Raw genomic sequence first — 141456 nt, 5'->3', positions numbered from 1 at the left:
TTAACATTTTTCTTGACCTTTCAATTTATTCAAAATGTCATAAATCAGTCTTAAAAATGGCAAAATTCTCTCTGATGGCATATGCCAGACTTCTCCAATCATTTATTCCTCATAAACTTGTCCCTTTCTTATAATAAACTGCAAGCTTGCATTCAGATCTGTCTCCATACAATCAAAAAAACAACTGATAGAACCAAGACCGCCTTAAATATTTAAATTTTTGATAGTCTGTTTCATGAAGAAAATATCTGTGATTACTTAAAAATACTTATAAAGACTTAAAGCTTAAATAACAGAATAAGTGAAATAAAAGGTATCTGCGAAATATACTCCTGTGATTTACACTCTAGCATTGCATCTCACCAAAGGCCATATTACGATACCCTTACCCTCTATGAAAGCTAAATATTTACCTTCTATTTTGCATTATTATTATCATTATTATTAATGCAAGTCTTTTATCTCTACCAACGAAAATAGTTCCAAAATAAGCCATAGCATCATATTTTGCATGTCGCTAAGTAATGCACAATCTGGCCGCCTGTATGGAAAAGAGTATGTGAATGGAGCATGGGCAGCTGTCCCAGCAACCACTCCGCTCTGGGAGAAACCCTGCTTCGAGCGATCCTGCAGCGAAAGAAAACACATGCACTTAGACTTTCAAAAAACCCGCTCCTCGCTTCAGGCAAAATCACACAACTCTCCCCGCTGTTCACTTAGTCTGGTCTGGAATACAGAACACGTTTCTGCTGAACAGTAAAACATCCCATTGCTGTTATTCTAAATTTAAAAATGTTAGCAGTCTGTAATCAACTGAAACTTTAAAATAAATAATACAGAAGAATAAAGTCATAGATTTAGCATTCTTACATCCAAATAAAGAGTATGTGGTTATGATCATATTTTTTTTCTTACAGATGAATTTCAGTTAATGGAAAAGTATAGCTTTTTTGTCGCTATAACATAATCATTGATTGCATGAATTGCACTAATGTGGAATGGTTTAATCAATGTAGGTGGCTGTAGTCCAATGCTCAACACAGACATAACATAAGACCAATAACTGTACAGTTGAAATGGGTTTTATGCACTAGCGGCACTGAAATTACAATAGAGAGAGGTAATCGTATAGGTTAACCTATGGCCATTACCACTCAGCAATCAGAGTAACTGCTTGTCTGCAAATTGCTGCTAGAGTAGGACATGAAAGAAGAGGACTTTCCCATGTTGTCAACAGTGGCAGGAGGGAAATGTTAACAGCAGTTATTTTTATTTAATTCACTCTGCTTTAGGAGTAAACCTTACCCCATGATTGATGCAAGCTTTCAGTGTTATTTCAAGCTCTATAAAGACTACCAGCTTATCTGCAGGACGTAAGATCTTATTACTGGCATCAATTCACCCTGCAGTTTGTTCATACTTGGTCCTGCAGTGAATGAAATAAATGATTAAAAAGAGCAAATCATCGCAACATACCGGCACAACTATAAATAGTGTGATTTTAATGAAGCACTTTTGAGACGCTTTATTAAAGTCCTTTGTATCTGCATTAGGCCTGTGTTTCGAGTGCTGATGACAAGTACGCTGTTCTATTCATTAAAGTGGGCTATAGCCTTATGTTCTCTTTGCTGGCCCTGACCACAGCTGTCACAACCGTATACCACAGGGACTTGTGAATGGCTGCAAGCTAATAGCTGGAGCACATTTAACTGGATTTCACCCTCTCCCCTCCAGAGCTTTGATAGGGCTCAGTAGTATTTGATGGCGCTTACATAGAGTCTTAGAGCTTGAAAGGAAGTGTTAGGCCTATAAATCTCTTTTCTCATTTTATTTGAATTACTTTATATGACAAATCAATAAGGTAAATAATTGAATGGGTTTATTTTAGAAAAATAAATGTAATAGTGTCTTAGATCCAGTTATTTAAAATCACAGATTTTTAGCATGTAGTCTTGCTATAATATATGATCAATTTTACCTCATCAAATATAATGTCATCAGTTTTTCTATTTAATCTCATGGCTGAACAGAGCAGTATTTTATAGCAATACAGCCACTATTATATCACAAAGCTACTGTAACTGAAACTAACTGGACAAACATGTTCAGCACTATTTTTATGATCGCATGACAGTTTGAAGGATAACTGAATAAGGGATTTCTAACAAACCATGACAGATGAAAGCAAAATATAGCTCTGGTTCACAGTTTTGCAGCAGTGACAGCAACACCATCAACTATGGTGAACCCTTACATCTCAAGTAGCAGAGTTAAAATAGGGGGTGGGATATGTCTAATGGACAGGTTTCTATGGATACCAGGTTAGATTTGAAGACACTTGAAGAGAAGTTGAAAAAAAACCTGAGGCTTTGGTTGCTGTCCGCCACTGGTACCAAACAAGCCTTAATTAGATTTATTGGTCACAGGAAATGTTTCACTGGATTTTTTTCAGCCTCAGCTGGTTAAATAATAATACAACTTGATAAAATTAGACTCTATTTATACACGCTCACAAACAAAGGAAAACAGATTTTGCAATGTATTACTTGTGATCTACACAACAAAACTGTGTTCTCTTTAAATGTGATTTCACATTTTAGAGAATTATAGTAATCGAAAGCAGTCTACTAGACTCCAGTGTAGTTCTCAGCATGCTTTGAATAGGACTTAATGGGGAGAGTAAAAATGTAAAAATAACATTTATTTATTTATTTATTTATTAGTTAGTTAGTTAGTTAGTTGGGGAAATTCCATAGTGTTCAGTCTTGTGATTTAAACTGCTTCTTTTACACTGGGTTACCATTGTGGTGAAGTTTTTAACTTTTGCTTTGAGGATGAGTACATTTAGAGCATGTTTATGTTGCTTTACTCAATAAGCGTTTAATAATTAGCATTTTGCATTCTAATATAGGCCAGGCCATATATATAATATATGTGCTATCGATAGCTAATATTACATTAATAAGTTATTATAATATTATAGGCTAATTCAGTTATTTTATATATATATATATATATATATATATATATATATATATATATATATATATATATATATATATATATATATATATATATATAAAAAAAATAACTGAATTAGCCTATAATATTATAATAACTATACATAATAACTTCATCCTGTCAGGAAACCATATAAAATCAAGTTAATACTACTTACTTGTTTCATTTTATAATAACATTAATCCATAATTGGATTTGGTGAAGTTATGTTTGTAAAACTTGATTCATGTGGAATCAATGTACATGATTAAACCATTTAAATTCAACACCCTTTTTCAGTGTAGACAAGTCAACTTGTAATTGATATTATTACTCAACAAGAAGTAAAACGTTTCCTTCCAAACAGAAAACCACTCAGTATTTACAATCATGAATGCCTACAACACTTGCCTACAATACTATGTACTGTACAGTGCTAGGTACACTTGTTCAAACTGCCATAGGATACTGAGAAGAATGCAGTACTGTAACGTTTGTCTTTTTGCTTATGCATGTAAACAGGATCATTTGCAAACAGTCTTGAAGGCCTTTGGAGATTGCAGTTAGTTGTTGTTAATGCACTCCGGCTTGTGTGAGGTGAAGCTGTCAACCCGTAAACACTGTAATGGTTGTGTAACCTTGCATCACACCCATTAATATTTCATTTGCGGCAGAAAAGAGTCTAGCTGTCTGACAGGCTAATACATGTCTTGTCTGTGTATCTTGTCCGATGAAGGTCCATGTCAGGCCACTTATGAACTTTATATCATTATTTTTTTGTGATGGTAAAAGCACTGTTTTAAAATTCGAAACAATACATAATTCACACTAAATGCGGAAGAGTAAAAACTGGGCAGTTAAAGTAATAGTTTAACCAAAAGTCACAGTTGGTTAGGCCTATGTCTTAACGTAAACAGTTGAGAAAGAAAACACGTGTATCAGTATATTGGATTCATGCTTTTCTTAAAGTGAAAGCAGACTAACAGAAAACTTCTGTCAAAGAAAGAAATCTTACTGATTTTGACTGAAAAACTTTTATAAGGATTAATCTATATTTAATCTATACAGTGAAGACTATGCAGTGTTATTTTACATTTGATTATTACATTTCTGTACCTGAAAATTTATTTTAGACGATCTACCTGAAAAACTTGAAAAGCACTGTTAATTTAATTTGTGTTTTTGTTATATTGTGTTTATTTTCTGCTATTGCTTGTAATTTGGTTATCTGTAGAAAAGGTTTTTAGCACTGAGCCCATATTATCACATAGCAGCCAAGAAAAGTATCAAATAAAGTTTTAACAGCTTTAGTTTTTGTATTTTATATTTGTATTTTTCTACATTAAAGTATTTTTTTCTACAACTGGAATACCCCATTGGATTGTTTCCTAATGAGGATTTACATTATTTTACACATTGAACATTTAAGATAAATGTTAATTTTATATGTTTTGGTTGCATTTGTGAGTTAATAAAAATGTAGATGGATGTTTAAAATAGGTATATAATATAATAATATTGATATATCGATCGATATTTTCCTGTATCGAAATCGTATCGTAGAATTTTTGGAAGTATCGGCAAATATCGAATTCCTGGGTATGAGAATTGATATTGTATCGTGACAAACCATCCGATTTACACCCCTATTTGTAATAAATACAAAAATATGCACAGACCTAGCACCATTTACAAACCAAAGCAGTCCAAAACAGATATGTTGATTTTAATTTGAGAAGACAACAGCAGATGGACTTTCACAGGAGGATATAATGGATTATGGCCAGAAGTGAAGGTTTAAAGTTAAAATGCCTTAATGATGTATTTGTTTCTTACAAACAGACATTATCTGATAGACTGGAGGTGTGTGGATTACTTGTGGATTATTGAGGTGTTTTTATCAGCAGTTTGAACTTTTGTTTTGACGGCACCCATTCACTGAAGAGAATCTATTGGTGATCAAGTGATGCAAAATTTCTCCAGATCTGTTCTGGTGAAGAAACAAACTCTACATCTTGGATGTCTGAGGGCGAATCAATTTTTTGCTAATTTAAATTTCTGGTTTAACGATTCCTTTAACTGGACAGTTAAAATCATTATAGCTCAAAACTACTTAGCATTGTGGTTTATCTTAAAAGAACTTGTGCTGACACCATTATTGCATAAAAACAACACTATGAATAATAATAATAGAGGTACTGATTTTAAGTCCTGATAATGAGTACATTGGTCCTGATGTTTATTTATTTTATTAAAGACAAGACCTAGAGCAACATACAAGAGACAAGAGCCACCATCTATGCAGACTGATTGTCTCTGGTGCATTTGCTCTGTTAATGACTGTACAGAAATGAGAAATGACACATTTAAAATTAAGTGATGAATTATTAAATTTGAATCTCCAATGAGCGTGTGGTGTACATTTAGATTTTTTTTTTTTTTTTGCCACAAAGCCTCCCAAGTGGCCAGTTTTCCACATTTACTGGCACATTAATTATTGTTATAAATTATAAAGTTGTTTATGTGCTCCCATAGTCCCCCAGTAGGAGAAGCAAATAACTGTGAGAGTGTGATTGAAATGGGAACGTACATCGATGCTGCACCTGTTTGTTTTCTTGGTTGGCAGCCAAGTGCTCCATCCCTGAGAGGCGTGCACTCCAACGCATTTGTAATAATCATTAGATCAGCATTTTTTTCATCCACTCAGATATATAATTGGACCAATGACCTGCTCTTCTTGTATGAAAAGTCTGTAATTACATTTAGCTCATTTGCAATTCCATCTGGAAGATGGTTGAACTTCAGTGTTAATACTGTCTACCTGACGGTGCCGAGAAGTTTTGGTGGTCTGATGATTAACTCATTACCCTGTGATATACACACTAGAGATAAGGGTTTAAGAGGCCCATTTCGAAGGCATAAGAACCAATTGCCTTCCTTATAAAGAGGCAAACAGCTTCACCAGACTGTGCATCACACTGAATGATCATTTCTACAACTATGTTGTAGTTTGTCTTCTCAGCATGTGCTTATTAATATTTATGTGAGTGCTCTGTGGAGATTGACCGAGAAGTCTGCAGCAGTCATGGCATAATTAGGACATTTGTTTTAATTACCTTCACTACAGGCTAAAGCAAACAGACAAATAATTAGTTGAAATATGCTGTTTTAGTAAACCGATGAAGCTGCTGTCAAGTTTTGTAGTGATTCAACAAGAGGCTAAGCCATTGAGGTGATTGCACCTCTACAAGTTATTTTTGATGTATAAGTGGATCTTTTTTTCATCTCATTTGTAAAGAACTGCTTGCTCTTGCTGATTTTATATGGCAGGGCTCAACAATAAAGATTGCCCGCTGGCCCAGGGCCATTGTGAAAGACTTTTAAGGAAGTTGATAAAAAGGTTACCTATACTTTTGTACAAATGCTGCGTTGCCACTGAAAATTATCTTTATTTACACCTTGCAAATGTAAACATTTGGTTTCATGCAATTTATTCTACATTTTTGTTGCAAATTTTGCTGAATTGTCACCAAGTTTTATATACTGTAGGTTAGTGGTTCTCAACCAGAAGGCCAGGGTCCTTAGTGGGTTTTAACAAACTTCCAAGGGTGCTGTAGGTTAACTTAATTTAAATCAATGTATTATTATAAATATAATTAATTTAATTTTAATTTCATTTATATTGTTGTAGTCTTTGAAAATATCATTAATGTTTTGCATTATTTTTCAAGCATGTGTTTATAAATTCATAGTTACATTTACAGCAGTATAATTTCCAGCTTGCATTTAGTATATCTTAAAGTTTTTAGAAACACTTCTTGGATCAACATACTGTACACTCATTTGAACTTGTTTTAGCACACTTTATAATTTTGTAACTGAAACATTGATGAAAATCTATCTAGTAGGACATTTGGTATGTGCATTTTTACAATGTCCACTTCTGTCCATGTTGTATCTTCTGTCCAGACATTTCCTTCAGTCTCCTGCTGCTTGTATTTGTGGTGTGTGGTTTGGCCCTGCTGGGTGTCATCAGCGTCGCCACCTGGAAGCTGTGCTGGGTGCCCTGGCGCAGCAAAGTGCTTTCCTGTAGCGCCACTGCCCTTGCCCCCACCCGACCAGAGAGAGACCAACACAGAGAAGAAGGTCACAGTGACTACTACCCAACCTTCAGAGATATTATGGCAGCAGACAAGCTGAAGGATCCTGGGAACTTTCTGGAGGCGGCAGTGAAGATTAGTCATACGTCGCCAGATATCCCCGCAGACGTGCAGCTGTCCATGAAGGATCATCTGCTGAGACGTACGCGTATCTCACGGCAAACAACCGAGCCGGCCTCCTCTAACAGGTCAGTGTTCTGGAAGAATGAAGAAATGTTTGTGTCTGAAGACCTTCATATAGGTCATCACGGTTTACTGTATATACAAAGCCATTATAAGGTTAGTTCCAGTCATTCCTAATCATGTTATTACTTAGGATATCTTGTAAATGTCAGACAGAATTAGACCTGAAGTAGGTCTCAGGGTTTTATTGACTGCAAAGAAGGTCAAATGGTGGAAAACCATGCTACGTCCAGAGGAATACCAGTTTTTGTAGGAACCTTACAACATATGCAGAATTATCACCATCAATTTACATGCATTCAATTGTGGGTTGTAATTCAAATGTAGATTAGCACCTGGTGTGTCTTTTGTGAAAGAACCAGTGCATCAGTTCAAGATGATTCAGCAGCCAAATTTTGTTTTGCCAGGCACAGTTCCTTCAAAAAGCACCTTCCCAGGCAGATGCACCATGTCACCAGTCTGGACCGTGGAAGTGAATTTTTAGATGTGGAGGACCATCCCACCTGCACAGCTGCCTCTCTTGGCCGCATCCAACCAGAACTTTACAAACAGAGCACGATGGAGGCTGAGGAGACAACTAAGAACAGCACTGCCAAAACATGCGGCAAGATCAACTTCTCCCTAAAGTACGATTACGAGGGAGAGCTCCTCCTTGTCACCATCCTCAAGGCATTGGACCTACCCGCGAAAGATTTGTGCGGCAGCTCTGATCCTTACGTCAAGATCTACCTGCTCCCTGACCGCAAGCGTAAATTCCAAACTCGTGTTCACCGCAAGACGCTCAACCCCACGTTTGACGAGACCTTTCAGTTTCCGGTCCCGTACGAGGAGCTGGGGTCCAGAAAGCTCCACTTGAGCGTCTTTGACTTTGACCGCTTCTCGCGGCACGACATGATAGGCGAGGTGATACTGGAAAACCTTTTTGAAGTTTCAGACCTGTCCCGGGAGACATCTGTCTGGAAGGACATCCAGTACGCCACTAGCGTAAGACAATTTATCGTCTCTATTACTTAGTGAGTCCAGACCCCACTGGTGATTCATCACATTAATGTCACCCTAATGATTTGGTTTTCTAATATAGGAAATTCACTTGTATTGAGTATTTCTCTGAAAACACAAACAGTGAATAATTAGATGATTCATAGACATAGTGTCCTATGGGGTGTGAGATGGTAGTTTGAAACTGTAATTACCAAACATGATACATTGTGCAATGTACATATATTAAGAATTAAAAACATTGAGGGCAAAAATTATTGCCTTATTATATGACAATACTGAGTCAGAAATAATCTAGGGATAGTTCACCCAAAATTTGAAACTTCTCTCATCATTTACTCACTATGCTGTTCAAATATTGTATATATCAAATATATACAAATATTTGTCCATATAATGAAAGACATTAGAGCCTTTTTACTTTCATTGTATGAACAAACAACACTGAGACATACCCTCATTTCTTAAATACCCCCTAATTTTATTAAAAAAAAAAAAAAAATAATAAAAAATAATAATAATAATAATAAATAAATAAATATTTATTGGCATTTATTGCCAACTGTAGATTTTTTTTTTGGTATCTGGTTACAGCAAAGATACTCAGTGCCCTGCAATTCTACAATAAGGCCAGACTATTTCTCATTTTGCTTTTCTAAGCAACTCATATATCATAATAATGTGGTACATACCCATATATGGTCACATTTTTCACAAAAACACAACACTCTCTTATAACACCACATTATAGAGAGAAAAGTTTTTTGTTCCAGTTCCATGTTTATATCTCATACACACAAGAGAGTTTCTGCCATCAACAACAGTATAGGCAGTTCCCTAGGGTCCTCCAGGGCTAAGCTCTCAGACACGCACTCAACTTCTGTATCACTCACCCGCAGCAGTTTGACAGCACTGTGCAGCACGCTTTCAGTTCCACTCGACACTTTTCATTGAAATTGAACTTTTCTAAGCAGCGTCTTGTCTCGCCAAGGGCACCATTTGATTCAAAACTGCCACAGCTTCTAGTTAAACATGACAGAGTTCATTGTAACTATTTACTGCTTCTCCAAATTATATACATACTGTACAGTTTAATGTATTATACCCAGTAAAACAAAGTAAAGCATATATATATATTCATTTGTTCATGTGATAATGATATCACTGATACATCAGCCATGCAAACTGCAGTTCAATGAGCCAGTCTTTCAATTGCCCTCTTGTTTAAAGCAGTACAGTCTACAGTAATGTGTTCAGCTCTGACTTTAACAGTACCGAGATATGAATTCACATGCCTGATTGTAGTACACATTAGGGATCACTGAAAGCTAAGGCTCTCAAATGGTTTAAATGTGTGGGAAAAACCTATGGATATGTGATGCATTCATTCAATACCTTTCTCCTTCTGAGTTTATTGAAGGTTTTTGAGTAAATTAATGGTTTATTGATGGCTCTGGGTACAATCAAATTTTCATTATTTACATTTTTTATCCATTTCTATTTTAGTATACTTTATAATTTATTCCTGTGATGAGAAAGCTGAATTTTCAGCAGCCATTACTCCAGTATGCAGTGTCACATGATCGTTCAGAAATCATTTTAATATGCTAATTTGTTGCTCAAGAAAAATAATTATTACAAATGTTTTTTTTTTTAATATTATCAAGGAATTTGGTTAAGACAATATTACTATATTTTGTAACATTATAAATGTCTTAACTGTCGCTTTTAATCAATTTAATGCATTTGCTAAATAATAATATTAATTTCTTTCAAAAAACAAAAAACAAAATTTTTATTGTGCCCAAACATTTGAATAGTAGTGTACTGAATTAAAATGCTATTGTTTTCTTACCCTGGCATCATTTGAAATACAAGAATAACTATATTAGTAAACATTGACATTTATTTGTAACGCCAGCATGATGTATTTGATTTTGAGTGTCTCCATTTGAATCTGCAGGAGAGTGTGGATTTGGGAGAGATAATGTTCTCTCTCTGCTACTTGCCAACTGCAGGGAGACTCACACTTACTGTCATCAAATGTAGGAACCTCAAAGCCATGGATATTACCGGTTATTCAGGTATGCTGCTGTCCTTTATTTGTCTGTGTGTTTATTTTCTTGCATCTGTCTACTCGGCTCCATCTTCCTGTTTATACATTTGGACAGTCACGTTTATCACTGTCAGCAAGCACATTACAAGTCCTTTAGTCAGACATATTCAGATCATGAAAGACAAGGAGAAAGATACGTTGAGAAATTCATGTCACACCTCTCTGCTCTGTTGGCAGATCCGTACGTGAAGGTGTCACTGATTTGTGACGGGAGACGCTTGAAAAAGAAGAAAACTTCCATAAAAAAGAACACATTGAATCCAGCCTATAATGAGGCAATTATCTTTGACATTCCCCCAGAGAATATGGATCAAGTCAGCCTACATATATCAGTTATGGACTATGATCTGTGAGTGTGATATTTTCACTCTACAAATATTATGTTGTGTATGCTCTTCACAATCTATTCTTCATTCTCCTGGTGTATAGAGTGGGACACAATGAGATCATTGGAGTCTGTCGTGTAGGGATCCATGCCGAGGGTCTTGGGAGAGACCACTGGAATGAGATGCTTGCTTACCCTCGAAAACCTATCGCTCACTGGCACCCGCTCGTAGAGGCCAAGAAGTCTGAGAAGGAGGTGAATGTCTTAAAAGTTTCCAGACTGGAAGTACGTTTTCATTTCATCTCTCCCTCTCTTTCTTTCCGTTTTCCATCTCTTTTTCAGTGGAAGACTCGTACCGCAAGCTTTGACAGTCAGGGCTCTTGCCCATCTCCTAGACTCCCCTCCAGTCCATAAGGAAGGGATGACCTCTCTCTACATCTTTAAGCCAAGTATCTCGCAGGGACTGATGGTGAGATCCAAGATATGTCCTTAGACATTGTGTGACACAGCTTAAGTCTGTGTGGACATGTATGATGGAGTGGGAAAAAAGAGGGTGCTGTCCAAGCCTTTCCAAGTGCAAGTAAGCCTAGCCAAGCTTTAGCTTTTTTGTGTTTGGATTGAAGTATTGCTTTCTTACATTGGGTAAATTCACAAGCCACTACTCAAAGAGGCTGAATGATACACTTCAAGATGAATTTAAACAACTCAGAAGAGTAAAAGGGTGTATTTGTTGATGAATATTGTATAATTGGTAGATGTATATTATATTTTAATGGACATTATAATAATATGAAGATATAGTTTATTATATATTTAGCCTTAACTTCCTTCTCATTCTTTTTTGTCTTCTTTGAATATAAAATACGTGTTAAGAGATTTTAATGATTGAAGAGATATGTGAAGCCTTTGATATGTTCAACCTATTGAGATATATTAGCCGAACTGTATATTGTTTACAGAGCAGAGGTATTCCATTGATCTTCCTTTTGTTTGTGATGTAGTGAAACTGTTCTGCCACCAAAAATGCCAATGCCAAGAATAATTTGCATCCTGTCTACAAATATCTTGTCATCAGTGTCAAGTGTAGAGTTTTTGCCTTGTCCGTATTTAAACATTTAAGTTGCTGATCATCCTATGAGTACTTAAAATCATTTGTCATAACTTTCTTCGATCAAGTTGAATTCAGTTAAATGCAGCCATGCACAGCTACATCCATAACGTACAGCTGGCTAAAATCATCATAATTTCACCACGCAGTAATTGTAGCTTCCAAAGTAAAACCATAATGAATACCAAGGGATGTGTGTCAGATCTAAAGGATGCAAAAAAATCCTTGGCTTTCTAACAAGACTTGAAATAATATCGTGTAAATTGGAAGCACTGTTTTACAAAGTCCAATTTTGTATTTTACATAAAATGTGATAAATGTTTCCTGTTCTGTATTATTCCTGTTACCTTCGAGGTGTTTCCTCTTCAGATAACATGATGTAATTTGTTGGCTGGCCTGGCTGGAACTCATTGTATCAATAATCACTGGATTTGGTGTTTCTGTATAAAATGCCTGATTCAGAGCCACTTTTCAATTTTATATTTAGACTTTGTATTTGTAATGTACAGTTACTGTTTCAGAACATCCCCTTGTACTTGAAAGGTGTGATTAAATTTCCTCGCTTCTATCTGTTTTGTTTTTATTTCATTCCTTGTTAAAAGGATAGTTCACCGAAAAATGAAAATTCTGTCATTAATTACTCACCCTCAAATCGATCCAAACCCGTAAGACCTTCATTCATCTTCAGAACACAAATAAAGTTTTTTTTATGAAATCTGAGAGCTTTCTGATCCTCCATAGACAGCAAGGGTACTACCACGGTCAAAGCACAGAAACGAAGTAAGGACGTTGTTAAAATAGTCCATGTGACATCAGTGGTTCAACCCTAATTTTACGAAGCTACGAGAATACTTTTTGTCTGCAAAGAAAACTAAAATAATTACTTTATTCAGCAATTTTTTTTGCATCATTATAGAGAGTATCACGATGCATGCGCAGAATGGTGGAATGGAAAACAAAAACAAATATTCTTGAGAAACATGAACTTTTAAACTTGAGAGCCGCTTATTCAGAGATTGTCTTACTATAGGAAGATGAGAGGGTCTTTATTACTGAAGCCGCTGTTTATTCAGCATAGTGAAGCCTCTCCTCCGTTGACATCCATAAAAAAAACGTCCTCTTTTCTCCTTTCCCATGTACTGCCAAAGCAGAAGTGAAAGCATTAGCTGTTATGCTTTTTTTGCTAAAGGTTGCAGGCTTGCCTTCTAGTGACTTTGACTTTGACAATTGCACCATCCAGCTGTCAGATATTTCAACATTATCAACGCAGCGTTTCATATCGTATCACACTGGGTTTTATACAAGCACAATAGCCGCCATCTTGTGTCTCAGTTCTCAATGTAGAGAAAATTACCTTAGAGGACTTCAGTATTAATATTAATGTAATATTTCTGCAGAGTCTGTCTTGTTGATAGAATTTTTTACAATCAAAGTTAACCTCTTTTTTTTTTTCTTTTAGCGGAAGCGGTCATATAGGAAAAGTGTTAAAGGGGTCATGACATGGGTTTTTTTATTTTATTATTATGGTCCCCTAGGTGCAATTATAGTATTACTATCGTTTTTTTTAAAAAAATCTTTTAAAATGTAGTGAATTATGACATTTTCCCACCCTGTTTCTCATCCTTCGATTCAAACAGTCTGTTTTTGGGTTGTTTCCCCTTTAAGAGTTCAGTGTTAACGCCCACTGTTATGATTGGCTAACGACAGCGCCTATGGATCAATTATCAACATCCCCAGCCAGAACATTTGTGGATTGAGCGTAACTGTTTAGTAGCGGGCACCGGCGGGTGATGCATTCGAAGCGATGGCTCTTGCAATGATAAAACCTTATATGTTTGAGCACATCTGCGTGGCGTTGTAATTTTCCTGTACACAGACCCACTCGCTGTCCGTCGACTGAACACTTGTGAGGCGCGCGGCGCGACAACGATACGAAATGAGCGTAGTTGTCTTGTGTGCTGGAGGCGGTCATATGCAAATGGTTGGAAACGTCACTTAGCACCGTGACGTCACTTCTTACCATGGATCCAGAACGAGCTGTATTTAGAGCTTGATTAAATAAATGGCTCGTTTATAATGGGGAGGACGTCTTAAGCTATGAAACTTGCAGGATGTTTTAATGGTACAAAGACCTCTTATATTCCAAAAGATCAAGGCAAATTTGGTTTCTCATTTCATGACCCCTTTAAAATAATTTTAACTGAAAATGAACCCCTTTAGGGTCGATAATGACATTATAGACAATCTTAGATATGTCAGTGTTATGTATTCAATAATATTGCAGATAGGCCTATATCTAATAGTATTGTTGCAATGATTTATTAACATCAGAATTATTGTAGTGTTTGTTCAATTACTTATTAACAGCACATTTCGTTTTAAGATAATATATAAAATCATTTCATTAGTTCTGCTCCAGGCAAACAAAGTTAAAATGGGTCTTCTTGAGCCCTGTACATTGATTTCTAGTAAACAACCGAACCAAACAAGTGTGTCCAATCAATCATATATTGTGCTCTCTGTGTAACTACAAAGCTCAATATATTGATGTGTGACCCAGCCGCGTTGCATAAGATGAACCAAACCAATAACAGGCATTTCCTTTCCAGCTCTGCTTTCTTCAGACTTCGGTACACCTTCTACACATCCAACTTCTTTTTCATTTGGAGTTTGTAGAGGATTTGATAGCCATCATCCCAAGCATAGAGCAGCTGCTCCACAGGGCTGTATTTGAGGCTTGCATGAGTGCCATATCGTTTGGGAAAGTATACATGTGGAGCGTCGTCGTTTGTGACCATATCACTGACATCGAACACGCATTGAATTCGAGAGCGGCTGGGGAGTTTGGAGTTGTAGACCACATAGATGGTACCGCAGATGACAAACGCCGCCTCTGCGTTCTCCCTCACACAAGGGGTGTCCCACATCTGCTCGATGTCTAAAGTTTTAGGATCTATCTTGGCCAAAGAGATGTGCCTTTCGTTCTCCTGAGTGGCATAGATGGCCCACAGACCCTCTTCGTCCACTGCTAAATCGATGAAGGTCTCGGAATTCAGGCCGTACACGGGGAGCTGGTTTTTAGCTGGAAACACGGCACTGTCTACAACTATGTTCTTCTGAAGATCAAACTTTATTAGTTTCATCTCCTCACCTTGCTTCAGATAGTACAGGTGGTTGTTGTAGATGGCATGACCCATACCGCGCCAGGCTGAAGGGAGCTGGACGCTGGTGGCCGCAAAAGTGCCTTGGGAGGAAGTGAATTCACGGACTGTACCAAATTCATACACGGTATTATCCTCTGTCCCATTTAATATGTATACCTTCCCGGTGGCACTTCCCATGTCCTTGGTCCACATTCCCTTAGGGCCACCCATTCGTTTGAGGATCTTCATGGCTTTGATGGTGGAGATCATGTCACTACAGTCTAAACATAAAGAAAAATTTTAATAATTTACATTTTTGCCTGAAATGTGCATTTAAATATTGTATGAACACCTTGTTTGCACACAAGTTATTGCTTACTTTTCATCATTATATTAATCATCAAATATTCTGTGCGATCTATCTCTTATTGCAATTAGAATATCAATATTTGCCCTTTTCATTTAAGTTCCGAAGTGCATCACTTTCTCGTGATATTACTTACTATGTTCTTTCCAATAAAGTCTGATTTAAGACTAAACCCTAATGGGAATGCACAGCAGACTAATGACAGTCTGGGTTAATCAGATTGGAGGCGTTTTGCTATGAGAAGGCAATATAGAGCTACTGAAGTGTAGAGATGATGTACGGAAAGCAACATGATTTATCCTCCTGCTGTATAATTACTGTCTCTCTCAATGATGGAATAATAATACATTTTATTTAGTACCTCTAAGTGGTTTTTTAAATGAGGAATTTAGGAAGATTAGACCCACTATTTAATGCATTATGTATTAAACTCTGTCAAGTTATAATAGCTCAGAGCTTCATGTGATTGAACTTAGTTGCCTGTCATTCTCGTGCCACTTACCCACAGAAGTTTTGCTTCATTATGAGCTTCTTAAAACTGAATCTATGAAGTGTAGCCGCCACTTTCAACACTTATTTTTCCTACTCATTTTCTAGAATGCTTTTTCAACCATGTTATAGTATTGTTATTATTAATTAAAACTAAACCTGTTACAGTCATTTTCGAGAATTGAAATAAAACTAAATCAAAAGAAAATATAAAGATTAAATGAAAAACCTAAACTTAAAAATCTTTTAAAAAGTTACCTTGTCAAGTTTAAGTTGAATATCAGTTTAAAAAAAATGACAAAAAAAAAACTAATAAAAATAAATAAATAAATAAAAGAAGGCTAAATATAAAATCTGAAAATATCAAAATAAAAGCTCATTCAAAATATTAATAAATACAATAATAGTATATAAATAGTACTAAAATTAATTGATTTTTTCCAATTCAACATTTTTTTATGATTTTATAAGTTGAGAAAGCAAGGCAGGCCAAAATCACTACTTTTTTGTTAGAAAAAATTATAATTATTATAACATATTGAATAGTTCAATAGCACAACAAAAACATGGAATTTGGGCCTCTAGTACTTCAGAGTACTGAATTTATTGAATGAGCCAGCTATGGCGAGTGCCATCATGCTGTAAGACAAACATTACAAGTATCTAAGCCTAGGGAATGTTCTTTACCTGTGAGCTTGGCGTACTTGGCTTTATTCCTCTCCTTGACAACCGTCACCTGCTGCTCCACCAGCTTGTCATCCACATCCACGCAAGGCTGCGCTCCATTCTGTGTTTCAAGGTAGTCCATCTCTCTCTCCACACGGTCTACGCGTGTACCCACTGTGTCCAACTCGCTCCGCAGCGCCTCCTTGCTCTTGTCCAGGCCCTCTAGCTGTGCCACCATCTGCTGCTTGAACTCGCGCAGCTCTGAGGCGTAGCGGCTGGTCTCCTCATGCCACAAGGAGATGCGATCCTGCCAATGGAGAAATAAACAAAAACAAGTCTCGACAGCCTCAGTAAAAGAGATTTGAATTAGTCTGCTGTAAACATGTCCATGAAATGGGAATCTTTCATATGATAAGATGCAAAGCAACTTACAAATGAGGACAATAGAGGCGATCAAAACCATCAATAGAGCAATAATATGTAAGTGGTATGACAAGTCTCAGTTAGTCTAACACAGTACCTGTAGAACTTTATTTTGATAATAAATAAAAGCAAAAAAGAGAACACTAGCTATAGAGTGCCATTTTTATAAAATGAAAACAGTCAAAAAAAAAGAAAAAGAGTGAAAAACCCCAGTGTTAGGAGGTCTTTTTAAATAAAAAGAAAACAATTAGTTAAAATAGAAATAGAGAGGAGTGCAAGTGTTAGAGGGAAAAGAAAACAGTATATCAAATAGAAATTATATATATATACACACACACACACACACACACACAGCTATATATAATGTGTGTGTGTGTAAGCATATCCAATTCTATCTACATGCATATAGTATACTCACATGAACTGATATGTACTATATATCAAATATCAGTTGCTTCATTTTTATATCATCACAAACTACAATTACTGTATCGCCCAGCTCTTTAAATAAAGTTGAATACATAAGTATGTCCAACTTATTATCCGCAGGACCGCATACTTTGTGTATACTAGCAAATCTTAACTGGTTGATTGCTTGTATTGTTGCAAAATGTAAAATATATTCTCTAATCTGCTAAATGTGATCTTAAGATATTATAAACATCATGGTTTTCTACAAAGCTGCTTTGAAATGATGTGTATTGTAAAAAGTGTTATATAAATAAATTTGACTTGACTGACTTGACGATTTTAGATCATGCATGCAGATTTTAGATGGCTTCCAAGCACATGCATGTTCTAAGCAACTATACATTTTAAACCGTCAACTCGAGCATGTTAAATACTGAGTCAGACAGCCTCATGAGTGTAAATTATTCAAATATAAACCCTCCCTTGACAGCTGCAGGAATTCATGAGCACTTTGGCATTGGAACAGCATCATTTGCGCTGCAGATGGTTCAACCTTTGGCAGCAAATGTTCTTTTTTGAATTTGTGACTCAGTGGAAGGAAAGAAGCAGCAAAGTGTGTTTTAGCATAATCACACAAAATGACTTGTCTGAGAAGAACTGTACATGCAGAGTCAGCACAGAGAGAAAACAGGGAGAGAAAATTTCCTTCATGTGGCCAAATCAAGTCAACATTTCTCTGTGGCTTTACTCCTATAGGGAACCTAACAGAACTTAACGGACTATGTATTATAGATCTAACAAGTAACTGCACCAGATACTTAAATTCACAATTCAGCCAAAACTCAGTCTGTTGTTTTCTTCTGTAGCTACACTCTTCTTAATACTTCATGCCAGACTTTATCTGGAGGCCAGGGTCTGGATGGGAGAGCATTGTTGTTCTTACCTCAATAGCAAGAAGTCTTCTCTCCAAGTAGTCCATAAGGGCCTGCTGCTGTGCCCCCACCAGGCCTGAGAGAACGAGGACAAGTAGCTGGAGGGCTCTCATCTTAAAGACTGAAGAAGACTGATTAGAAACACTGAGTGTGTGCTTATGTGCATATGACAGGCGGAGTGGAAAAGCCCTCATGCAGAGGAACCAAGTTGGCTGGAATGTTTAGAGGAAGAGCAGAGCGAGAGGAGGAGCCTAAAACATCTGGAGTGGCTTTCTCTGGAGAGCTGGATTACCTCCAGCTCCTTTTCTGGTAAAACACAGAACTACTAATGACAAGGCAGTATATTATTTTTTATGTATAACTCACATTTGTGATTTACCCTTGAACATGTACTGAGTATATACAGTCAGTCTATTTCTACAAGTTTCCAAACATTCACTGGAGTAAATGGATAGTAGGTCAGCTGCAGAGTAAATATGGTGTGAGAGGCATGGAAATGACTCAGTAGCCCAGTTAGACAGTAAAGGAGAGTATTTACTGATGTTCTTGCCCTTTTCATTTTTTCAGGCTTTTTTCCTTTGGACGAACAGTTCAGCTCACAATTAATCTGTTGCATAACACTAGACAATTTCCCGTCACTGACTCACATTTCAGTCTAGTGTAAACCATGAAGCGTTTCGTTAAAGGCACTGTTTCAGTGCAAGGAGAATGAATTCATGAGGATCTTTCACAGTGAACATTCAAAGTGTGGGAACATTTTTTTTTTTTTGTTGTTGTTGTTGTTGTTTATTAACAGCAACAATTTGACATAGTAACATATATATAGGATGAAACCCGTGACAGATATATACACACATATACAAGAAAAGAGAAAGAAAAAGTCAGGAAAAGAAAGAAAAAAAAAACAAGCAAACAAACTAACAGGCTCTTGATGTATGGATGTGGTAGTTAAAACAGGTACAGAGGTAAGTTAAATCCATAGTTTCATAAGTTGTGTTGTTGTGGGAGAAAAAAAATATAGATGTACTTGCACTGAATGATAGATAGATATCAGTACAATTTAAAACAACAGTGATAACAAAAATAATAATAGTTATAATTTCAATATTATTAGTGGTGGAGGCAGGAGTGGAGGCAGGAGTGGAAGCAGCGACAGTGGCATTGAAAATAATCATAATAATAATAACAAAACAATAATAACAATAGTAATAAACAGACCTCATTCCAACCCAGATTATACATTACCAGATATGCCAATCAGGCCCACAGACAGAACTAAGGTGGCCACCGGACCCAGTGAGCCTATAAGTCACGAGAATTAATATATGATGATTGTGCAGTTGTTTTTATAACAGAGGGAAGAACAAATGAGGCTGAATTGTTCTGTAAAAACTTGAATATCAATAATACGACCACTACTACCTGAAATGATAAGATGGATTCAATTGCAAGTAAAAGTGAGTTTATTGGTAAATACAGGAATACAGATGATGAGGATAAGGCGAAACAATGTCCAGGGAAGCAAACACTTAGTAACACAGGGATGCTGTAGTACAGCCCAGTCCAGACGTGAAGATCCTGAGAGATGAGTGAAGATGGCAACAATCCGGAAGTAGACGGCGGTGATAATCCGAGCGATGCCGGTGAAGTGAAGGCGGATGTGCAGGACAAACAAACAGGCAGCAAAAGTAACTGGTCAGGCAGGAACAGACAGGAGCATCCAAACAACGATCTGACACAAGTCAAGGTGAGAACAGAGAGACTAAATAGACCGCGCTGATCATCTGCAGCTGGCGTGCTGATCAATCCTGATCAGGGTGCTGATCAGCCCAGTAATCAGTGGCTCCACCCACACACACACACACACACCAACACAAACACAGACAAGAGAGAGAGATGGCAAATTTATGAACCGTGACAGTACCCCTCCCCTAAGAGCACCTCCTGGCGCTCCCAGCGGAACCTACCTGTTGATTGTAATCATCAATAAGGGAGTGATCCAGAATGTCCCTAGCAGGAACCCAACTCCTCTCCTCCGGACCGTAACCTTCCCAGTCCACCAGGTACTGGAATTTGTGTCCCCTCCGTCTCGAGTCCAGAATACTATTAACCAAATATGTAGGTTCCCTGTCTACGAATCGCGGTGGTGGGGGAAACGGGGCCGGCGGATTAAGGCGAGAACGAAAAACAGGTTTCAATTTGGAGACATGAAAGGCGGGGTGAATTCTCCTGTATGCCGGAAGAAGTTTGAGGTGGACTGTCACCAGGCTAATGATCTTGGTGACAGTAAACGGACCGTATACGGGAGGCCTTGACCGGTGGCGATCGGCCTTAGCCTTAGTGCGCCCCCACCTGGAGCAGAGTCTCATGGGCTCTGATCCATGTGTGGTGACACCTCTGGACAAAGGCGTGAGTGGAGGGGACCGCAACTTCGGAATCCAGACTCAGAAAAATTGGTGGATGGTACCCTAGACTACACTCAAACGGAGAGAGGCCCGTGGATGATACTGGCAATGAGTTATGTGTTAGAAACCATAGAAAGTTGTTGGCTCCAGGATGAAGGATTCTTGGACACCAAATATCGCAACACTCTCTCCAAATCTTGGTTGTCTCGCCCTGTCTGACCATTGCTCTGGGTATGGTAACCTGAAGACAGACTGACTGTAGCTCCTAACAATTTACAGAACTCTTTCCAAAATTTGGATACAAATTGGGACTCCATGTCAGAGACCACGTCCATCGGGAGGCCATGTAAACGAAAGACGTGGTCTACAACAGTCACCGCAATCTCCTTGGCTGAAGGTAATTTGGGCAAGGGAATAAAATGTGCTGCCTTCGAGAACCGGTCCACTACGGTTAAAACAACCATCATGCCATTAGAGGGCGGGAGGGCGGTGACAAAATCTAGCGTAATGTGGGACCAGGGTCTTGAAGGGACAGACAGCGGATAGAGTAACCTATCAGGAGGTCGGTTAGACGTCTTACCAATGGCACAAACTGAGCAAGCCAAAACAAAACTGCGTATGCCGCGAGCCATTAATGGCCACCAGAATCGTTGCTTAACTAACCAGCTAGTCCGATTTACTCCTGGATGACAAGCAATGTTGGAGCAATGACCCCATCGAATGACTTCGGACCGTTACTTTTTCGGTACAAACAATCGACTCGGTGGGCAACCGGGCAGAGGCATTACCCCTTCTAAGGCCGACTTGACCTTCGATTCAACCTCCCATGTGAGTGTGGAGATAGCTATCTTCTCAGGCAAAATGCACTTGGGAGTAACCGGGCGTTCGGATGGATCAAAAATGCGAGATAAAGAATCGGGTTTGATGTTCTTGGACCCGGGGCGGTACGAGAGAGAAAAGTCAAAATGTCCAAAAAAAAAAGTGCCCATCGAGCCTGCCTGGAGTTGAGTCTTTTAGCAGATCTAATATATTCAAGGTTCTTATGATCGGTCCAAATGATAAAAGGTACCACCGACCCTTCTAACCAATGACGCCACTCCTCTAACGCTAACTTGATGGCCAACAACTCTCTGTTACCAATGTCATAATTATGTTCGGCAGGAGATAAATGGTGGGACAAAAACACGCAAGGGTGCATCTTGTTGTCTGAGGAAGAACGTTGGGATATAACTGCACCTACCCCCACCTCTGATGCGTCGAACCTCCAGCACGAACTGACGTGAGGGATCAGGGGCGACTAAGATGGGAGCCGAAACGAAGCAGCTTTTGAGGTTGACGAATACAGCCTCGGCTGTATCGGACCACCTGAATGTCGTTCTGGGCGAGGTCAAGGCGGTCAGAGGCGTGGCTAGTTGGCTGAAGTTGCGAATAAAACGCCGATAGAAGTTGGCGAACCCCAGAAAGCTCTGTAGGGCCTTACGGGAATCTGGACTTGGCCAATCTACCACAGCCTTAACCTTGTCAGGATCCATACACACTCCCTCAGAAGAGACGATGTAAGCGCATTTCTCCACCTTGACAAAAAGCCCATTCTCTAGCAACCTTCTGAAGCACTTGTCTGACGTGTTGAACGTGTTCTTGGAGAGACGAAGAAAAAATCAATATGTCATCCAGGTAGACATATATAAACTGATCTACCATGTCTCTCAACACGTCATTGACGAGTACCTGGAAAACCGCTGGGGAGTTAGATAGCCCGAAGGGCATAACCAAGTATTCAAAATGGCCCCTGGGGGTGTTAAATGCGGTCTTCCACTCATCCCCCTTCCTGATGCACACCAAATGATAGGCGTTACGTAAATCCAATTTTGTGAAGATGGATGCTCCCTGCAATCTCTCGAAAGCTGAAGACATCAACGGCAAAGGATAAGTATTCTTTACCGTGATGTTGTTCAACTCTCGGTAATCAATACAAGGTCGCAGGGAACCATCCTTCTTCCACACAAAAAAGAATCCCGCCCCCGCAGGAGAAGAGGAAGGGCGGATGAATCCGGAGGCTAGAGAATCAAAAATATATATTTCTCCATGGCCTCCCTTTCTGGAGCAGAAAGTGAGTAAAGCTTGCCCTTAGGCGGAGACTTACCTGGGAGTAAATCTATAGCACAGTCATAGGGACGATGCTGAGGAAGAGAAGCTGCACAGGACTTACTGAACACTTCCTTCAGGTCAAGGTACTCTGAGGGCATGTTAGATAAGTTCACCGCCTCCTTCTGCAAAACAGAACACAGACAGACAGGCAGACACAAGACAAAACTCATGACATTGAGTACTCCATGATGACACAGAATTGTGTCCCCAGTCAACCCTTGGGACTATGCTGAACTAGCCAAGGGTGACCGAGGATGATGGGAGCCAGGGTAGAGTCCAAGAGGAGAAATGATATTGATTCTGAGTGATTGCCAGATGTGATGAGTGTAAGAGACTTATGCAGAAAGGTCCTAGAACGTTGCTCTAGACAAGTGAGACGAGCGTCCACCCTCAAGGCCAGCTCAATTAGTCCATCCAGCTTACTGGGCAGGTCCAGGGTGAAGATCTCCCTTTGGATGCGGTCAGCCAACCCATGCAGGAACATGTCCCACTGTGCCTCCTCGTTCCAGTGGCACTCGGCAGCCAGGGTGCGGAAGTCTATGGAATAGTCGCTGCCCGAGCGGTTGCCCTGACGGAGGTCGGCCAGTTGATGAGCCGCTTCCCTACCTGCCACCGCCCGGTCAAACACCCGCTTCATCTCCTCTGAGAGTGTCTGGAATGAGGAACAGCATTGGTGTTGGTTCTCCCACACCGCCGTCCCCCACATTGCTGCTCGTCTGTGGCTGGAGGGCAAAAAACATTGAACACTTTGTTAGAAATGCTCTGCAGAAATTCGGCTCACCGGAGTAACCCTCAGGAGCGGGCAGACGCGGTTCAGGCTGGGTGCTGGTGGAGTGGGGAGAGCGGCGGTGGTGTTGAATCTGTTGGGTCAGTTGATCCATGCGGGCGCTGCTGCGTGATAAAAACTCCTGGAGATCGGTGATGCTTGCTAAATCCATGATATTGGTCAGATCGTTCTGTGATGAAATGATAAGATGGATTCAATTGCATGTAAAAGTGAGATTATTGGTAAATGCAGGAATAGAGATGATGAGGATAAGGTGAAACAATGTCCAGGGAAGCAAACACTTAGTGACACAGGGACACTGTAGTACAGCCCAGTCCAGATGTGAAGATCCCGAGAGATGAGTGAAGACGGCAACAATCCGGAAGTAGACGGCGGTGATAATCCGAGCAATGCCGATCACTGTTATTATTATTAATATTAGCCTATTATTATTGGTTATATTTTTTATATTTGGGTTTATATTCATTTTTCCCTTCATTTCGATCTCTTTACTTAATGTTCTGAATACTTTTGTAAATAATAGTGTATTGTAAGTGAAGTGACATTCAGCCAAGTATGGTGACCCATACTCAGAATTCGTGCTCTGCATTTAACCCATCCGAAGTGCACACACACAGAGCAGTGAACTCACACCCGGAGCAGTGGGCAGCCATTTTATGCTGCGGCGCCCGGGGAGCAGTTGGGGTGCCTTGCTCAAGGGCACCTAAGTCATGGTATTGAAGGTGGAGAGAGAACTGTACATGCACTCCCCCCACCCACAATTCCTGCCGACCCGAGACTCGAACTCACAACCCTTCGATTGGGAGTCTGACTCTCTAACCATTAGGCCATGACTTCCCTCGCTCAACATGTAAATGCCCTCGCTCAACATGTAACATGCCCTAAATTCCCTCGCTCAACATGTAAATGCTCAACATGCCAATAAAGCTTTGATTATGCTGACTGGAATTTTTGCTGGAATGCAGTTTAAATTTAACATATATTTCATTTTATTTCGGCTAATTAATAGACCATAATTATAAATACTATAGTATTTCGTTCGGAATTAATCATTCACATAGTTTCATTTGTAAATAAAAACACAACACGCTCATTTATCATCACACATGGGCATAAATACAATCACAAAGTCAAAACTTTATTGTCATAATTGTTAGGCATTTATTTACAAAATGAAAAGGTAAAGCGATACCCAAAATTGAAAGGGGAAATAATCATATATAACAATAAATTAAAAAATATAGTCCTAATAAGTTAATGTAATAATAGTAATAATAATATACAAATATTAAATTAAATGTTTAATGTTACTAAAAATGTTTTATCTATTTATCTATGGTCACGCAGGTTTGTTGATGCATTAAACTCGTGGCCATGAGAAAAATGTCATTCCCTCAACATAAGAAGTCACGACAACGACATAATATCATGTTCATACGAGTTAATATGATGTTCCCTCAAATTAATATCTTGTGGCCACAACATATTACCATGTTCCCATGAGTTATTATGTCGTGGCCACAACAAAACTAAGTGAACCGAACATGTCACCTTATGGGCACCATACCATTGTGTAATGGATATATGCCATTTATTTTTCCAGTTAAGTAATATTGTTTTCTTGGCGACAGCTAGAGACTTGAGTAGAGGCACTGAATAATAGTTAAAAGATGTGTAGTTTGTGTGGGAACATGCTGAAACAGCTATAGATAATGGTTAGTTTGTGGCTCTCTTGGTCTGTAGTGCAATATGCTCTATGCAAATTGATGACTGAAATTTAAAGTAGGTAAAAGGCCACTGCCTCAGAATTCAAGAACTGAAATATAAACTATTTTTAATTCAGTAATTTTGAATTGTAATTTTTATGCAACCTTTATGTTCTTAAACCTATAAAACCTGGCATGTTATGTTAAATAATAGTCAAAAAAATCTAAATCTAAATAGAGTTGGAACCTTTAGACTTATATGTATAAATATTTGGTAGATCAGGCTTATATGGCTCATATAGTATGCAATAGTGACAATGTGGATCTCATGAGGATGAAAAAACAACCAAGCTGTGAAATATGCAGCTGCTGATATTTATATGGTCACAATTCTGAAATTCTTATAGATTATAATGTAAGTCAGTGAGTTCTTTAAAACAATATAGCAGACTACTTACAAAGTAAATATATATAAATATCAGTTGTCACTCTATATCTCCCAATATGTCTTAGTAAAATGCTTTGTTTTATGAACAAAGCTCTATAGCTTTAATGGTGAGGACAAAACAATGCAATACAATAATGCCTGAGATATACAGAAATTAACATTCCTCAAAAGTCTGATCTTTCATATCTGATGGATTTTAACATAATTTTTCTTTTGAAAAATAATAAAAAATAGCATAATCAAGTATCAAGTAATCAGTGGTGTATGGATATTTAAGTAAGCATAAGTTGCTGCAGTCCAGTTAGTGTTCATCTTGAAATATTACTAACAATATAAAAGTTATTCTCACATTTATAAAAATCAGTAAAGATTTCACTGCAAAAAGATGTGTATTACAACCTGGAGAGGAACATTTTAAGGCATTTTGCTAAAAAACAAACAAAAACAAAACAAAAAACAAGACAAATTATCATTCAAATGACAGAAGGCAGGTAGTAGACTGTATACAACAGGTTTACAAAGTTTTGAAAATGTACAGGCTTTATGGGGTTAAAATAAATTAAATTAACTACTTTAAATGCTGATGTTGCTTTATCAACAAATAGCATACCACTAGGAGGTGCACAGCATTAACATGCAGCATCAGGTAGTGAAGTGCATATTGGAGTTCCTCTTCCTGTTTTGGGGGCAGAAAAGAAAATAGACATAACCTACACAATTCTATCCTAAGTAAAGTATATAAAATGTACTGTTAAAGTGTCCTTAAATCTGCAGTATTATTAGAGCAAAGAAACAATTTCTGTCCAAACTAATTTTAATAAATTATCACAATCAACAAGCGAAATACATAACATCACAGACAGTTAACGAGTCCAAATATGTATTGAGTGTGCGTTGTGGGATCAGCATAGACTCCTTAATTCAGACTGTTTGTCTACAGAATAATCAAAACTGTTACTTGTTTCTGAAATTCCAAAGGTCTCAGCCTCTGACAAAATTCTCTGATAAAATTCCTAGATTACATTCCTTGCACGACTTGCAAATATAGTGCATGCACTAAATCCAGTGTAATCAACTTAGGAGACTGTGAGTAAAAAGAATCTAAAACAACAGAAACATCACTACTGCCTCCGTCTTGTTTGAGATGGCCTTGGGCCTCATCACCCCTTGCACTCTGGTATGGGACAGATGTTTTCTTCCTGATAGCAATCTCTGAACAATTTTATGGTAGACTGTCTGCCGTTTTTTTTTTCCTTCTTCTTTTTTTCTGTTTCAGTACAGACTAGAGAACTGTGATTATTTGTAGCATAGTTTTTTTTTAATCCATGAGCAACATCAATAATTATTAAGCTTGTTAATATCAGATGCATGTCTTCATTCTGAATTATATGTATTTTTATTTAACCTTTAAAGCTGAAGTGATGTGTTTTTCACCCAGTGAAACAATGCAATGAAAAGGTTACTTTTACTGTAAGTGTATTTATTTTAACCCTTTAATGTAAGTGGAAAAAAAAAGATTGGGTTTGGTTGTGGGTGACATGATTAGTCAAACCAACTGACATGAAAAACTGACAGAGAACTACTTTTGAAGAAAACAGCACAATGTTTTCAACATTGACAGTTATAAGAAAAGCACCAAATCAGCATATTAGAATGATTTCTGAAAGCTGATTAAAATTTGCTTTGCCATCACAGGAATAAATTACATTTTAAAATATATCTGAATAGAAAACAGCTGTTTTAAATAGTAATAATATTTCACAATATTACTGTATTTTTGTTTAAATGTAATTCAGCCTTAGTGAGCATAAGATACTTCTTTCAAAATCATTTAAAAAAAACTTACCAATCCCCAACCTTTTTAAGTGTTCTGTATCAGAATCAAATCATAATTATCAATATCAATAATTAAAGCCATTATGTAATAATAGCTTTAATATTTTGCAACATATGGTATCATAGTTTAATTAATCCAGCCTATCATTATTTCTGCTCTTAATTAATGTTTTTTAAGAAGCTTTTCAGTCCAAGTGTAATAAATATGATCAGTACACATTAAAAGAAAACATCAAAGTGAATATTATAACCAAAAATGCATTTTGTTTTATAGACAGATATTCTTCCAACAATTGGGAGAAGTCGTGTAATGCCATATATGACAAAACCAAACACAAACTGCAGTATTTTTCTTATATATTTATTGTAAATATTTGGACAGTTGTGATGCCTTAAAAAACATTTTAAAACGGAAGCATGAAAGAAAGAAGTTATTACATCTTAAAGTGAAATGTAGAAGTCACTGATGAAATTGTACATATACGGTACACTGGTTGTAAACTAATAAATGTCACTCAGTGGTGCAGTAAATCTGCCTGTAGAAACACTCACCCCAGTCCTTCACCGGAAAGAACATTTCGTTGTGAGCTTCTGAAACAGAAAGAAAGACAATCCGATGCTTTAGTGTGTACCTGACAAAAGTTTGCTTTGTGTTCTAGTCAAACAATCCACTGACTTCAAAATGAAGATTATTATGAGATATGTAATTACAATCACCACATTACCAAACTAGAGAGGAATTAAGTGTCATCACCACACGGCCTACGAGGACCAGAAAGACCTGAATGAGATACTCATTTAATACATATTAAGTGGTTTCAGACGATCCATGTTTTCAAATATAAGTAAACAAAACATCTTAACATATTCATAAAACCAAAATCACTTGAAAACACTACGATAAGTGTCCATTAAACAGTTTTTAAGATATCTGAATTAAATACAAAACAGTAAACATATAAACATGTATGCAATGTACCACAATGTTTGTTGGAACATTCTACTCAGAAGTTTGATGTGAGCAAAGATGTTATCTGCATGAGTGCAGATGAACTTCACGCTCTTTGTGCAGATTCAGCTGATTTTGTGAACCTCAGGGCCTGGTTAAGGAAAAGCGGGTATTTAAATTATCACAACCTATATGGTGTGCTGGTCAATACATGATCTTATCTGCTCATGTTTACCACTTGTGGGAGTCATTTTCTAAAACCAGGAGCCCTGTTTTCTTGCATTCACAGAAGCTATGTGGCATCCTTCTAGAACTGTCATGTTTTGAACATGCAGATATTTGTAAGAATAAAATAATATTCATTAAAAATTGCATAACACTGAATTGTATTCAAAACGAACTACCACAAATGTTATGTCCACATCCCACCACCAGAGGTCAATATTACTTATATTCTAACTGTTTTCTGCAACTCTACTTGTTTACCACAATGCATGTAAGTTTCCTGTTGTTTGTTTTTGTGTTAACTGCATTTGATGGCTATCAGTGTATAGATAATCACTTCTGAACACAAAAGGTGGACTTCTGAGACTAGTCGCAGTATCTGCGTAAAACAACTCATCATTGCAGAAAAACAAATATAAGTGTGAGAAAGATCATCAGAAAGATGGTCAGATGGGTATTTTGGTCACTTATCCTTTGCGGCTGACAATAGATAACTCACTCTCTCTGTGCTCACCAAAGGGATAGATGAAAGTAGTACATGTTAAGGCACTATGCTATAGAGGAAAATAATGACATTCTCTAAAACTATAGAACCCAGTAACATTGCAGGTCCTGACTTAAAAAACAAACAAACAGCCAAAAACACTTAATTTTATTAAGTATGCTGTACAGTGCATTAAATGTATATTTAAAATATTTTTTACAAATATATTATTAATTGTGTCGCTACTTAATGCAAAAAGGTTTGTATAGACTGCATAAAAATTATGTGTCTGCACATCAAAAATAGGTCATGAAGTTTCCAGTGTTGGAAGTAAAAATGTCAAATTTGACAATACGATCAGCCTCTTAATGCTATGTTAACCTTCAAGGCTCCACTGAGTGCCTCAATCTTGAAATAATTCAAAATATCTGTATGTAAAGGCCATACACACCATCTGTTTTACAGAATTGCCATTTACTGTTGTTTTAAAGTTGCTAAATATAAAGTGATTTGACAGTCAGGACCGTCATGATGTGTTGAGGATTTGCACGAAATTATAATTAGAGAATAACAATCCATATTAGAGACCTATTAAAGACCGAATTTACAATCCATAATTAATAATTAGTATATTGATAATTAGTAAATAAACAGTAAATTAATTTTGGTTTTAAAGTATTTATGTATTTTTTTTCTCTCTATATATGTGTGTGTATGTGTATGAATGTAAATATATGTGTATGTGTGTGTGTACACATATATATATATATATATATATATACATAATTTTATATATATATATATATAATATAAATATATATATATATATATACTTTTTTTTTTTATATATATATATATATATATATATACTTTTTTTTTTTTCTCCTTGATAGATTTTCTATAGAACACCTTCACTAAGTCCAAAACTAAATATATTAAATAGAAATGCTAATGAAAGCTACAATTTCTTTTGGTGGCAACAGTCTGCCTTTTGCAGATGCCAAAATATTTGTTGACCAAAATATTGGTAAAAGATACATTTTTTGTGTTGCATATACATCATTTTCACAAGTACAGCACTGTATTGTCTGCATACAGAGCTTTTACAAATTTGAGGTAAGCAGTTGGTGTTTGTTTTGTCATGATTAAAAATGTAATATTTAATTTAAAATGTAATTTTAATTATATTAATGTAGTCCTTATTGTGTCTTGCAGGATTTGGAGAGAGGGGATTTTCTGCTGACTTGCACAGTGATCAGCACAGGAAATCTTCGACCCTTCAGGTTACTGCCAACATTTCTAACCGCTATGTAACCGCCACGAAACCCAGTGGATGATAAACACTATAAACTGAAACCACATCAATAACTAGTCCTTTCAAAAACAATCTGCAAAAAAAAAAGCACAACGGGTGTACACATGCAAACAGATGTCTTAAGTAAAATATATTCTAAAAAATATTTTAAAGGAATCTGAAACTGAAAAATCAAATTGATAATATGTACTTACATATGCAACGATTTGAGACACAAATGAGACACTGGAGTTCACCTTGAAATTTTGTGTTCATGTTTTTGGTTATTCACCTGCCTTAAGGTGAAAGCAATCTATTTTGAATTACAAGGCAAAAGATTTTATTAAGCAGATTTTGCCACGAGTTCAGGTTGCCACATGGATTCACCTCGTTGACCAAACAGACTTTTGTGTGAGCTGTGTTCATAGCTCGCAACACAATTTCCCTCAAAATGTCCTGTTACCGCACCTGTATCAAAGTAGTCCTGTATCAAACATTCTTATCTTGTCTTGTTCTTATATCTGTTAGAGTAAAAAAAGTTCATTTAGTGTTAAAAAATGTGTGGTAGCCCTGTGTACAGCAGGAAACCACAGCAACTCAGAAGACTTCTCAAATAAGCTCTGCACCTTTCACACTCTTATTCTTCAGTTTGTTGCACGGTTGAAATACAAAAATAAATCTCACAAACCTAGTGGTTCATCATTTTTCTCACTTATTTTTGCAACTGTGTGCATTTTGTTTTTTCTCTTAGTCTTTTTAAGAGGAACTAATTGTGGGTATATGAGAAAACTGCTTAAACGTTATTTATTGCCATAACAAAAGACATAAACATTTGTGTTAAGATTCTCACATCAATTGTTGAGGAAAAACAGCTTTTTAGAAAGTTACTACACTCATGACCCAGTTGCCAATAAATCAAGTCCCACTTACTACTGTATTAATATAGACATGATGGAAATAAAAACTCAGTAATTCACAATTCAGAACTGAAAGTTTAAGAAAATGTGCCTCTTTGTGATAAATGTAAACGTTTTAAGGAAATAGAGAGAGAGAGCCTGTTACTGCAGCTTGTGGTTTCTAAGCATGTGACATGCTAGGTTTTCTCTACTTTGCCCATCACTTGTTCACAGATGGCAAGCAGCACAGAGATGGCACTCTCTAATGTTACAATGAGCTCCACAAGCGATGACTATACTCATGATTTTCCAATGAATTCCACAGATGACTACGAGTACTACACTCCTGTCGAGAACGATTCAGAATGGATGCCCATGTCCAGTATCTACATTCCTGTGCTGTACTTCATCATGTTCTTCACTGGCTTCTTGGGGAACCTGTTCGTCATTGTGGTCATCGGCAAGCGGCGTAAGAAAAATGGACGTCTTGTGGACACCTTCGTGATAAACCTGGCATTAGCCGACCTTGTGTTTGTCTTCACATTGCCACTGTGGGCGATTGCGGCCAGTTTCGGTGAGTGGCCCTTTGGTGAGGCAATGTGCAAGATCAGCAGCTTCATCATTGCGGTCAACCGCTTTTCCAACATCTTCTTTCTCACCTGCATGAGTGTAGACCGATACCTGGCTGTCGTGCGCCTCATGGACTCTCAGTTTCTGCGAAGTAGCAACTGTGCGCAGATCACCTGTGGTGTCGTATGGATCATTTCGTTTTTCCTGGGAATCCCATCATTGGTGTACCGTCGGCTGACAGACGAAATGTCATGTTCAGAGGATTCGAAATCCTCTTTTGTCCAAGGAATGAATCTCCTGACCATATTTCTAACCTTCCTGCTCCCTGTACTGATTCTCTGCCTCTGTTATGGATCAATTTTGGTAAACCTGCGGCGTCACTGTCACACCGCCACCAACACACGTGCAGAAGCCAGACGCCAACATTCCCTCAAGATCGTGTTTGCCATAATTGCGGCTTTTCTGGTCTCTTGGCTACCTTTCAATTTGTTCAAGACCATGCAGGTCATCTTACTAATGATCATGGGAGATCTTAGCGGGGAAACAAATGTGGTTATAGTTAAAGGACTCATGCTGTCCTGCTGCCTGGCATTTCTCAACAGTTGTGTAAATCCAGCCATCTACTTCTTTTTGGATCAGCATTTCAGGCGCAGAGCGTCGATCCTGTGTCTGAGCTGCCTGGGTCAAGGAGAAGTGCACCAGAGCTACATCTCCTCTAATTCTCTCTCTAATGGCACATCTGAGACTTATTCTGGAAATACATCAACCCGCGGGCGGCTTTTCTCTCTTTCGCTGAAGAACTGAAAACTTTTTTTCAGTTTGCTGTTTTCAGAATGCTCTCTTTTTTTATCGGTGAAATTATCAAATAAAGCAGATATTAAGATCTTTAGTTTTAAGCATTTGCTAAAATTAGACATTAATTAATTACTTAAAGCATTTAATATGAATATTGCATATGTTTTACTTTTTTGAGTAATGTTCTATACATTTGTATATTTAATTTCCTACATACAATAGATTATGTATGGTTAAACATCACTTAGTGTAAAAGATTAATTTCGGTATTTTCACACAGTAATATTTGATAACCAAAAAAACATCATTTATCCACTTGGTGACTGTATTGCATTTTAGTGACAATCATAAATATTCACAATTTATTATGTTTATGCTCTTCCTAGATGCAACTTTAAAATAAATGTTTTTTTTTTTTATGTTTACTTGTCTATGTATGCTAAGCAGTTGAATAATTCATATATTTTTGCATTTATTTGATATAATTTTTTCAGCAATGGTCTACATTTCTATATTTAATTTCCTACATAAAAATTTGTCATGTATTGGTGAACATATTACTTAGTGTACAAGATTATTAAAAACGAATTGCAACCATTGAAAGCATTTATATACATATTTTGACAGTAATTTTTAGTAAGCTAGAAAGCATCATCTACATCGTCATTATATAGTAATTTAGTGACAATCGTGAATATTCACAATTTATTTTGTTTATACTATTCATAGAAACGATTTTTTAATAAATGGTTTCTTTCTTCTATTTGCTTGTATATGTATGCTATGTAATAAAAAAAATTATTAGTTATTAAAGTCTCTTTCAATTTTATTAAGAATGTTGTAGCATAAACAAAAGACTTCAATAATTGTATATGCAAAATCTTAAATTCAAATAGTTGTCAGAAATATTTTACTAGCCTGTATCTCTTATTATACAGCAAAATCGCCTACCGTTCTTCTGAGTGTTTTATGATTTAGCGTCCCACTTCAAAATCATGGCACTGATCAGTCATCATCACTACAATCACTGAACAAATGAGGATGGCAAATGGCTTTAGAACAAAGGTTTCATTTTATTCTAGAGAAATGTTCTCATGAGAAACTGAGTGGGCTGCTATGAGACTTGAGAGTTCAATCGTTCACACTTGGTGGCATGGCATCGCAGTTCCCCTTCAAAATGAATCACACAGCAAGTTTTGTAACAAAATGGTTCTTGCTTGAACCACTCAAAAGGCAAACTTAGGTCAAAGCATTCATCTTTGAAAAAATAAGAGGATACAGTTTTGGAAACGGTGTGAAAAAGTGCTGACAAAAAAAAAAAAAAATACTGTTTGTGGTAGAAAAGCTACCCGCTACTAAAAGGTATTTCCATTGCTGTGTGTTGCCTTCCAAAGCCAAATAAATTATTAAATAAATAGATTTTATATATATATATATATATATATATATATATATATATATAATTACAACAATTCATAAATTTAAAGGAAATGTCTGAGTTTGCATCCATTAAAGAGATAAGTGGCAGACTCAGTGATTCATTTCAGTGATTGAGTGAGACGCTTCTGAAAGTTCAGTGGTTCATTGTTTTGTTTTAGGTATGGCACCTAGTTTTGAAATACATCATCGTCTTAACGTTACTGAAAGTATCCCATAATCGCTAAAGCTCTACATTCCAACAGCATAAAAAAAACTTAGAATACAAATCATATTGACCTTAAAAATAAAATCATGCACCAGTTCATTTATGTATTTTTCAGATCTGTAATTTTTTGCTTCCTTTTCAAAACTAAATAATCTATTGAAACAAAAACACTTTCGTAAACATGTTGTCCAGCCTCAGTTCAACTAAAAAGATTAACTGACATGGCTTCATTAACTTTACCTACTTGTTTTATTTGCCGTCAACAAAAACAGTTGCCACTTTACCCCAGCACATCAATGCCATGTTTTTTTTTTTTTTCTAAGAAAAAATAGGTTATGACCTATGCTTTACTTTTATGTTTTACAACTGCCCTCACCAACCACAGTGTAAGTAGACATAAGAACCCCAGTGAGAATGTTATTTCACAAACATTCTCATGAGCGTCTTTCCCCTGTGTTGCAGTTAGCACGATGATAAGCTACTCTCGGTTTGATTGTGAATCCTCTTTCACATTTTTTTACACTGTCCACAAATTCGAAAAAACAACAAAGGGAATGTCTTAGTAGGCCTAACTCGAAGGCTGACATACAGTATGAGATAAGAACTTTTTTTAATGTATGCATTTTAGGATGAACAAAAATACGCTCACTGTTTCCTGTTATTGAAAATGGCAAACTTCCAATGGTTAAAACATTTACAGAAGCCTGATAACATATATATATTTTTTTGGTATGCATTTAATGCAACCAGTAGTGCTTAATTGTAAATTGAAAACAAATTATTACTTTATCTCAATGGTTAGTTTTTCAACATTTTTCACAGCTCTGTGTATAATATGTGGAAAATTGCAAAAAAAAAAAAAAAAAAAGAGTCACCTAGATAAGACCATAGGAAATAAAAAATGTGTTAAGTTTCTTGCACCAGTTCGGTCACATGATGCTTTGTGGCCTAAATCTAGACAAAGGCATTAATTTTGTCCACAGAAACAAAAATTTACTCCACTCAGGAAACAAATTTGGGCAGCTGTGGCCTAATGGTTAGAGATTTGGACTTGTAACCCAAAAGACGCAGGTTCGAATCTTGGTGCTGGTAGGAGTTGTAGGTGGGAGGGAGTGAATGAACAGTGCTCTCTTCCACCCTCAATATCCATGGCTGAAGTGCCCTTGAGCATGGTGCTGGATATATAGCTGCCCACTGCTCCGGGTGTGTGTTCACTTCTCAATGCTGTGTGTGTGCACTTGGATGGGTTAAATGCAGAGCACTAATTCCGAGTATGGGTTACCATACTTGGCAAATGTCACGACTTTCACATTTTCATATGTGTTGACGAGGTTTAGGTGATAACATGTTCTATTTACTCGCTGTGCTGGCAAAACAGCTCAGTAGCATTTATAAGCCTATACTGGTAATTCACAAAAAAGTTAGAAGTTATAAATGTGTGTGTGGGTGTGTGTGTGTGTGTGTGTGTGTGTGTGTGTGTGTGTGTGTGTGTGTATTAGACATTTGTTCTCTATACTGTAGCATGATGCACAAACTATTGGAAGAAAATCCTCAATACTGATTTGGGGGTTTATATGAATGTGTTTCTGAGGGGTCTTCTGAAAAGTTCACGTGGTATTTTCTTTTCATCTAGTCTCTGTATAGTTCACATTAAAGCAGTGTTTCAGCGCAGAGCAGCTTTTTTTTTGTTACCGCTGTATCTGGTGTTCCAGAGGCGCCTCCTGCTGTCAGAGAGTTAATATGAGTCTCATTCAGAGCTTCTGCTGTTTGTTTCGTTTCGTTTTTTTTTTTTACAAGTCAGAAATGAAAAGGAGGCAATGGAGAACATTTGATTGCCCCCCCTCCCGTCTCCCCAGTGGGCGTGGTTTTCAGATTATGACACGAGTCGCTCTGTCTCTATACAGTTGAGTAACAGCGAACCAATCATAACCTGCTTCAGTGCTTACCTCATCGAGTAAGCAATATCATATTCATAGCAGTACAGAAACTTTCACAGGCTGTACATCCACTCATGTGCGACGGAAATCGTTTTTTTTCTCCAGAAAACGCAAGACATCCGAAGGATGCACGTGGTGACATTTGCCCATTGGGACACCATGAAGCTGTTTACTTGCAGGTTGCATTAAATGAGAACGCCAACGCAGGATGTTTCGAAACCTGTTTTATTAACCGAGTATAAAACTTGTAAAACCTGGAACAAGAAAACCACTGTGTACGCACACCGTCAAGGTGAAACCTTTCATATGTTAATAAAAAGTCCCAGCTCCTTGAGTCCCATAATGGCACATTTCATTCTACCTCCTCTGCCTTTCAAAAGATCCGACTGCATGCAGCTCTACGGCTTATTTTACAGAAATTACAAAAGCCCTCATTTCCTATCCAATACAGTGCCGACGTGTCGTTTGCAGATGATTTAAGCCATTAATAAAACAGAATCTTACTATGCTGCTCAGCATGTGTTTAGTCCAACAGTGTCCGATTTGTGAATAAATCTTTTGAACCGGTTCACCAAATCGTCTGAACAATTCGCTAACAAGTCAACAGTTCAAATGACTGTTAAAAGAAAAAACTTCTTTTTTTTCTGAGACTATATGCTAATCAGTGTTGGGGAGTAACTAGTTACATGTAACGGCGTTACGTAATTTAATTACAAAATGTAATCAGTTACAGTTACTAAGAAAACATGTGTAATTAAATTACAGTTACTTATGAAAATGTTAACGATTAGCCTACAAAGGGGATTACATTTGAAAATTTACACACATCCACATACAGATTTATTTGACTTCTTTCCCAAACTGCACTGACTATTCTGAGACATACGGCCCTATAATTTCTGCGATGCGTAAACACAGTCTGGTTCGTAGAATCCAGTCATAAAAACGGACTTCCTAGCCTAACGCGGACGGAATATGCCACATAAATCAAAAGTAGGTCAGTACACTTGAATCAAAACGTGATATAGACTAGCGTCTGTGAATATTAAGCGGCAAAAACACAGTATAGCCTATGAATCCTGCGCGTTCTGCGTGTCTGTGGAAATCAGGCGCTGACTGGCCAACGGGAGAACCGGGACAACTCCCGGTGGCCTGGCGTCCGATTTGACCCGCTATTTTAATATTATCATTATGTAATTGCATGCCGAATGTAAAGCGATTATTTCCGAATCCGCCATTCGATAATTAAATCTCTAATAAATCATGAATCGGTTAGTCTTGACTGCAATGCTTCAGCTCGCGCGCTCTCCGCGCCTCCGCCAAACGGTTTGGATCAGACTCAGAGTAATCTATGCGAGAGAGAGAATGGAGTGGACTGTGGAAGCGCACAGGTGGAGCAGAGAAGCAAAACTACTGTTCAAGGTTTCAAGTGCAGGTCAGTTTCATCTGTAATAGCAATATGCTATTGTAGTTTTGTCTTTGTTTACTAAGTTAAGCAGCAGCAGCCCATTGCTCACCATCACTCAAAATACTGTATAAAGGACATCATTATTATCTATTGTAATGTTACAGTAGTAATTTAGCATAAAAAAAATCATATTTTATAATAGGTTTAGGGGGAGCAAGGGGAGGCAACAACACAACCCTTACGAAAATTAACGGTGATTTTACTGTAAATCCAAGACAATGGTTAATATTGTTAAACCATGGTAACCACAGATCAAAAATTAATTGACAAATTAATTTATTTTAAAAAATAAATACAAATCCATGGTAATCCATTTGCCAAAAAAAAAAAAAAAAAAGCACATGGTTACTGTACTTTTACTATAATAAAAGTTAATTTTTGTAAGGGAAAAACATGACTCATGTTCAGTATAAAGATTTTTCTATAAAGACATTGTAGTGATGTTCTAATTTTGACAAGGCAATTTGGAAAGTGTAGTTTTGTTAAATCTTGAGTATTAAAGTCATGAGAGAGATAGATATCAGGGCAAAATAAAGAGACTGAAAAGAAAAATGGAAGTGAAGGTGCAGTTCAGGAGAGAACTTTTTAATTATTTTGCATGTCCCCAACCTAAGGATTTAAACCTTTTTTATGTGAGGTCCATGCAAAAAATAGGGTTGTCCATGTTTTAGAATTTGTTTGTATAAGTTTGAGATTTCCCGGTCTGAAATTAGTTTAGTTTAGTTTTATTGTCATTGCATATCTCTACACAACGAAATTAAGATGACACATAAAAAGTGACACTGTCAACAACAGTTAATAGATAAATATATATAATTAAAAAAATAATAATAATAAATAAATAAATAAAATATTTAAAAACACACAGTATGATTCAAGTCCAGATTTAATTAGTCTTCCAAGCTTTCAGCCCTTCAGCTGCTCATTTTTGGCCTTTGGAAAAAAAACTGTTTCTCATGCGGTTTGTCCGCGCCCTCATGACCCTGAGCTGGCCTGAGGGTAGGGTGTCAAACAGGGTATAGCCAGGATGTGTAGGATCCGCCCTGATTTGCTGCTCTTCTCTGCAGCCTACTGGAATAGATATCCTCAAGGCTTGGAAGGGGTGCACCAATGATTCTCTGGGTAGTTTTAATTACCCGCTGCATCTTTTTTTCCTCAATAGTGCAGCTGGAAAACCACACTGTACAACTGTATGCCAGCACACTCTTTATTGTGCACCGGTAAAAGTTTTTGAGGAGTGTCTGCGGGAGCCCAGTACGTCTTAGGGTTCACAGGAAAAAGAGTCTCTGCTGAGCTTTTTTCCCTATCTCTTTGGTGTTCACTCCCCAGGTCAGATCCTCCGCCAGATGCAGCGCTAAATATCTGAAACTTTGGACCTGTTCCACCTCCTCTCCATGTATCTCAAGACTGTCATGTTTGTTGGTTTTGCATTTCCTAAAATCAATTATGATTTCTTTTGCTTTCTTTGTGTTGAGGATTAAATTGTTTCTGCTACACCATGATACCAGTGATTGGACCTCCTCCCTGTAGGCGGTCTCCTTATTGTTGGTTACCAGCCCCACCACAGCTGTGTCATCTGCAAATTTGAAAATGGAATTTGAATCATAAATGTGAAAACAGTCATAGGTGAACAGCGAGTAAAGGAGCGGACTAAGAACACAACCCTGGGGAGTGCCAGTGTTGAGGATGGTGGTGGAGGAGGTAATATTTCCAAGTCTGACATGCTGGGGTCTGTCAGTGAGAAAGTTCTTGATCCACTTACAGAGGTGAGAGTCCAGGCCAAGCAACAGCAGTTTGTTGACTAGCTTGCTGGAGTTGATGGTATTAAAAGCTGAACTAAAGTCAACAAAAAGCATCCTGACATATGTGTTGGGGTTCTCCAGTTGAGTGAGGGCAGTGTGAAGTGCAAGTGAGATGGCATCATCGGTGCATCTGTTGGCTCAGTAGGCAAATTGGTGTTTGTCCAGATTAGCTGGAATAAAGGCCTTGATGCTGTTCAGTACCAATCTCTCAAAACATTTCATTATGACTGGTGTTAATGCTATTTGTCTATAGTCGTTCAAGCATGCAACAGTTGTCTGTTTTGGAACAGGTATGATGGTAGCAGTCTTTAGGCAGGTAGGAACTATAGCCTCCTTCAATGACCTGTTAAATATGTCAGCCCAAACAGCTGCAAGTTGATGAGCACATACCTTTAGTACACGTCCTGGGACCCCATCTGGTCCAGGTGCTTTTCTGATGGTAATGTTCTGCAAGGGCCGCTTGACCTGGTGCTGATCTAGTACGATTGGTTGCTCATCCACATGAGCACTGACGATGGTCTGTCCTGCACTGGCACATCCTCAAAGCGGGCGAAGAAGAGATTCAGCTGGTCCGGAAGAGAAGGGTCAGCAGAAGAGGGTGGGAAAGAATACAGTTTGCTGTATTGTTTGTTATTGTCCTGATTTCCTGCCACATGCTGCAATGATTATTTTCTTTAAAATGCTGTTCAATGCGCAGCTTGTAATTTTTCTTAGCAGAAGTGATCCCCATTCTAAGGTCAACTCTGGATTTCCTGTAGGCCTCCTGGTCCCCAGATCGCAAAGCAGCATCCCTAGTTTTCAGAAGAGTACATACATTTCTGTTAAACCAGAGCTTCTGGTTAGGGATCAGTTTGACATGTTTATTCTAGGTGGTATTTTCAATACAGAACTTAATGTATGACAGTACTGTGGTGGTGTTTATTTCCCTGTCTGCCCCTTGTGGAAATTAATGGCGCAGGCATGCGGTTTCATTTACTACACATAGGCCTACTGATGCTAGCAGTGTTTTCAGCCTCTGCCACCTCAATATATGAGTACATGAACACATAATTATAATCTCTAGAACTGCTCTGAGTCACTTCATGAGCAATTTTACTTATTTTGAGAAAACTATCGTCATATCATATACAAAAAGACACCAATGTTTCAGGAGTTTAGTACACAGAATAGGACATATGCTTATTAGATAACCGTATTTTAGCTGATGTATATGCTTTTATTTATTGTCATTTTTGAATTAACCTTTTTTTTCCCAAACCATTGTTAGATGCATTGTTTCCTGTAGTTATGCAAAGATTTGGTTTCAAAAACAGTATCAGTAAACAATTTCTTATGATTTTAAATCTGCATTGAACTTCAGATCAATCTCAAAGTAAAAGGCAGTACTAAAGTCTGATTTTGTGGTGGATGTGTTCAAATTTGATCATCTTAATTCAAGTGATGGAGGATTTTGAAAGTCTGACGGTGTTGAGCACTACTGTAAGGTTAACCCTGCATGGGTGTAAATGTTTGAAAATGATTAACAGTTGAAAACAAACATTCATTAGAAATTTAAAGAAGTAATCAAAAAGTAATCAAAAGTAATCAGTTACATTACTTTAATAAAGTAATTGAAAAGTTACACTACTATTACATTTTAAAAAGGGTAACTTGTAATCTTTAACCTATTACATTTTGTAAAGTAACCTTCCCAACACTGAGGCTAATATATTTATTACAATGCAGCTTTTCCAGTCAAATTCAAAGAAGTTTAATTTTGACATAGAAGCTTTTCAACAACAGCAGCAATGTTAAGTTTATTTACAATAACAATATAGTGTCATATGGTGCACAAAGCAAACAAATGTATGAAACATATTTTGGAATAAAGATGGAGGAAACAGCTATTACATGTCCGATATCAATGGAATCAGAAAAGAAACACTCCACTTGTGTGATTCCTTTTCAAATTCTTGCTGTTTTTGCCCTATAGATAGACAACAGTGCAGCTAAATATGTAGATGAGTTTACAACAGTTTAAAATTAAAGCTTCTTGATGGATTGGTTTCTTACAAACACACTGCTTTTCACTTCACAAGATGATAATTAATGGACAGGTGTGGATTATTTGTGGATTATTGTGATGTTTTATCAGCTATTTTGGATTCTCATTCTGACGGCACCCAGTCTCTGCAGAGGATCCATTGGTGAGTAAGTGATGTTATGCTACATTTCTCCAAATCTGATAAAGAAACAAACTCAAATCTAGATCTTGGAGTGAGTACATTTTCAGCAAATTTTCTTTTTTAGGAAAAAAAAACAAGACTTTGCATTGCACAGAACTGATTGTCTTGATGAGAGAATGTGTACATTTTTATCAGTGGCATTACTCTCTGGGAGGAAGTCATGTGGGGTCTGATCGGCAAGCGATCTGTCTGTACAGTCATCCTGTAGTGAACAGCTCACGGATAAACAAGCACTGCACTGCGGTCGACACCAGCTCTCAGTTTGAGGAACAGAAGACAGCAATGATGAAAGTCCTGTCACACAAAAACGGCATTAGTCATCTCGGTGTGGGGTGTGAGATGCTCTTAGATATTATTAGATAACCGTATTTGAGCTGATGTATATGCTTTTATTTATTGTCATTTTTGAATTAACCTTTTTTTCCCAAACCATTGTTAGATGCAGTGTTTCCTGTAGTTATGCAAAGATTTGGTTTCAAAAACAGTATCAGTAAATAATTGCTTATGATTTTAAATCTGCCTTGAACTTCAGATCAATCTCAAAGTAAAAGGCAGTACTAAAGTCTGATTTTGTGGTGGATGTGTTCAAATTTGATCATCTTAATTCAAGTGATGGAGGATTTTGAAAGTCTGACGGTGTTGAGCACTACTGTAAGGTTAACCCTGCATGGTGTAAATGTTTGAAAATGATTAACAGTTGAAAACAAACATTCATTAGAAATTCAAAGAAGTAATCAAAAAGTAATCAAAAGTAATCAGTTACATTACTTTAATAAAGTAATTGAAAAGTTACACTACTATTACATTTTAAAAAGGGTAACTTGTAATCTTTAACCTATTACATTTTGTAAAGTAACCTTCCCAACACTGAGGCTAATATATTTATTACAATGCAGCTTTTCCAGTCAAATTCAAAGAAGTTTAATGTTGACATAGAAGCTTTTCAACAACAGCAGCAATGTTAAGTTTATTTACAATAACAATATAGTGTCATATGGTGCACAAAGCAAACAAATGTATGAAACATATTTTGGAATAAAGATGGAGGAAACAGCTATTACATGTCCGATATCAATGGAATCAGAAAAGAAACACTCCACTTGTGTGATTCCTTTTCAAATTCTTGCTGTTTTTGCCCTATAGATAGACAACACTGCAGCTAAATATGTAGATGAGTTTACAACAGTTTAAAATTAAAGCTTCTTGATGGATTGGTTTCTTACAAACACACTGCTTTTTACTTCACAAGATGATAATTAATGGACAGGTGTGGATTACTTGTGGATTATTGTGATGTTTTATCAGCTATTTGGATTCTCATTCTGACGGCACCCAGTCTCTGCAGAGGATCCATTGGTGAGTAAGTGATGTTATGCTACATTTCTCCAAATCTGATAAAGAAACAAACTCATCTAGATCTTGGAGTGAGTACATTTTCAGCAAATTTTCTTTTTTTGGTGAACTATTCCTGACTTTGCATTGCACAGAACTGATTGTCTTGATTAGAGAATGTGTACATTTTTATCAGTGTTACTCTTTGGGAGGAAGTCATATGGGGTCTGATCGGCAAGCGATCTGTCTGTACAGTCATCCTGTAGTGAACAGCTCACGGATAAACAAGCACTGCACTGCGGTCGACTCCAGCTCTTGTCAGTTTGAGGAACAGAAGACAGCAATGATGAAAGTCCTGTCACACTAAAACGGCATTAGTCATCTCGGTGTGGGGTGTGAGATGCTCTTACATGGGTGATATAAGATGAAATCTTATGAAAAGAACTCAAACTTCAGATCCCAGGCCACCACTATCTCATTTGATTGAAGAATCAATCAAATCGATTGGTTGCTTCAAACAGAGTTGACATAATAATTATCATACTTATTAAACTGTCAATAATACAATATAATATTTATTGTTAATGTAAAACTAAACTGCAATTATTTGAAGGGGTCCAATTATGCTCTTTTACAAAGTCTTGATTTGTTTTGGGGGTGTACTAACATGATTTTGTAGGAATTGTAATCAGGCACTAAAGAGAGTACCTATTAAAAGCAATTTGAGCCAATGGGATCGCTTGGGGTCCTAATGGAGACCGGATTTCGGGGGACTCGATTTGTCACCACACCAGTCCCCAAACAGCCCTGCTGGAAAACAAAAGCTTGGCATTTTAAATCTTAAAGGGGTCCTATTATGCTCTTTTACAAGGTCTTGATTTTGTTTTAGGGGTGTACTAGAACAGGCTCTAAGGCTACGTTCACACTGCAGGCTGAAACGACCCAATTCCGATTTTTTTGCCCCTATGCGACCTGTATCTGATCTTTTCATGACAGTCTGAACGACACAGATCCTATCTTTTCAAATGTGACCCAGGCCACTTGGGTATGTGGTCCTGAATCCGATTCGTATCCGATCTTTTGAAATGCGACCTCCGTCTGAACGGCCAGGCCACATATATCCGACCCGTACGTCATTGATACGCTACAAACGTCATAATTCTGCGTTGAAGTAGGCGGGAACGAGAGAAGAAAGAAGCCACTCACATCAGTATCTCACCACTCCTGGCTGCGACTCTGCACCCACACGTTTCTCTGTACCGACGTTGCTAACACTGCTCCACAAAACGCCATGGCCAAAAACTTTGCTCTCCTCCTTCTTTTTAATTTTCTTCTTAAAACGAGAAGATTGTAATTGTGCTGGCTCCGTTGGGAAAATAACTTTAATATTGCAAAAAGAGCTCCGCTGTTGCCTACACTGTTGTTGATATCCATGTTTAACGTTAGCTACTTCCGCAAACAACGAGTGACGTCGTTGGCCGTTGAGTACTCTTCTGCGCATGCGGGTAACTTCTGGGTCATTTCACGTTCACACAGGAGATCACAAAAGGTCGCATTTAATTGAAAATGTGAACGGCCTTGCAAAAAAATCGAATTTTTTCAAAAAAATCGGAATTGAGCATTAAGCCCTGCAGTGTGAACGTAGCCTAATACTAGTTTGTTTGAAAAACACATTATTTTTCAAATATTTTACATTATTACAACACCTCTCTCCCCAGTCTGGCATGAACGGCTGGAATAGTTCCTGCATCAAATGAAGGCCCACCTTCTGAAATATGAAATGTGCTTTGATTTGTTAGCTGAGCCAATGTGTGTTGTGATTGGTCGGGAAATGTCATGCCCCTTACCATAGCCGCCTGTGAGCTTCAGTGTATTATTGTGTTAAAATCAAATAAATTTGAGCGGGATTTAAAACCGGATGATTGTAACCACTCTAAGTTCGTCTGCCTTGGGAAAGCTAGCGTGTCTCTGGCATAGTGATAACACCATAGACTGTATAAAAACATGGACGTAGTGTCCGTGACGTCACCCGTAGACTCCTGAAGAGTGTTTTTGAAGCTCAAAGTGTGCAGAGTGGGCCGTCGCCATCTTGGCCACTCGTCACTGCGCGTCTTTCCCGGATAATCGAAAATGGGCAAAAAGGCGGGAGCTGGTTGCTGAAGCCACGCCCACCTAGCTCGACGGCAGTGTCAGCAGCGGCAATCCACCTGTCACTCAAGTGGCCACACCCTCAATTATGCAGAACTTTAAGCCTTAATATAATTTAAACGGATGAGTTATAAAAAAAGTCACTCCCCTCACAGTTGTCATGAAGGGCAAAATTTGCTATATAGACCAAAACCACTTTTTAAACCAGGCTTTAAACATGTTTTTTTCTGCTGTAAAGTTGGGCATTTTAACATGGGGAGTCTATGGGACTGACTCCCTTTTGCAGCCATCCTCTAGCGGCCAGTCGATGAATTGCAGGTTTAGTCACTTGCCTTCACGAGAGAGAGCGGGAGGTTGCCGCTCGGATAACACTCAGTGCCGCTCAACCAGTCCCATTCGTCGGTATTTGTGATATCACAAATCCCAGAAAATATGCGTTGTAGTCCAAACGAATCACTCGTTTTTAAAAGGTGATTTCTGTTAAATAAAATAATTGGACTTTGAGCTTTGTACCTTTGCAGATCTTTTTTATGCTCAAACAGCAACATTACAGACTAACTAAAGTTGAAAAAGTGAAAAGCATAATAGCACCCCTTTAAACGGTACAGAATCGTTTTAACTAGTTCTTTGAAACAAGTTGTTCAAAAGAACCGATTCGGGAAAATGAGTCGGACTTCCCATTGCTAGTTCAGTCAGCGCTGTGAAAAAAGTTTCTGGAGGGGTGAGGGGCGTACCATTGTGACATGGGGGTATGGTTTTAAGTTTCCAAAAAAGTGCCATCTTAAAGCACATAGAATAAAAAGACAGGTTAAATTTGCTGCATTACGAATTTCTTTTAGATGTTATTTCTATTGTCAGAACAATCAACAAGAATCTACGTGAGATGAGACACCTTTAGTTCGTGTGGTTTGGTATCGTCCATTCTTCAGCGTCTCGCTTACTTCAATTTGGAATGCGGTGCTGGAGAAAGCGTGGATAAATAATACCCCATGATAAGGCATTGCGTAAAGATTTGAGGACTCTGCGTAGGTTTTCCTGTTATGACGACAAAAGGTATGGTACTATTTTCCTTAATCCATAATACCTACACATAGCCTTAACTAACGCAGCACACCAGATGAACATTTAGTTTATACATCCCAGCTGCTTGAGCCAGAGTTTTGCAAGTATTCAAACTCTTTATAACTATTCAAAGTTAGATATCTATACAGTTAGAAGTTAGAAAGTATATATTTACTTATACATAGTTTCAAAGCATGGTGTAACTTACTGAACAAAGTAACATTGACTCCAATTTTAATGATTCTAGAGAATACAGCAAAATAAATATATTCAGATTTTGTAACAACGACAAATCCAGTGTTTATGTTGAAAATATCACTGCAAAAGTTCTTTAATAAGTACGTGCTTATTTTAAAATGTAGTGGTTTAGTGATACCCTAAATGGTTCATTAAATGTAAACTCTTTTCTAGTTGTGAAATCATTTTAAATAATTAGACAACAGTTTCCTAGTCCATTTTGTGTTGAAGTTGAGTTGCTGCCTTAAACGTAAGTAAAATCAAAGCAATGCCATCATATAACCTGCAGTGCTATGTCCTTTTCTCTTTTTGACCTCTTCAAATTTAACTAGTAACTAAGAAAATCAGTTTTTTAAATCTAGTAACTCCTAAAGTTATAAAGAAATCACAAAATTATATTGTAGTGTGAAATGCGGACTGCATGGGGAAAAGGATGTTATAATAATGAAAACATTTTAACAGTGTGAAGTTAGTAAGCTCCTATTGTTTATATGGAGGTGTAATATTGTGTGGACAGTGTAGAGAAGTTGTAAAGCTTTGTTTAGAACCCAGGGAGGAAAAAAAACCTGCACAGGTATTTTAACTGTGGCGTGAGAATCACATGCTTATATTGTTTCATTGTCTAAAGGTGGATATTATTTTACACACCATTCATTTATTCAGCTGGGAATACTCATTTCTGCAACAGGGGTTTGGTTTATTGCTTATAAAGACACGTGAACTAGATCAGTTAGTCTCAAAACAGATCAGAACTACAAGTTTAGCTTTTAAGTAAAAAAGTCTATGCTCTGTAGTCTAATGTAATTGTTCAGGTGTTGTTCCTTGTGTAAGAAAGTCGACTGAACAAATTGTCCTTGTGTAATGCTTTGGAATCCAGTGTTCAGTGTGATTCAGAGCATCAAGGGTGATTTGAGTGGGCCGGCATTAGAAGGAGGTGTGTAGACCACTGAACGTGAATAGCCCTGGAATCTGTGGCTTTGTTGGTTCATAGACAGGGTTGGCCAAACCGGAGCCAAGCAGTGTGTGTGTATTGTTTGCTGCCGACAGCTCAGTTTTAAGGCTCTCATTAGCACCTCTGGATGTGGCCTAATACAAAAAGTCAGGCACTGTAGTGATGTTTCTGTTTCGTCCGCTATTGCGGCAGTGCATTATATTGGATTTGACTTTTATTGTGTTATTTTATTCTAGATTCTTCCTGGCTCATATTTCAACATTGAGCGATGACTGTACCTTCCCATATAAAATATACATTGTACTGTATGATGTCTAGAGTAATACAAATCAGGACAGTCAGTATAGAAAAGTGATTGAATGGTGTCCTTTCTTGTAAACTAATACATCCAGCATCATTCCATCTTGTAAACCTGAAGGAATTAGTTAGAAATAGCTTTTTATTAAACTGCATTACTGTTACACATGCGTCACCACACAGGACAGTAGATAGATATTTTATCTACTGTCCTGTGCAATGACACAAAGACTAAACAGGAACCAACTACAGCCATACGTAACCATAACACACTGATTTCAAAGAAACACTGCACTTCCTTTTGGATAAAGAAAGGACGATTAAAACAAGATATTGTTTTCATGAGTAATAGATAAATGAACATCGGTGCAATGCTGCCCTGGGTATTCCTGACAGAAATATTCCACTGTGTACATGCAGAATACAATTAACATTTAAAGAAATAAATAATAAGTTAAGCTCAATCGACAGCATTTGCGGCATAATATGGAAAAATCAAGGTTATAGTGAAGCATTTTGCAATGAAAAGAAATGGGGGAATTTTTTGGTGAATTTAAAAACAAATGTGAAGCATATAATAAATAGAAATACAATAATTATCCAGTTAAAACTTGTTCTCATCACTTTTTCTTTGTTAGGGTTTTAGCCATTGTATTGTCGTGGCAACAAAGTTGTAAAATTAGATATGACGTTACACTGAAAAGACTTTTTTGGGCCCCACTCCTTTCCATTGTAAGTGCCTCATTGTTAAACCAATGTTTGCTCTTTTTTTAAAAGAAAAGAGGAGGGCAAGTCAAAAAAAATTGTAGTTATCAACATAGTGCCACAAGTGGTGTTGATCAAAGCTGGAATTTCCCTTTAATGTGTTCTTCAAAGTTTATTTCTGATATTATTCTGCTGTTTGCCTATTATAATGATTATATTGAAATGTGTGCTATGTCCCGGGTAACTAGCCACAAACATTTTCCACTAGCAGACATACCGCCCAGTGAAGCAGAGTGAGTTAAGCAGGATCTGTGAGGTCCGTTTCATCTGCTCAGTCTTGCCGCAGTTGTAATGAATATACGGAGGGAAAGTACTCTGGGGTTTGCAGCCTGAGGGATTCGTGCTGCTCTGCAGTGCTGGTGGTACAGCGTACGACATGTCAGTCCACATCAGAGAATCCATCTGTGCTTTGGCTCATTTAAACCAATTTCCACTTTACATCCTCTTTCTGCCAAAAGGGAGCCCTGCAGCCACACAAGTTCCAAATGCCAGGGTGCAGTGTTGGTGTTCACAGGCCTCAACATACTTATTCCTTCTCGGTCTCACATGCCAAAGCTTTAATTATGCAGTGTCATACTATGGATTCTATTTTGGAGTATTTACAAGTCAATAATTACTGACATTGACCCACAGAGTGTATATTTAGGACCAAGTTTGAGGCCCTTCCTATTCCTATTAAGGCTAAATGTAACATTTCCTCGTGCTTAAAGATAGCAGTGTCTTTTCAGTGTCACAGAATGGTTTGTGGAATGTTGTTTTGACAATTCCATTTTCTTATTTTCTTACTGTCTGTCCTAATCTGTCTTCTTAAGTGTAACATCTCTTTTCTGTTCACATGCTTCTACACTATTAGATACCTCCATTGTAATTTTATACAGTGCAGTTGTTAGACTGTAATTTAGTTTAGCCTTATAGTCATTGTTTTATGCTGATACTTTAAACTGTACAAAATGTTTTGTCTGTTAAAGTAAAAATGTGTTTAATTCAAGTCTAATGTATTATAGTAGTATTTTTTAAAATGACTGAATCATCTTGACTTTTTTAATGAAAGTGGGGTCAGATCATAAAAAAATAGCTGCATATTTTCTCTTTTTACAATGTGGATGCAATATCATACATAACATTAGTGAGAATAATGCGTAGATATAGATTTTTTTTATGTAGTTATAACCTGGTATTTAATAGACGTTTATATAATGGCAAAATTCAGTGGTTTTTTTTTTCTGAATCTAAATGTAAATCAAGTAAAACTGGACCTTTTAGACCTTTTTCTTGTCATCATTTCTTTTATTTTTAATTTTTTTTGTGCCTGGTGTAGACAGGTCCTAAGTAAAGGTTAATATGCGGCCGTCACAGTTCACTGGTGTTCCCAGTGTGCCTGAGCTCCCTGTCTTAATGGGCAGGATGGGGGAGATCCCCACAATAATAAAACCCTCTCCGGCTCCCATACATGATAATCCAATATATCCCACATCCCCGGGAGGAGGCGAGATATGAATCTACAGGCTTCCATACAATATCAGCTTTAACTTTTAGACAGCTAATCCTATGGAAATCCAGTGGATGTTGCACTAAATAAACGATGTATATATTTTATCACAACTGTCTTGTTCAGTTTGCTAGTTTAGATTTGTGACCCATTGCTGCTATGCAGACTTTGCACATTCACATGCACATTTGACATGACCCAAGAAATTTTACAGCAAAGGACTCGTACTAGCTCTCTTAATAGCAGGCTGTAGTATAAAGCTACAGCAAGATAAAAACAATCCTAGAATCATCTAGTTAGTGCCAGATAAACAAACACTAATGATCTGTTGTTGTTTTCTTAATCATCCATTGTGCATTTACTGCTTAAAAGCAGTTCTCGGAAATTTCCCTACTAAATATCAGCTGTGTTCGCCTGATTTGTCTAAAATAGCACACTTATGCCTACAGTATCTCCTAGCAGGGAAGTCCCTTTGGAGTTTGTTTTGACACAAATAACATGATCCAGAAAACTCAATTACTTCCCACATAAGTCTTGTGGCTAAATCTGGTCGGTCAGTTCAGAGGTCAATGCTCAATTCAGTGTTTGTGGAGCCCAGCCCATGGTTATGTTAGGCAAAGACAAGTACTGATTTCTGCATTCTGCCAGCAATTTTTAAACCCTTCTGTTGTTCTAAACTCATATGACATTATTTCAAATTTGTATGGACTCAGGAAACCTGATGTAAGCCTCAGCTTATGAATCTTTATGATACTTTTATCGATGCTTTGTATTGTTTTTGAAGGTTGAAAACTTAAACCTAATTTAACCCTACTGTTTTTATGTAACCTTTGTTTGATGTTAAGATATACAAATTAGGGACTAAGAAATTGTCGTTGGGCCAGATCCTTTTTCTAAGAATTTTTCCTAATTTATAGTTGTCATTTTTGAAGCTCACATTTACATTGTCCACTGAGCTGTTTTTAAGACGTGAGAAAGTTTGTATGATGAAAACATTTGTAAATCATGGCACTTTTCATGTGCACAAGATATTTTTCAGTCCAATTAAGCAATGAATCATTATTCTAAACATAATTTGGGTGCGTGCAAATATAGCTACTGCTCAAAACCCAGTGACTATAAGCAAAAATGAAGCAAAAGAGTTGAAAAAGGCCTAATTTTGGTGATTTATTATAAAAATAATAATGCCCATGGCTTAGTTAATTTACGTTTGAGTACTCAAATATTATTTTTTTTGGACACAGAGTAATGGTGTAGACTAGTTGTGAAATCAGATACTGGTATGCTCCAACAGTCGTGTTTCCTTGGGTGATAGGATACTATCCCGTCTGGCAGCCATGGTGGCTCCTTTAGGCGTTTAACTGGCATTCTTGGAGAGCCAGTGTGAGAACAAGGATCCTGAATGTTATGTGAGCGATGCATGAGAGCAGCAGGTGCAGCGTCTCCCCCAGTTCTCTGGAGAAGGCTTCCTCTGACATCTGTGTGTGGGTTGGTTTCCTGTTGGGTCAAAGTTCGAGTGGAATGAGTGTCTACACAATGCCTCAGTGAGATAGCCGTATGCATGACAATAGCATTTGCATTACAGTACTGTTAAAAGAATTTAATTGAACATGGAGTTTGTTTGCTTGCTTGTTTGGTATTATATTTTTGCATCAATTGGTTAGCTTAAATGCAAATGATGAATTGAGGTATTTTGGGACACCAGTTCTCTTAATTAGATGGCAAAAAATATTCCAGATTACTTTAATTCATTTTTTGTACTGAATGTTAATGCAATCCATGTGATAGGGTAATGGTTTGAAAATGGTGTTGGCCTAAGTATCACCATTAGGGGGAAGCAGGATCTCATGAAACACTGATCTGTGGAGGCCTATGCAGAGTCCAAATGTCGGAGACCTCTGCCGAAAATTAATTTAGCTTTTTTTTTTTTCATTTAATACACTTTTTCATTGCAAATAATTTTATTGTCATACTAATTTCAGTGAAAAGCTAAACCAAAAAAAAAAATTAAATGCATGTGAAAATACTTTTTTGTGAATTTTTTTCACCCTTTTGCTTCAGTAGCAAAATTTGAACTGCATAAACTCCTCAAGTTTGTATAAAACCTGATCATCATATTCGTAAGCATGATTTTAGAAAATCCAAAGAAGATCTCTTAATAAATGAACATCTGGTTGTCTGTATAAAGGAGCTCACATAATCAATGTCACAACATTGCTTATTTGATTAGTGACCCAGAAATATTGTTCAATTTAAAACATTTCTTATTCATGTATTTCTTAAACATTTCTTTAATTTTAAAACTTCCTAAACTTGTATTAGGGCTTTTCACATAGCCCTTAACCCTGGATTATCTTCGTTCTAAACCCTGGTTTTAACCCCTGGGTAAATGAACGTTTCACACTTGTAATTAAGAAGCGTGGTTAGCACCACGTTTTACCTGGGGTTATGAACACTGCTCTTTTATAAACAGTAATTTCTGTATTTAAGTGGAAAAAATATCAGTGATGGACAACACATGAATTGAAGAAGGGACCATTTAAGTCTTACAATTGTAGCCCAAAAAGTCCATTCTGTCCACTCTTACGTCAAGCAAGATAACCAGGTTAACTATTTAAATGTGAAAAGCCCATTATTTATTTCCAAGTTTGAATTACATTTTGAGTTTAAGATTTACATTGTGGTCTTGACTTAGACATTGTTTACACTTTTATGGTTTGATTTCATCACTTGCTTCATAATTGTATGTGCACATGCTTATAACAACGACAACAGTGGGAGTTATTATAGCCTTCAACAAGTATGTACAAGAGGTGTGACACTGTGATAGCTCTCACACACACTCACACAGAGGTATGTACAAGACACGCCCAGGTTCATTTCACCGTACAAACTCCTACCGGTGCTCATCCAGAGTTGGGAGTGCAGTGTGGAGCTAGACATCTCTTGGAAATCAAATTATTCTGTTTGCCGGATACAGTTATACTTTAAGAGGGATCAGTATTTTACAATATGTGAGTACTTTAATGTGATAATGACTGTAGTTTATCATATAAGTTATCATACAAGCAAAGCTAAATGCTTAGAACTAGCTTTTTTTATAGAGAGAATGTTTTCACTGGTTGTGTGATATGATATTTGTAATTATAACAAGTAACAATTTTTGGAGTTAGTTTAATGTGTGTTAATTTTGCTTCTTCTAAACATCAGCTTGATTTTTTTTCCTTGATCAGTTATCAGTTCTTTAATATTGAGTCTACTGATAAATAACACCAACTTTTTAGATCCATTCATTCTCAAATCAAGAAATTTTAACTTAAAAGTTATAGCCTTTGCAGTAATTTTATTAATATTACTTATAATAAAATCCAGAAATAAAACTGTAGTTAAAATTGATTCCCAATATAAAAATTACTACTATTGGTTAGGATTTAATATTTCATTCATTACTGGTAGAACAGTTAACAATAATTATAATAAAACCTTATAAACATGAGGATACTTTTGTGTTACATCTCTTTAAAGATTGTAATATTGAGAATTACTGGTTGCACTGTTAGTGACTTAGAGTGCATCTGCAGTTTCAAAGTAATAAAATCACAGCTGATCTATTATAGATCTAATATCTAGCATCTGTTAATCATTGTTCCAACTGTAGATATTCACAGCTTACTCAGGATATTGTCATCATGACGTAGAATAACATTTTGATATTGACAGGAAGCCCAGCGGTGAGACTCTTGGATTTGTCAGAGTCATACACCGCAGAACATATGTGTCACAAGCTGGTAGTGGTCTGGACTTTGGCATTATGATGTCACATTTTGTTGGGAAATGCCACTGAAATATGTATGTATATAAAGTTATTTAGCTGTTAATTTATGTTACTATTAGGTCACTTTATATACAAGTATATATATATATGTTTGTATATATAAATAAGAAACGTGAATACCAGTCTTTAGTTAATTGCAATTCCTTTTAACTGTAAGTGGTCTGAGAGACTGTTGTAGAAGTGAATCGAGGTTAATTAATTACAAGTGAGTGCAATGAGGCATAGCAGCCCTCTTCTGTTGGGAGCATTCCAGTGTTGTAATCTAAGCACAGCACGGCCTTGTTCCTCCTGGAAAATTTACATTTTTTAGATACAGATGGATGTTTAAAGGAAGAGTATTTACTTGAATGGCCTCTTAGTTAAAGCTCACCCTGAGCTCTTGCTGACGGCACATAGCCAAGAGGCGTAGTTAGACTGTGATTTTTAGTGGCCCTGTGAAAACTTTTGTTTGCCAGAACAGTCTCCTGGAATCCGCTCTGACCCCTGTGGCTCTGGGTCAGGACACCCACCACAGCTCAGGGGCTGAGTGGTTCCACAAGACTAGTTTTTGTTCACTTTGGCTTGAACAGCTAAATTGGTTTCTGGTGAGTGTGATAAAAGTTGTTTGCTTTTTAGGAACTTGTAAAGTAAGAGAAAACCGAGGCTTTCACTTCGAAGACCACTTGACCAGCCGTCATGGAAGGAAAAGAGGAGATCAGTGATACTGACAGTGGGGTTATTCTGCATTCTGGTAGGTTCAGCCTGTTACACATTGCCTATACAATGATATATTTTATGCCATATAGCATGTGGTTGTGAAATTAAAGGGTTAGTTCACCCAAAAAATTATCATTTATTTATTTACTTAGCTTTGTGTTGTTCTTTCTTCTGTATAGTTCAATGAAAGGATTAGAAGCTAAAAAATATTTTAAAAATTTAAATGCTCTTAAATCACTCTTGGGATGCAAAACTTTGCACAACACATAAATAAAATTATATTTATAATAGACATGTATAGATTATTATACACTCACAAATCAGACATTTGGGGTCAGTATGTCTTTTTCTGATGCCTGAAAAATGCATCACAGTTTCCACAAAAATGTTAAACAGCACAACTTTTTTTAACATAAATAATAATAAAAAAATGTTTCTTGAGCATCAAATCAGCATATTAGAATGATGTCTGAAAGATCATGTGACACTGGAATAACAGCTGCTGAAAATTCAGCATTGCCATCTCAGGAATAAATTAGGCCTAAATTTCTAAATATAACATTTTTGAAATAATATAACAATTGTTTTGAAATCTTAAAATGTTTTACAATTGTAAGAATTTTTCACCTTATTTTTGTTTTTATGGCATTTTTGATCAAATAAATGCAGCCTTGATGAACATTTATTATTGTACTATTTATTATTTTAATTTACATTTGTAAATGTATGTAAAAAGTTACACTACTGTTCAAACGTTTGGTCAGTATTATTTAGAATTAGTTGAAAAAAGAATACTGACCAAACTTTTGAACAGTAGTGCAGTTTTTTTTTTTTACATACATTTACAATTGCAAGCAAAATAATTTTTACATACATTTGCAAATGCATGTTTTAGTAGTTGGTTTTCAATTCTGAAAAGGAAGATTATGTACATTACACCTGTAATGGTGTAACGGTTGAATCGGAAACAGCCACGCTATAGCAGGTTTTTAATAAAAGCCCTTTTAAACTAGAACAAGTCAGTCTATTTCTCACAAAGGGATATGATGCATACCTAATAATCAGATTTTTTCTGTGCATTCATACATTTCTTTTTTGGTCCCTGCTCACTTATCTCTTTGTGTGTTGTCACATGATTGATTGAAAATGTATGTTTAAGAATTCAGTAGATAAGCTCTCCAGACATGCCAGAGGCGTTTGCTTTCAGTCACCGGATACAGAAGAAATAAATCCTTTGTTGTCAATCATTTAGCTGTTTTCAGAGACTGGAACCACCAGTTATTGCCTTCATTTTTGATCATATCATAGTCGTTGATGAGTATTTGTTTCCTGAAAGTCTAGATCAGTTTCTGAGATTTGCCTTTGCTCAAACGCTGTTTATAAATTGGCATCATTAGGGTTTTTTGTTAGGATACTATATCATAATTTGGTTACGATTTAGAATAAACAACACTTAATTATCTATATTGACTAGTTCTTTATACAATTTCTGTTATTGTCTTGAAGTTGCTCCTCATCAGGGTCTTTTATTTGTTGTAGGGCCTGACAGCCCCACCACAGTGATGAAGGATGTGAATACTCATACTCGGGTCATGAAACTCAAGCAGCAAGCTTTGGAGGACAGGCTGAAGATGTGCTTACTGGAGCTCAAGAAACTCTGCATCAGAGAGGCTGTAAGTTACTGTTTACACCCACTGCTCCACCAAAACACTCCTGAAAAGAGATAAGGCAGTTCTCACACGGGAATTAGAGGGGACTTCCACTGCATGCTGATACCATCATGTTTTTGAAGTTTAATTTTCTGCCCAAAATAACTTCTTCAGAAGGCATGTCAAATGCCACTGGATGCTTAATGGTTATTTGTGGTATAAAAAAAAAAAAAACATCATACCCACCTCTCAAGCCAATGATTGAGTGAGCAAGTCACCTAAAGGTTCATCACCTTCAGACCCAGAGGCATTGTGGTGTATTAGTCCTCCTGATAAAGATGTTAAGTCACAGAAATGCATCATTGCTTCTTGTTGGAGTCACTTGCCAGGCTTGTCCAGGTGTTCTTCAGTGCCTGATGACACCTTTATGTCAAAATAAGTCTGATGTCACGCCAGTGTGTATCATCCGTTTTTGAAGGGCTTCATCTCTATTGTGGTTTTTTTAAAGAGCTGTGGGCTTGAGGTTTTTGTCTCAAAGAGAATTGTATCTAAACGTATGCTGGCATGGATTTGGAGAAGATAGATGGCTGGTTTAGTTTGGCAGGTAGAGCTCTTAGTACAGCTTAGGTTAGAAACGAATCTTTCAACAACAAGCTTACATAATGTAGCAGTTGAAAGCTGTAACTTGTCCCGACTCGCTGAAAGGATTCTTACTGGAGAAACAGGAATTCTGGTTAAAGGCTTGTTCGTGATAACTTGCTTGTGACTTTGTTCTGTTTCACTTAATTGTTTGATTATGTAATTAATGTAATTATATTTACAAAATACAATGAGAAATTACAGATCTTTCTGACCACCCATGATATTATTATTTTTTTTTTTCAAATAGATTTTTATTATCTGCCATTTGGCAAGAATAACAAAGAACAAATCAGTTATGAGCCAGAATTGTAATTCTAGGGCATCCCTAATCAATTCCCTGTTCTGTTTTAGGAGCTCACAGGACATTTGTCCTCAGATTATCCCCTGTTCCCTGGAGAGAAGCCCCCTAAAATTCGCCAGCGCATCGGAGCTGCTTTTAAATTAGATGAGCCAAGCATCCTACATAGAACTGAGGTAAAGTCCTACACTTACTCTTAATCTGCATTCACAGAAATCATGGATAACAATCGACTGTTCATATAAATATGTCTGAATCTGATGAACATGATACACAGAACTCTGAGCTGAGCTCTGTGGAGGCTGATCTAGCTCTTCAGCAGCAGATATACGTGGCGGCACAGAGACTGTGCCAGGAGGAACATCTCAGCAAAGCGGTAAAGAGGAGTCGTCTACAGCAGTACCAGCGTGAGGAAAGAAAACTCAAAGAACTACAGGAAGCTGTGTTCAGGCTGAGACTGGAACATGGCCGTTCTTCACCACGCCCTGGCATGATCACACAGAGAGGATGTGAGTGATTAATAGGAACATTTACTTTTTCAGGGGTTTTTTGTACTTTTTTTCAATTTACTCCACCATGTAATGAGTTAACAGCTTGATTATCAAAGATCATCTTGTTCTATTTTATCTGTTTTATATCAAGGCACTTCAGACAATAGCTCGTTGTCAGACTCAGCTGTGCTGGATGAAGGTAAGTCAAAACCATGTTTATGCATAGTGTTTTTTTCAGATACTTTTCAGATATTGCAATCCCTAAAAAAGGGGCAAAAGTGATTATTTTTATATAAAATTATTATTATGTTTTATTTATATATATAGTTTATTTAAAGGTTTTTATTATTAAATTATTATATTATTTGAAAAATAGAAATGATAAAGACTTTAATATATTATTAATTAATTGTTATTAATTATATATATATATATATATGTATATATATATAATTATATTATATATATATATATATATTATATATATATGTGTGTGGTGTGTGTGTGTGTGTGTGTGTGTGTGTGTGTGTGTGTGTGTGTGTGACCCTGGACCACAAAACCAGTCATAAGGGTGCAATATTATTTTAAGACAACCATTTAAAAATCTGGAATCTGAGGGTGCAAAAAAATCTAAATATTGAGAAAATTGCCTTCAAATCTTTCTAAGAAGCTTTGCTTAGTGCATTGTCCTTAGCAATGCATATTAATAAACAAAAATTAAGTTTTAATATATTTATGGTAGGAAATTTACAAAATATTTTCAAGGAACATGATCTTTACATAATATCCTAATAATTTTTGGCATAAAAAGAAAAATCAATCATTTTGACCCATACAATGTATTTTTGACTATTGCTACAGATATATATATATATATTAAGTTATTCATGTCAGTAACTCTTGTTAAATTAAATAATCTCTCTCTCATCCATGTTTCAGAGGAACTGTCTTCCCAGCTTTCTTCAGAGCCTCCTGCTCCTGCTGTAGACTTTCACCCTCCACTTCTAACCAACTCACATCCCCCTCCTCATACACCTATAGTCCCCTCCTACCGGCCCCCGGAGGCCACTGTTTGTCAAACCCCGCCACAATCCCTGGAGGATTTGCACACATGCCAGAGTCCAGTCTTAGAGCATGACCCTGCCCCCATTCAAAACTCTCCCTGGATGGAGAGTAGTTTGGACCAGCCCTATCAGAAAAAGAAAAAATCTCACTCTAGTAGCATCAAATCCAGGTACATATATCTTTTAATTTCTTTACATTTTCTACAGTGCAAAGCAAGTATTAAATGTCAAACGCATGTCAACTATGACCTTTGAAAAGCAGTTTTGACTCACACCTCCTCCACACCTCCTCTTCTGTAATGGCTATTAAGCTAAACATCTCAAAGTTGATTTATTGTATACATGTATTATTGTCAGTAGAGCACGTCATTGCAAAACTACAGCTGTACTGTTTTGGTTTTGTCTTCAAAGGTGTAAAAAAAAAGTGTTTTTGTTTTTCATTGCATAGTAGTCCTGCTGTTACCCCCACGTTGCCTCCTCTGGAGGTCTGTCTTGCGGAGCCCAGGATACCACTGCAGATACCCACCCATGCTGCTCTGAAACACACACAGTCCTGCAGCGCACCCTCCACTCCAGAGATGCACCTGCGCAGGATACAGTCCTTTAGGTTTGATTCCAGTTTACTCACAAACACTACCATTCTAAAGTTTGCGGTTGGTATAGACCCCTATTTATTATTTATTTTTATACAAATATATTTTATATAATTATAACCCATTTATATTTCATATGTAATATGCTGCATTGTTATGATCAAAATATAATAAAAAGAGTAATATTGTGAAATATCATTACAATAAAAAAAAAAACTGTTTTCAAACCATTTTAATGTATTTTAAAATGTAGCTTATTCATGTGACAGCAAAGCTGAATTTTCAGCAGCCATTACTTCTGTCTTCAGGGTCACATGATCCATTAGAAATCATTCTGATATGCTGATTTGGTGCTTAAGAAATATTTATTATTATCATATATAATGAAAACAGTTGTGCTGCTTAATATTATTTTGTAAACCATGATACATTTCTTTCTCTGTATGAGGAAGAACTGTCACTTTTGATCAATTTAATGCAGCCTTGCTATATAAAAAAAAAATTTTTTTTTTAAAAAATCAAACTGACCCCTAACTCTGGAGTGGTAGGGCACAGTTCAAATCACATGTGTTTTATATATTGTATGATCATCTCAAATGTTGACAAATCTATTAATTTTCTCATTAAAACAGAGTTCCCAACACTGATCCCAATCCTTATGATTCCGAGCGGGAACGTGGGCGCTCAAGGGGCCCCAGGAGACGGTTGACAGACTTTGCGGTGACACCATCAGAATACTCTCCTATAAGTCTAAATGTAGGAAACCCTTTGTACTACTCTAGTTCTGAGGACAGCAACTCAGAGCACTCTGTCCAGTCATACACCAGCTCGCCCTGCCAGGAGCACCCTGGGGAACTTCCGTGGCCCTACCAACCCCAGTACGGATACCAATACACCAGCTTCAATGACAACCACATACCACAAAGATGCTCTCCTACCCACTTCTACAAGAATGGTCAGTACCAGTCCTCACCGAGTTTTTCCAGGGGGTACGTGGAGGACGGATGGGGTCACCCCTTGGAAATGGACAGCGGAAGATTGTCGTACATAAGCCACCAGGCCCCCTCACCTGTTTATTCGTCTAATGGTCACTATGAGTACTGCTACAGTGAGGCTTTGCCTTCCCAGCAGGGAAGTTGCAGGTTGTTACCCGCCCATGTGAAATTGTCACGGGCTCCTTCGCTAAGAGAGTATCCGCATCACCCTAATAGAGGCCTGCCACGGCAGGTGGTGTCGGAGGAACTCAAATCGTGGCACCAGCGCAACCAACTCCGACCGCCTCGCCCACGCTCGCTGGACCGGAACAGGCAGGGCGCGCTCCGCATCCGAAATCCACCTGGGCAAGAGTCCCCGCTTTCCCAGCACCACCGGTTCCAGGAACAGCAGGTAAATAGGCTTTCCTCACAGTCACTCACAATAAATGTGCGGTAAATGTATTGACCTACAAAGAGAAAGGAAACATCTCCAAATGTGTAACTATCTTGTCTCTGTATGAAATAGTATAGAGCTGTATCGCCTTTCTGTCAAGTATCAGTCTGTTGGGAGAGGAATTTCCAGAAAAGGCAGATCAGTTACGCACTGCCCAGGCCTGCCTGAGGAGCGGGGGAAGATTGGCTTGATGCGCTTGCTGTGTCAAAGTGAGATCACTGCTGGAGCTAGGTGTGGTGTTCAGCTATGAAAGGGCTTTTGGTTGGAATTAGCGTAGGGAATGGCACAATAGCAAACTGCACACAAATCATAATTGTCATTTTGTTGTTTATGGTTGCCCAGAGACATTAGAACACAATGCTTTAAATGAGTGCACACTACTGTTCAAACGTTTGAGGACTGTAAGATTATTTTAAAATGTTTATTTTTATATATAGAAGTCTCTAATGCTCACCAAGGCTGCATTTATTTGATCAAAAATGCAAATGAAAATATTGTTTTATAATATTACAAATTAAAATAACTATTTTCTATTTGAATAAATTTTAAAATGCAAAATTTGCGATTGCAAAGCTTAATTTTAAGAGACCATTATTTGGTCTTCAGTGTCACATGATCCTTCAAAAATCATTCTAATATGCTGATTTAGTGCTCAAGAAACATTTCGTATTGTGCGTTGAAAATAATTGTTGTGCTGCTTAATATTTTTTGTGGAAACCATGATTTTTTTTTTTTCAGAATTCTTTGATTAATTGTAAGTTTTCTTTGAAATATAAATCTTTTGTAAAATCATAAATGTCTTTACTCTCACTTCCGACCAACTTAATGTATCCTTGCATTAAAATATTAACTTTTGAATGGTAGTGTATGAGGAAAGACATATTCTCGCATATTCAAAGGAAACTCTGCTACTGCTCCATTCTGAGCATTACATACATTAATAAATAAAACAAATCACCTTAGGTTTTACAGTGCTGACTGACTATTCTTTACCAGTCGAAAAGAAATAAATATGGAATTTGAGAAATTTAATTTTGTGGAAGACATTATCAAAAATATTAATGTTAAATGGAAATTAATGACCGAGGATGAATGACTACAGATTTACTTGTATTAATTTGAAAAATAGAAAAACAAAAAATTAATGAGATGCTCTGTCATACAGTATAAGGAAATAAAATCTCTCCTCACAGATGTGTATCAGGTTTCCCACAGTCATGGATGAACTGGAAATATCAGGGAATTTTAAAATTGTGCTTTCCAGGAAATGTATTGGAGTTCATGGAATCATAAAGACTTCTATAGATTCTTCTAAAGATTTCTATAGTGAATATGTGTTTTAATTATGCTCAGCTCGGAACAATGAACAATTATATCATAATACTAACACATCATCTTCACAACAGTACCTAAACTACCCAAACGTTATTTTACTTTATATATATCTTGATATAAAAAGACAAGTTTTGAAAGAACTTTACAGTAGAACTTTAAACCGGTGCAATTTCAATTGTGATTACACACTCCACTCACATACTCTGCTCCAAATGCAGCATATACTTCATCAGATGGATCATTTGCTTACTTTGAGTCATTTGTATTCTCACATACAGGTTTTCATTCCACTCAAAGCTTTCCCCATTCCTCACACCCATGAACTTTCCCATTAACCCCACAGTCTAGTGGGAAAACATGCAGTCAAGGTTGTTCTGCTGTTTATTTCCATTCAAGCTTGTGGTGGCTACAGTGTGTGAACTTGATATGTAGGTGAGCATTCCATTCCCCAGGGACAAAAGCTTGATTGGACGGAAGGAAATGGTGATAGTGGCCCGGCCCATTAGCTCCTTTATTTCTCAAGAGAAAGCCAGATAAGTTGTTTGGCCAGTGCACCTCCTCAAGCAACATTTTAATAGCTGGCATGTTCCTAGCTGAAACCGATAGGTGTCTTTGTTAGCTGCTTTTTTCCATATTGCTTGGCACTGAATTTGATTGTAGATAAAGAGGCAAGAATACACCAGAAAACCTGAGCATACATGGTGGTGTCACTCGTCAAACTAAAGTCCTTTGTTAAGATGTCAGAAGGATAATTCCCAACGACCTAACGCTGTTTACTGTAATCCATTACTAATTGGAGTACTAGTGAACTTAAATTCTCCATTACAGTAAAAATAGATTGAACATTGACTTCAGAAGTTTTGCTTTGGGACCCAGATTTTGTGCACCAAAATGGTTTATTATATAAAAAATGAAACAATAAAATAATAAAAAGAACTGTAGAAGCCTAACAGAATGTTGAATATTTACAGACTCAATGTTAATACAACAGAAGACATACTACATTGTTCACACACTGTTTTTCACCTACAATATGTAGTATGGAGGTAGGCATATTCAGACACCATTGTTCCCCAGAACTGATGTCTTGGGCCCTATCAGAATATATCTTTGAGTTGCGACACATCATTTGAGAACTACTGAGCTAAATCAGTCCCAAACACCTTTAAACTGTATCTCAAACAAGAATGTAGGTGTCAGTATTATTTGGGTCGGAGCTAGGACTTACACTACAGTCAAAAATGTGCACTCAGACCACTAGAGAATGTGGTGCACATGTACCAACAAGTTTCATAACAAATCATTGAAAATTCCCAGTTGAATAAATTTAAGATGGGGTATGAATGCCTTCAAAATACAAGAGCTTCTTAGATGTGCAGACAGATTCACTCATTTTGAAACTTTGTAGAAACCCAAATTCAAAACCACGAACTTTCAGGTGTGTTATTTTGGTGGTTAATTTAGTCATTTGGTCTTGGGTTGTCGCTTTGAAGATATTTTGATCATATGTGGGAACATCAGCACTGCCTGACTCACATTTGCTGCAATCCTATATCATGTCATGCAATGATTTACAGAATCACAGTTTCAAATGCAGAGGCAGCTGGGCTCGTCTTGTAGATGTAATGACCACTGGGGGTCAGCCGTAACAGGAAAAGGAAGAGAGTCTCAGAACCAGAGAGATGTTGAATAAGAATTGATTAACAAGTTGGTTTAACGTCAGGGGCAGACAAGGCCAAAATAACAAACAAAAATTCTCTTTTTTTAAACCCTCTACACTTCCTAAATCAAAATGAAAGAAAAACAAACAAAAAAAAAATACAGTTTCAACTTACCAGACTCCCTAAACCAAAAACAAAGTGAAAAGTGACTTCAAAATAACTACTGTATTATCATTATTTGAGAAACTTTTAGCGTAATGAAAGACACTTTGTTCTTTCATGTCCTTTTTCAATGACTTCGTGAGAAAATATTTGGATAAAATTAGACAAAATTCTGCATATACACTCTAAACTAGAGGTCGGCAACAGGCTTTAAGCAACAACAGCTGATGGAATGGCAAATAATTATTACAATAAGTTAGGCTCCACTGTGTAACACGCTAATTAAAATGATATACATTTATTATTCACAATTTGGAAAGAGGAAATAATTAAGGATGTAATTTTTTGTTAATGACTGTCCTACTACACTACAGGATCAGCTCACTACCAGTTCTAAAAGACACTGCAAAAGTCTGTCACAGGCGATCCTAGTTTCATTTTTCATTAATTAGTTTCTGAAATTATTCTTTGACTATGTTCTGGCCCACCATCTAGTGGCGAAATTTATTTTGGCCCGATGCCAAACTTACTTGCCCACCCCTGCTCGAAACCATTCTATAGTTGCTTGCATTTCTGGTTGTAAGAATACACTGTGAGATCCATCATTTAAGCCTCAGCTGTTGTGTAACCCAGATTTATGATGACACGCCTTCAGACAACGTCACAGAGCTGCTGATTGTGCAGTCACTCACGAGATTCATCGAGGGTTACTAGAAGGTTAGATTTCTTTAGGACTGACTTTCTCTTTGCTCTTCTCCTCCAGGTATCCCAGAAACGGCTTGTTCATAGGACTCCAGAGAGGTTGTATGAGGATGACTGTGAGGTTGCCAGCCAGGTGTGAAACCATGGACCCCTTGTGACAACAGTCCTATTTATTCAATAATTTATTGAGTTGATGGATTAAAGCATAGGCTTTTTTAACATTGAAAAAAAATATATAGGGATATGTCAAGACAGTCATCATCACTTTCGATTAAATACCTTGTCCCTATATATATATATATATATATATATATATATATATATATATATATATAATATATATATATAGTACTGTGAAAGACTGTTTAAAAAATGTTTTATAGATTTTTTTATAGATTAACTTTTTTATTCAACATTTTTATGATGAAATAAATCTAATTTGTTACTAAGTGTTTTTTATGTTGTTTGGTTAGTGTGTGTTAATACTAAGATGGATGAAGTGATCTAAATAAAGATTCTGTTTGTATGTAATCAATTCATTCTAACGCTGAGTTTTGTGTATAGCCTACATTGATTTTTGTAGATGGTTGCTCTAAAAACAAATATACATTTCCAGATGATAAATGCTGATTAGAGTTATAAAAAATCCTCTTTGAAATCTTGGGAATTTAGTAAACCAGTGATTATGGTGACATGATCACAGCACCATTCTTGAAAATCGTGAACTGGAGTGAAAACATAACACTGCAAAGGGTGAAATTAAAAGGGTTAACTATTACATTACATAGATTTGCTTATATAAATTAAAGAAATGTTGTCAATATCCATTTAGATATCAGAGGGAAAAAAATCATTCAGGTAGCAACGGATGTACTGCCTAAACGGGGTCGTCACGTGGCAACTGTTACTTTTCTCTGATAGGATAAGCCAATCACAGCGATTACTGCATTATCACCGTTTACTGAATGCTTCTTCCACATTTTATAAAAGAACGGTGAGGAGGGGTATCATTCGAATGCAAGTTACTAATCATTTTAATTAGTATATTTAAAATACTGTACATTGTAATATAAAAATGTTTACAATAAGACAAAAACGTCCTGAGATTTGAATGTGGTCTTAAAAGAGAATTTTATTTTACTGTCTTGCCCCTTTCGGGCCTACTTGACAAAGACAGGTAATATGTCTCGTATAGTTGTTAACTACTAGCATTTCACTTTTTTTGGTGATTTATCTTTTTAAGTCACCTGTCATGTATTCACGACAAACAACACTGCGCTGCAATAACGCAGAGAACTGCGGCATAAATCCCATCCATATGCTATAATGATTAGTCTTCTAGCGTGTACACTGTTTTACAATGGCTCATCATTTGTCAGTGAATGAACGGACTGGGCGGCGTTTGCGGTGTAGATCCGTCAGTTCAATTGTTGCAGTGTCAGCAGTACAATGGATAAAACATTTACGTTGTATTCGGACAAAGCCGAAGACGTCGCTACCTCCTCAAGTTTCCGCCAGTTTAAAATAGATCATTTTCATCTCGATCTTAAAGTGGACTTTGAGCAGAAAACCATATCAGGTACCGAAACAATACAGCTGCAGTGCACTCAGGATGGTCAAAGTGAGTTACAGCTGGATATTCATCCGACACTGTCTGTGCATGAGATCACATTCAGTCATAATAATGCACGTGACTGGACCACAACAGAATTTCTGATTCGAGACTTCACCAATTATGGGACAACTCTGGTCGTGAAGTTTCCAAAAGCTTTCAACTCAGATGACAAACTTCAACTTGTAATCAAATACACAGCTACTGATGGACCAGGGGTAAGCTAGCAAACTGCTTTTAATATCTTTTGTTTATCAATTTCCATATTGACAGCTCATGACATCTTGAGTATTTCACTATGATCAAAACTGAAACTTGTTCACGTCATGAGACTTACAAGGAAGAATCTTTGGTTTCTCTTTCTGAACCTGTTTTTGGCAGCCTTTATTTACTTCTGGTCTTCAAATAAGCACCAGTAATGCTAAAATGGTTAATTTATTGTACAAGCAAGCATGCATCACTTCTCTGTAGATGTCATGGCTGGACCCAGTGCCATTCTTGTACACATCTGGGTTCCCTGTCCTGAACCGGAGCCTGTTTCCCGGCTTCCATACACTCATAACAAAGAGCACTTACTCGGCTGTTGTGCAGGTAATGTCTCACCAAACGCATGTATCTTCTCACAGGTGTGTTGGCTGGAACCAGAGCAGACTTTGGGAAAGCTCAAGCCTTATGTTTTTACTCAAGGCCAGGCTGTTCTCAACCGCTCCTTCTTCCCTTGCTTTGATACTCCAGCAGTGAAGAGCACCTACTCGGCAACCGTTCAGGTGAGGCCATTGGATCCGTCGAATTTACAGATATAAAGAGGATATGGGTGTATAGACATAATAGTTTATATAATCTGATGTCTTGAAGTGGGATTGGATTTTATAAATCAGGAGTCAATTTGGATTACAAAAAAATGTTCTGTATATAACAGGTGTTTTGGGTTAGAAAAATAAATTCTTAGTGATCTGGTAATTGTTCTGTTTTTTTATTTATTTATTTTTCATAATGACAAAATAATTGTCATATAAATCATATGTTGGGGTTGTAAGGAATTAATACTTTTATTCAGTATGGGAGCGTTCACTTGATCACAAGTGACAATGTTACAAAAGATTTCTTTCAAATAATGTTTGTAATGTAAATAATGTAAAAACACACAATGAAGCAAAATAACTGTTTTCAACATGTTTCTTGATCAGCAGGCACATATTAGAATGATTTCTGAAGGATCATGTGACAATGAAGACTGGCGTAATTGCAGCTGAAAATTTAGCTTTGCCATCACTGGAATACATTGAATTTTAATAAATATATTAAATTTGTAAAATATATTAAAATGGAAAAAGTTAAAAAGTAGAAAACAAAACTGGAAAAGTAATTTTAAATTGTAATAATATCTCACAATAGTGCTGTTACAAAATATACTTAATATGCTAAAATTTGTTTTACTACAAGTACATCCAACCCTGGAGAAAGTGAGACTTCTTTAAATAATAATAATAATAATAATTCTTACAGACCCCATATTGTTGAACCATTTATATAATAATTTCAATGTACAAATAAATCATATATTATAAAATGTTGTTGGTCAAAATAAAGTAAAATGTATTATTGGCCAATTCATTTTGACTGTAAATCTTACTTTTGACTTATTTTGTCTGCAGTAGGCTCACATTATTTTCTCAAGAAGAAAGAGCACAAGAATTAGATTAGATCCAGTTTTTCTCTAGCCTGCATGATAAGGCTCAGAGTTTATTTCTTATCATTGCATTGTCTCATAAACACAGTAGCTTCTTTCTTTGATGCGCCTCACTGCTATTATCAGGTTCCTGATGGCTTTACAGCAGTTATGAGCGCTAGTAAATGGGATCAGAGGAAAGCAGACAGCGCTTTCCTGTTCACCATGGAACATCCCATTCCTGCTTACCTGGTAGCTCTGGTAGTAGGGGACCTGCAGTCTGCTGAGGTGGGACCCAGGTAAAAAATCCCAAATCTTTTACCATAAAGAAATCTTATCAAAAGGTATAAAGTCTTTATTGCTCTTCTGAAATATGTGTTTCTGGTGAAAAATATTTTACTAACATTATACATGGACTATGTTATAAATTAAGCATTTAAATAATATTTATTATTATTATTAAAATCACTTTCAACTGCATTTTCAGGACACGTGTCTGGACCGAGCCTTGTTTACTGCAGGCTGCCAAGCAGGAGTATGATAATGTGATTGAAGAGTTTCTGTCTGTGGGAGAGAAACTGTTTGGACCCTACGTTTGGGGAAGGTGGGATATACTTTTTTGAACAGCTTCATAATTCCGATAGATTTTTTATTTTTTACACAAAAAAGGGACAGTGTACATTAATCAACATTCGTGAATGTAAATGTAATAGCCAAAATAGCCCAAAGGCTAGTTTTCAATGGGGCAAAAAAACTAGAGGAAAAACAAGGAACAAAAAAAAAAGATAAAAAAAAAAGAAACAAAATAGAAAAAACAATAACAACGAAATTCAACTAAAAAGTAAACAACAAATTATACAAACTGACAATAAAAAAAAATAAGAAATATGTATAAAAAAAGCAGCTTATTAAGATATATAAACAGCATTAATGTTCACATTGTTGGTTATGAAGAATCCATTTCTTAATATGATGCTTAAATGAGTGAAATGATGTACATTCTCTAATTGATTGTGGTACTGAATTCCTCTTGTGATGTGATGCTCTGAATGAAAAAACAGCTTGACCACACGAGGTTCTTCTATGTGGAATTACGCAATCAGCTTTAGCTGCACCTGTAGTTACTCGGTTTTCAATAGATTTAAATTTAATAAAATCAACCAGAGGAGGAGGAGCTAAACCATGCAAAATCTTATAAACTAAACAAACATTTTTAAACTTAGTGATGTTTTCCCAGCTAAGCAGGTTATATATATTTAAGATATGAGAATGGTGAAAACTAATTCTTCCCCCCTAAGATTTAAAGTGCTTATTTGTTCAATAATTCAAATGGTTTTAGAACTACTCTATGTATTAGACAACTTGTCAGACAATAAGTAATATGAGAAAGAATCATAGAATGAAAATATACCTTTGCAGCCTCATTTGATAAAGAGTTTCTAATAAACCGAAAATTCAATAAATAAAATTTTATCTTTTTACATACCTTTTTATGTGCGTTTTAAAACTAAGACATGAGTCCAAATGAACCCCTTAATATTTTTATTTTGAAACAACCTGTAATCTCTTTCCCGAAATGAAAATATCCTGTTTCATTTCAGCACTATGTCCTTTAGAAAAGAACATACAAGCTGTTTTTGACACGTTTAATTTCAGAGAACACTGATTGAGCCAGGATATGATTTTTGCCAGAACATCTGTCAACTTATTTGCAACCTCTTCTGCATTTTTACCATGCGCGAAAATGACTGTATCGTTAGCATACATTTTGATATCACATTGTTGACACACCATGGGTAAATCATTAATATACATGCTAAAGAGAATTGGCCCCAATATGGACCCTTGTGGAACACCAGCTGAAAGGCACAGTGAATTGGATTTATAATTACCAATTTTTACTACCTGAGAATGGGAAGAGAGATAAAATTCAATTAAATTTACAGGTTTTGTCGAAAAAATTACAATTGAGTAATTTATGTAAAAGAATATTATGATTTACAGTGTCAAACGCTTTCTGTAAATCAAGAAATACAGCCCCTACCACTTCACCTTTATCCATTAATGCCTTTACCTTTTCAGTAAAATAACAAGTAGCTGTTTCTGTTGAATGATTTATCCTAAAGCCGAACTGCATCGGATATAATTGAAAATGACTATTATTAAAATGGTCAATAATTTGTTTAGCCACCAATTTTTCAATAACTTTTGATATTGTGGGGAAGACACTAATTGGCCTATAATTGCTGGTTAAACGGGGGTCGCCTACATTAAATATAGGGGCCACAACCATCGGTTCCCAAGAGGTGGGGAATCTCCCTTGATCTAATGAACTATTAATAATATGTGTTAAAGGGTTAACTATTGAGGAACTATAATAGTTTCAATAAAAGTGTGTCTATACTATAGATATCTTTAGCACTTGACAACTTAAGAGACATGACTACAGACATTTTTTTTGTACCTACATTTCATCTTGACTGAAAGATTACTAATTGTAGATTGTAACTTTTCTATAAGGATTTGACTAGCTATTTCTGAATCAGTATTATGTAATAAATCTTCCCAGTTCATATTTTTTATAGCTACATTAAAATCATCTTGCTTATTTTTTTGGAACACCAAAGAATTCCTTATTTCTGGCATGTATATTGAATCGCTTGTTAGTTAATTTTCTAGATTTAAGCACCATATTATGATCTGACAACCCTGTTATCATATTGTAAGACTGTGTAATTCTTTTCGGTCTATTACTAAACATTAGATCAATCTGAGTACTAGTACTATTTGTTATTCGTGTTGGACCTTTGACCATTTGAACCAGATTAAAACCATAAGTGATTTGCTTAAGCTTCTTCCTCATGGTAGATCTGATTTTCTAACCCGATAAACACTTTTATTCAGTAGTGATTATAATACAATAGACATGTGTTTTGATTTGTTGTAATTGTTTAGATATGACGTGCTGTTCATGCCTCCATCCTTCCCTTTCGGTGGGATGGAGAACCCCTGCCTGACCTTTGTCACACCCTGTCTGCTGGCCGGCGATCGTTCTCTCGCTGACGTCATTGTACACGAGATCTGCCACAGCTGGTTTGGAAACCTTGTCACCAACGCCACCTGGGGTGATTTCTGGCTGAACGAGGGCTTCACCATGTACGCTCAGCGCAGGGTTTGCAGGGAGCTGTATGGTATGCTATATATTATTTGAACATTCGTTGAAGTATTTCACTAATGAAGAATTAAATAAAAAGCGCCATTTGATTCTCAGGAGAGGCTTATACGTGTCTGGAGGCAGCGACCGGTAAAGCTCTTCTCCGTCAGCACATGGACAACACTGGAGAGGACCATCCTCTCAATAAACTACGGGTTAAGATCGAACCAGGTAGGCCACCATTTTTAAATAGACATTGTAGGCCGAAAAAAGATGTCAGTCTTACATAACTTGGTTATTTTTCTTGTAGAATTGGCTGTAACAGCCTCTATGTCTTTTCTTTGCAGGTGTTGATCCTGATGATACCTACAATGACACGCCCTATGAGAAAGGTTTCTGCTTTGTTTCCTACCTAGCGCACCTCGCAGGAGATCAGTCACGCTTTGACGCATTCCTCAAGGTTACTTGAATGTTTATTACAATGTAATAATGTTTACAGAAACTGTTCTTAATTAATACTAATTATTATATTTAGTTATATATACAGGTGCTGGTCATATAATTAGAATATCATCAAAAAGTTGATTTATTTCACTAATTCCATTCAAAAAGTGAAACTTGTATATTATATTCATTCATTACACACAGACTGATATATTTCAAATGTTTATTTCTTTTAATTTTGATGATTATAACTGACAACTAAGGAAAATCACAAATTCAGTATCTCAGAAAATTAGAATATTACTTAAGACCAATACAAAGAAAGGATTTTTTGAAAATTTTGGCCAACTGAAAAGTATGACCCAAAACATTTGAATGACAGAATGAATGAAAGTATGTAAACAAGTATGATAAAACAGCAATACACTTGTATCTCTTCAAGGCTTATGTGGACAAGTTCAAGTTCAGAAGTGTGTTGGCAGAAGATGTGTTGGAGTTTTACCTGGAGTATTTTCCAGACCTGAAAGAAAAGAATGTCCACAAAATTGAGGGTGCGGAAATAGCATTTCTTTGTTGTAAAATCACAAAAGCTAGACTAAATGAATACTGTTTGGTCAGACTGCCTTTTGCCATCAGCTTTGTTTCTTCTCGGTTGCTTTGTTAGGTCTGGATTTTGACAGCTGGCTCAATGTCCCTGGTTGGCCTCCATATGTTCCCGACCTCTCAGCTGGTCAGGAGCTGATGAAACCAGCAGAGCTGTTAGCTGAAATGTGGGTAAATCATAACCCAGACTTGGAATCTATCTGCAAAACTGATATAAAACCATGGAAGACCTACCAAACTGTCTACTTCTTGGACAAGATCCTTGAGAAGTCACCACTTCCAGATGGTGCAAAAAACTCCTTGTGTTAATGGTTTATTTTTATGGTTTAAGTAGATAAAAATAAATATCCCCATATTAACAGGTCACATAAAGAAGTTGGAAGAGTGCTACTCGCATATTATTGAGTCCAACAATGCAGAGCTGAAATTGCGATGGGCCCAGATTGTTGCAAAGAACCAGCATAAACCAGGCTTCCAACATATTCGCAATTTCCTCAAAAGCCAGGTCAGAATCTGTACATATTTATTTATAATTCTTTAATATTAACATTTATTTATTTATAATTGGTTCAGTTCTTTGGACTAATAATTTGATCGCTTGTATGAATAGAGATCGGTTGACATTGTTTTAAAAGACTGATTTTCATGTTTTGCTTTCAGGGGAAACAGATGTACACATTACCGGTTTATCGGGCCCTTTGGAATGGATCAGAAGAGACAAAGACTCTGGCATTGGAAGTTTTCGCAGCCACCTCGAAACAGCTTCACTTCAACGTCCGCAATTACGTCAAAAAGATAATAACTTGAGCATAAATGAAATAGGAAGATATAAGGGAAACCAATGTAGCAATGATCTGCTTTTAAAAGCACCCGGGTATCTTAAAATTGTGGGGGTTTGAGAATTGACTTGATTTTGTGAATTATATTTGTGATTTTAATAAATAAAATATTTTCCGGGCATTTAATTACTTCCACATGTCTAAAATGTATTGCATTTTTATATAAATAAATATATAACATTTGTAAAACAAAAAGAAAGCAGAGGACATTTATTGTTTGCACTGTTGTTAATTTATATATTAAATGATTGAATTTTTCGACAAATGGAAATTCAAGGACTTTTATTTTTATCTAGTTTTGTGGTTTCCGGACGCCGACCTCTGACGTTAGATAGCGTTGCAATGTGGATAGGATTACGCAGAACCGAATGCGCTGTTCGAATCGTTTTGTTATGCGCAATAACTGCGCAGCGTTATTCGCCTCCAACACAGACTCCTAGGTCTGCATGTTCATGGGTGTGCCGAGTGCGACGAGAGTTTAGTCTGAAGATTAGTCCTGCATGAATCTCCTTGCAGACGCACATTATCCGTCATCATGAGTTACGCGATGGTAAGTCATAAAGCTTTAAAGAAGCACGCTGAACTTTAACTGAAGCAATTAACTATTATTTAGAGAAAATATTGTTTTGGCATGCCACCAAGTTTGTTTAACATAGCATTGCTTATCAGTTTATCAGCACGCGCTATTGACTAACGTAGTCATGCCATTAACTCAAAGACAAGCTATTCAGTCGTTTGTATTAAAATTACAGTTTAGTCTTGTAGAAAACTAGATCAGCAGACCGTTCTTGAAACGGGATACTAAAGCAGAAACGTCAGAGTTTATTTTGGGAAATACAGATGATTCATTCAAGCATTTGAGCGGAGAATCTTCGTCACATTTATCTTGTATATTGCAAATCATTGAATTCATGTTTGGCGTTTATTTATAATTGATCATTTTCAGTTACATGTTTTTAAAAGTGTCTTTTAAACCGTGTTTATGTGCGCTAATCTGGATTCCAGTCCACTACAGTTGCAGTCGGTGTTGGAGTGGTGCTGGTCTCAACAGCAGGTCTGCTGGGTTATTATTACTTTAACAGGAAAAGGAAACCACAGATTACCCTGATTGATCCCTCTGAAAAATACCAACTGAGACTAGTAGACAAAGAGGTATTTGCCCTGTCTATTTATTTCCATGTGCTAGAATTTATATTTGTTATACTGACAAGATGGTGACAAAATAAGACATATTTCTTCCCTGCAGATCATAAGCCATGATACCCGCAGGTTTCGGTTCGCCCTACCCAGCCCAGAGCATATTTTGGGTTTACCTGTTGGTAAGTAGTCTTTGAGGACTGGGTTTCTCTGAGTCTGGTGCTAATACAAAGATTGCAAGGTTTGGTCTGAAGAGTGAAGAAACCCCACACCTGTCCTATCGTGTTGACTGCTCTGGACAAGAACTGTGTGCTAAATGATAAATGAGCTTAGGGTTTGAAAAGCAGCATGTTTAAACATGCACATTTGCTTGAGACTAATCACAGACATTTGGACACTGTTTACACACGGCGTTAGTGGACAACATCAGATTTGTAGTGAAAATGCTGATCTGTCCTGGTGTGTATCAGACAACCGTGAAGGATTGCCTGCTTGTCAATAAAATAAGGGTTTAAAGAGAGAGTTCGCCCAAAAATGAAAATTCTGTCATTAATTACTCACCCTCATGATGTTCCGAACCCGTGAGACCTTCGTTAATCTTTGTAACACACATTAAGATATTTTTGATGAAATCCGAGAGCTTTCTGACCCTGCATAGACAGCAATGCAAGGACATCATTAAAAGAGTCCATGTGACATCAGAGGTTCAACCTTTAATTTTAAGAAGCTACGAGAATACTCATAGCTTAAAGTATAAAATATTCTCGTAGCTTCAGTTGTATTGCCGTCTATGCAGGGCCAGTAAGCTCTCGGATTTCATCAAAAATATCTTAATTTGTGTTATGACAATGAATGAAGTATGAGCTATCCCTTTTTGCTCATATTTCTTGGTAAAAAAAAAATAAAGTATAAAATAAGTATAATAAAAAATAAATATTTGTTGAGTATATAGTAATCTGTACTGGCACTATTTAAAAGTTATAGGTCAGTAAGTGTTTTTTTTTTTTTTTATTAAATGAAATGTTTAAATTTATCAACATTTATAATATTACAAAATATTTCTGTTTCAAATAAATGCTGAAAAACATTATCTCGGTTTCCACAAAAATATTAAGCAGTTGAACTGTTAATAGTATGAAATGCTTCTTGAGCAGCAAATCAGCATATTAGAATAATTTTTGAAAAATCATGACGCTGAAAATTCACCTTTGCCTTCACAGAAATAAACTAAAGTATATATAAAATAAAAACAAATATTTCACAATATTTCTGTTTTTACTGTATTTTTGATCACATAGCATAATAATAATTGTAATTATAAAAAATAATTTATTAATTTTATCATTTATAATTGCAATAATTATTATTATTTTACCTTCTGCATTTTAACATGCATTAACATATTGACAGAGCAAGAGATGTATGTAATACACCAAATCAGACCCATCTGAGCCGCAAGTTACCAGATGTAAACAGTAGTGTGTCTCCACTTGTGATGGGATCACATGATACGGATGTTCATACCTGGTGTAAACAAGTTCTTGATGTACAGACTGGGCTGTGTATCAGTTATATTAATAGTAAAGTGCTCTTTCTCCCTGTCTTTCTTCCTCAAGGCAAGCATGTTTATCTCTCTGCCAGGATTGATGGTAATTTGATTGTGCGTCCTTACACACCAGTGTCCAGCGATGATGACAAAGGATTCGTTGACCTCGTTGTGAAGGTTCAGATTCTTTATATTTCTTGGAAAAGCTCCTGGGGTTTTAAATGCTAGTATTAGAGCTGACATGTTTCTTTCTGCAGATTTATTTTAAGAATGTGCACCCAAAGTTCCCAGAAGGGGGAAAGATGTCCCAGTACTTGGAGAGTTTGAGGATCGGAGATGTGATTGACTTCAGAGGACCAGGAGGTTTGCTGGAGTACAAGGGGCAAGGTCTGACTCAGCACATTTACGATCAATATTTGAGCTGAATTTGGGTGGATGTATTTACACAGTGGTCACACCTTTCACCCACATCTCCTCCCAACAGGTTGCTTCGCTATACAGGCCGATAAGAAGGCCCCTGCTGAGACTAAGACTGTGAGAACATTGGGTCTTATAGCTGGAGGAACAGGTAGAGCGTCTTTCTCCTCGTCTCTAGTCATAATGAACATAATGAAGCCGTATGATCACTAGAATCATTTGTCCTCCTCCCTTTGTAGGCATTACGCCAATGTTGCAGCTGGTTCGTGACATCATCAAAAACTCAAGTGACACAACGACATGCAGCCTGCTGTTTGCCAACCAGGTTGGTGTTCTATTAGAAAAAGGGGTTGGTTCGAATGTATAAATGACAGATTCAACTGCTTAGCAAGTATAAAATGAATCTGTTTACCTTTCGTCTGTTTTCCAGACTGAGAAGGACATTCTGCTGAAGGATGAACTGGAGGAGATTCAGGCGAGGCATCCAGATCGCTTCAAACTGTGGTTCACAGTGGACAGAGCTCCTGCAGGTATATGACTTCCTGCCTAACCTACAAGATGCTAAAGCTTGGTAAAAAAGTATACATTGGTATATTGGATCATAAATACAGTAAAAACTGTAATACTGTGAAACATTGTTTTAATCTAAAATAAATGTTCTCTATTTTAATGTACTTTAAAATATAATTTATTCCTGAGATTTTCAGCAGCCATTAATTCAGTCTTCAGTAACACACAATCCTTCAGAAATCATTCTATTATAATGATTTGCTGCTTAAGAAACATAAACAATGTTGAAAACAGTTGTGCTACTGTGGAAACTTATCTTTTTTTTTTATTTTTTTTTTTTTGGATGAATAGACAACAGAGAATAGACAAAAATGCATTAATTTGATAAATTATATAATATATAATTAATGAAAAAGTCTTTACTGTCATTTGATCAATTTAATGCATCCTTTCTGAATAAAAATGTTCAAAATGTAAGTAAAAAATGTCTTGGTGACCCCCAAATTTTGAATGGTAGTGTATGTTGTTCAATAACATATTTTTTAAATACAATTTTAAAATTGTAATTTATATATATTACTTGACCTCCTATGATGAGTATGTTTTCAGTTTTGATTCATGAAGTCGAAATTGTAACAGCTGTCCTGATGAAATAAAATGTCAGCTAATTTGACCTTTTATATGACAGGACAAGGAAAGTTTAGCTTTTACAATGTCATGTGGCAACGCGGACAAAAAACTAATGATATTTATAAGTTAATAGTTTACAATATTTGTGAAACACAAATCAATTTTACATTAATATATTTAAAAAATGAAAACTAATGTACACATGCATTCAGTGTTTAAAGCAAATTTTGCTTGATGGACATATTACATTTTTTAAATCTAAACTTAGAATTTAAATTTAAAGTGTAAATTATGTTTAAAAAAAAGATTTTATATATATATATATATATATATATATATATATATATATATATATATATAAATATATATAATATGGTTTTCTTTTACATTTACATGCATTGACTTATTTGCAGATTGGGAGTACAGTGAGGGCTTCATCAGTGCTGAGATGATTCAGGAGCACCTGCCTCCACCCAGTGAGGACTCTATGATCCTCATGTGCGGTCCACCTCCCATGATCCAGTTTGCTTGTAATCCCAACCTGGACAAACTGAGCTACCGGCAGAGCCAACGCTTCGTCTATTAGACCGTTCTCGTTGCTCATGGCCCAGACACAAATTACTCCAAAGATACTAAGTTGCACACAATCATATTTAAGCAAATATGGCATTACAAATCTGATCATAAATATATTTGTGGACAGTATATATTAAACGCTTAAGTTCTAGTCTGTCCAGAAGTAAATGGTTCTTCATTTTAAAAGCTTATAATTCTATAATACGATACAGAGACTGTCTACTGTATCCTTAGGCTTTATATTGACAGTTGTGGCTTGATGTGCCTAAAAGCTCACAATAAAATGCTGATACTACTACAAAAAATTCCCAATTTAATGCACTTAAAAAGGCACCAGCGTGTTACAACACCTGCTTGCTGAATTTAATGCTGAATATTATAATTCTTGTGCCTCTGAGACGTGACTGACATTCTTGTTTGATGTATGTATACGTGTTATGAGATGCATTTGCTTTCACTGGAGTATTTTTGTATGCATGCCGCACTCCACATATGTTTATCTGTTATGTTAACAATATTGAATTTATAAAGCAATGCAGTTGTTTTATATGAAATGCACTAAAGGAGAGGCAACAAAGAAGTGCTTATTAAATTGTTTTCACTGGCATCTTCTTGTTTTTAATTCCTTTTCCCCCAGCAATACATGATGGCCATAATATGATGCTCACATTTGCACTCACTGAGATTGTAAAGACTGACTAGGATGGCGTTTGGGGATTATAAGAGATTGTAAGGCCAGCTGGTTTAACACAAAATGCTCCTTCCTGAAAGACTGATAGTAGGATTTTTATCTTCTTAATGCTTGCCAGCACGTGTTAGATAAATGTGAGCATTACACAAACACACTGCGATATGGTAAAGCACTGCAGTATTTTCTGAGCAGCCCTCAGACGGATGTTCAGCTGCCACTGTCTGGTCTTTTACAATAAAATAAATCACCTGCTGGAGATTACTGCTCTAAATTTGGAAACCTTCACAAGAACCATCAAATAAATGGGTTAGTGCCCCTAAAGTAGAGCGCTGTGGGGGCTTTACTAAATCTAGCGCCGCCTTTCTCCAGCAGGTGGCGCTGCCGCTGCGTTAATTCAAAGTCAACAGCGAGCCAGTTTGTACTCGCCGTCTGACATTCAGCAGCTTGCAACTCTTTATTTCTCCATCTTGCAGCTCTTTGGTGGCTATCCGGAAGAGATCCTATTTCTTTACCAGCAGATCCAGACATCAGGTAACCGCCTGCACGATAAAATGCATCATTATTTAAACGTAACGGCAAAATTGTGTCATAATGTTATTGTAAACGCATCCAGACAGTAACGTAGTTCAGCGGTGCGCAGTGGTTGCTGTGTCTCCATGCTAACCTGCTCTAATTACAACCCTTTTGGATTTTTAAAGGGCTTTATGTATAACTAATTAATTGATCGTTGTTAAAGACAATTTTGTGAATCATATAGATGTTGTTATATCATTGTTGCTATGTTATGTATCATGTAAGTGTTTATCATGACGTGTACCGGTGTTTTGGCTGCTCCTCTCCTAAAATTTAAAGCCCGTTGTTAGCCAGCAGGCTAATAACCGTTAGCCTTAGGTATGAACTGTATGATGCCACTTCATACAGAGATCAATGCTAGTTATAACGGTTAAATTTCAAAATCTGCTGAGCTGCTCACCGAGACGGTGTATTTGGAACCATATGTGCTTTCGAAAGTTCGATTCGAATTAGTGGTGAGTATTTTGATTCACCCCAGTGACTCGAATCTTTTAATTCCATTCACAAAATAAGATTACTTGACAGCTAATCACTCAATTAGTTGAGTTAATCACTCAACCGATTCGTCTTATTATGCTCTATACATAAATGTAAGTTTTTGGTCAAGCTGTCGAAAAAAGACAACATTATAAAATAAACAGTTAAGAGTAAAGTTACCCAGAACTTACCTCATTTACGAATATATGGTCATCTGTCATTCATTTTCGCACATTCACGATTCTTCTTCACAAACAAAATGTCTTATTCGTTCTTGAGCTAAATCAGAGTTTCGTTTTAATATAGTGGCTTTGGTTCCCAAAGTATTTTTTCCCATAAGGATTTTAAGTCTTTGTTTAAGAGTTATTAAGCCATGAACAAAAACAACAAGTTGAATCATAAATACTACAAACTTTGATTTAAAACCAAAAAAGTATTTGAAAATCAGGTAAAAAGATAAAAGTACAAGACATTGTGCTCTGTCGTCAACCACTAACAATCATTTTATTCTTTATAACAAAAAAGATGTTACTTCCAAAAAACACAACAGAAGATATTTTGAAGAATGTTGGTAACCAAACAGTTGCTGGTAGCCATTGACTTCCAAATGCAACGACATATAGGTGAGTAAATGATGACAGGATTTTCATTTTTGAGTGAACTAACCCTTAAATGAAGGGGGACAACTAAAATCCCATGAAGTGTTGCACATTGACATAACTGAATAAAAAATTATGGCTAAATATTAAACTTGTTTTAAATATTTTGATTATATATATTATGTTTATTGTAAAATATGCTTATTCAAAATTTTAAATAGTTTGAGAGCATACAGGGACTGATTCAGCTTTGTTATTCAGGAAATTCGCTAAAGTGTTTTTGCTTGGCATTCCTCAGCAAAATCATGGGTAGTTTTTTTTTTTTTTACAGAAATTCCTCTGTTAAACGATTATTTAAAAAATAATTTGAAATAATGTGGGTTGATGACTTCAACAAAAGCATATCCTATCAATTAACAACCTTGTAGCTCACAGTAGGCTTGCTTTTACAGGTTTATAAGTTATTGTTTAAAACTCTGGAGGAAATGAATGAGATTTTTACTTTGGAAACTTAACGCTTACACTCTATAAACATTTCAGCGAATGATGAAATTGAGGCAGTATATGGTAGCGAATGAAAATGATTTAAAAAACCACAAATTATTATGTGCCTATGATGTCTAAATAAGCTGTCATGTTAAAAAGCTCTTTTGGTTTTGAAACTCAGCCAGCTGGACTACTTTGTAGCAATGTGAGCAGAGATTATGCCTAGTTGCTGTTTTTTTTTTTTTTTTTTTTTCCAAGACTGAATGCAATTTCATAGTGAGACGAACATCAGGAGGCAGGTTTAAACCTGCCAGTGATCAAAGCTCCTGCCAGAGGTAAGCAATCTCTGTTGTTGTTGTTACGGGTCACTGATGTACTGGTAAAAAAAAAATGTATAGCCTGAATGCATTGTAAGTCGCTTTGGATAAAAGCGTGTGCTAAATGCATAAATGTAAATGATGTTGTCATGACTTTACTTTTGCTGTGAAGTTTTGTTTTGATTGAATGTATTACTTTTGGCCCTCAGTGAACTGAAGTGGAGGCTTCAGAGTTCTGAGACTGGTCACAAGGCAGTCTACTGATGTCAGGCCAAATCAGGTCTGCCAGTCATGCAGACTGCCAGGTCACGGAGGAATGCCACGTTCCAGCCGACGTGGAGCTGATGGGGTTGGGTCCCCTGCTGAAGGAAAACGGCCCCATAGGAGCCAAAGCAGTCCAGTCAGAGGCAAGCCAGGTAATTATTAATCAGAATGCATTACAGAGTCTTTCATATTCAGTGCCAGCAGTGTTGCAGGCTCCTTTTGAGCTCTGATTGTGCCCACAGGGAGCAAACAGTCTCGCTGACGATGAAGTGGAGGATGAAGTTGTTGGAGAAGTTCTGACGCTACCACTGCAGGCTCACCATGCAATGGAGAAGATGGAGGAGTTTGTGCATAAGGTGTGATCGTCATGCATAACCGTTTTTAAGCTTGAACAGAAATTAAATGAAATTCCTGCTGGATCTCTGTACTGCAGGTCTGGGAGGGCCGCTGGAGGGTCATTCCCTTTCACGTCTTGCCGGAGTGGCTAAAAGACAATGACTACCTCCTGCACGGTCATCGGCCTCCCATGCCCTCATTCCGTGCCTGCTTTGGGAGCATTTTCAGGATCCACACAGAGACTGGGAATATCTGGACTCATTTGCTGGGTAAGATTAGGGTTACGCTGTCGAGCCGTCACAGAGAATAGTATCTATTGTGCACCTCATGCATATATTTAGTGCATTAAGTATGCAGCAGATCAGTTACAAGAACAAACACCACTTTTTAATTTTGAGAGCAAGTGGGATCAGGATAAACCTTTTACTTATGCTGAAATATAATAGCTATTTTATATTGACAAATGAAACAGAATTTTTTCATTTAAGATTTCAAGGTTAAAATAATTATATAATATAACATCAAGATATAATAAGGTCTGTGACAAAGCATCCATGATAAAGAAAAGGAAAACATTTAAAACAATCTATTCTAAAACACTTATGCCAAGCAGCGTTTTCATTGTTACCTAAAGCTAAAAATATTTAAAATGGTTTTTAAATAAATACTAAAATGAAATAAAATATGAATTTTAGATGAAAAAAAAAAGAAAATTTAGAGCCATTGTTTGTATGAATTGCATTCTAATGCATTACATTTTTTATTTTTTTTTCTTCCCCCAAAGGGTTAATCTTATTCTTATGCCTGGGCACACTTACCATGCTAAGGCCCAATATGTACTTCATGGCCCCGTTGCAGGAGAAGGTGGTGTTTGGGATGTTCTTCTTGGGTGCAGTGCTGTGCCTCAGCTTCTCTTGGCTTTTTCACACTGTCTACTGCCATTCTGAGAAAGTCTCTCGCACTTTCTCCAAGTAAGTTTATTGTCTTGTTACTGTACTATTTCAAGTGATTTTAAGTGATTTCAATCTCTCTGTTTCTCATGTTCTCTCTCTCTTTTAGACTAGACTACTCTGGCATTGCTTTGCTGATCATGGGCTCTTTTGTACCCTGGCTTTACTACTCCTTCTACTGCTCTCCTCAGCCGCGTCTCATCTACCTCACAATTGTCTGTGTGTTGGGCATTGCAGCTATTGTTGTTGCCCAGTGGGACCGGTTCTCCACTCCCCGCCACAGACCCACCAGAGCAGGTGGGCTATTACTTATTTGCCAAAATGGTGGCAGTTTTACTCCACCCCCAAAATGTCATTAATCACTTACCCCCATGTCGTTTCAAACCCGGTAAAGCTTTGTTCGTCTTCGGAACAGTGTCAAGGTCCATAAAAGGTATGAAAGTCGTCGTCAGAATACTCCATCTGTCATCAGACATGGAATCTGGGTTATATGAAGCGACGGGAACACTTTTTGTAAATGAAGAAAACAAAAATAACGACTTTATTCAACAATTCCTTTGTCAACAGTCTCCTCTGTGTCTCTCCATATCACCTGCGTATGCTCTTCTGTATCATCCGCGCCAAAAGAATGCGCTGTTTTCTTTCAAATCAAAGCTAAATACACGTAGAAACAGCGCATCCTTGTGGCGCGGATGATACAGAAGTGCATACGCAGCATATGGTCTTATAAGTCGTTATTTTTATTTTCTTCGCTTACAAAAAGTGTTCCCATCGCTTCATATAACCCAGATTGCACGTCTGATGGCAGATGGAGTATTCTGACGATGACTTTGATACCTTTTATGGACCTTGACACTGTTATTTACTTGGCAGTCTATGGGAAAGTCACAGTCCTCCCGTTTTCATCCAAAATATCTTAAATTGTGTTCCGAAGACGAACAAAGCTTTACCAGGTTTGGAACGACATGGGGGTAAGTGATTAATGACAAAATTTTCATTTTGGGGTGGATTATCCCTTTAATGCTGAAAAATCGATTCTGATGTAATGCAATGGAAAAATCAATGAAAGAAAATAAATCTCATCCATTTGTTTATTTGTCTAGTCATGAAGCCAGTCAAAATACATGCAAGTTTGTCACTTGTTTTGGTTTTTGCTGCAGTGCACTGGGCATCCTTCCCCACAGCAAATCTCATTGGTCTAAAATATTGCTCTTCATAACTTTAATTGGCTGTGGTTATGAAATGGACATTTTTTTCTACTGTGTTTTAACGTTTAATGTTAAACTGCTTTCTTAAACAAGAAAGAAAATTAAGGCTGGATTTGGGAATTGATTAGATAATTTAAAAACTAAAACCTAAAAAATAAATTTTCATTGCTTGAAATAAAATAAATGAAATATAAAACGAAAATATTAAAATATAATATAAATGAAAATATGAAAAACTTATTTTATTTCAGCTAGTTGCCAAGGCAATATTTCTTATTTTTAATTTAAGAAAAAAAAATTACAAAAACAAACACCAAATTACTAAAAACTTAAATAATAAATAAATAACAGCTAATTTAAAATAAAATAAAAAAAAAACTATAATTTTGCCTCAGTTATGCTAAATAACACTGCATCAAGACAGCGGTGCATTAATTCATTGTTTTTGAAAAATGTTTTCTTTAGGAGTTTTCATGGGTCTTGGACTGAGCGGGATCGTCCCCACCATGCATTTCACCATTGAGGAGGGTTTCGTCAAGGCCACTACTGTTGGACAGATGGGCTGGTTCTATTTAATGGGTGCCATGTACATCACAGGTGCTGGGCTGTATGCTGCACGAATCCCAGAGCGCTATTTCCCGGGCAAGTGTGATATTTGGGTAAGAAAATGTGTTTGTTTTGTCATAGGGAAGAAATTTGTTCCTTAATCTTGTTCTGAAATATAGTGATTTGCGCATGTTTTACTCACCTACTTTTGCTCTCTTCTTAGTTTCACTCACACCAGATATTCCATGTGCTGGTGGTGGCAGCGGCCTTCATTCATTTCTATGGTGTGTCCAACCTGCAGGAGTTCCGCTATGGCCTTGAGGGAGGCTGCACTGATGACACTCTCCTCTGAGAGCTCTACAAACACATCCCTTTTCAATTAGGATTTTTAGTGCACACATTTCTACTCATTCCTTGATTTGTTTTTATTTCCCTTTGAGTTTTTTCCCTGATTGTTTTGACTTTTATTCTTTTTTTCCTGTTACAAAGAGTCCATTACTTTTCATTTGATGAAAGGGTTTGTGTGGTTAAAGGGTTAAAGGGCACCGTAGGCTGTACAAGTATCCGATAGCTGGAACATGATGACTCTTGTTATCATCAAACTTTAATTTGAGCACAATCTCATGGGGTTTGAACTTGTTTCTTTTGTAGTGAAAAGCACTTTCATTGAGCTGTAGAGTTTCCCCTTCAGAATATAATGCATCTAAGTTTTGCTTATTGTAAACAAACAATTCTTGGCATCATTTATGTGCACCCATCTTGCCCAATCTTTGATGAATAGAGCAGTGTGTTTGACTGGAAACTGCACAAAGGGCAAATAAGGGTTTGAGGGTTTTTGGAAAAATCTACCTGCTTTGAACACTCACAATTTTTAACCTCTACTTCTAGGTCAAATAAAAACATATACAGGTCAACTGTCACAGCACAGATATCATATATCATTGTTATTAAAGCCTCTGCATGGATATATCTGTGCAGTCTGTAAAGTATAAACTTTCCTGTAAAGTATAAGAATATTCCTGTGCCTTAGGCCACTGGAAATAGGTTTAAAATAGATGGGCCAAAACTACAGTGTAGTAAATTTCATTAGTTTCAAGCATAGCTAGTTAATTTACTTAAGCAAGCAATCCAATCACAATAACAAATAAAAAAGTTTGACCTCGATTGATGAACTTTCTCAAACTGCTGTTAGTAAAAAGTAGTGTTTGATCCTTTTTAACTAAATAAGCTAACTTTGTGGCTTCACCACAGAGACTAACCTATCCATATATTTGTGTGTTATGTGTAGAGGTGGTAAGTCATTTACATTTAACTGAAATGTTTATGTTTAAATAAATATTTAAGGATCATAAATTGTTTGTCTTTTATTTGGTGGAGATTAACTGTTCACGCAACAATGGAGATTTTGATATGTTCACAATTGAATCCCTGGAAGTCTGGTTTATTATACATTTGTATGAAAACACTTTCCCCCCGAACGGAGACTTTTTGCAAAATATATCTAAATAAATAATCTAAAATATGCAATAATCCATGTGTGATATATTCTCTGGACTTCGATGTTCCCATCATACGAACATAATGACTACATCGCTTGAAAATGGAGTCTGTGTTATTCTGAGCGGAACGTAAAAGTCGTCTCTTGTTTTCAATCGGTCCGCTTTAGCGGTTGTGCAAATATTAGCAGTGTAGCCAACAGTAGTCCGTTAGTATTTTCCAAGTAGTGTCTATTATTTTGTTTACACCTAAGTTACCACATTTGTACTCAAAATTTCTAAGACTATATTTGGGTAATACATCTGTCTTAAGATCAGTTTTCCTCATGGTCTGACCCAGAGGCGAGTATTCTTCCTTACTAGTCACTTAGCCAGTTGGCTATTTATATTAATACCACATTAGATGTATTGACAGACCGTGCTTAATCAAGTAATAATTGTTCAATTCTAATTGATCGTATGTTTTGTTTTCAGTTTGAACTAAATTCCTTACTAACATGGATGACAGCAAACAGACCTGCTCTCCCGAGGGACCTGCAGACCCCTCTCTCGTGACAGAAGATGGTAAAAATGTGAAAACAGTGTTGTGCCAGAGATGTGGCTCCAAAGTGCTCTGCCCAGGCATGGCACTGTTTGCAGAAAAGGAGGTAATACCTTTTAAATATAGTTATGGTTCATGTGTTACGTCACATAATAATTAAATATAATCTACACTAAGTATTTTGCAGAATTATAGTATAGTCTGTATGATGGTGAGAATGTTATTTTAAGACTGTTGTGTCCTCTGTTTTCTACGCAACACCCGTTCCCATTTCTCAGCTTTTTCTGCCTGCAATGAGAAAGAAGACCTCCATTGGTCAATCAGACGGGACGTTGGATGGGGACACATTGACAGCTCACTGGCTGGTTGATGACATGTACACATTTGAGAATGTGGGCTTTACAAAAGATGTAGGCAAAGTGAAATACCTTATATGTGCAGATTGTGAGATCGGACCCATTGGTTGGCATTGCCTGGATGACAAGAAGAGCTTCTATGTGGCATTGGACAGGGTGAACCACGAATAGAGCACGTACTGAAGTCACTGTTTGGAAAATGCTATGGTATTCGACTACGTAACACAAATGCCTTTCATATTTTGTTCAGATAACTGTGGTTGGTTTTTATATATTGTTTTTGTGATGTTTTCATTCTCACCAAACTGTATGCTTGCATGTACTACTGCCCCTGTCTATCTCCAGTCTGCCAAAAAGAAATGGAGACAATCCTTTTAAACATTCCTTAACACAAGTCCTTTCCATCCTTCTTATCTCTCCATGCGTAATACATGAAGTCACTTTTGTGTATGAAAAGCTTAAGAAGAACAGTCCTTGTCATGTAACAATAATTGATCAATTCACCCTTTCAGCATACACTTGCGATATTATCTGAAACAAGTAAATAAAATAAAACTCTAAATTGTTCTGAGGTTTTTGTAGAAAATTGTCCCTTAAAAAGCACATATATGTATTTGTATATATACAGTCAAACCAAAATTTATTCAGACACTATCAACATTTCTCACATTATCACAGTTTATTTGCTATAGTTTAGAAAAGGGTAATAAAATATGACAAGAACTCAAGAGTTAAACTGTGTCAGAACAAATTAATCTTGATAATGTCAGATAACTTTGATAGAAAAATATGTAATGAATTAGGTTGAATAGTTGTGAGCTGTTAAATTTAAGTACACAATTTGATAATACCAATTTAGGTCAACCAATTACCAAGCAATGCTTCATTTTGTTTAGTCTGTGGTGTGAAAAGGTCGCATTAGTAATTAAAGAAAAAACACTTAAGCAAAACATGGACAGGTCAAAGTGTCTGAATAATTTTTGGTCACAGATTTGTATCAATTTTTTCTAGTAGTCCACTGTATGAAGAATTCTTGGGTATAATATGTCACTGTTTACTTTATTTTGCTATCCTCACTTTCATAATTGAGCTATAGTGCCTTGCACCCACTAGTAGAAAAATATAATAAAATTATATTTGGTTTGACTGTATACATAAATGTACATACATACGTACATGCACACAATTTTCAAACTAAGTGCTGTTTTATACTTGTCATGTATCACATTTGAACAAAATAATATACCTATACTCATGGTTTAGATAATTACTATACACACACACACACACACACACACACACACACATATATATATATATATATATATATATACATAAAATTTCGTTTGCAGTTTTCATACCTCAAACTAAATCTATATATGCTGTTTTTAATATATCTTTTTTGAACAAAAATGTATATATTTTTTATATGTTTTAGATAAATATTAAACATAATAGATACATCTAAACACCCTGATTTGATGCGCTGCTGTAAACAAGAATATTAATAAACATTTATGCTTTAAAGTGATTTGGAGAAAATAAACCGTAATGAAGTCAAATCAGCAAAGAAGATTTATTAGTTTCAAAAACAATATCCTTGATATCGTCGGTAACAGGTCAGGCCACTACCGCCACACCTCAGTGTGTCTCGGCGGACTCGAGCTGTTTCCTGCGATAGGCGGATCAGGGAACCGGGGATATCTGTCCTGTGTTACAGGGGGCGACGGCGACAGCTTCCGAGTTGACGTGTGGTACGTGCTTATAGATATTGCTCGCATGGAATACTACGGTGGATGTTGATGGAGCTTCTGCACAAAGATATGTAAAGACAGAAGTCAAGCGCAACGCCAGTACGGTGAGATACTTTCTGTCTTCTTGGCACAGTATTTCATTTTCCGCTGAAGAATCCCGCATTCCGAAATCAGGTCATGTGACGCTGCAAATGCCCACGGATTATATGTTAAAATGTTTTTTGATGTGCTGTTTGCACGATGCCACCCCACTCCATATGTTAATCGTGTATTTAAATGTCAATCGGGTGGAGAGTGGCTAAATTCGTCGTCCCTGGACAACATCTGTTACTTCCGAGTGGGTAACTTGAAAGAGTCCATTTAAAGAAGTAATTCCGGTTACAGTGAAGCTGTAGTGTATCTATCCGCGCGAGTCACTTCTCTAATTCTGTGGCAGCCTACTTCTGCCTTTTTTAAACTCTTTAGTGGAGACGTTAAAAAGCACAGATGTACGAACGTTTTTGAGGGATTTGTCATATATAAAAGCTTTGTTTTTGACCACAGATTTTATGAGAGTACTGTCTGTTACTTAAAATGTTTACGCCTTCGCCAGGAGATAGAGCTAGGAAAAAAAGCAAACGCATTTGAACATAAAATCTGGGTGACTTTTATAAACAGCTCCGTATGTCAGAGTTGAAATATAATTATATATATTGAATATTTTGTTTGCTATAATACAGTTAATAAAAGTGATGTATATTTGGTGCTTTATTGTATCATGTTGATCATTGCTGACCATTACAAAACCAAAACCTTTGTTAGTATTGATCGTTACATAAGTGTTGCGATATTGAATAATGCGTTTTTTCCACTTGCCATACCTTATGGAAAATTAAAGTGTGCATTTTACATTTTTAAAAAGTTAAAAAATTCTACATTGGACGGAAGGTCGGATCGAGAAAGGAAATCCACCGTCTCTACTTTTGAAAGCGGAAGACTACTAAGCACTGTAACGTCGGCACTCCGTCTGTGTGTACGTTTCCCAAAGTGGATGAGGATGTTAATTGTCGTAGTTCAGGTGTAATCATTCTTTAATATGGCATCTTTTCGAGACTAATTAAAACATTTACTTCAACTTCAAACAGTTTACTGCAGTTTCTACATGTCATCATTTGGATCAAGTTCCCCAGAATGACCCATTCACGACCCAACGAGTTTATTCCACCACCGGAGTGCCCTGTCTTTGAGCCCAGTTGGGAGGAATTTGCCGACCCTTTTGGGTTCATCAACAAAATACGTCCAATTGCAGAAAACACTGGCATCTGCAAGATCCGACCGCCCCCGGTAAGTTTCTTCGACATATAACAGAACTGTCAGATGCAGGCCAGCTCTCGGTCGTCTTTTTTACTCGCAGATCGCAGATCCCGAAACACTTTTTCTGAAGACAGGTTTTTTCAACATGGCGGATTGCGGCTCCAGCCATTGCGAACGTTCGTAACGGCGCGTGCGTGTGTGCGCGCAGCTACTAGCTATGCGTGAATGCTTGCGTGTGGTTTACACCAATAGCGACCACAATAACATCACTTACTTTCTTTCCAAGAGAGTTTTATCGTACTCTTGCTTTCTTTTGAGTACCACGACTGTTTTTTTGCAGATACTTTTAATAAATGTTTGCTTGATGGAAAATGTTGGGGGACAGAATGTGGCGATTGTTATTGTCTTCCAAAATCAATGTTGGCTGGAATGCATCCACCCAAACGAGCAATCCTCGATAGTGAATTTCCAAGTATTATATAACTTTATTTTACATGTAGTTTAGAACATTTTGCGAAAAATCTGGACTTTTTGATGAACGTTTTTTTTTTCATCTATGCAACTTCCTATTTTTACCTTTAACGTCAAAGCATTTGCTTTTAAATCTAATATTTTATTTGGTTCTCTGATGTTGAAATATGGCGTTAAAGTGTCTGTTTTATTCAAAAGTGGCTCAAATGCATTTTGTACTGTTTATTCGGTGCTACGGAAAGACTGTTTTGACTAACAATGGCCACTTTTGCTGGCAAATAACGTAAAACCGCTGCATTTGTCAACAAATTTCTGTCGTTTATCAAATACTTCCAGGTTTAAGTTGAATCTTGAAACAAACATGTAAAAATATTGAAGTTTGAGGTGGCGTAATTTGGTCTCAGCCGTTGTCCTCCATGTTGTGCTAGTTGTGTATTTGCATTTGGCCATTGAAACTGAAATTTGATGTAAATAACGCAAGTGAGACGTGAAATTCAGTTTAGGTCGCGTTTTAAACGTTTGCACAGATGTTGTTTTAGCTATGCATGTTTTTGCGTTTGTCTTATTTACAAATGTTAACACCCTAAAAAGGCCTCAGTGGAAAGATAAAGACATGTATTGTAGTCTTCTCTACCCATCCTAGTATGCTGCACTGCGAATATGCTTTCATGGCATATATATATATATATATATATGTGTGTATATGTATGTGTATATATATGTGTATATATATATATATGTATATATATATATATATATATATATATATATATATATATATATATATATATATATGTGTGTGTGTGTGTGTGTGGACATCTGGACCATTCTATATCTTTATTTTATATGTATAATATGAAATTAATACCTACCATATGACATATAACGAAAGTGATTTAGTGGAGACTGGAGAACAAATCAGGACCTCTTGAAATTAAGACAATCATGATATTGTTTTGAGTACTAGTATTTAACAGTATCTTTTTAATTGTCTTGATGTAAATTAAATGTTATATCGCTTACATATTGCATTCATGAGTTTCATTGTTTAGTAGAAAGATGGTAAATGAAATACCCACATGCAGATATAAGCACAAATAATTTTCTTCCATTAGACAGGACTTTGTCTTTTGGCAAATGGTAAGAGTAAAGGCTTTTCTTTATGTCAGGGTTGGCAGCCACCATTTGCCTGTGATGTGGACAGACTGCATTTCACACCACGCATTCAGAGGCTCAATGAGTTAGAGGTGAGACGTTTTTTTATTTATGTCCTTCTTGTTAGATATTTTGTATTTACAAATATGTTCATGTGGCCTTATTAAACCTAAACCAAAACCTGCAACCAGCGTGACCTCTTTTTGGTCTGCCACACTTTAAAGCACAGGGTTTAGTGTCAACTTTGAAAAGGTCACTAACAAAAAGAAAAGTCCTCATTGTTGTCACCATCTCTTTTGATTTTTCAGTTGTTGATTTTATATATATAATACCCCAAACACGCTTTTGAAAAAACAAGAACTTTGTTGGACTTGTGTTGTATTGTGTGGTATTGTTTTATAGGCCCAGACCAGAGTGAAACTCAACTTCCTGGACCAGATAGCAAAGTTCTGGGAACTGCAGGGTTGTACATTGAAAATTCCTCATGCTGAGCGCAAAACTCTGGACTTGTATGTGCTTTACAAGGTAGGACTGAGATTATGTCATCTCTAGTGGCCATGTGCAAAGTTTAAAGCATATTACCTAATTTCTGCAGGTGACGGGTAATTTAGGATACCAGAGTTGAAAATGCTGTCCTATACTTTCTCAGTGGCCTTTGTGAAAATGAAATATGGATGTAAACATGTCTCTGTTGACCCCCTGTCTCTGTCTAGCTGGTCAAAGAGGAGGGAGGCTTTGATGTGGTCTGTAAAGAGCGGAAATGGACCCAGATCGCACTGAAGATGGGCTTTGCTCCCGGCAAAGCAGTTGGCTCTCACCTTCGTGCTCACTATGAGAGGATTCTCTACCCATATTATTTGTTCCAGACAGGAGCTAATCTTATGGTGAGGTCACTAAAGCACTTGTATAACTTCCCTTTTCAACCTTATATCATTCAGTTTCCATCCCTTTTCCTGATAAATGTTCTTTATGGCACAGCCATTTTTTTTCTTTGGCAAAGAACTCAACTGTATCTGAATGGAAATGGTGCCCCAATTTATGAAGCATTATTGATAAGCAGCCTAGTTTATTTTCACCATATATATGTTCAGTGCAGATTAGGTGCACAGTAGTTTGCATAAATGTCTTCAGCACAATACAACTATGAAATGCAGTGAACAAACTTGAGGTTGTGTTCCTGTTTATGTTTTTATAGGGTGTCATTTGTAGTTTGTTTTTACTCTTTAAGTAGTATCTGGTAGGCTGTTCGTCTGTGTTTTGGTGTTCCTGTGGGTTCAGTGGTTAACAGCTTTCTCTGACGTGCATGTTTTTCAGTGCTGTATTTACAGTCCCTTCCCCCCACCCATAAAGGGGTGTGAATTCATTCACTGAGCCCTGAGCTCTAGGCCCACTCGCCTGCTGCTTTTACCCCATGGTTAATACCCTAGGGGTGATCTGCTTTGCCTCTCACTGTTACTGGCTTTAATAATGTCCATGTTGCTGTCATGTGGCTCTCCGGTTAATTAAATAAGAGTGAAGCCACATGTGCACACTTATTATGGTGTTATAAATACAGCTATGCATTTGTATTCTTGAAATTTTCATTGTAAGATTTTTTTATTGTTGATGTATGGGCTTGTTACTTGGATATTGTCAACATTAAATATTTCTCCAACAGAACTCTCAGAAGCCAACTCTGACTAATGACACCAAAGACAAGGAGTATAAACCCCATGATCTGCTCCAGCGTCAGTCGGTGCAACCAGTGGAAACCTGCACTATCGCCCGCAGAGCAAAACGGACCAAGGTAAAGGACAGATACAGAAGTCTGATTCCTACCTGGACTGGATAGTAGTGTCTAGTAGATCGTAATGTCTTGATTACTGACGTTGCCTGTTTTCATAGGGCCGCTGTTTTAAATCAGAGCCGGGTGAGGTGTGCGAAAAACCCAACCTGAGGAGGAGAATGGGCTCATATGTGGCAAAACCAGAACCAGGTACAGATCCATATTTTTTTTATTTCTACATTTCCTTTAAAGTCCGGGACACACCAAGCCGACTTCAAAGAACTAGCGGCGATGAATGCTGTCGGTGTTGTCGCCTCGCATTGGCAGCGTCGGATCAAAAAGCTGCGCTGGAACACACCGCACAGACTACAGCCGACGGCAAACTAACACGTGCGTTCTGCGCATGCGTGAGAGGAACGAGCTGTTCATATCAGCAGCTATTAAAAGTATATATTCATAATTCAAAAGGAGAAACCGAAACAAAGATATACGAGATAAATGCAGATATAAGAAATGTAAACAAAGCAGTGCTTGCTTACCATTTTAAATATCAGTAACGTTGATAACTTTAATCATTTTAAGCGGCTTATGTTGTTATGAAAACATTCGCTTATTAGAATGATTGGGAAAGATCACGTAACATTTAAACAGCCTTCTCTCTGTACCGCGGCCCCAACGCCGATTCATCATGTTGGATGGGGCAAACTGCTGCCGATGTGAGCCCGATGAGAGCCGACGAGTGGAACACACCAAACAAACAAGCCCGTCCGTCACTCGCCATCGGCCCGACGATGGCAAACGGCCGATTGTCAGCTTGGTGTGTCCCGGGCTTTAAAGTTCTTTATAGCGTAGTATTAACATCCATCTACAAAAAAAAAATAATAATATCTATTAAAATCATCAAAAATAAAAGCATATATATTAATGCTGTCAAACGATTAATCGCGATTAATTGCATCTAAAATAAAAGTTTTTGTTTACATAGTGTATATGTGTGTGTGTACTGTGTATATTTATGTATATATAAATACACACCCATGCATGTACAATTTAAGAAAAATGTTGCATTTATATATTATATATTTATTAAATTATATGAATATAAATATATACATGTAAATAAATGCAAATATTTTCTAAATATATACTGTATGTGTGGATTTATATATACATAATAAATAAACACAGTACACATTGATATATATTATGTAAATAAAAACAATATACATTATATATTACAAAATATGTGTGTGTGTGTGTGTGTGTATGTATGTGTTCAGAAGACTTTTACCTTGTTACAATACATTTCTATCTCAAATGAACAAAAAATCCTAAAAAAAAAATCACGATATCTGGGTTTCCATATTAAGATAAGCTTCTTGAGCACCAACATATTAGAAACAATCCTTCAGAAATGACATTGAAGACTAAAGTAGGCTGTTGAAAATTCAACTTTGCCATCACAGAAATAAATGACATTTAAAGATACATTAATATAGAAAACAATTATTTTAAATTGTAAAATGATTTCACCATATTATTGTTTTTACTGTATTTCTGCTCAAATATATGCAGCCTTGGTGAGCACAAGAGACATCTTTTAAAAACATTAAAAATAAATGCATGAAATTCTTCCTGAAATCTGAAAGAGACTTTTAATCTCCTTTAAAACAAGATTTGATCAAGTGGTGTTTACGAGATGTCGTATAGTTCATTGACCCATGCCTTTTTGCTTAAAGGCGAAGACCCAACTCTTCTGCAAGAACCCCCTTTCCATGAAACATATTTTACTGGAATGTCCCAATTTAAATGCAAGTAGAAAACTCTTTTATGAAGTATGCTCACTCAGGGACTTTAGTAAGATTTTACCAGAAAAGATTATAAATTTATTTATCATGTTAATTTAAAAAACTTGTATAATTTTAACTGCTGTGTTTTTGTGTTAGCTTGGTTTTATTTTGTGTTTATGTTACTCCTTGTATTATCCCAGCACAGTTTTTGCCATGAAGATAGCCTTAGGCATGGCAATAAAATAATTAACTACTACTACTTCTCAAAAACATTAAAAATACATTAACCAACCTCAAACTATTGTATGGTAGTGTTTCCCAAATTTTATTCTCAATGCAGTGTGGAATTTCAAACTTATTTACTTTATAAATTTCTTCCAGTAAAGAAAATTCCAATCCAGGTGAAAGAAGAACCCATTGAGCAGCAAGTTGAAGGTGAAAAATCAAAGGTGAGGGCGAAGGTCAGAGGACCCTTTGGTTTTCACACAACAAAGTATGCAGTGCATTCCTTTATGCCAAAATTTTTACTTTTTTCCTCACAGGTGGAGCAGTACATATGCTTGGTATGTGAGGGTGGAGGTGATGAAGATAGACTCTTGCTTTGTGATGGGTGTGACGACAGTTATCACACCTTCTGTCTGATCCCACCCCTCCACGACGTCCCCAAAGGGGACTGGAGATGCCCCAAGTGCCTGGCTCAGGTGAGCCACTCCCGACTGCATATGCAAACTGATGTCTTCTTTGTCTTTGTATTTATTTAAGCAAAGGTTTGCATGAGATCACTAAACAATCATGTTACGGAGTCATATTCTTAAAAGCTTTTTTTTGTAACTAAATTACAGCTGCTCCTGTTTGTGTTCCCTGCACCTATTACCTATTGTCTGTTAGTACGTGATGTCGCTTAGTAGTACAAGTAGTCATTTGCATTTCGTTTGTAATCATTGGCCTCTCTATCCTCCCTTTAGGAGTGTGGTAAGCCACCGGTGGCGTTTGGGTTCGAGCAGGCCTCCAGAGACTACACCCTTCGCACCTTTGGAGATATGGCTGACTCTTTCAAGTCTGACTACTTTAACATGCCTGTTCATGTATGTCTGTTAAACAACACTTTTGTGAGACAAATGGTTGCATACCATGTGGAATATGAAGTGATCGGCTGTATTGTTTGGCAGATGGTTCCCACAGAGCTGGTGGAGAAGGAGTTTTGGAGGCTGGTTAGCACCATCGAGGAGGATGTCACTGTAGAGTATGGGGCTGATATTGCTTCAAAAGATTTCGGAAGTGGCTTCCCTGTTAAGAACGGCACATTTAAGGTCTCACCAGAGGAGGAGGTACAGAAATGACCTGAAATGCTTTGTTCTTGCAATCTGTATGAAAGCACAAACCTAAATCTTAAGATTAAAAATGCAGGTTCATGAAATCACTTTTTTTTTTTTTGTCCAGGATTATCTGAGCAGTGGCTGGAACCTCAACAACATGCCTGTTTTGGATGCATCTGTGCTGACTCATGTCACAGCAGACATCTGTGGGATGAAGCTCCCATGGCTTTATGTGGGAATGTGCTTCTCCTCCTTCTGCTGGCACATTGAGGACCATTGGAGCTATTCCATCAACTATCTGCACTGGTAATCCACTCACACTTTCCAAATTAAAAGTAACCTATTTAAAGGGTTAGTTCACCCAAAAATAAAAATTCTGTCATTGATTACTCACCCTCATGTCCTTCCAAACCCATAAGACCTTCATTCATCTTCGGAACCCAAACTAAGATATTTTTGATAAAATCTGAGGGCTCTCTGACCCTTCGTAGACAGCAACTCCACTGCAATGTTCCTAGGTCCAGAAATGTAGCAGGGACATCGATAAGACAGTCCATATGACATCAGTGGTTCAACCACAATTTTCCGAAGCTATGAGAATACATTTTGTGCGCAAAGAAAACAGTAATAACAATTTATTCAGCAATTCTTCTCCCCAAGTTACCATCTTCCACCATTTTGGAGAGTATCTCAGAATGTAATCAACATAATCAACGTTGTTTACGTTCAGCATGCGCACACTGTCTACTGAACATAAACAGCACTGATTACGTTCAGTGGATACTCTCCAATGGCGGAAGATGGAAAATCGGGGAGAATAATTGCTGAATAAATTGTTATTATTGTTTTCTTTGCGCACCAAGGGTTGAACCACTGATGTCATATGGACTATTTTACCAATGTCCTTGCTACATTTCTGGACCTCTGAACATTGCAGTTGCATTGTTGTCTACGTAGGGTCTGAGAGCTCTCAGATTTTATCAAAAATATCTTAGTTTGTGTTCTGAAGATGAACAAAGGTCTTATAAGTTTGGAACGACAAGAGGGTGAGTAATTAATGACGGAATTCACATTTTTGGGTGAACTATCCCTTAAACATGGTAGATTGAGCGAGTGTACATGCTCTTCATGTACATAGCTTATTAAATGGGTTGTTTGTGCTTCATTTTAACAGTTTCTGAGACCAAAACAATTCATGCTCTGAGATTGATCTTTTTCCCATTCTCTTTTGTTGTTTTGATATGCAGGGGAGAGCCAAAGACGTGGTATGGTGCTCCTGGCTACGCTGCTGAGCAGTTGGAGAATGTGATGAAGAGCCTGGCCCCTGAGCTCTTTGAGTCTCAGCCAGACCTGCTCCACCAGCTGGTCACCATCATGAACCCAAATGTTCTCATGGAGCATGGAGTACCAGTGAGTGGCGTTATGGACTAAACAAAGACCATTAATAACATAAAGTTATTTTTATTAATCTGAGGTACACCTAATCAGTTACCTCATCTTTTCTCCTTTTAGATTTACCGTACAAACCAGTGTGCTGGCGAGTTTGTCATTACCTTCCCCAGGGCCTATCACAGTGGTTTCAACCAGGGCTTCAACTTCGCTGAGGCAGTCAACTTCTGCACTGCAGACTGGGTAAAAGGCACTTAAAACAATATTGCTGGTCAACAAAACAATAGTGATAGTCGGCACCGATAGCCTCATGTTTAGCCTCATGTGTTGACATATAGTGCAACTGCGCTCACAGCGACCCAAGTTCGATTCCTGGCTCGAGGTCCTTTGCTGATCCTGCTCCCCTCTCTCCACCCAATACTTTCCTGTCATCTCTTCACTGTCCTCTCAATATAAAAAGGCAAAAAAAAGCCCATAAACATAATTAAAAAATATAAAAGTAATGATAATTATCGCAATATAATTTTCCTTGAGAAAGCAATAATGTGAGTTTGATATAATCTTCATGCACTAAAAGCAGAACAAAACATTTGAACCATGCCACACGGTCCATTCATCTGCTCGGCTCAAAGTTGAAACAGCAGTGCAGCGCGAGCTTGCTAGAGCAGATGCATTAACTCACTGATGAGTCTCAGCCACAAAACAACTAAGCAGTGCTATGAGATCCAGTGTGAGCTTGAATTCAGTGAAGAACACAAATAACTTAAACTAATTTAAAGCCAGATGAAACAGTGCTGAGAAACACTGCACCGCTATACAGTCAGAAGGCTTTTAAATCTACATCTTTTATAATGGATAAACTGTAGTAACACTAACTGCACCGTGGTATTGTGGCATAAATGTGGGATATTCATAGCAAATTTTATTATATTATTAATGTAGACATGTATTAAATGATTAATGGAATATAATTACAGTATTTTTTTTGTGATGACGCTAAAGTGTTTATGCATTTATACTAAATGTATTTAGTCTAGGCTACTGTTTTTCAAACAAATACCTAGAAACCATATAGTTATTTTTTTACCGTTGTATTGAGGTGCTATATGTGTGGTTTAATGCAAAAAGGTATGCTACTATGGAAGACCAATGGTTAATTTTAATAAAACTCAAACTGCATCTCAACTCAAGCTGATACTACTGAAAATGTAGTAACAAAAAATGTAATGTTATTAATATTGCAGCCTGCACTGCAAACTGTGCTGAAGATACATGTCATCAAAGTCAGGCAACACAAACGTGCTTCATGATTTGAAATAATGTCACCATTAGAACATGCAGAAACTAAGAAATACATTTTTCTATTAAGATATTTATTTTAAGGAAGAATGACTGTAAAAGTGTAAAGAATTCGAAAACATGAAGTGTTTGTCATGTTCTGACCATAAAGATAAGTTTAAAGTCACAATTAACTGTCTGTTAATACAACTTTCACTCAGGAGAAGAAATCTGCTTTTAAACTTGAAAGAAATATTTGAAATTTATCAAGATAATTATTGATATTGACAAATATAAAAAATATTATCGTGATTATGTTTTTGGCCATATTGCCCAGCCCTAGTTGGCATGAAATTAAAATTCATGCTGTTTTTTTTTTGTTTTTTTGTTTTTTTTGTAAATAAGTGTTATTAATCCTATTGTAAACTATTCATCCATGCATATTTCATTTCTAAAACATTTTTGACCTTGTAATGTGCAATCAGTATCATAATGTCTTTTCTCTGGTCATTTAGTCTGCTTAAACCCTGCCCGTTTCTCAAAATCGACTGTAAGCTTGCAATAATTTTTTTTTAGTGCAACACCCACAATTTAAAATCCAATGAACCACAGATTGCTAATCTGTTATACTCGGGTGTACGTCACAATACAGTGATCTGTCGCTGCTTCAGTTTCATTGCGACTTAAATGTAGGATAAGCATAAATATTGCAATGTAAGTTATGAAGCATAATTAACTCGAATACGGTCTTGCATTTCAGATGCCTCTTGGTCGCCAGTGTGTCGAGCACTACCGGTCCCTCAACAGATACTGTGTTTTCTCCCACGATGAGATGACCTGTAATATTGCCACCAAGGCAGACTCTCTAGAATTAGAACTGGCCTCTGCTGTCCAGAAGGACATGTGTGCAATGATTCTGGAAGAGAAGATGCTCCGTGAGAAAGTCTATAAGCTGGTGGGTGGCTATCTTAATGGCGGTTAGCCCATGTAAGCTGCTGTAACTTGGACTTCATGACCAAGTTGGTTGAATAACCACAAAATATGTATCTTATCTGTCTATCGATCTGTAATATTAAAATAGTAATATCTTGTATATGCATTTATTTATTTACTTCAAGTAATTAAGCCTGTTGCTCTGTTGTCTCGGTTCATTTTGTATTCAGGGTCTGTCTGTCTGTTACTAATTGATCCCATTGTGTTTGTGTTGTTCTCTAGGGCGTGTGGCACTCCCACCAGGTTGACTATGATTTACTGCCAGATGAGGAAAGGCAGTGTGCTAAGTGCCGGACCACCTGTTACCTGTCTGCCATCACCTGTCCCTGTAGCCCAGACCAGCTGGTCTGTCTCCATCACATCGAGGACCTCTGCTCTTGCCCTGCTAGAAGCTATACGCTCAAGTGAGTGTTTGCAAAAGCATAGGACAAACCTCTGAATGATAAATCAAATGCAAATTTAATTTAATTTAGCAGGTTTTCTTAAATTAACCTTTTTGTCTTTTACTTGCCCAGCTATAAATATACACTTGCCGAACTGAAGCCATTGTTCCAGGCTTTGACGGCTCGTGCTGAGTCCTATGAAGACTGGGCATCTAAAGTTAACAAGATTTTGAAAGCAGATCAAGATAATAAAAGTGGTGAGTTGTTATTGCAATGTGTTTGTCTTTATCCTTTAGAAATCCCCAGTATTAAACCCTAAAGCTCAGTGTTGCATTTTATTACACTTTATTCATGTATGTTCAAAGTTTCAAGGCATAATTCATTTATTATAAAAGTGTTAAGAATTGTTTCAGCTGGCTGGTGCCGTTTTGTTAGACTTTAGCCAGCTGTAGCAGTTAATATGTACATCCCCCACCAAATGTGTTACTGTGTTTAATTGTTTCACATAGGTATTATTTAATTGCTTTGTACAAATGTGGCAGTTCTGCAATAATGGGTCTCTTGAGTTAAAAGCACTTTTTTAACTAAAACAAGGGATTCTGCTTTCTTATTAGATATGGAGGAGCTTCGTTCATTGGTAGTAGAAGCAGAGAAGAAGTCATACCCTGAGACTGACTTGCTAAGTCACCTGCGTCAAGTCATTCAGAATGCAGATAGATGTACCTCAATGGCCCAACAACTCCTCAACGGCAAGAGACAGACAAGGTACATTTACTCTTTCCTCTGGATTATAGAGCTATCTGAAGGTCTTGTACGTTCACTAGTTTTAAATGGATACAAATCTGTGTTTGTGTAAATAGATATCGCTCCGGTGGGGGAAAGTCTCAGAACCAGCTCACTGTGGAGGAACTGAGGTCGTTTGTCAATCAGTTGTATGACCTGCCCTGTACCATCCGACAGGCCCCTTTCTTAAAGGTACCCAACCACACAACATGCTTGGTGCAGTTCTCCTAGATGTCTTAGGTGATGATCTAATATTTTCTGTCTCTACTTCCATCTCAGGCTCTTTTGAACCGCGTCGAACAGTTCCAGCAACAGAGCTCGGATCTCCTTGCAGAGGACATGCCTGGTTCCTCTGCTCTTCAGAGCCTCCTAGATGAAGGTGCAGGCATGGATGTGGAGTTGCCTCAGCTGGCGGTGTTGAGGCAGAGGCTGGAGCAGGCCCGCTGGGTGGAGGCCGTTCAGGAAGCCAGCGATCAGCCAGCTGACCTCAGTCTAGACTGCATGAGGAGGCTCATAGATCAAGGAGTGGGCCTGACACCGCATGCATGTGTGGAAAGAACCATGGCCCGCCTGCAGGAGCTGCTCACTGTCTGTGAACACTGGGAAGAAAAGGCCCATAACATGCTCACTGCTAGGTTTGTATTTAAGTTAAATGTTATTGTAATTTAAATGGATAGTTCACTCCAAAAAGGAAAATTCTATCATAATTTCATTCATGTCTTTGTAAAATTATTTTTGAAATAATGAAACCTGAGAGATTTCTGTCCCTTAGTCTTTCACATCTGCAAGTCTGGGTGATCTTTGATGACCAAAACTTTAATGCTTCAAAAGTTCATTAAGAGAAAACAAGGCACAAATTGTTTTTAGGTTTAAAAACAAATCATCTTTTGTTTTTAAACAAAATTAATTTCTTATGTGTTTTAGAATAACACAAGGAAGAGTAAATGGTGACAATTTCCACTGACAAGCTTTTGTGGCACCATGCAAACTCTTTACCACTTCTATCATTAAGATCTGAAAAGTGAAAGCAACTCTGGTGGTTTAGGTTTGGCAGTGTACATGATCATGTCGATTGTGCAACAAAATTATTTGCATTCTGGTAAAATTTTGCTTGCAAATTTTTATTTTACTTATTTCTTTCAATGGCTTATGGTTAGTACAGTTCGTGCTCTCCCAACATGCGTGCTATAAAACACACACACACGGATGGCTGAGCTAGTTCTGATGGGGAATAAAAATGTGCCGGGTTTGCATTTTGACTTAAAGCTGTTTCCTGACAGATTAACTGGTTCAATCTATTGTGACATTGAACAATGTATGGACAGTGTAGGTGATGCGCTGGACAATGTACTGTTCAAAGATTTAGGGACAGTAAGGTTTAATGTTTTTGAAAAGTCGCATACTCACAAAGACTGTAATAGTATTAGTATAGTGCTGCTTAATATTTTTGTGGAAACTGTTCATTTTTTAATGAATTGAAATTCTGTCACTTTTTTCACCAGTTTCATGCATCCTTGCTAAATATATTCCAGAAGTATAATTATATGAAAATACTATAATTCAAAAAAATACTGACCCAATAATCTAGGTTAGTTTAGCATCTTTAAAGTAAAGCAGCATTTTAACTTATGTGCTTATTTTAGGCCCCGTCATAGTATTGAGACTCTTGAGGCAGCTATACAGGAAGTTGACAGCATCCCAGCATACCTGCCCAGCTGTCTTCAACTAAAGGACTGCGTAAACAGGGCCAAAGAGTGGATAATGGAAGCTGATGCTCTTCAGGTATGTTTTGCGTGTTTTTGTAATTCTGTATCATTCATAACCCTATGATTGAATACACAGAACCTTGAGCAAGTAGCGCTCAGTCCATTTAAACATTTATTGCTACAGGCTGGAGGCCGAATTCCTGGTCTCGCTGCCCTGTCCGAACTTGTGTCAAGAGCCAGAAGTGTTCCGGTAATGCTGGAACCACTGTCTCGACTGGAAAGTTTAATATCTGAGGTACAGGCCTGGAAGGAGAGTGCAGCTAAAACATTCCTGTTGAGGAACTCATCCCATTCTCTCCTCGAGGTACATAATTATTTACAACGGTACTTTTTTAGGATGTGAATAACTATGAGAATTTTGTGAGTAAAGTGTATTGTTCTGTTTGTGTCTTTAGTTTTGTGTCCTAGGTGTGAGAATGGGCCGCAGAAGTCAAAGTCTAAAAAAGCCAAGGATGTTTCAGTACCCTGCAAAAAAGTTGAAGTAAAACTAGACTCCCTTTTTGATGTGGAAAAGGCGCTTTCTACGAGCAAAGATACAGTTTCAGCAGTAAGTCACATTTTGGTTAGGTTTGAAACTAAATTGAAAAGCAAACAGGTTCTTGTTAGTCCTGCTGACCTTGATCTTTGAGTTGCCAATGCAGCACTCAAAAATTTATATATGTATTTATTTTCAGGATTTCTGTCTTTAGTGTTTAAATGTAAGACCATAAATGTCTTAAAGGGGTCATGAATATTTTCACATATGGGAGGTCAGTGTACTATAAAAACATACTGCCAGAAATCAAAACTTCCTTGTCATTCCAAAAACAGCTTTTATTGAAACCAAGCTGCCAAAAGAGTTTCATTTTTGGTTTTAGTATGATGTTGTAGTGCAATGAAAGACACATCTGCAGAAGAGCAACGCTTACTTCTACTTCATTGCCTCTTTAGCCCAACCCACTGATTCACATATGTAGTAGTAGGTGAGTAAATATGATAGAGATGTAAAAACAAGATAAGTGTAGACAGAATCACTGATTAAACATACAAAACAAACTGTTGGGTTACATTGCTTTTAGTCTTGAGGCACTGGGCCGCGTGTCAGACACTGTGTGACGTTGGGAAAGAGTGGATGAACTTAAGTGGCACACTTATCAAAACATCGTTTTTCAAAGAGGGGGTCAAGAACAGTTTAGAAAATAGCCTGTTACTTCTAAATTATGATGTTTTTGCTGATATTTTACGATCTTGCTAATATTATAAATGGACTCTGAGAACTATAAAATAACAAAAATGCGGTTCATGTCCCCTTTAAATGGTATTACAAAAGTCTATTATTTAAAGAGGTTAAAAAAGTCTGGGGATGGAAATTAGGAATTGCAATATGTTCTAAAATTTTGATTAAACTCAGATTGAATAATCACATTAGCTATTGCATATACATGGTTCTGTTTCAGAGCATTTAAAAATATATAAATAATACTGTGCATTTATTGAATGATTTGAATGGTTTACTGTTGTTAATGATTGATTGATAATGATTACCTTGTGTATTTATATTGTAATATGTTGTAGATGGTTGTAACAGTGCCCATTTTATCTTCCTAATCTTTTGGAATGAGCGGTTGGTAGAAGTAAAGCATTTCAAAATAAGAGTCCCAGTGTATTTCATAATTTAAACTCCCACATTATATATAAATCATTATTTTTTTTTTTTTTGGTTACACAGTAAACTGGCACATTGCTATGATTCTGTGTTTTTGTATGGACATAGAGTATTAATTTAATTTATGCAGTGATTTTTAAATCTGGTCCAGAATAAACCATCTTTAATGTTGAGTCCTGACTGTTTATGTCTGTGATGGACATTTGGGTATCTGCTCAGACTTGTGTTCTTCTCCAAACAGATGGCCACTCTCAGTGAGGTGCATCAGAAAGAGCTGGAGAGCCTGTCTATGTTGAGGACCTCAAATGAGTCAAAGTTTCAGTCTTCACCCAGCTGTTTGGCCCCCACAGTGTGCTTGTGTCACACTGTCCCAGCAGGCCCTATGCTACAGTGTGAACTCTGTCGAGACGCCTACCACAGCGGCTGTGTGCCAGGGTTCAAGGACATCCAGATAGGGCTACCGTGGTTATGCCCGCTCTGCAAGCGGTCCGAGAAGCCACCCCTGGATAAGGTGCTTCCCCTGCTTGCTTCCTTACAGCGGATTCGGGTTCGGCTTCCTGAGGGTGATGCCCTGCGGTATGTGATTGAGAGAACGGTGCGCTGGCAACACAAAGTGCAGCTGGTTTCTCCTACACAGAATCCGAATGGAAAAGTGAGCTTAATATTTTTGAATATAGTTAGTTTGTAGAGGAAAATCTATTAAAATGTGACACTTTTCTGTTTATATTCATGTTCTGTTCTATTAATATGATGCAGGCAAGACATATTCCTGGAACAGCATCATCTCCGACACTGGTAGGGAGCAACATCTCTTTCTACATGCTGCAGCCATGTATTCCTCTCAATGGTGAGACAAAGACACTTGTTTTAATACACACTTACCGAGTGGATGGGATTGTCTGGGGTTAAACATTTGGGATTGTGTCATGTGTTACAGAACTCGGTACTGAGTTGGAGGAGCTGTTGGTAGAAGGTCTTCTGATGCAGGTGACTTTACCCGAGCTCCAGCAACTTTATAGCAGCTTGCTCAACAGGTTTTCACCATCCCAGCACTCCCTGCAGAGCAGCGAACACGATCACCAGTATCACATTGCTCAAGACCGAAGTCCACCTCACAGGAGCCCCCCGCACAGCAAAGGACAGGTCAGAGAACATCCCCAACTTGTTTACTAGTCCAAATATAGTAATAGTTAATTAAATAAAAAAAATAACAAAATCAAACACACACAAAGGATTTCCAAACTTGGTTAACTGAACTCCATTGACAAAAAATGTACTTAATATTTACTTGAAGTTAATTTAAAAATGTAACACATTCTTGTTTACCTGACATGCAGGTAAACAAAATAGTATGAAGTTCATAATTATAACATAAGTTATAATTGACATTAAGGGGTCCTATTATGCTCTTTTACAAAGTCTTGATTTTGTTTTGGGGGTGTACTTGAACATGCTCTCTAGTCTTTATCCCTAGCCTGGCACAAACGGCTTAGTTAGTTCCGGGTTTGATGAAGGCCCGCCTTCCAAAAAACGAAATGTTGTGATTGGTTAGCTGTCCCAGAGCATTGTTATTGGCGAACAGCTTAGACGGTGTTTCAGTACCCTTGCCAAAGCAGCGAGTTCTGTCATGGTGTAAACATTACAAGAGGATCGCGCAGAAAGGATATTGCAAGACATATTAGATTGGTAACGTCGTTGTTCATGTTTTAGGATGTCAACAAGCGCTTAATAATAACTGCATTTACTATATACAGATAAGTGCAATGGTAATATGTATTATGTTTATTGTTCTTTAATTATTTTATTTTGATAATGAACATACTGTGTAAGTTTGAATTGTGAATATGTGGGGTGTGTGCGTGCGAGGCGCCAGCGCAATTGAAGAGCTGTAACATAAAAAAAATTAAAATTTTGGAGTAAGATATATTCCACAAAAGTGCTCTTAGTTTTGGCATCGCCGTTTAGTGACATAATTGAATGCATCGGGGAAACCTATCGGTCACAGCACCTTTTAATTGCTGTTTTGAATTCAGCAATTATTTATTTACAAATTATAAGCTCTGATTATGACATGTGTGGTATACATGCTTTGTTTTGCACAAAGGTCATTGGTTCAATTCCCAGGGAACGAACATACTGGTAAAAAAAAAAATGTATAGCCTGAATGCACTGTAAGTCGCTTTGGATAAAAGTGTCTGCTAAATGCATAAATGTAAATTGTAAATGTTTATTAGAAGAATAATTGGTTGGCTGGAAAATGTTACATCACGACCATGCTTTTCGAGACTAAAATAAACATGTACAGGTCCTTCTCAAAAAATTTGCATATTGTGAAAAAGTTCATTATTTTCCATAATGTAATGATAAAAATTCAACTTTTCATATATTTTAGATTCATTGCATGAAATATTTCAGGTCTTTTATTGTTTTAATACTGATGATTTTGGCATACAGCTCATGAAAACCCATATGATATGAAATCTCAAAAAATTAGCATATTTCATCCGACCAATAAAAGAAAAGTGTTTTTATTACAAAAAAAGTCAACCTTCAAATAATTATGTTCAGTTATGCACTCAATACTTGGTCGGGAATCCTTTTGCGAAATGACTGCTTCAATGCAGCGTGGCATGGAGGCAATCAGCCTGTGGCACTGCTGAGGTGTTATGGAGGCCCAGGATGCTTCGATAGCGGCCTTCAAATCCAGAGTGTTGGGTCTTGCGTCTCTCAACTTTCTCTTCACAATATCCCACAGATATTCTCTATGGGGTTCAGGTCAGGAGAGTTGGCAGGCCAATTGAGCACAGTAATACCATGTCAGTAAACTTTCCCAGTGGTTTGGCACTGTGAGCAGGTGCCAGGTCGTGCTGAAAAACGAAATCTTCATCTCCAAAAGCTTTTCAGCAGATGGAAGCATGAAGTGCTCCAAAATCTCCTGATAGCTAGCTGCATTGACCCTGCCCTTGATAAAACACAGTGGACCAACACCAGCAGCTGACATGGCACCCCAGACCATCACTGACTGTGGGTACTTGACACTGGACTTCAGGCATTTTGGTATTTCCTTCTCCCCAGTCTTCCTCCAGACTCTGGCACCTTGATTTCCGAATGACATGCAAAATTTGCTTTCATCTGAAAAAAGTACTTTGGACCACTGACAACAGTCCAGTGTTGTTCTCTGTAGCCAGCTCAGCGCTTCTGCCGCTGTTTCTGGTTCAAAAGCACACGCCTGTGCACGGTGGCTCTGGTGTTTCTACTCCACACTCAGTCCCTGCTTCCGCAGGTCCCCCAAGGTCTGGAATCGAACAGTCTTCCTCAAGGTCCGGTCACCTCTTCTCGTTGTGTCAGCGTTTTTTTGCCACAAACAGACTTCCCACTGAGGTGCCTTGATACAGCACTCTGGGAACAGCCTATTCGTTCAAATTTCTTTCTGTGTCTTACCCTCTCGCTTGAGGGTGTCAATGATGGCCTTCTGGAAAGCAGTTTACCCATGATTGCGGTTTTGAGTAATGAACCAGGCTGGGAGTTTTTAAAAGCCTCAGGAATCTTTTGCAGGTGTTTAGAGTTAATTAGTTTGATTCAGATGATTAGGTTTAATAGCTGTTTAGAGAACCTTTTCATGATAGGCTAATTTTTTGAGATAGGAATTTTGGGTTTTCATGACTGCATGCCAAAATCATCAGTTTTAAACAATAAAAGACCTGAAATATTTCAGTTGGTGTGCAATGAATCTAAAATATATGAAAGTTTATTTTTATCATTACATTATGGAAAAAAAATGAACTTTTTCACAATATGCTAATTTTTTGAGAAGGACCTGTATTTTCTTCAATAATAAATCTGAGTATTGCTAAAAAAAAAAAATAGTTTAACCTAAATAAAATACATCTAATATTTGTGTACTGTTAGCACGGCAGCATATGTCTTGGAAAAACTTCTAACAGTGAGTGCTTCCTATGTAGAAAGTCCACATCATCCACTTACATGAGGTTCTGTAACTGTTGGGATGCTGACTTAGGCCCCAGTTTACACTAGTGCGTTTTCGTTTTAAAATGCATAACTTTTGCTACGGTTACGTTTAAACTACTCCAGCGTTTTCGACCCTCGAAAACGGAGACTTTTGGAAACGCTGCAGACCTCATTTTAGTTTGAAAACTCCGGGGTTGCGTTTCAGTGTAAACGGACCAAAACGGAGACTTTTGAAAATGATGGTGTGGCTGCCCACATTCGCTCTGCGTATCATTGACAACCGTGTAAACAATAACATCATGTGCGTTGTTGTACCCATAGATGTACAGGTAGATTCCCCATTCGATCACTCCAAGTACGTAGATGCGTCCGTGATCTAAATATGGAATCTACCTATTCCTACGGCTGTACATGCATGAATGGTCACGTGATATGCGTTTTAGGTTGTGTAGTGTAAACGGAGATCGTTTCTGAAACGCCAGTGTAGACGAGGATCGTCTTCATTCTAAAACGCTGTTTTAAAACGAAAACGCACTAGTGTAAACGGGGCCTTAGAAGGCAGCTGCTTATGTAGGTGAGACTGCTCACTACGTTTCAGAACGGAGCTTTTGACTTATTTTGATTTGAATTTGTTCTATCTAGGATGGCGTTCCAGAGACCAAGAAGGAACCAGAGAGGCTTGAGAAGAACAGCAAACGGCGTCTAGAGAAAGAGAACATGGAAGGGCAGCACAGAGACAAGATAAAGAAGCCCAAGAAAAAGAAGCCTAAAATGAACAAAGAAAGGAGAAGAGAGGAGAAACGAACCACCTCCCCCTCCAACTCCCTTTCTGACCTATCGTATTCCGATGACTCGGAGGAGGATTGGTCTGTGTGCTCGGCAAAGCAATGTCAACAGCCAGAAGGAAACGAGGTTAGTTTTAACATAATTGAAATGCTTGAGGTTTTGTTTTCTAATCTACTGCACCGTTCTTGCTTGTATAGTAGGGTTATTGTGCGTCTGTTTGCGTGCATGAATAATTAATGGACTTTCTCGTCCTCGCAGGTAAACTGGGTTCAGTGCGATGGCAGCTGTAACCAGTGGTTCCACCAGATTTGTGTGGGAGTGTCTGCTGAGCAGGCTGAGAATGAGGACTACATCTGCGTCAGCTGCGCAATAAACGATTTGACAGAATGAGGACCAAAATCATGTTTTTCGAAGGATAGTTAAAAGGCTCCCCGTTTTGCACATAAGTTAAAGCACCAAGAATGCACCAGATATCATCCTCTTACTGAATCCCACCATCTGTGTTCCCTTGGTGCTACTGCCTTCTTGATAGGACTGTTAACAAAAACCTGTATGATTCTTCTGCTTTTTGTTTTGTATTTTTGGAGATTTCCTTCTATAACATTTTATTTCTTCTCTAGAGAACGTGATGCATAGATGTACCTCAGGGGTTTCCATCCCATGAATGCAAAACAATGGGGAACTTCAGCTTCCCTAAATGTATTTTTGTTCATATTTATTGTTTTGGTTTTTTTTCTTTCCCCAGTCACCTTTAGAATTTCTAACATGGATTTATCAATCTGGGCTATTTACACCAAATAATATTAATTGGACTAAACAAAATGGTCTAAAATTATTTTTGGAACCCACTGTTTTGGTACACGTGTCTAATAATATAAAATATTATTTATTTATCCCAGCAATAACTCGCTGGTTACCCTGATTTTTTCAGTAGCTTGAGATCTGCTCTGATCTGTTGCTTGATGCATTAGAAGTGTTTGTACAGAATCCTAATGTAGGTTGTCAGACAAATGAGATGTAGCAGGCAGAAGAAAAAGCTGTGTGAAATATAATTTGTGATGTATACTGTGGCTTTCTTTAAAATTCAAAACAGATCTCTCCGATGTTAATTCAGTTGTGGAATAAAATGTTATGTTCTCACCTATAAATACTGATCTACTTCTGTTATCATGAGTCTTTCTGGTCTTTATTTGTGGGCAACTCAATGTGTTTATTTGCATAAAGCAAATGCATAGGTCTGAGCATCAGGTGGCGACAAAGTGAAAAAGGCAGTTCAGTGAAGCTGTTCAACCTCCATTCCTCTGGATGGAGCCATTATGATCAAGAAAGCGCCAATGATTCACGAATGGCAACATTTCATCGTTTCATAGTCCCTCCCTAAACGTGCATTGGCGCGCTGTGTGTATCCTTCCGTCGGGTCCCCGGTCATATCTCTGTTAGCCTCAGCAGTCAGCAAGACTGGCAAAAATATGGCGGGTATGAACGCGTCGGGTCCCGGCCCGGTTTCGACTCTCGACCAGGTGGATAAAGGACTGAAGGAGACTCTTATAGACGCGCTGAACGCCATTCTGTCGCCGGTGCAAGAAGTACGTGCCGCGGCGGAGGAGCGCATTAAAGTGTTGGAAGTGACGGAGGGTAAGAACTGACGCGAGATGCTACCACAACATGCATGACACCATGTGAAGTACAGATTTTTACACATGGGCCTTCTTGGACAAACGCTTTTTAATGTCGGATGAACTGTGGCTGGTTTAAAGACGCTTGTCGACCGTGTTTAGCATTCATCTAGTCGCGGTGAATTTGTCAACACATTGGCTTGAATTGGTGGGGGGCAAAAGCATGTGCAGCCGAATCCAACATGTTCCCGCATTTTCATTTTATGGATGTGAAGTCATGTGAAAAGATTCTAAGTGAGAAGTTCGGTTCTGTATTCAGGTTCACCAACATGATGGTAATTTAGTGTAAGTTAAATAAATACGCGTCATCTTTGTGAGTTTATGTAAGTTTTCAGCGATAGTTTCAGGGAGAGTTCACCCCTCAAGAAATAAAACGTTCTGTCATTTAACGTTCCTCAAGCTCATGTGGTTCCAAGTCTTATTAACTTTCATTGCATTGTTTTTCAATTAAAGTGAATGCTTATTCAGAACAGTATGAGGATGAGTAAATGATGACACTTTTTGGGTGAGCTACCCCTTTTAAGAGACTGTTTCCAAAAGTTCAGTTTTTTTACATAATTCTTTTGTTTGTTTGTTTCTCGGACTTCTTTATGTGTCATGTGAATGAAATAATAACACAACTCCTCATCCTATTTTGCCTTCAAACTACAATGCCAAAGCAGAGATTTTGACTTGGGGTTTGGTTTCTTGGAGTGTCTATACTACGAAGTCTGAATAACCAACTTTCATCAAGGTTACATCACCCAGTATTTTTTAAAGTTAAGATATTAATTAGAGTTTTGTGGCTGTTTCGTCATCTTTTGGGAGGAAAAAGAGCAGAATCTTGTTTATGTGGCTAGATGTGAGTCAGTAGCTTTTGCCAAAGATAAAATGTGTAAGTTTAAGAATCGGTCATTGCAAAAGCCATATGATTTAACTACAGAAAGGAAAAAGTGAATTATTTTTGTATACATTATATGATATACATTTTATTATATTCTCTTCATATTGAAGTATGTTCTTAATTCATATTCTAAGAGTGAATTGTGCATTATTGTAGCAGAGCTGTTGTATTTTGTTATAGTTATGCTTTATTTATAGTTCCTTGATGATGTAATTGTGAAGTGTTATTACTATTTAAAATAACTGTTTTCTGTTTTCTCATATTTTAAAATACAGTTCCTTTTATGGCAAAGCTTATCAATGGCTTTGATCCTTCAGAAGTCATTCTAACGTGCTGATTTGGTGCTCAAGATGCTTTTTTTATTATTGTGAATGTTGAAAACAGTTTAAAATTTGCTTAAAATTTTTGTGGAAATCAGGATACTTTTTTGTTTTTTTTCCAAGATTCTTTGATTAAAAAGTTCAAAAGAACAGCATTTACTTGGAATAGAAATCTTTTTTGATTGTCACTTTTGATCAATTTAATGCATCCTTGTTGAATAAGAGTGTTTATTTCTTTTTTAAAAATGACCACAGATTTCTTGACCAGTTGTGTATTTGTGGGCCGACTGTACACTATATGTTTTTATGTTTAGAAAGAACACATGCCCACTTAAAGGTAGAAATGTCCTTGAAAATCAGTTGGTCAGTGTAACCCACTGGGTCGCTGGCTGTGGCCTCTCTTTCAGGGTTTTGGGTGTCAGCAGTAACATTGTCTTTTGGCCACCAGCCTCTCATTGAGCTAAATCCATGGATGATGAAAGATATGTCCGTGCTGTGTTGCTGTGAATCAAGCATACATTAGAAATGATTTTTTGAATGTACTCATCAGACTTGGCTTCTAATGCATTTGTGGTATCAGCTTGTTAACTTATTGTTAGTCAGACTGATTGTTGGTTGTGCTTGTAAACTAAACTAAACTATACCTATATTAATATATGAACAGTTTTGATTTGCTAGTGGTTGTTTGACTGTAATATTATTTCACCTGTTTTGTAGAGTTTGGAGTTCACCTCGCAGAGCTCACTGTCGACCCACACGGAGCACTTGCTATACGCCAAGTAAGACTTCATATCAAAGCATAAATTAACAGAAAAACAAGTATTTGGTTCTTACAGTAATATTTAATTAATTTGTTTGCTGAATGTCTCTTGTAGTTGGCCTCTGTGATTCTGAAGCAGTATGTTGAGACACACTGGTGCGCCCAGTCAGAGAAATACAGGCCCCCAGAGACGACTGAATGGGTAAGAACTGCATATTTTTGTCTGGATGTGACATTATCCTAGATGTGACGTTTAATGAGTAATTTGTTACCCATATCCCTTTCTGTTCAGGCCAAAGCTGCAATCCGTGAGCTCCTGCCAAGTGGCTTGCGGGAGGCCATCAGTAAGGTGCGCTCCAGCGTGGCCTATGCCCTGTCGGCTATTGCACACTGGGACTGGCCTGAAGCTTGGCCTGGGCTCTTCAAGCTCCTCATGGACATGCTGGCAAGTGGGGATGTTAACGCTGTACACGGCGCCATGAGGGTCCTCACAGGTAATCACTCAGTCAGAACATCTAGACCTCTCTTTCTCACAGTTGCAACAAGTGACAGTGTTTTTCACCATTACTAAGCAGCATATTATTATGTGTTTCACAGAATTTACCCGAGAGGTGACGGATGTACAGATGCCAGATGTTGCACCTGTCATTTTGCCTCAAATGTACAAGATTTTTACCATGGCAGAGGTATTATACTCACCTTAATAAAAACACAGTATAGTCCTTGCTTTTGAGACATTCATGTGTAATGTATATTATTGACAAAAACACCGTTGTGTTGTTACTGTTGCAGGTTTACAGTATTCGTACTCGATCCAGAGCAGTTGAGATCTTTACCACGTGTGCCAATCTCATCTGTGCAATTGATGAAGTAGCAAAGGTAAAGTTTCATTAAAATACTTTTGTTTATAGGTAAACAGGTAATACTTTGGACAGTACACACATTTAAAATGTTACTTACTTATAAAATGTATCAGGGTTTGCACAAAAATATTAAGCCGCACAACTGTTTTCAGCATTAATAATAAATTATCCCCCAGCAACAAACAAACAAACATAAACGAACTATTAATGAACAATCAACACACAATGAAGGATTAATAAATAACAGCTGAAAAATCAGCTTTGCCATCACAGAAATAGTTTTTTTATTATTATTATTAAAGGGTTAGTTCACACAAAAATGAAAATTAGACTGCGTTTTACTCACCCCGAGGCATCCTAGGTGTATATGACTTTCTTCTTTCAGACGAATCCAGTTGGAATTATATTAAAGATTTTCTTTGATCTTTCAAGCTCTGTCATTGCAGTCAGTGGGTGTTGCATTGCTCCAGTCCAAAAGACGTGAAATAAAAAGCGCCTTTCCATAAAAAAAAGTGTCTCATACAGCTCTGGGGGTCGAACATAGGCCTCCTGTAGCAAATCGATGCGTTTTTGTAAGAAAAATATCCATATTCAAAACATAATAATCACTTGAATCTAGCTTGCGCTCACTGTTGTAAACAGAAGCAGTTCTAGGTGTATGACGTATGAGGTCAGCTTTGCGCATGCGCCGTTCAGAAGTGACGCACGCGGAAACGCAGCGGAAAGATCAAAACAAAACAATGGTCACTAATTAGAAGTACAAAACGAGGATTTGTAAAGAAGAATGTCGGAGGATTTCAATATAAGCCAAGAGGAGACTGGTTCTTCTTTGCTAAAGTAAGGAAACTTTGCTTCTTTTGATCCTGTAAACAAACGTTGGTTTTCACAAGACTCACCGGCGCATGTGCAACGCTGACCTCATAAGTCATGCTCCCGGAACTGCTTCTGTGTACAACTGTTGGCACAAGCTAGATTCAAGTGATTATTACATTTTGAATATGGATATTTTTCTTACAAAAACGCATCAAGTCACTAAAGGAGGCCTTTGTTCAACCCCCCGGAGCCATGTGAGACACTTTTTTTTTTTTATGGAAGGGCGCTTTTTATTTCACTTCTTTTGGACTGAAGCAATGCAACACCCTCTGACTGCAATGATAGAGCTTGAAAGATCAAAGACTATTTTTAATATAACTCCGACTGGATTCGTCTGAAAGAAGAAAGTCGTATACACCTAGGTGAGTAAAACGCAGCCTAATTTTCATTTTTGGGTGAACTAACCCTTTAACAGTCATTTTAAACTGCATTAATATTTTTCAGTATTACTGTATTTTATCATAAAATAAATGCAGCGTTGGTTAGTAAAGAGACTTCTTTTAAAAACATGTATTAACTCAAAGATTTTGAACTGTATTTGTATACATTTTTAATTCAACATTGTATAAATTAACCTAAATGAATAAATGTAGTGGAAATTATGACTTCATAATTTACAGTAAACTTTAAATGGGCTACTGACATTTTAATACAATTATGTTTGATTTTAGGGTGCTGCCAACACTCTGATCTTCCCGGTGGTGCAGCAGTTCACTGAGGCCTTCATACAGGCGCTGCAGATTCCAGATGGACCCACTTCAGATAGTGGCCTGAAGATGGAAGTGCTAAAGGTGACTAGCTGTTGTATTGTGCAGAAAAAAACTTTTTTCCCTAGTGATGTGAATGTAATTATCAGTTGTTTTCCCTTCATAGGCAGTGACAGCTCTTGTGAAGAACTTCCCCAAACCCATGGTGTCCTCCATGCAACAGATTCTACCTATTGTATGGAACACCTTGACAGAAAGCGCCTCTTTATATCCATTCATTCATTGAAAGCTTTTACCACTTGTTTAAACTATCGCCATTAATGGAAATGTTCACCCAAAGATGAAAATTGACTTATGCTCAAGCCATCCGAAAGATGTAGATGAGTTTGTATATATATATCGTAACAGATTTTGTGCATTACATCACATGCACACCAATGAATCCACTCCAGTGAATGGGTGCTGTCAGAATGAGAGTCCAGACAGCTTATAAAAACATCCACTCGGCTACAGTCCATTATTTAACGTCTTATAAAGTTAAAAGCTGTGTTTATAATAAACATCCATCAAGACATTTTTAACTTATAACTGTTCAGTTATAATATGAGTCCATTGCCTTCTTCATCTTAGAAGGTCTGAGGGCGAGGAAGTTTCCATTTTTGGGTAAACTATTCCATTAATATCTCAGACCTATTTGTTGTTTTTGTCAGTGTCAGTAATTTCAGTAAAACATTAAAGTATTTTTTTTAACCAATCATGTACTTATGTGAGAACTGAGGTCAACTACACAGAAGAAGTAGATGATCCTGTTGACTCTGATGGTGTGTGGCACTAGATTTTTGCAAGAATTGATCAAAGCTTTTCAGATTGGTTTTGTAAGCATTGAGCTTTGTTAATTCATTGTCGCAGGTGAGGTCCTTGGCTTTGAGAACCTCGTCTTCAGCATCTTTGAGTTTGTCCACACACTGCTGGAGAACAAGAAGTTCAAGAGCACAGTGAAGAAAGCTCTACCAGAGCTCATATATTACATCATCCTCTACATGCAGATCACGGAGGATCAGGTTTGTGGGCGGGATGAGTGTGTGTCGTGTCTTTTTTTTATAAAGCTTTTATCATAACATTCTCATCCATCTCACAGATCAAGGTATGGACAGCCAATCCGCAACAGTTTGTTGAGGATGAGGATGATGATACATTCTCTTATTCGGTCCGGATATCAGCACAGGATCTGTTGCTGGTGAGAGCACAGAAAGTTTGTTTGTAGATGTTGAAATATTTTCCCTCTCTTATGTTTAATGCATCCTTTTGTCCATCAGGCTGTTGCTGCCGAGTTTCAGAACGAGAGCGCTGCTGCTTTGGCGGCGGCAGCAACACGGCACCTTCAGGAGGCAGAGCAAGCCAAGAACACAGGCAGTGAACACTGGTAAAGAGAGAAAACATCCTTTCTCTCAATTAAACTTTTTTTTTTCAATGTGTTGCTTTACATCAGGGTTTTCCACATGGGGAGCTGCAGAGGCTTTGTGAGTTGGTGAAAAGCTAATAATTTAAATAAAAAAGTGGTTGCACAATTAATTGACATAAAACTGAAACCGAAACTTTACACATTTGCACAATTTCCAACAGCGTTCACCAGAATTGCAGCTTGATGGTTTGAATTTTTGAAAGTAAAGAAATTAATACTTAAAAAGTATCTTGCAGCCTATAATCATCAAATGGATTTTTTTTTTACCAGGCAATTTTACAACAGTAATATATCTTCATTTTTATAGTCAGTTAAAACATTATAATAATAAGCCTCATATATGTGAGGTCCTATGTATAAATAAGTTTATACAATAAGTATACATTTTGTCCAATTGCATGTCATGTGACCATAAGCCAATGTCAGAGAACCATAAACATGCAAATGTGTTGTTAAATTGTTGAAGACTTTATCTCTGGTGGTACTTCAAGTAAATATGATATGTCTAAGGGGTTCGGCAGACAAAAAAGTTTGGTAACCGCTGCCTTATATTAGTATCTCTCTATGTATATGCAGGTGGAAGGTGCATGAGGCTTGTATGCTGTCCCTGGGCTCAGTCAAGACCATCATCACTGAAAATGTAAAGAACGGTCGTGTGCAGTTCGATATGCATGGATTCCTTGCCAGTGTCATCCTTGCAGACCTCAATTTACCAGGTAACTTTATTCTTTATTTTCATTTTGATCCTACATCTGTATTTGGCCTGACTGTAGACCTGAGGATTTGATCCCCATGTTATTCAATTCCCAGCAGCCTCTCCATTCCTCTTGGGTCGGGCCTTATGGGCAGCCAGTCGCTTTACTGCAGCGATGTCCCCAGAACTCATACAGCAGTTCCTTCAGGCCACTGTGAGTGGTCTGCATGAGAGCCAGCCACCCTCGGTCCGCATCTCTGCTGTGAGAGCCATCTGGGGGTAGGACTTTCTCCAGCTATATAATGGGTAACACTTTATTTTAAGGTGTCTTTGTTACACATGTTACATGTACTTACTTACTATTGTAATAACAATAAAGTATGCATAATTACATGTAAATAACCCTAATCCTAACCCTTACTATATAGTTATATATGTTATATATATATATAGTTATATATATGGATGCATTAAATTGATCTAAAATGACAGTAGTGACGTTTACATATATATATAATTAATATTACTCAGTACTTAAATGTGTAAGTACACTGTAACAAAGACACCTTGAAATAAAGTTTAACCAAATAATGTATAATGTAATATACTGTTTGTAAAAAGTATGTAAAAATGTATTTGCCATGATTATACACTTTCAAATGTGATACTGCGGCTTGGGCTACTTCTAAGCAGGAATCTTATTTGGTTCTACACCTTGTAGGGATGAAAACCTGAAAAATAAATCTTGAGAAATAAATACATATGTGGTTTAAACTGAATAATTAACACAATTTAATTATTTTATATTCAGTATTCAATAACTCTGTGATTCATTGTCCTTTTTTAAATAATAAAGCAAGGATGCATTAAATTGATCTAAAATGACAGTAGTGACGTTTACTAAAGTACAGTAAAGATTTCTATTTCAAATTAATGTTATCAAAGAATCTTGAGAAAAATAACATGATCTCCACAAATACATGATTTCTCTGTATATCTGTTTCACAGGTACTGTGATCAACTCAAGCTGTCCGAGAGCACTCACGTCCTGCAGCCCTTCCTGCCCAGTGTCTTGGAAGGGCTAGTGCAGCTCGCAGCTCAGTTCAGCTCTGAAGTTCTTACTTTAGTCATGGAGACCCTCTGTATTGTTTGCACCGTGGATCCAGCTTTCACCACGAGTGCTGAGAACAAGATCTGCCCACTCACTATTGCCGTCTTCCTTAAGTATAGTTATGGTAAGATCATTTTAAAGACAACAGCTAGGATTTTCTGTAATTTATAAGATTACCTGTGGCTTATCATGTTCTCTTTTCGTTTTTTTGTTAGATCCTGTTGTAGCTTCTTTAGCGCAGGACGTCTTCAAGGAGCTTGCCCAGATTGAAGCCTGTCAAGGACCCATGCAAATGCGCCTCATTCCTACTCTTGTTAGCATTATGCAGGCACCGCCTGATAAAATCCCATCTGGCCTTTGTGCTGTAAGTTACACTTCTCAATTTGTTCTACTGCTTACTGTATTCTGTAAGTAATACGTATTTTTTGTTGTTACAGACATCCATAGATATCCTAACTACGGTTGTTCGTAACACTAAACCTCCGTTGTCTGACATGCTTGTGTGCCAAGCTTTTCCTGCAGTGGCCCAGTGCACCCTCCGCACAGATGATAACACCACAATACAGGTGACATTCTCCTAGAAATAAATGTGATATGTCTTTTCAGAGTCCTTGTGTCAGTTGATATTTGACTCTCATCATCACTGATTTTTTTTTTTAGAATGGTGGTGAATGCTTGAGGGCCTATGTGTCTGTGGCGCTGGAGCAGATTGCCCAGTGGCAAGATGAGCAAGGCCACAGTGGCCTGTGGTATGTCATGCAGGTTGTCAGTCAGCTCCTGGACCCCCGCACGTCTGAGTTCACCGCTGCTTTTGTAGGTCGCCTGGTGTCCACTCTCATTGCCCGGGCTGGCACTCAGTTGGCTGACCAGCTGGACCAAATACTGCGTGCTATTCTCAGCAAGATGCAGCAGGCCGAGACCCTCAGTGTGATGCAGGTAGAGTTGAATTAATAACAGAATTTTGGCCTAGGTACAGTACCACAGGGGCGATATAAAACTGATACCTTGGGGTTTTCAAACTAAGGACTGAGGGCCACAAGGGGGTGCTGGGTGTCTGTGGAAAATTTGAGAGAACCAAAATATTTGTACAAAATGCTTTTTTAGGGTTATCACTGATAATGTAAACTTTAAATGTCAATTAAATGTTTAATGCAGTAATTTTAACACTTACTGATTTTGGCATTATTACTGTTTCGCATTTTTAATTAATTTTTTCAGTTCAGAACGTTCAGTTTCATATAAGCCATGAAAACAAAATGTGGGAAATGTTAGATACCACAGTGCTGAGATATTACTGCAGATGTGTGATGTAGCACAGGTAAAGAAATAACACGTAATAAGCTAATAATAATAACTTAAACTTTTTTTTTGCTTGTTGAACATTAATTTTTTTGTACGACAGATAAGTCTGAATTGTGCTGTAGCTGCTGGCTCAAATGAGATATGAAATACATTCTCGCTCTTAATTTTACAGTCCCTGATCATGGTTTTCGCCCACCTGGTCCATTCCCAATTGGAGCCTCTGCTGGAATTCCTATGCAGTCTTCCAGGTCCCACAGGCAAACCTGCCCTAGAGTTTGTCATGGCTGAGTGGATGAGTCGCCAACATCTGTTTTACGGCCAGTATGAAGGCAAAGTCAGGTGAGGGTTTCCAATCTCGTCTGCATTGTGTTTGAAGAAATTGCACAGCTTCCATTTGAAATAACACTGTAATGGCTCTGTCCACAGTGCTGTTGCCTTGTGTAAACTTCTCCAGCATGGTCTGAATACAAATGACAAACGCCTCCAAGATATAGTCGTCAAAGGAGATGAAATATTTAATCCGGACGAGGGAATCTGTACACGTTCCAAGTCAGCCAAGAGTAAGTTAATCTCTAAACTGCCAAATGAATGATTAATAATTGTTATTGTCTCCGGTATCTGACTGAACGGTTTCTCTCAGACCCACAGCGGTGGACCAACATTCCTTTGCTGGTAAAGATCTTTAAACTCATCGTCAATGAACTGTCTTCCGTGGTGGAGGCTAATGCAAATAGAGCAAATCCTGCAGATTGGAGCCAAGGTACTTGTGTTGGTTTAACTGTTTACCTTCAGTATTAGTATTGATTGATGATGTTGAAGTGTGGAGCATTCTTAAGTTTTGAACGTTTGTTTTGCAGACTCTGGTGGAATGTGGGATGATCTGGATGCGGATGAAGATGATGATGATGAGGAAGATGAAGGATTAGCAGGACAGCTACTGTCTGATCTCATTGCCTCCAACAAATATGGTGAAGACCCATAATACTAAAACAGGGTTAAATTTGCATTTGTCCATTCTAATGTGACATGCATTTGGCATCCAGAGTGACCTATATATAATTGCACATTTTATTAGTTCACACATTCCCAGGGAATCGAACCTTTGTTCTAAGCGTTGTTAAAAAGGGTCCGTGTACTTCTGCATCCAATCATTTTTCGTTTTTTAACCCAGAATTAAATACTGAAAATGCGATTTCTTGTTTTGTGGTTCAAACACTGATAAATAGAATAAACAGACACAAACTAATTTTTATGTATATTTATATTTTAATAATTTCTAGCTTTTTTAGCATCTCTGTAAAGTACACCATAAGTGCAATTTCTAGCTTTTTTAGCATCTCTGTAAAGTACACCATAAGTGCCCTCTCGTGCTGCTGTCATGGCTACCGGTACCCTTATGAAAACCTTTGGCTTCATTATTTTTATGATCTTGATCATTTTTTTACTCCTAAAAACATACTCATTACATATTTCTTTGCAATTAACTGTATCCAGAGACGATTCTGTGGGAGCTAAAAAGGAAAAAAAAAAAAAAAAAGAATACACTCAAAACACACATTCCAAAAAACCCAATTTTTAATTGTGTGTTTGAACTCAGAATTTTTCTGCCACTGACATTTTCTATTGATTTCTTGAATGCACACTCTATTGATTTCAATGCAATGTGTATTAAGTGTTTTCAGTGTGACGATCGCTATAGGCTTAAGCCATTCAGAATTTGAATAAGTTTTGTTTAGCTTTTCAATTATTAATTGTTTCAAGGGGAGTGCTCTTTGCTATAGGCTTAAGCCATTCAGAATTTGAATAAGTTTTGTTTTTCATGATGCTAAGAGGATGTGACCGCTTGCATCCTGCAAAGTTTCGGGACCAAAAAGTTTGTCAAGTGTTATTTTTGTATTATTTATTTACTATTGCAGTTTTTATTAAGATTTAGAATTAGATTTAGATATATAAATACATTATTTATTTATTTTCAGGTTTCTTTTTAATTTACTTTAAATTTTAGTACCGCAGCTTTATTTCAATTAACAAAAATGTTTTAATAATGTAATGTTTTTGTGGTGGGCAGAATTTTTTTTAATGTTAGGATTTATTAGTAAAGCAAAATGACAAAAACATGAGTAAAACAGTGAAGTGCACAATGCTTTCCATATTCACCACCTTGTCTTTACTAAAAATAATCTATAATGATTATTGTAATTTCCCTGTAGACGATGATTATTATGAGGATGATGATGAGGAGGATCCAGACGCTCTGAAGGACCCCATTTATCAAATTGACCTTCAGGTAAGTTATTTGGCATTGTCTCTGAAATATTACTGTAACCATACTTCGTATCTTCACTGCTCCTGTCTCCATGTTTTTTTCCATAGGCGTACCTGACAGATTTCCTTACCCAGTTTGCTCAGCAGCCTTGCTATAGCATGTTTACAAGCCACTTGAATGAAGTAGAGAGAAGAGTCTTGCAGTCCATCGGTATATGACCTGTATCCCCCACCCAACATTGGCTCCTTGTCCTTTGTTTCCGTCTTTACCACTCAGTCATCTTTTCTTCAAACTTAAACATTCGAGTGGACTCGTAATGCCTTTCAGACAACGCTCTTGATCCACAACCCAAAAGAGGACTTAAAGGTTTACGTGCCTCTCCCTGTGTTTTATTAAGGGAAGGAATGGACATAGATTCCTGGGGAAGTTATAAGAGCAGCAGGACTGTGTGGGTACATTTGAATCGGATGTCAAAACACTACTGTGCTTTGATAGACCTGTCTAGTATGATGGAAAAAAAAATTTACAAAGGGACTGGTAACGGTAAAGAAATGATTTAAAAGTGTCATCTATCCATTTGTACCTTCTCACTTTACTAAATCACGGTGGTTACAACATCTGTCTGTGGAGGACGGAAAAAGACTTCTGACAGATGATGAATCTACACTTTGAAAAGAAGTTGGAACTGTTGGCGGCCTTATTAAAGTTATCTATGTTGTTTGTCATTATGTTGTCTCATGAGCATGATCTTTATGGCTACACTGTTGGGTGAGCATGAAGAATAATATAGTGTTACCATAGTGATCCTACAATCTTATTAGCAGCATTGTCTCCATTGAGGTATGAGGAAAATTTCATAATAAAAGGCCTGTTATATTTTAAGTGTCTACATTCAAAATTAAGTTTTTGGAGATTTAGAAATCTGTTTGAAAGGTGTTTTTTTTTTGCTGATTTGATTATGCACATGTAAATAGCTATATTGATTTTATGTATTACATATAGGATATATTTATTATGCTACTAAGCACTGTTTTGATAAGAAATGTGGCCTCGGTTTTGTTTAAAAAAAAATATTTAAATACTAAATTAAGATTTAGGAAAATATGGACTTCATTATTCAATTATTTACACATTTATTTTAAAATTGTTTAAATTATGAAGTTTACTCATTTAAGTTGTATATATAAAAACTATTTTGATTTTGATTTCAAACAAAATATACTACAATATATAATAATGGACAAAAGTATTGCGACACCCCCTTCTAATGAGCAGGTTTGACTACTTTAGTATAATTTCCATGAGTACAAATCTTAATGTTTAAGCATGTAATGATGTTCTAGGGAAATGTGTGCTTCTAATTTTATAGCAACAGTTTGGACAGGACCCTTTTCTATTCTAACATGACAATGCCTCTGTGTATAAGGCAAGGTTCAAAAAGAAATGATTGATTCAGTCAGTGTGGAAGAACTTGATCTCAGTTGAACACCTCTGGTGTGAGTGTGACTTTAAATGCAGACCTTGAGCCAAAACTCATCACCAAACACCAATGACATGTAGCCTACATATGGGTACAGTTATTTTAGACACTTCCAAACTTGCAACAGAGATGGAAATGCAATTTATATGTTTGGAGTTTGTGTGCAAATTTGCGAACTTGAATACATTTTATTAACTGTAATATAACCCTCAACCTTTCAGAAAAGATACAGTGTATTCTCTACATATAATGTGAATGAGTGTATTTATTATCTCCAGAAATGTGAACTATTCAGAGTGGCAGAGGCGCGCTGCTACAGGAGCCCACGGGTTCCATTTTTCCTCGTGGAATTTAGCGCGTCTGCGGTTCAGCTCCTGAACAATTCCATCATTTGCACTTTTAATTTAGACGCGTTCTACGCGTTGTCCTAGCGAAATGAACGTCCTTTGATTTATTTCATCAATGAGGAGGCTGGTACTGGAGATTTGGCGTGCGGGCGTGTAGCGTCACGGGCGGTGGGTCATTCCACACAGATCGCATGTTGATCACGAAACCGCTTGATCCGGAGCTCCACGATCTGCGAGACGTGGCAGATTATATCATCTTAAGGCCTTTTTTCAAAGGATGCAGATGTAACCGTTTTTGTCTGGTGTAACGAAAATTGTACTGGAAGCAGGATGTCCTTCTACGCCGTCATTATACTGGTCCTTTACATTATTTTCTCTGCTTGGCAGGGTAAGACGATATTGTAGTTTCTTCATAGGCCTCATTGCTGCAAACATACTGTACTAAGAAACATGCTTCTGATTATAATGTGCTATCGTCATCAGTGAGAAAAGTATTATATTACTCAGATGCCATGTAACAGCTCTTATCTAATGCAATTTATATATACGTAGCTGGCATGTAATTAAAATGGCTATAATCCAGAATATGTCATTTCTATAGCAACAGCTCTCAAACCCCTCAGATTTGTAAGTTTGCATGAGGCTGCGGATGTTGTTGTTCTGCATTCTGTCATTCTCCGCAGAGCAGTGACTGAAACCTAGTCCACGAGCTGAGAACTTGAAGCAGGTGGTTAACTGACCTACATTTAAGAGACTGCAACTGAAGATGAAAACAAAGATGCAGTTTCGGCTAAAAACTGTCTTTAGATGTTTTAAGAGGTTATTACTCAAAATAAATATAAGAAATTACTTTCTCAGCGGCACTCCAGTCATTATTTTGGGTTAATTAAGTGAGCACCTACGGATTAATTAAATATCATGAATTAATGATTAATGTACTTTTTTGATTTAATGTGCTCATAGTGCATTAATTGCCCCTCTATCTATTTAGGTTATTGTTAATGTTCAGTATTAACATTTAAATGTGTGTGTGTGTGTGTGTGTGTGTGTGTGTGTGTGTGTGTGTGTGTGTGTCTGTGCATTCAATTTATTATGAAATAACAGATTACAATACGTGTTTTATTTGTTAATGCATATTATATTACTAAATGTTCCCATTCCGCAAATATTATATTACAATTTATGTTGAAACTATTTTTTTTACCAGATTTTTTTTTTTTTTTTTTTTTTTTTTTTTTTTTTTTTTATGTTAATGGTGTTAATTTGTAGGCCAACCTACAATTATTATATTATTTTATAACTGTAATTTCTGAGTTTTATAGGATTTGGAATCAACTTCAGAATCTGATGTCCAATAATTATTAGTATTTTGATGTTAAGGTGAAGTCGTGGCCTAGTGGTTAGAGAGTTTGACTCCTAACCCTAAGGTTGTGGGTTTGAGTCTCGGGCTGGCAATACCATGACTGAGGTGCCCCAACTGCTCCCTGGGTGCTGTAGCATAAATGGCTGCCCACTGCTCTGGGTGTGTGTGTTCACTGCTGTGTGTGTGCACTTTGAATGGGTTAAATGCAGAGCATGAATTCTGGGTATGGGTCACCATATTTGGCTGTATGTCACGTCACTTTCATTTATAACCACCAGTTTTGTTTTATTTTCTTTTAGTGAGTGCAGATGAGGACTGCTTGTGGTACGTGGACAAAAATGGCACCTGGCACAATGGCTTTGACTGCCCGCTCATAACCTTCTGCTGTGGGAACTGTCACCGCCGTTACTGCTGCCTGGATGGCTTCAAGATGATCACCGAGGCGGGACAGAAGCGATGCATGCTTTTCCATCTCAGGTACACTTTTCAAGATTCTAGATTATTGACCACTTAGTGGCCTAGAGAGGCTCATTAACCTCACATAAGACTGCTATATAAATAAAACTAATTTGTTTTTAAAGATAGCTGAGTAAAAGTATGACTGGTATAAAAGAAGTGCTAATCTTAATGGTAAAGGTGCTAATTGCTAGACCAAACAAAAATGTGGTTTATTTTACATTTATTCATTTAGCAGATGCTTTTGTCCAAAGTGATTTTTCTCTGAGTTGCTCCCAGAGAAATCAGATCATTCAGAATTGGTGTTGGATTAAATCAGTGAAGTTTTCTGTCCTGTCTCTCTCAGCCCTTCCACTATAGCTGGCATTGCTTCATCGATCCTGCTCTTTGTGGCTGCTATAGCAACCATGGTCTGTTGCTTCATGTGTTCCTGTTGTTATCTGTACCAGCGCTACCAGAAGGTAAATGCAATTACTTTATTCTCTTCACAGTGCCACCGAAATGCAATTACTTTATGGGTTGTTGTTATTGCAAGATATACAACAATTATATCATGTAAGTACATCCAGTCTTACCTGGATAGGGTTGTTGTTATTGCAAGATATACAACAATTATATCATGTAAGTACATCCAGTCTTACCTGGATATTTACAGTACACTCATATAAAGCTGGATATTATATCAAGCAAAACTGAACTGCTTGATTGTCTGTAAAGTCTGAAAATGAAACTGTTTAATATTACATCAATATACTAAAAGTTGGACATATAAAATGTAAAGTATATTATGGCACACATCTCTATTTGTAAAGTTGAAAAGTCCAACTTTTTCCATATACATACAATGCACTCACATTATATACTATATAGCAAATCACAACTGCTTGATTGTTCATATTATGCAACTATATTATCGCCCAGTTCTAATCTTCTAAATGAGACGAAGTTATGAAGAATTGTAATGTTTTTCTGAAAAGCTGCTTTAAAACAATGTGTATTGTTTAAAGCATTATATAAATAAATTTGACTTGATTTCTTATTTCTCTTTCTAGTATTACAATTGCATTGCTTTTTGTTAGCATACTTATTTATCCACTGGCTTTCTATTGCAATGTTCAAAATGCTTGTTTGCATGAACTTATTCTTACAAAGAATAAAAATCATCACCTACTAACGCGAGTCTCAATTTTTTAGCCCAGCATATCCCAATGGCCAGCTATCCTGTGGAGCACATGTATGATGCTTCTGGTAAACCCATTGGACATCCTGATTATCCTGGATATCCAATGGTGCCACAATATCCAGGTGTCCCCCACCATTATCCTATGATGCCCCAGGGTCCTTATCCTCCCAATCCTCCTGACGCAGGATACAGTCAAGCAGGTATTCAAACGGCCTCTGTCAGAGATCACATACTACACTCTTAAAAACAAAGGTAGCAAAAGGAGGTTTCACAGTAATTCAATAGAAGAGCTTTTTTTTGGTTTCCCAAAGAAGCTTTCAGTGAACTGATCTTAAAAGAATCATTTTTTCTTAGTGTAGGGAACATTTTCATCATCTGAAGATCCCTTTTCCACATTAAAGGATTAGTTAACTTCCAGAATAACAAATTACTGGTAATTTACTCACACCCATGTCATCCAAGTTGAAAAGAAAATAAGGATTCTGAGGAAAACATTCCAGGATTGTTCTCCATATAGTGGACTTCAATGGGACCCAATGGGTTGAAGGTTTAAATTGCAATGTCATTGCAGCTTCAAAAGGGCTCCACACTATCCCAGCCAAATAGTAACGTTTTTATCTAGTGAAACGATTTTCTAAAAAACTATTAAAGTTCATATACATTTTAACCACAAATGCTCATCTTGCACTAGCTCGACTTCATGCATCACGTAGCTATGTTGAAAAGGTCTTGCATGACGTACGCAGAAGTACCGGCCCAGTGTTTACAAAGCAAACGTGCAAAGAAAGTCAAATGCCCTTTACACAAAAGGTACGGTGGTGGCCAACATGATTAGAACACTAGTATTTTCACCAACTAAAAAAAATGGTTTTAAGTCACTTATTTCTATCTTTTTCTGTAGTGTGTCAGTAGGAAATATCAGTTTACATTTCCAAACATTCATTTTGCCATTAATTGTAATAATACAGTGAGATTTTTGTTTGTACGAGGAGTCTGACAACAGCCAGTGCTCCACACAGAGATCTGATCTCACCATCCTCCAGTCTGTCTGGAATGACACGAAGAAACAGAACAAACTGAGACAGACTAAATCCAGAAGAACTGTGGCAGTGTCTCCAAGATGCTTCAATAGACCTATCTGTAAAGCTACCTGAAAAACTATGCACCTAGGGCAAAAGCTGTTTTAAACGCAAAGGATGTTTACACCAAATGTTGACTTAATTTAGTTAATATGTGGGGGTGAGTAAATCATCACGAAATTTTTATTCCAGAAGTGAACTAATCCTTTACAGAACCTTTTGTGCAATGGAACGGTTTCATGGATGTTGTATGTTCTTCATGAAATCATCAATACAAATAAGAACCTGTATTTTTAAGAGTGTGTAGTGGAAATAAAAACACTACGCTTGCATATAATAGCACAGACAATCAAAACAATTTTCTCTTAAGCTGTTATTTTTGTTTTCAGCTCCTCCGCCATATTCCCCTCCCCAGTACCCAGGGCACTGAAAGAGCTGAAGTCCCTCAGCCAGGAGAAGATAACCCATAGAATGGGTGATGAAGGGGGCCCATGCTTGTGTGGAATCCTTTGTATGAGGAACCGTTTAAAAATGATTTATGTTATTTATTTCTTGATTAATTTGTCGAGTGAAGCATGAACTGACCTCAGAACCACCTCACGCGTCCGAGTGTTTTCTTGTTTGATGTACAGCTTTCACGTGTCACTAATCAGCGACTCCTCCCACTTTAATCCAGCAACTCACAGACTCAAAAGACTGCTTTAAATATGCCATTATGTTTTGTCAAACTCTCCAAAATGGATTGTTAAATATGACTTTCCTGCAGAAGAGACTGACTGCCAGTTCTGACTCATCCAGGATGTCGTTTTCCATTCAACCAAATAAGAAGCTTGTGTCATTTGCACTTTATTCTGCAATAGACATGCTTAGCTGTTTCTCCCGCTTTGTTTGTTCAAAATATATTTATTTGACCACTAATTCAAGCATGTGCATCATTAACATCAATTCATGCTGTACGCTTTTCATGTCTTATAGGCAGCTAACATGTGGACATGTTATATAGACAGTTAACATGCAGTATGTAAATAAGAGAGAACTTACATAAGGAAAGAATTTCATTTTTCATAGCATCCAACCAAACTTCATTCTGTGCATTTAAAGGTCGTCAACTCTTGTTAGATCTGGCTTGAGGTTGAGCTGTAATGTTAACGCCCTTTAGATTTGCATGTCTTTAATTGTATCTCATGCTATAGGCCAGTTATCAAGGGAATCACAAAAATGTGTGCATTCGGTTAGCTGTCCGTCTGTGCATTTTTGTTTGTTTCAAAGAGCTTTCAAAGTCATTTGTTGTTTTGTTACCTACAGTGAGACAAGTTTAAACAAAGTCCCTTTAGTTTTCCCTCCAAGTTCTGAAAAAAAGTCTGAATAGTGAGATGTAAACTCAGAATTCAGGGAAAAAAATTCATAATTTCAATGTCACAATAGTGCGGTTATATTTAGCATTGTTTAGCAAAATTTTGCAGGCAATATTTTCAGTATGAACCCACGCATTCAGGAATTACTCATGTGGGCATAAGATTTTCTAATGCCGATTTCACATAGGTTTCATTGGTCATGCAAATTTGCAGTGTTGACCAATGGGTAGAAGTGACTTCTGTTTGAGCTGTGCTTCATACAACACTATTGACAACAGACTATGGACCATTTTTGCCTGCAAATTTTTGCCAGAATTTCACTAATGTGACTGCACATTAAAGCGGGACTTACATTGCCACCATATTGAATTTTCCAATTTTTCCCATTCATAAGCATCAGTGGACCATCCTAAATAAATTTTGAAGTTCATCATAAATGGCAGTTTTCAATGATAAATTAGAATGTAAATTAAAAGAATTAGATTCTCATTAAATTGTTTATCAGCTTAAAATAATTCACCAGTTTCATTTGAGATGCGATTTTTGATTTAAAATGATTTCTGCTACCTCCTCATCTCACATTTGTAAGATTAGTTGTGATGCTTTTTGTCCACAGTTTAAATAACTTGTTAGTTATTTAAATTAATGTATAGTTAACAGTGTTGTTTTTGCTATATACAACATATGCTACTGTATTTGTCACTTTGGAATGTGAAGTACAAATAAGAAAAGGATCTATAAAGAGGAATTTTTACAATGTGGAATATTAACAGGTATTTATAACTTGAGGGAAAAGGCGATTAATAGGCTACTAGTGTTTGAACTTGCACTAATCATCCTATAAGAGAGGTTTAACTGAAGGAGTATTGCATAATTCTCTTTTTACAATAAAAACAGAATTGACTGATTGCATGCTGTCTTCATTAATGCTGTACCTGAAATCAACATTGGCCTTCTGTCATTATTTAATGCCACCTTATTTTTGCCCAGCGTGAATTTGTAATATATCACAAATATTTTTATATACCACAAAAAGACTAGTGTTTTCTGAACAGTTAAAGGGTTACTCCACCGCAAAATGGAAATTTTGTCATTATTCACTTACCCCCATGTCGTTCCAAACCCGTAAAAGCTTCGTTCGTCTTCAGAACACAATTTAAGATATTTTGGATGAAAATTGGAAGGCTTGAGACTGTCCCATAGACTGCCAAATAAATAATCCCATAGACTTTCCTGGAGCTTGACACTGTTATTTATTTGGCAGTCTATGGGACAGTCTTAAGCCTCCCTGTTTTCATCCAAAATATCTTAAATTGTGTTCCAAAGACGAACAAAGCTTTTACAGGTTTCGAACGACATGGGGGTATGTGATTAATGACAAAATTGTCATTTTGGAATGGAGTATCCCTTTAATGATAGCTGGCTATTAAAAAATAAGCTGAATAAGACAAAAAAAAAATTTGTCAGGGTTAATTATACAATGATTTGCGTTAAGACAGTAATATATTGTGGTCTGGCTTGCTTCCTTTAATTTACTAGAATTAAATATATCTCCAAATTTATTACTTATATACCAGGAAGTAACACCAACATATTTCTATAACTTTCTATAACATCACTGGGAAAATATTGTCAGAACTCCAGGAATCCTGATTTCCTTAGTGACCAGGAAGTAACAGTTTGTTTCTGGGATGCTTTTGAGTTTTTGTAAACCATAGCCTTCCCAATTGCCTTTAAAGGACTATGTACCCCCATCTAAATATGGGCATGAGCTCGCGATGGATTTCAAGGAATGTCCGGGCGAGCACCACAAACTTGAGCTGATACTCCATCGTGTCTGGCGCTGCTCCTCGTGTTTCCTTAAAGGCTTCAGTTTGACTCTTCATCCTCCTTCATTTTAAAGTTTAACTTGTTTATGAATAGTTTTTCAAACGGGAAAAATAAGTTAAAATCACCAGAATATCTTCAGCAAATTCTACATCAGTCTGTGTCACTACTGAACGCAACTATGTCCCGGAGGAAAGTGAGGGGACTCACGAAAACCGGGCGACAGGTGAGCGAGGATCCGGACCTCGACAATTTGCTGTCAAACCTGTCGCCCGAAGAAATGGAGGAGCTGCAGAAGGAGGTTTCCGTCGTTCCCGATCCCGATCCGAGTGAAATAATCGTTGTGGACCAAACGGATTTAAAACCAGCCGCGCCAGTTAAAAAGGAATCACAACTGAGCAGCCAGACCGATGACCTCAGATCCCGCTTCCAGAGAAACCTGTCAACAGAGGTAAAATATTCACTACCGAACAAGATCACCTATAAAAATGTTTAAACCAACATGCTTAATACAGCAGAAGTTTGAAAGACATAGCAAAATAAATAAATACAATAAAATAACCTGGCTTCCAGTTTTTATGGTGTTGACATTTTCAATATAGATGTAGCCTATTTGTATCATTTTATGACCCCTTATGTATGTCTTCAGCGAAAGTAAGCTTATTTTATTTACATCTTGCACATTTTACATCTTTCACAAATTACTAACTGTATGGGTAGTCCTATGTAGTTAAATGTTTACTTTTTGAGGCATAATACAACCAGGAGAAATAACCCTAAGCTATATCTAATGGAGACATATCTATCTTTGGATGTTAAAAGACTCTTGAAATGTTGGCCTGGTTGAAGTTCCTTGTTTGATTGCTCCTTTGCTCACTGCCTTTTAAGGATAAGTCTGCCAAGGCTGGAGCTTTCCAGTGCAAAACAGTGTGGCTCACAAATCAAACACTCAGCCACTGTGCAAGTTAACATCGTCACTGTAAAACAACCGACTGTGCATAGTGTAAACATCCAGTGTTCATGCACTACAGATTGTGTTTAACCATCTGTCGAAGCACTGGCTTCATTTGAACATTTAAATGTTGATATGTAGGCTTAAGCTACTGGCATTTCCTCCAGTTGGCTCCTCTAAAACAAAAAAGTATATAACATTTGTTGCATACTGTATGTCATCTTGTTTGTCCATAATTAATTCATGTTTGATCCTCAGGGAGAGCCGAAGAAGGAGAGCCGGAAGCAAGAGTACCTGCGTAAGATGGGCCTGAGCCAAGAGAAGAATACTTCCGCATCTGATAGCAAAGATGGAGGACTTCAAAGGACCCCCTCCACCTCTTCCTTCTCTAAACGTGATGGTAGAATGGAGGACAGGATACACAGAGTCACAGAGGGCAGCAAAGATGACAAATTTGGCCCATCTGCCCTTTCTAGCAAGGAAGAGGAGAGTGAGAAGAAAGTAGAGGTGAAGGATCAAAATGATAAGAGTAAATTCAAAGATAGAAGAGAGATGAGAGAAAGTAGTAGCAGCAAAACCAAAGAATTAATATCCAAGCTTCAGGAGAAGAAGGAGGGTAGTAAAGAGAAAAATATAAAGGAAGACAGTTGGAGAAGGGAATCTGGGGAAAGTAGAGCAAAGGAGATGATTTCGAAGATAAAGGAGAAACAGGAGAAGGAAAGGGAGAGAAGGGAAGAGATCAGGAAGAGAGAGGAAAACAAAACTAGAGGCTATTCGTCCAGGTTAGAGGAAAAACAAAATCAGGTTCTAGAAGATAAAGTAAAAGAAGAGAAGAAGGACAATGAAGAAAACAAAATAAGAAGGTTAAGTGAGAAGGTGAAAGAGAGCCCCTTGTTGGAAGTAAAGGGACTTCCTGAAAAGGGACTTAAAGAGAAAGAACCCGAAAAAGCTGTGAGGAAGACACAAGAATTTAATGAAAAATCAATAATCGATAAGGGAACCGGGGATGTTCAGAAACAAAATGAAATTGTAAACGAAGTTCATGAACCCATTAAGGAAGAGAAAATTGGAAACGGTGTCTCAGACACTATTTCAAAAAGTAAGACAAAAGAGGAGGAAGAGGAGGATGAGTCAGCCAGCATGTTTGATGAAGATCTGGAGAGAGTTCGTCGTAATGATCCAAGCATGACTGACCTCAACGTGAACAATTCTGAGGTCATAAAAACCAAAACACTTATTCAGTTCTCAGAGGCCCTAAAAAACAACACATACATCAAAGTGTTTTCTTTGGCTAACTGCCGAGCCGATGACCATGTGGCTTATGCCATTGCAGTGACCTTGCGCAATAACAAAAGCATCACTAGCATCAATTTGGACTCCAATCTTCTTACTAGCAAAGGCGTTATGTCCTTGATCCATGCCCTCCAATACAACTCCACCCTCACTGAGTTACGCTTCCACAACCAGCGACACATCATCGGAGGGAAGTCTGAGATGGAGATGACCAAAATCTTGAAAGAAAACACAACTCTTCTGAAATTGGGCTACCACTTTGAGTTAGCTGGCCCTCGTATGACCATGACCAATATTCTGAGTCGCAATATGGACCGTCAGCGGCAAAAGCGGCTGCAGGAACAGAAGCAGGCTCAAGCCCAAGGCACTGGGGACAAGAAAGACTCATTAGAAGTTCCAAAACCTGGCTTTGGTAAAAGCTCCCCGAGAGCTTCGCCCAGGCCGTCTCCCATACCTTCGCCCATACCGTCACCTGCCCCATCACCCAAGTTGACGCATAAGAAAAGGGTGAGTGGGCTTGCTGGTGCACCACCACCTCCACCACCACCACCTGGAGGACCACCACCGCCTCCGCCTCCAATGCTAGACGGAGATTTCCTGAAGAACTCCCTGACGCCCGTGTCACAAAGGAAGCTAGACAATAGGAGTGGTGGAAGAGGAGGAGCTCAAAACTCAAGGGACCAACTTCTGGCTTCCATTAGAGGCAGCAATGTCAAACAGCTCAAAAAGGTAGGAAATAATATATATATATATATATATATATATATATATATATATATATATATATATATATATATATATACAATATTGCAAGTTATATTTTTGGAATTATCCTGAAACATTGAGAAATGTTGGTCATTTTAACTCACCATTAATCATTTTTTGCAGGTTGCTTTACCAAAGCTCTTGCAATAATCAACCAATACAGAGAGATAGTTATGGGTGAAGAAAAAGACAGGAAGGAAAGGACAGACATCTCACAGGCCTTGAGAAGATCATTACTCAGAATCTTCCATACAGAGTCTTACTGCTGCCCTATAGTATGGAAGACATGCAAGGACTCAGATATAATCAAATGCACAGCTTCTACCCAGGAGTCTTTGTACAAAATACACTGGACGATAGAAAGAAATTAAAGTGTTGGGCAGTAATGGGTGCTCAGAGTCTTCGGTGACCTATGGAACTGCGGAGTTGATTCCTTGCTTGTCATTTGCACTAAATGAATCATTTCATATGATATATTTACTAGTGTGTGTTTGGAACAGTATGAGTTGATGTTGAGAAGATGTTTGATTCTGCAGTAGAATAGGATCTTCTTACAGTTGAGCTATGTAAGAAACAATAACTGTCTGTATTTTATCCTAGTTATTTTGGGTTTGGGAATCTCTACAGTAAAAGCTCTTGCTAATCAGGGAATAAAGGTGGGATTCTAAACAATCACAAATAAAGGTATAGTTTCCATGGTACTACAGATTTTTTTAATACTTTGTTTGAAAGAGTACAGGATTACAGCATTCAAGAGAAAGTGAGGGATAATCAGATCTATGTGAATATGACTGCCTAAACATACAATATTTATTTTGATCTGAGTTTTCCTTTAACATTGTATGTAATCCATTGAGTATATAAATGTTGATCACTGTCAAGTGTAATTTTTTACCATCCATTTGTAATTTATCAAAAAAACTTAAAAATGTAGCAAGTTTTTACTTTGGGAATGGAAGCAATCTCTGCACAAAAAAAAGGTTAATGTACCTTACATGCTTTGAAAGCAATATATTTTCCATGTTTGTATGAAAGTATCTTCAAGAGTACATCAAGAGAAGGCTACATGCATGTATGAAACATAAATTCACAAATCTTATTTCAGGTTTCAATGTGGGAAATCAAGCTGAGTAATTAAATGTGTGTTATTTAGAAAATAACGTTTGTTCTGGACGAATCTGACAGATAAAGATATGATTGGTCCAACAAACACGCCTGGTCATGTGATTTTACTTTATTTACTTTATATTGTCCGAAAAATATAAGAACCCTCTTCATGTGTGTTTCATCATTTTATTTTATTTCATACCTAAAACTAGTTTTAATTGTAGCTATCACTGGTGTGTTTACATCAAGACAAACTCCTTAAAGGGGTACTCCACCCAAAAATGAAAATTCTGTCATATCTTCTAATATGCTCCATTGATGAAAGAACTAGTTTTGTAATGATGTAAATGATGGCATGAGTAAATGATAACTATTCCATAGTCAAACAGAGTCATATAACCTAAAACAATACTTAGAATTAATCTTTTTTGCTTCCTAGTCATTTTATGAAGACATAAAAACACAGTAAAAGTTTTAGAGTCTAGATCAGAACCATAGATAGAATTAATGATTCTAGTGTTAGTGAATAGCTCTTAACGTGATCACACAGATCCTAATAAAGGGCTGTAGCACGCTTCCAGAGCTACAATGAGTTCCTTGGGCATAGAAAAGCCAGTGATCTAATGCATTGTTGCAAATGCCACGTAATTCTACTTAGCTCATTTGTTCACTAGAATAAAGAATGATACATGAAGGCTATGTAGGACATAGGAACACACTTTTTATCATTAAGACCACTTGTGACGTACTGTAACACTGCAAATTACATCCAACTGGGTCACAGGTTAAACATTTAAAAATCTTTTATTGTAGAATTATACTCTTTACATTTATAGCAGATGCTTATTGCAATGTACAGATTAACTTCATAACTGCTGGATTGCAAAGGACTGTTCATCATTTTCAAAGCCTTTTAAAAGTGAACTTCTCCTTCAGGGTTTGAAAGTTGATTGGAATCGAAGTGAGCTAGTTTATATTTTGATTGCCCCAAACTAACCCTCAACACTGCTGAAATGTCTATATTTGGTCATTTCTCAATGCAGGCTCAGTCTGCATCTCATTCCTTTCCCCTTCCTAATAATGGAAACATCCAACAGCCTGTCAGACTCAGAGCAATGACTTAAAGGCGACATGAAGGAGAGAGAGAGAGATTCTTGAGTTATGTTTTAATGCAGAGCCATCTTCAAATTCATAGTGTTGCTCCATCTCCTCCGGGCCCATCAAAAAAGCTCTACTATAAAGGACAAGCTCAGTTTTATTAGTCACTTGACAACTTCCATTTTAAAATAAAACATGGTAATAGCGAGATCCTTAAGTTTTTCAGGAGTAATTGTAATATATAATCTCTAGACAAAATGAGCAATAGCCAAATTTAAAAGCACAGTTAGCCTAGCCCTACAGCATAGACCTACCACATTTGTTTAATCCCTGGTGAAAACAATGTGTGGGGGGCATCAAAGCCTCTGGACCAGATGGAGTTCAAGCATTTTGGGAGCTCTGCTTAATATTTCACTGTCAATGGTTGCAGTTGGTAGAAAGGCTGCCACTAGAGGGGCCTCTATACAACGATCACAAAGAAAGAGACAGCAAAAGAACACGCGAATGACCTGACGTCACCCGCAGCACCAGCACGTGTTTGGTTACGTCAGCGCGAACAGGAAAAGAACAAAATGGAGGAGTACGCGAGGGAGCCATGGTGAGCCGACAGCTTCACACAACTTAGTGTTTTATACATTTGAAATATTTCCATTTTTGTTGGTATAGCTGTTAAATTACTCTTTATTATTTATGCGGTCTTACTAATTGTCAGACCGTTTGATGCTCGAATGGTCGTGATATGATCGGTTTGATGAACGCGATGTCCTTCAGTGTCAGTCCAGCACATGACCTTGTTCTGCCGGCATCCGCGATCAGTTCATTTTGTTTTTATATTCTGTTTACTAACAATATCGATTGTTTAAATGTTTAAACTATTAAAAACAGAATATATAAAATATATATTAAACATATGGTCAGTGGGATCTGAAGATCAACCGGCCAGGAGTAAGAAGTGAAAGCATAAGCACTAAAGAAATCTTATATATATGTGTGTGTGTGCGCGTGCGTGCGTGCGTGCGTGTGTGTGTGTATATATATATATATATATATATATATATATTATATATATATATATATAATGTGTTTTAAACTGTGTTTACCAGAGTACTTTTTTGCAAGGGATGTTAGTAGAAGAGATGATCTTAATGTACTGTTATCATCCTCATCATCATGTCCTCTGGTTTCTTAGCCCCTGGAGGATAGTGGACGACTGTGGGGGCGCCTTCACCATGGGGGCCATAGGTGGTGGGATCTTTCAGGCCGTCAAAGGCTTTAGAAACTCTCCGTCTGTGAGTGATTCTTCCAGCTGCTGATACAGTGATGCTGTTTTGTTTTAAGTTAACTGCATGTAGTACTTCTTGGCTCCGATATGATGTCATTGCTTTTTGTTTTTCTTCTCTTCAGGGAATGAATCACAGAATGAGGGGTAGCTTGACAGCCATAAGGACCAGAGCTCCACAACTAGGAGGTAACGTAAAGTTCAAAGGTTATCTATCACATGATTGGCACGTGGATGCAGAGTGATACACTCGGGAAAACTGAAAAGTTTGGTGTCAGTAAGATTTTTTTAGTGGTTCTGAAAGCCAAACGGAATTATTTGTACAAAAATACAGTAAAAATAGTAATACTGTGAAATATTATTAATATAATTTTATTTAGATATTTTCAGCAGCCATTAGTTTAGTCTTAGTGTCACATGATCCTTGAGAAATTATACTAATATTCTGATTTGGTGCTTAAAAACATTTCTTCTTATCAATGTTTTAAACAAATCCTCTACTAAATAATATTCAATAAAATATTATACTACCTTAATAAAAAAATAAACATTAAAAAAAAAAAATCAATACACTCAAAAATTCTATTCAATTACATTCATCCCTTAAAAAGAATCTTGCATGACTTTTGAAAAGATTTTTTTTTTACATTGTCTGTATAAAAACACATCTTGGCTTTACCAAAAAATAAATATTTTGAAAAGTCTTTTTTTTTACATTGTCTGTCTGCATCACACATATTGGCTTTACTTTAAAGATATTACAAAATACAAATGTTTGTCAAATGTTCATGATTATTAGGAAGCTTTGCTGTGTGGGGTGGCCTCTTCTCCATGATTGATTGTGGGCTGGTCAAGGTGAGGGGCAAAGAAGACCCCTGGAACTCAATCACAAGTGGAGCCATGACAGGAGCCATTTTAGCAGCAAGAAGTAAGTCAAATCCCAAAGAAATGTGGATAATGTTGTGGTCAAGTGAGTTAGGTTCTAAATCATCCCAGTTTATAAACATTAACAGGTCATTCTTTTTTTTCTATCTTAAAAAAGGATAACCTGTGTTTGTGGTATTAATCTTTCGTCTCATCACAGATGGGCCAGTGGCCATGGTTGGCTCTGCTGCAATGGGAGGTATACTGCTTGCATTAATAGAAGGTGCGGGAATTCTGCTCACGAGGTTCGCCTCAGCACAATTCCCAACTGGTAAGTGTGCAAAGTCATCCTCTGAAACCGAGTAAAACTTTTACAAATGCAGATAAGTCATAAGTAATATTTAAATCAAAACAGAGAAACCAACATCATCTTTTTTCTACAGGCCCACAGTATGCAGAAGAACCTGCTCCCATGCCTGCTTCATCATTCGGAGACTATAGACAGTTCCAGTGAGAAGCCCTTCAAAACTCAAGGCCTTTTCTTATTCCATGAACTCATCCAAGACACTGAAGTTACAGTGTGGACCTCATTCATTAACAGAGCATGCCACCAACCACGAATGACTGTGACAAAAGGAATATGAAGGGGAAACACTATTGTTCCTGTCCTTGCGTTTGTCTTTAGTATGCCTTTTGCTATTCCCAGCTTTGTCATTGGCCTATGGGTCACCCTATTTAAGTCAAAACTCAGTTCTATGTTTTCATCCACATGTTCCCTGTTTTTGTTTTCTGCGATCTCTTATCTTGCTAACACAGCTGGAAATGTTTGCTGAAGCAATAGGTGCACTATTTAAGTCATGCTAGGTTGTTCAAGTTGAGCCCCAATCAATTGGCTATATAAAGTGTTTGTTGCCTGTGTGTGTGAATGTGTTAATACCATTGTGTGTGTGTGTGTGTGTGTGTGTGTGTGCGCGCGCATAAGAGTTTAATACATGCCTGTGCACTGATTGTTTGCCTTAATGTAAACTTTCTCATGGGCCTCAACAAGATCGTATATACTTATTGGACACTGTTCCATGCCAAACCTTCTCTTGCAGAATATATTCCTTCACAGTTTACTTTTTGAAGTTGCTATTTATTTTATAGAAGTAAAACTTCCTTGTTTCAAGATGTTATGCTGTATTGTACTTTAAATATTTCTCTACAGTGAATGTTATGATCACAAATTATGCATCAGGAAAAAAAGGTTTATGAATGGACAGAATTAATAGTCTCTTCTGGTGGATATTTAAGACAAATTAGGGTGAGAAACATCATAAATAAATTATAGTTAGAACTACTATGGCGGTCTCTGTCTGAAAATCATGCGATGTTATTTCCCAGTTGAATATGGTAATTGCTTGTTTCTAGTTATACAGACAGGATTAGCATAATCTCCATTAAAATAAAAAAGGTAGTAATATTGTCCACTAGAGGGAGGGATAGCACAGAAATTGTCAAGTTGAAACAAGAAATAGCCTATATTTAAAGACTGAAAGAAAAATGTGTAACACATCAATTAAATACGTTAGTTGTTATGAGAAATGTAATTCTCATTGAGCTTTTGAGAATACAAAAAAATAAATAAAAACTGAAAAAAGAACATCCCAAATAGACGCAAGTGTAAAAATTCCTACGTTCCTGCAATGTACTGACGTCAGAAAAACATTTTTACATCAAGGACAGCTTGTATATTTTCTTTTTAAACATATTTAAAACAGCATTTGGACTTAGCTATGAACTGTAAATTGTGCGATTATATGGTTCTAGAGAACATTTGATTGGATGAGTCATCAATTTTGGGGAGAATTTTAAATGTTTACGTTTACAAACGTTACACCAGGGGCCTGTTTCATAAAACAAAATTACAAAAAAAAACACATTTATATAAAATTTAGTCACACTTATCATCAGATTATTTTCAAAAAAATAAGTTTGACTAAAAGCCACAAAACTACACTATATTGTTTAAATATACACTATATTGACAAACGTATTGGGACACCGCCTTCTAATAAACAGATGTGACCACTTTAGCAATTTCCATGAGTACAAATCTTAATGTTTAAGCATATAACGATATACCACACTGACTGAATCAATCTTTTTGTTTTTCTTCTTTTTTTTTCCTTTTCGAACCTTGCCTTATACGCAGAGGCATTGTCATGTTAGAATAGAAGGGTCCTGTCCAAACTGTTGCTATAAATTTAAAAACACAAAATTCCCTAGAATTTCATTATCATTAAGATTTGTACTGATAGAAATGACTAAAGTAATCAAACATGTTCATTAGTTAGAAGGGGGTGTCCCAATACGTTTGTCTATATAGTGTACGTGAATCTGTGCTGATTCATTGAACGCACGGCTTTACTAGAATCTATGGCGGATGTCCACTGATATTAAATGAGCAAATATCAATGCTGCTGTTTATTACGCAAGACTAAGCAATCATTTTTGTCCCGACTAGAGGCCTGGCTTTCTTATGCGATGATTAGACACAATCAGGTTTTGCAGACTGACAGTGCACCTAAAAACACCGTTCTAGACGGCGTACATGGGAGCGGACTCACAGTTAAATGAATGGCTGTTGTGGCTCGTAAAAGGCTTTTAATTTGATTAGTTTACTGGTTTGTATGGAAAAAATTGTTTGGAGTTCTGGAATAACCAATGTTTCTCTTTTACTAGGTGAAAAATATGGATTTGGAGTGGTGGGGGTTACTTCTAGAATACTTATTAACATGACTAAGGAAACTATGTTG

At 37.1% G+C, this 141456-nt stretch overlaps 13 protein-coding genes across 25 annotated transcripts in view; 12 read left to right on the top strand and 1 right to left on the bottom strand.

Moving 5' to 3' along the window:
• The window catches only part of LOC109100631 (synaptotagmin-6-like), a 33566-nt gene extending 21107 nt beyond the window's left edge, over nucleotides 1–12459 (top strand). For 2 of the 3 annotated variants that reach the window (XM_042734156.1, XM_019114070.2), the window contains exons 2-6: nucleotides 6970–7348; nucleotides 7751–8327; nucleotides 10306–10426; nucleotides 10636–10807; nucleotides 10888–12459. In XM_042734156.1, the coding sequence (XP_042590090.1) occupies nucleotides 6970–7348; nucleotides 7751–8327; nucleotides 10306–10426; nucleotides 10636–10807; nucleotides 10888–11197 (1559 nt within the window). In that variant the 3' untranslated portion in view covers nucleotides 11198–12459. The remainder of the gene's footprint in view (nucleotides 1–6969; nucleotides 7349–7750; nucleotides 8328–10305; nucleotides 10427–10635; nucleotides 10808–10887) is intronic. The other variant, XM_042734157.1, reaches the window with a different exon arrangement.
• Nucleotides 12460–14186: 1727 nt separating this feature from the next.
• Nucleotides 14187–18550, bottom strand: LOC109100633 (olfactomedin-like protein 3A). The gene is made up of 3 exons (XM_019114072.2): nucleotides 18334–18550; nucleotides 16578–16863; nucleotides 14187–15315 (listed from the first exon to the last, which is right to left on the bottom strand). The coding sequence occupies exons 1-3, from the start codon at nucleotides 18514–18516 to the stop codon at nucleotides 14531–14533; spliced, it is 1254 nt and encodes a 417-aa protein (XP_018969617.1). The 5' UTR covers nucleotides 18517–18550; the 3' UTR covers nucleotides 14187–14530.
• An 11840-nt stretch (nucleotides 18551–30390) lies between these two features.
• On the top strand, nucleotides 30391–33760 carry gpr25 (G protein-coupled receptor 25). 2 transcript variants are annotated; one of them, XM_042734155.1, is made up of 2 exons: nucleotides 30391–30593; nucleotides 31826–33760. In XM_042734155.1, the coding sequence occupies exon 2, from the start codon at nucleotides 31870–31872 to the stop codon at nucleotides 32872–32874; it is 1005 nt and encodes a 334-aa protein (XP_042590089.1). In that variant the 5' UTR covers nucleotides 30391–30593; nucleotides 31826–31869; the 3' UTR covers nucleotides 32875–33760. The 2 variants fall into 2 exon arrangements, with proteins under 2 accessions (XP_042590089.1, XP_042590088.1); XM_042734154.1 differs by lacking the exon at nucleotides 30391–30593 and having other exon boundaries at nucleotides 31708–33690.
• Nucleotides 33761–46204: 12444 nt separating this feature from the next.
• LOC109100637 (innate immunity activator protein-like) lies at nucleotides 46205–65082 on the top strand. Of its 6 annotated transcripts, XM_042734149.1 has the most exons (11): nucleotides 52303–53238; nucleotides 53945–54073; nucleotides 54675–54789; nucleotides 56295–56428; nucleotides 57398–57520; nucleotides 57622–57853; nucleotides 57987–58034; nucleotides 58775–59069; nucleotides 59348–59506; nucleotides 60125–60878; nucleotides 60993–61388. In XM_042734149.1, the coding sequence occupies exons 3-11, from the start codon at nucleotides 54735–54737 to the stop codon at nucleotides 61086–61088; spliced, it is 1896 nt and encodes a 631-aa protein (XP_042590083.1). In that variant the 5' UTR covers nucleotides 52303–53238; nucleotides 53945–54073; nucleotides 54675–54734; the 3' UTR covers nucleotides 61089–61388. The 6 variants fall into 6 exon arrangements, with proteins under 6 accessions (XP_042590085.1, XP_042590087.1, XP_042590081.1 ...); XM_042734151.1 differs by lacking the exons at nucleotides 52303–53238; nucleotides 53945–54073 and adding an exon at nucleotides 46205–46475 and having other exon boundaries at nucleotides 59351–59506; nucleotides 60993–61389; XM_042734153.1 differs by lacking the exons at nucleotides 52303–53238; nucleotides 53945–54073; nucleotides 60993–61388 and adding exons at nucleotides 46209–46475; nucleotides 64842–65082 and having other exon boundaries at nucleotides 59351–59506.
• Nucleotides 65083–65147: 65 nt separating this feature from the next.
• LOC109100480 (arginyl aminopeptidase (aminopeptidase B)) lies at nucleotides 65148–73381 on the top strand. 2 transcript variants are annotated; one of them, XR_006155901.1, is made up of 11 exons: nucleotides 65148–66610; nucleotides 67019–67159; nucleotides 68209–68360; nucleotides 68549–68665; nucleotides 71017–71252; nucleotides 71333–71446; nucleotides 71563–71675; nucleotides 72102–72210; nucleotides 72324–72429; nucleotides 72625–72767; nucleotides 72923–73061. XR_006155901.1 is itself a non-coding variant. In XM_042734145.1 (11 exons), the coding sequence occupies exons 1-11, from the start codon at nucleotides 66230–66232 to the stop codon at nucleotides 73067–73069; spliced, it is 1878 nt and encodes a 625-aa protein (XP_042590079.1). In that variant the 5' UTR covers nucleotides 65150–66229; the 3' UTR covers nucleotides 73070–73381. The 2 variants fall into 2 exon arrangements, 1 of the variants encoding a protein (XP_042590079.1); XM_042734145.1 differs by having other exon boundaries at nucleotides 65150–66610; nucleotides 72324–72548; nucleotides 72923–73381.
• Nucleotides 73382–73496: 115 nt separating this feature from the next.
• LOC109100639 (NADH-cytochrome b5 reductase 3-like) lies at nucleotides 73497–78524 on the top strand. The gene is made up of 9 exons (XM_019114075.2): nucleotides 73497–73651; nucleotides 74107–74253; nucleotides 74348–74420; nucleotides 75855–75961; nucleotides 76042–76171; nucleotides 76269–76352; nucleotides 76441–76526; nucleotides 76632–76731; nucleotides 77755–78524. Exons 1-9 carry the CDS (start codon nucleotides 73637–73639, stop codon nucleotides 77925–77927), a joined length of 915 nt encoding a protein of 304 aa, XP_018969620.1. The 5' UTR covers nucleotides 73497–73636; the 3' UTR covers nucleotides 77928–78524.
• A 421-nt stretch (nucleotides 78525–78945) lies between these two features.
• Nucleotides 78946–85717, top strand: LOC109100638 (adiponectin receptor protein 1-like). The gene is made up of 9 exons (XM_042734146.1): nucleotides 78946–79139; nucleotides 81002–81078; nucleotides 81270–81476; nucleotides 81567–81680; nucleotides 81758–81929; nucleotides 82445–82631; nucleotides 82720–82907; nucleotides 84284–84477; nucleotides 84588–85717. Exons 3-9 carry the CDS (start codon nucleotides 81324–81326, stop codon nucleotides 84714–84716), a joined length of 1137 nt encoding a protein of 378 aa, XP_042590080.1. The 5' UTR covers nucleotides 78946–79139; nucleotides 81002–81078; nucleotides 81270–81323; the 3' UTR covers nucleotides 84717–85717.
• Nucleotides 85718–86009: 292 nt separating this feature from the next.
• LOC109098587 (guanine nucleotide exchange factor MSS4-like) lies at nucleotides 86010–87328 on the top strand. Its single transcript, XM_019112190.2, has 3 exons — nucleotides 86010–86202; nucleotides 86335–86507; nucleotides 86680–87328. Exons 2-3 carry the CDS (start codon nucleotides 86358–86360, stop codon nucleotides 86926–86928), a joined length of 399 nt encoding a protein of 132 aa, XP_018967735.2. The 5' UTR covers nucleotides 86010–86202; nucleotides 86335–86357; the 3' UTR covers nucleotides 86929–87328.
• A 1093-nt stretch (nucleotides 87329–88421) lies between these two features.
• Nucleotides 88422–110460, top strand: LOC109098572 (lysine-specific demethylase 5B-like). 3 transcript variants are annotated; one of them, XM_042734140.1, is made up of 29 exons: nucleotides 88423–88615; nucleotides 89636–89834; nucleotides 91445–91522; nucleotides 91833–91955; nucleotides 92144–92314; nucleotides 93088–93216; nucleotides 93315–93405; nucleotides 94935–95006; nucleotides 95367–95434; nucleotides 95528–95686; nucleotides 95951–96070; nucleotides 96155–96313; nucleotides 96426–96607; nucleotides 97549–97711; nucleotides 97814–97933; nucleotides 99729–99923; nucleotides 100184–100365; nucleotides 100477–100601; nucleotides 100959–101109; nucleotides 101205–101319; nucleotides 101407–101762; nucleotides 102771–102909; nucleotides 103018–103197; nucleotides 103288–103440; nucleotides 104780–105190; nucleotides 105295–105385; nucleotides 105476–105681; nucleotides 109150–109419; nucleotides 109552–110460. In XM_042734140.1, the coding sequence occupies exons 2-29, from the start codon at nucleotides 89682–89684 to the stop codon at nucleotides 109681–109683; spliced, it is 4494 nt and encodes a 1497-aa protein (XP_042590074.1). In that variant the 5' UTR covers nucleotides 88423–88615; nucleotides 89636–89681; the 3' UTR covers nucleotides 109684–110460. The 3 variants fall into 3 exon arrangements, with proteins under 3 accessions (XP_042590073.1, XP_042590074.1, XP_042590075.1); XM_042734141.1 differs by lacking the exon at nucleotides 94935–95006; XM_042734139.1 differs by lacking the exon at nucleotides 94935–95006 and having other exon boundaries at nucleotides 88422–88615; nucleotides 95367–95686.
• Nucleotides 110461–110594: 134 nt separating this feature from the next.
• LOC109098574 (importin-9-like) lies at nucleotides 110595–123092 on the top strand. 2 transcript variants are annotated; one of them, XM_042734143.1, is made up of 24 exons: nucleotides 110595–110928; nucleotides 112890–112951; nucleotides 113048–113134; nucleotides 113225–113426; nucleotides 113530–113618; nucleotides 113725–113811; nucleotides 115340–115459; nucleotides 115542–115642; nucleotides 116138–116196; nucleotides 116285–116436; nucleotides 116514–116612; nucleotides 116692–116798; nucleotides 117414–117553; nucleotides 117651–117810; nucleotides 118540–118766; nucleotides 118858–119006; nucleotides 119080–119208; nucleotides 119303–119578; nucleotides 120117–120283; nucleotides 120371–120504; nucleotides 120585–120704; nucleotides 120802–120912; nucleotides 122155–122231; nucleotides 122318–123092. In XM_042734143.1, the coding sequence occupies exons 1-24, from the start codon at nucleotides 110763–110765 to the stop codon at nucleotides 122426–122428; spliced, it is 3132 nt and encodes a 1043-aa protein (XP_042590077.1). In that variant the 5' UTR covers nucleotides 110595–110762; the 3' UTR covers nucleotides 122429–123092. The 2 variants fall into 2 exon arrangements, with proteins under 2 accessions (XP_042590077.1, XP_042590076.1); XM_042734142.1 differs by having other exon boundaries at nucleotides 117648–117810.
• An 887-nt stretch (nucleotides 123093–123979) lies between these two features.
• Nucleotides 123980–130382, top strand: LOC109098338 (protein shisa-4-like). Its single transcript, XM_042733448.1, has 6 exons — nucleotides 123980–124425; nucleotides 125700–125877; nucleotides 126203–126317; nucleotides 126392–126411; nucleotides 127037–127239; nucleotides 128508–130382. The coding sequence occupies exons 1-6, from the start codon at nucleotides 124368–124370 to the stop codon at nucleotides 128546–128548; spliced, it is 615 nt and encodes a 204-aa protein (XP_042589382.1). The 5' UTR covers nucleotides 123980–124367; the 3' UTR covers nucleotides 128549–130382.
• An 888-nt stretch (nucleotides 130383–131270) lies between these two features.
• LOC109098594 (leiomodin-1-like) lies at nucleotides 131271–135520 on the top strand. Its single transcript, XM_042734138.1, has 3 exons — nucleotides 131271–131751; nucleotides 132511–134274; nucleotides 134434–135520. Exons 1-3 carry the CDS (start codon nucleotides 131389–131391, stop codon nucleotides 134458–134460), a joined length of 2154 nt encoding a protein of 717 aa, XP_042590072.1. The 5' UTR covers nucleotides 131271–131388; the 3' UTR covers nucleotides 134461–135520.
• Nucleotides 135521–136971: 1451 nt separating this feature from the next.
• Nucleotides 136972–139998, top strand: LOC109098339 (mitochondrial import inner membrane translocase subunit Tim17-A-like). The gene is made up of 6 exons (XM_042734137.1): nucleotides 136972–137113; nucleotides 137705–137804; nucleotides 137920–137983; nucleotides 138594–138722; nucleotides 138879–138989; nucleotides 139102–139998. Exons 1-6 carry the CDS (start codon nucleotides 137088–137090, stop codon nucleotides 139170–139172), a joined length of 501 nt encoding a protein of 166 aa, XP_042590071.1. The 5' UTR covers nucleotides 136972–137087; the 3' UTR covers nucleotides 139173–139998.
• The last annotated feature ends 1458 nt before the right edge of the window (nucleotides 139999–141456 follow it).

Source organism: Cyprinus carpio, chromosome B11 (genome assembly GCF_018340385.1).
Source record: "Cyprinus carpio isolate SPL01 chromosome B11, ASM1834038v1, whole genome shotgun sequence".
Lineage (NCBI taxonomy): Eukaryota > Metazoa > Chordata > Actinopteri > Cypriniformes > Cyprinidae > Cyprinus > Cyprinus carpio.
This window is presented reverse-complemented; position numbering and strand designations above follow the sequence as displayed.

Excerpts from the sequence above, each read along its gene's own strand:
- LOC109100633 (XM_019114072.2), bottom strand. The coding sequence starts at position 18,516 with ATGAGGGCTTTTCCACTCCGCCTGTCATATGCACATAAGCACACACTC. Across the intron at positions 16,864-18,333 it reads GAAGACTTCTTGCTATTGAG|GATCGCATCTCCTTGTGGCA; the intron begins GTAAGAACAACA and ends CTCCATTGGCAG. Across the intron at positions 15,316-16,577 it reads CAAGTACGCCAAGCTCACAG|ACTGTAGTGACATGATCTCC; the intron begins GTAAAGAACATT and ends CTTTATGTTTAG.
- gpr25 (XM_042734154.1), top strand. The coding sequence starts at position 31,735 with ATGGCAAGCAGCACAGAGATGGCACTCTCTAATGTTACAATGAGCTCC.
- LOC109100637 (XM_042734147.1), top strand. The coding sequence starts at position 54,735 with ATGGAAGGAAAAGAGGAGATCAGTGATACTGACAGTGGGGTTATTCTG. Across the intron at positions 58,035-58,774 it reads CTCAGCTGTGCTGGATGAAG|AGGAACTGTCTTCCCAGCTT; the intron begins GTAAGTCAAAAC and ends TCCATGTTTCAG. Across the intron at positions 59,507-60,124 it reads CGCAGGATACAGTCCTTTAG|AGTTCCCAACACTGATCCCA; the intron begins GTTTGATTCCAG and ends TCATTAAAACAG.
- LOC109100480 (XM_042734145.1), top strand. The coding sequence starts at position 66,230 with ATGGATAAAACATTTACGTTGTATTCGGACAAAGCCGAAGACGTCGCT. Across the intron at positions 71,447-71,562 it reads ACGGGTTAAGATCGAACCAG|GTGTTGATCCTGATGATACC; the intron begins GTAGGCCACCAT and ends TTTTCTTTGCAG. Across the intron at positions 72,549-72,624 it reads GAAGTCACCACTTCCAGATG|GTCACATAAAGAAGTTGGAA; the intron begins GTGCAAAAAACT and ends CCATATTAACAG.
- LOC109100639 (XM_019114075.2), top strand. Across the intron at positions 76,172-76,268 it reads GCTGGAGTACAAGGGGCAAG|GTTGCTTCGCTATACAGGCC; the intron begins GTCTGACTCAGC and ends TCCTCCCAACAG. Across the intron at positions 76,732-77,754 it reads AGTGGACAGAGCTCCTGCAG|ATTGGGAGTACAGTGAGGGC; the intron begins GTATATGACTTC and ends ACTTATTTGCAG.
- LOC109100638 (XM_042734146.1), top strand. The coding sequence starts at position 81,324 with ATGTCAGGCCAAATCAGGTCTGCCAGTCATGCAGACTGCCAGGTCACG. Across the intron at positions 82,632-82,719 it reads GTCTCTCGCACTTTCTCCAA|ACTAGACTACTCTGGCATTG; the intron begins GTAAGTTTATTG and ends TCTCTCTTTTAG. Across the intron at positions 82,908-84,283 it reads CCACAGACCCACCAGAGCAG|GAGTTTTCATGGGTCTTGGA; the intron begins GTGGGCTATTAC and ends TGTTTTCTTTAG.
- LOC109098587 (XM_019112190.2), top strand. The coding sequence starts at position 86,358 with ATGGATGACAGCAAACAGACCTGCTCTCCCGAGGGACCTGCAGACCCC. Across the intron at positions 86,508-86,679 it reads CACTGTTTGCAGAAAAGGAG|CTTTTTCTGCCTGCAATGAG; the intron begins GTAATACCTTTT and ends CCCATTTCTCAG.
- LOC109098572 (XM_042734139.1), top strand. The coding sequence starts at position 89,682 with ATGACCCATTCACGACCCAACGAGTTTATTCCACCACCGGAGTGCCCT. Across the intron at positions 91,523-91,832 it reads AGAGGCTCAATGAGTTAGAG|GCCCAGACCAGAGTGAAACT; the intron begins GTGAGACGTTTT and ends ATTGTTTTATAG. Across the intron at positions 101,763-102,770 it reads CATAACATGCTCACTGCTAG|GCCCCGTCATAGTATTGAGA; the intron begins GTTTGTATTTAA and ends TGCTTATTTTAG.
- LOC109098574 (XM_042734142.1), top strand. The coding sequence starts at position 110,763 with ATGGCGGGTATGAACGCGTCGGGTCCCGGCCCGGTTTCGACTCTCGAC. Across the intron at positions 116,437-116,513 it reads TGCAGATCACGGAGGATCAG|ATCAAGGTATGGACAGCCAA; the intron begins GTTTGTGGGCGG and ends TCCATCTCACAG. Across the intron at positions 119,209-119,302 it reads ATGATAACACCACAATACAG|AATGGTGGTGAATGCTTGAG; the intron begins GTGACATTCTCC and ends TTTTTTTTTTAG.
- LOC109098338 (XM_042733448.1), top strand. The coding sequence starts at position 124,368 with ATGTCCTTCTACGCCGTCATTATACTGGTCCTTTACATTATTTTCTCT. Across the intron at positions 125,878-126,202 it reads TGCATGCTTTTCCATCTCAG|CCCTTCCACTATAGCTGGCA; the intron begins GTACACTTTTCA and ends TGTCTCTCTCAG. Across the intron at positions 126,318-126,391 it reads TGTACCAGCGCTACCAGAAG|ATATACAACAATTATATCAT; the intron begins GTAAATGCAATT and ends TGTTATTGCAAG.
- LOC109098594 (XM_042734138.1), top strand. The coding sequence starts at position 131,389 with ATGAATAGTTTTTCAAACGGGAAAAATAAGTTAAAATCACCAGAATAT. Across the intron at positions 131,752-132,510 it reads AGAGAAACCTGTCAACAGAG|GGAGAGCCGAAGAAGGAGAG; the intron begins GTAAAATATTCA and ends TTTGATCCTCAG. Across the intron at positions 134,275-134,433 it reads ATGTCAAACAGCTCAAAAAG|GTTGCTTTACCAAAGCTCTT; the intron begins GTAGGAAATAAT and ends CATTTTTTGCAG.
- LOC109098339 (XM_042734137.1), top strand. The coding sequence starts at position 137,088 with ATGGAGGAGTACGCGAGGGAGCCATG. Across the intron at positions 137,114-137,704 it reads GAGTACGCGAGGGAGCCATG|CCCCTGGAGGATAGTGGACG; the intron begins GTGAGCCGACAG and ends CTGGTTTCTTAG. Across the intron at positions 138,990-139,101 it reads CTCAGCACAATTCCCAACTG|GCCCACAGTATGCAGAAGAA; the intron begins GTAAGTGTGCAA and ends TTTTTTCTACAG.